The sequence below is a fragment of the Aquarana catesbeiana genome, linkage group LG05, assembly GCF_042186555.1.
Source record: "Aquarana catesbeiana isolate 2022-GZ linkage group LG05, ASM4218655v1, whole genome shotgun sequence".
In the NCBI taxonomy this organism is placed as follows: domain Eukaryota; kingdom Metazoa; phylum Chordata; class Amphibia; order Anura; family Ranidae; genus Aquarana; species Aquarana catesbeiana.
Window position 1 is genome coordinate 118,935,488 of NC_133328.1, and position 144,179 is coordinate 119,079,666.

Below are 144,179 nucleotides of genomic sequence, written 5' to 3' on the forward strand. Positions count from 1 at the left end.
GGGCTGAGGAAGAGAGAGGGCGGCCGGATCATGACTGGAGGAAGAAGAGAGCCGCGGGATCACAGAGCGGGATAGCACGCCAGAACAGCTTACATTACAATTGCCTCAACTCTGCTCGCCGTCACACACAGCCCCACCTCCTCCTGACCCCACATCTGTGAGGCGGACTGTGTGTGACAGCGAACAGAGCGGAGGCAATTGTAATGTAAGCTGTTCCAGCTTGCTATCCCGCTCTGTGATCCCGCGGCTCTCTTCTTCCTCCAGTCATGATCCGACTGCCCTCTCTTTTCCTCTGCCCAGGCGAGGCTGCAATGATGTGCACAGTGAGGCTGCAATGGTGGGCACAGTGAGGCTGCAATGGTGGGCACAGTGAGGCTGCAATGGTGGACACAGGTGAGGCTGCAATGGTGAGCACAGTGAGGCTGCAATAGTGGGCACAGGTGAGGCTTCAATGGTGGGCACAGGTTACGCTGCATTGATGGGCACTGACGAGGCTGCATTGATAGGCACAGGTGAGCCTGCAATGATGGGCACTGGTGAAACTGTGCTGACGGGCATTGATAAAGAAGTTGTTATTATTTATTTTTGTAACTTAATTCTGTATAAAACATTTAAGTGTCATTTCATGAGATAATTTATGAGGGTGTGTTTAGGGGCAGAATTAGGGGCGGAGCAGGGTGGGGCAACTGGTGGCGAGTAACCCTTGAGGCCTGGCTAGTAGCTCAGGACTTGAAATTTTGAGCCCTGGGCTATGATATCTAAGAAAACACTTTAACTGTAGTGAGGATAAAAGCATCCCAGAATACACAACACGTAAAGATTTCAGACCACACTGGGTACCATTCCTGTCAGCCAAGAACAAAACGAATAGCTGAGCCTGCAGTGGGAAGTTGAAAACTGGAAAAATGTAGTTTGATATGATTCATCTCAATTTCTTTTAGGCCAGTCATCCAATCTGAAATAGAACATCTTTGGGATGCGTTAACTGACAAATCTACACAAATTGTGTGAAGCTATCATTTTAACAGGGGCTGATACCTCAAAGTAATGTTTGAAGAATGTAGAATCCATGCCACAAAGATCTGTGGGTGATTTGAGAAGGATGGCTTTCATCAGTATTAGTATAGCGTTCCTAATAAATTGCTCAGTAAGTGTATATTTCTATCGTGCTAGAGGAAGAGATGCAGCATCGCTAACCTGATTTGGTCCCTGTTTCATCTGGCTCCGAGGTCACTTTAAATGAGTTAGAGTCATTAAGTTGCCATATGCCGTGTACTTGATATTATCATGCTTATCATCAACACCAGCAAACACTACTGTATATTAACATATGCATGGCAGAGGAGAGAGAACCTTGCATGAACTCTCTCAAATGCCTATAAAGGAAGCATCTGATTATGTTAGAAATAAAACAACTTTCCAGGAAGGTCACCAGAGGAATACACGAGCTTGTTTTTATTTAATTTCCTATAAAATGAAGTCTTTCTGTTTTGTTATCTCAATAAATATGAGAAATGAGTGATGCTGTGGGACCGACATTCAGGTGAAGAAGCATATGTGCTTTAATAATAAATAAGATGGAAGAGTTTCATATTCTTCACATTTACTGCCTGTTTACACTAATATCTTTCTCAGTAAGATGTTACAGTTCAGTGTACTGGCTCGGCAACAGAAGCAGAGCTATCCATGATATCTTTATTCACAGAAAAGAGGTACTCATAAGGTTTATTATTGCACTGTAGCTCATGATGCTCCCTGGAGGTCTCTTGTGCCTGCTTCTTTATCTTGTTTTCTTTTTTGGAAAAGATAAAAGGTTTAAAAAAAATATCATAAAGGGGAAAAATAAAGCTTTGTACAATAAATATTAACAATAAAAAAAAGGTTGGTCAGTTAAGGAGACTCTGCCATTAAATAAAAAACTACCCCGGGTAATAAAATAGGGGCACATAAAGGTATTTACACACAGAAGCAGCAGTCTCCCAAACCCTCCTATCCTGACCTAGCCATTCTGACAGGAAGAGCTTCAGCACTTCGCAAAAGTGCTGAAACTTGTTTGCCTTGTTATGCCTTCTAAGGATACCTATAGGCCAGTGAGGCTTTCCATTATAGTTGTGGACCAATAGGAATAGCCGTGACTTAGTCGCAAGAGCACTTTTATTTGTTCTTTGGGTAAGGGTTTGGAATAGGCAAGTAATGCAGGCCATTCCAAACTAATTTTCTTTCGAAAATCAGGAGATTTGTGCATTTTGTGATCCGATGATGCCACCACTGATTTCAAAATTCAACCAACCAAGCCTCATATTGCTCATATTGGATGGAAATGGACAGGCGGTCCGTTTCCATCCAATGTCCCCATACTGGAGAGCGGGACTGTGTCCATGTCCGCTCTGCACAGCGGAGAGGACACGGACCTGTCATCGGCCTGCTCAGCGGGGATCAGCTCAGCCATCCCCCGCTGAGCAAGTGGATCTTGTTAAGTGGAGGCGCCCTAAGGCTGTATTCTCAACACTAGTGCAGTGACCAGAGTTTTACTGCAGTGTAAAATGCCAGTCACTGCAAGGACACTCAGAAAACAGTTGTTTTTTGTGTGTCCCATTCACACTGCAATGCAGCCTAGAGCTGCACTGCAGCAAGCTGTGATAGATTTCCGGCATGCTTCACTGTACAGAATTGCATGTCACTGTTTAGCAGCACAGCGCATCACGCCGCTGTACAGTGACATGAATGAAATGTACTTTTGTACACTTCATATAAAGTTGAGTAAGGGAAAAAAAGGGAGCCGTGTGTGTGCTGTACTACCGCCACATGAATCATCTGCCTTTATTCAAGATGGCTGCAGCCAGAAATGCTAGGGGGTGTTTTTCAAAGTGATTTCTCAGCAAAAAAAAAGCATGGAGACATGGATGGATGGCTGAGTTTGCTTTAAATAACAAAAATGAATTAAATAGCGTTTTTTTGGTTGGGGTGCTCAGATACACTGACGTTCCGCTTTTAGTTTTTGCTTTGGGGTCTACTACTGCTTTAAACTGATATACTCTTCAAGTCTGCAGATTTCCCTGTAACAAAGAACTATAATTTCGATTCAAAACCTCAAGGGGAATCATGTGTAACCAGGGGCAAACCGAGAAATGCATTACAATATTTTGTTTTTAAATCATCATTACCCCTACTGAAAGAAAATATAAGTTTTGTTGAATAAAGTCATAACTGGATAAACAGAACTGAACCTGAAGCAATTTTAATAAACTGCAAACTTATGAAAGACAACAGCTTGAGAAACTGTCAACAAAAATGATAAGTGGCAAGCAATAAGGATTCCACTGCAGAACTGCAGGAACATTGAATATCTGGATTTGGGGGTAAAAATGTAAAGCCATAAATTAAACTTTTCTCTGCAGCTGCCTTTTAGATATTATCAGCTGTAAAAATGTGTCTCCCTGAAGCTTGCTTCTAGTCTCAGCACTCATCTGCTCTCTGAGTACCACTCTACAGTTTGCTGGCTCTTGGCTAATCCCTATATGTGGCCAATTAATTCATTATGCATGTTGCAGAGTGGAGATGAGGAAGTACAAGTGTGTTGGCACTAGGAGCAAGCTGCAGGGATCCAAATCAGTACATGACTTTGGATGGCATCATCTTAGCGTTACACTTGCCTCCCAAATGCCTGGGATCAGATCTTTATGGAGAGCTTTACCTATTGTACACTTCTACAAAAAGTAACATATAGTGCTATAAAATGATCTGTAATTTGTGGGACAAGGCTGACGTATTTATTATGTATTTGACACCCAAAGCCATAGACAAATTAAGGCCCCCATCTCTATGGTACAGTAAGTATTGCATGACATACTTTGGTTTGCAACAGTTTCATTAAATATAGCGAAAAACTGGAAATGACACCTACTTATGGCTACTGCAATTTATTTATTCATATAGAAAATGTAAAATAATTTTACACACTAGTGCCATTACATGGTATCCACAACTCCCCTCTCTTCCTAACTTCCATGTCCCCCTGAAAAGAATAACCTACACAATGCCGGGACCTCCCCCACCCCCGAACTAGTCAGACAAATGGAACCCATTGAGACACCACTGATAAGTATGACCAAAATGGGCTGCCTGGTTTCAGGATCTCAATGCCAAAGTGATGTAGCCTGTGATGCACAAAAGTCCACCAACATAAATATTATCACTGAAGCTTGGAGTTGTCTCTGTTAGATGACCATGCACTGGCTGCAGTAATCTGCACATCTAATCAAGGAATCCAATCCAGGATAGTTGAAGATAGAAGGAACTTTTCTCTGTTGGCCTCTACTCTGTTGACCCTGCACTATTGCAAGTATAGGAAGTACTCTTTAACAAGTCCTCAGAGACAACCTCCCTGTGATGCAATATTGTCGGTATAATTTGCAAGAACTCTGCTATTCAGGGCTTAGGGTCATATCAGCTTCACTCATTATATACTGTATACTGGCAATATTGCATCACAGGGAGATTGTTTCTGAGGACTTGTTAATGAGTACTGTTCCTATACAGTATTTGCAATAGTGCAGGCTGGACACAGCCAACAATGTAGAGTTCCTTCTATCTTCAACTATCCTCAATTGGATTTCTTGTGAGATACAAATGCAATAAAGAACTTTTTACAGTAACAGGAAGATCCTAATCACCTCTGACATGCATGCACTTTACTGACACGCACAGCATTTATCTATCACCATATAGTAGATTATTGCATCAGCGGCCAGGGCATGACCATTGCGTAGTACAGGTTCCACCAGCTTGGCATTGAAACCTGAGACCAGCCAGCCCATTGTGGTCATACTTATTGGTGGTGTCTCAGTGGGTTCCATTTGTCTGACTAGGTTCTAGTTCTGGGGTGTCTGGGTTTAGGTGGGTTCATCGTCTCGGGGGGGGGGGGACACTGGGGTGGTTTTTAGGGGGTGATGGTTGGGAGGAGGAGGGATTTGTGAATACCATGTATGAACACTAGTGTGTATGATGCTTTTACATTTTCTATATGAATAAATAAATTGTGGTAGCCATAAGTAGGAGTTATTTAAATTTTTTTGGTATATTTAGTGAGCTTGGTACATGTGGAGACCCCCCCCATACGTATCAAAATTTTGGGTTCAGGTACCGCTGTTTCAAAGTTGGCAACTCTCAGGTGCAGAGGCGTAGCTAGAACCTTCAGGGCCCTGGTGCAAGAATTCATGAAGGGCCCCCCGACCTCCGACCTGAGCCATTCCCTCCGAGCCCAAAGCTCTTTCAACTGATCCCATGACCCTGTACGGCCCACAGTTGATCCCTTTCACATGTTGTGCAGTCCTTCAGTCTTGGGCTTCGCCAGGGTGGTGGAAGGCCAGGGCCCAGTCACAAGTGTGACCTTTGCAACCCTAGTTCGGCCAGTGGTGTCAGTGTGGACTGAGAATGATGTCAGTCAGTAGGGCAGTGGACGTGGTCAGTAGGGTAGTGGACATGGTCAGTAGGGCAGTGGACGTGGTCAGTAGAGCAGTGGACATGGTCAGTAGGGCAGTAAATGTGGTCATTAGGGCAGTGGACATGGTAGGGCAGTGGACATGGTAGGGCAGTGGACATGGTCAGTAGGGAAGTGGACATGGTCAGTAGGGAAGTGGATGTGGTCGGTAAGGAAGTGGACGTGGTCAGTAGGGCAGTGGACGTGGTCAGTAGGGTGGTGGATGGGGTCAGTAGGGCAGTGGACGTGGTCAGTAGGGCGGTGGATGTGGTCAGTAGGGCGGTGGATGGGGTCAATAGGGAAGTGGACGTGGTCAGTAGGGAAGTGGACGTGGTCAGTAGGGAAGTGGATGTGATCAGTAGGGCGGTGGACGGGGTTAGTAGGGTGGTGGACGGGGTCAGTAGGGTGGTGGACGTGGTCAGTAGGGCACTGGACGGGGTCAGTAGGGCGGTGGATGGGGTCAGTAGGGTGGTGGACGGGGTCAGTAGGGCGGTGGACGGGGTCAGTAGGGCAGTGGATGTGGTCAGTAGGGCGGTGGACGGGGTCAGTAGGGCAGTGGACGGTGTCAGTAGGGCGGTGGACGGGGTCAGTAGGGCAGAGAATGGGGTCAGTAGGTTTTTTTTCACCATTTTATTTTATCTTATTTTTTATAGGTTTTTTTTTTTTTTTTTACAGTTTTAATGGGAGGGAGGCAGTGGAGGGCAGTGTGGGGGGACAGCATGATGGGAGGGGGGGTAGTATGGGAGGGAGCAGAGTGATAGTCAGCAGCACACCTGGAACACTATACTCGCTGGGCAGTATTCTTTTACTCTCTGCTGTGACAGAGAGTTTGTGGCTTACCAGGAGTGGCCCCGGGCAGAGAGCTTTTCTCCTACCATTCCGGCATCAGGAACAGCCTTGAGACAGGAAGTGGGAGCCAGGGTCGGGAGGGCTGGGTTGGGAGGCGCAGCTGGCGGTCTTGGGTACGGATGACTGCTTGCCTCTTGGCTGGATAGGAGGGCGGGCGGGGCGGCATATAGGAGAACCGATCCTGCTCCTGCAGCTGTTGAAAGACCTGCAGGAGACAGGAGGAGAGCAGAGGAGATCGGTTCTCCTATATGCCGCCCCTCCTATCCAGCCTGGTGCTAACTGCATCCAGAGTGTAAAGTGAAGAGGCAAGCAGTCTTCCATACCTAAGATCGCCAGCTCCGCCCCCCCCCCCCCCCCCGTCTACGGCTCTGGCTCACACAAGTGTGGACAAAACTGACAGGGGAGCCGCACGGGCCCCTCGCAGCCTGGGGCCGAGTCGCAATTGTGACTCTTGCGCCCTCTATAGCTACGCCCCTGCTCAGGTGCATTTCTTATATTTAATTAGCGTTCAACAGTTTACCTTCCTTCCCCATATCAAGATTCCACTCTGGAAATGGTGTGGACACTTGATGTGGGAGATGAAGATTACCTGTTGCCCACCCCAGTACTATAATGGTATGTTATTCTATAATTCCTATGTCATATGTCCGTGTCCAAGGAACATATGGGATCTGCATGCTATTTTTCCTAGGTGGACACTTGATGTGGGGAAAGAAGGTGAACTGTTGCACACCCACGTGAAGGTATGGTATGCAATACCATATGTATTGGAGAAACATGTAGATTCTGCATGAATATTTTGTTAAGCGCTGAGCAAACTGTTGGTGCTATATAAAACCTGTATAATAATAATAATATACTGTAGCCCAACACCTGCCTACATACCCGCCAGGTATAAGGAAAATATATACCCAGAAAGATTAAAGGAAGTACTTTCCTATAATTACTGAAAATGTTGCATACAAAAACTTTACTATTGACTCCTCTTTCAGTATTTGTAACACTGAGTTCTGATAGCTGTAGTACCCCAGCAAAATACACTTTCATTGATAATCTGAGAAACCCTATTAACCAGTGCTGAACATTGAGTGCATTAGGTACATCCTAAAAATCTTCAACCAGGAACCTTAAAATCAATAAAAATAATGTTTTTATTTAAAATGTAAATAACCTATTCGTTAATGTTTAAAAGTATGCATTGTCAGTGATACTTGAGAACATTTTGAAAGATATTACTAGAATAGAATAGACTACTTCTATAAAAGACAGACCTTGAGCAGAATAAAATAACATGACATAAAGAGAAGTTGCCATTGTAGTACAGTCTGGAAGAACTTTATAGTCAGAGTAGAAACTGATTTATTTTCTCAGAAAGAAGTTTGTCACAGTTCTTTGTTGCTGCGCATATTGTATATGATGTGTTGTATTTCAGCTCTGTAGTGAAATGGAAGGCTCAAGACAAGATTATAGTGATGATGACGGTAAGCTTCTAAATTATAACTCTGATTCTCTCAAGCAGTACTTCATTTTTAGGTGTACGGAGTTTGAGGCACACAGAGCAAGCCTAAATTTCCCTCTGATTACCCATTTCACTATTCCCAATTATTACCTATCCGTATCCTCAACATTTATGGGTTTTATTTTAGCCCAGCACACCATAAACCTTCTGGTTGCAGTTTCTTGTTGGAATAAATTATTCTATTTTAGGGTGTATCTGTGCCGTAAATCAGCAATTTTGAATGCACATTTACCCTGTGGCAAAAATTAATTATTTGTATGGCTCTGCCCACTATACTAGAATCATAAATGTAATAATGGTAAAAAGATATGTGGCGCTAAACTATCTAAATGTACCACTCACAATAATGGAAAGAAAATCTCAAAGTAGCATGAATCTAAATCCTTCCTTAATTCACAATGCACGTAATGCCTATAGTTGGTGTAGCAACCAATAAGCATCTACAAATAATAACCATAGACCAGTGTGCATGTTTAAACATGCACACTGGTCTATGGTTATTATTTGTAGATGCTTATTGGTTGCTACACCAACTATAGGCATTACGTGCATTGTGAATTAAGGAAGGATTTAGATTCATGCTACTTTGAGATTTTCTTTCCATTATTGTGAGTGGTACATTTAGATAGTTTAGCGCCACATATCTTTTTACCATTATTACGTATTCATCAGGGTGGGTGAGGACACCTCTTATGTTGGCAGCTGTTCTATTTGGTACCATTGTCCATGGTCTTTGAGAGTGTGGTTTTGCGCACTAGTTTTTTGCTATTTTAGAATCATAAATGTACCACTATCATTTTGACATTGGAAATACATTTGAGACATGCAGAAACCTTTTGATTTAAAATGGCATATCTTAGTGGAGGGCTTTATGTCTCCTTTCTGCCCAAAAATACACCCAACAGGAATGAAAGAAAATGACTTGATTCCCCCATCCACACATTCAATTTGGATGGGGGAATCCCTCCTGCTGTGGTATTGTATTATGACAGTGGGGAGCCTTGCCTGGCGTCAGAGTACAATGATCAGTTTTGTCGGTTATAGCTGGCAGCACTGATTGTTCGAGAAAAATAGGCTGCTTGTATACAAGTTGATCGATAGTCAGGTTCACGTTTCTTTGGGTACCCACCTCCATATTTGGTGGCCATGCAATTCTATCTATAAACTTTGGGACTGTGTAATTCATCCCTTTAATTTATTTACTCATGAACTGATCCCCAACTCTCAACAACTGATACTTCTGATTCGTATGCCTCAGTCTTTATCTCAAGCTAAAAAGGGTCTTTTCTGTTTTTTTTATTTTTTGCAGTTAGACAATTAATACCCAGATATTGGAAATCTTCTATTAGTCCTTCATTCCCTAAATGGTTTGAGATTTTTATTAGATTCTTAATAGTATTATGCATATGGAGGAATTGATAGCTGAAAATAACGATAATATATGAGAAGTTTAAAAGGGTATGGTCGACCTGGATAATTTTTAGGGATTTACCTAAACTACATGATTTCTTGGCTGAATGTCATTGACGTTCACTTTTACTTATTGTTTTGCTAATAATTTTTGATTATTTTAACAAATTTTTCTTTATTAATACCCATCTAGTGCGAGACTCACTGCCTCCCTCCTCCTTTTTTCCCCCTTTTTTCCCCTTTTTTTCAGTCTTATTCCCCTTAAGAAATAAATTATTGATAGCAATAGTTAGACATGTGCATGACGAAAAAATTTGTTTTGTTTCATTTAGATTCATTAATCTAGTTTTTCTGACCGACTAAATGGCAGGTAATCCCGCCTCCACACCTCCCCTATAGGACCCCACTCCCATAAATATTTGCTCTGAGCCAGAGGCCGTGTTCCTTTTTTGTCCTCCTTCTAAGGACCGGTTTGGTTAGTCGACTACCTGAAGTTTTTTTTCTCTCCGTGATCAATACCGGCCAACAGCGACCACTGGGAAGACAGGTCACGATACTCTGATAAGCCTTAGCTGTTAGTGAGGTATGAAGTGGGCCCTGGAAGAGCTGAAAACAACAACGAGTTCCTTGAGTGCTAAAAAACTGTCAGTCATATATAAAGATGTTATGAATCAACAAGGTTAAGTGAACTCGAACCCAGCGCAGCCACCAACCACTAGAAAACCCCTCTCCACCCAGATGTCACTAGTGGTATCATTTTCTTTTAACATCATTATCTTGATCACACATCTGCATGACTGTTCAGTGTACAGTACCTGCCCGCAAGATTGTGGATCGCGCTGGTTCTCGGCGACAGGGTACTGTACATCTCGCGCTGGCTGCAATAGGAAAAACACATTTTCCTACTGCAGTGAGCGTGAGAAAAAATTCCCCTCCAAGAGCATACCAGGCCCTTAGGTCTGGTATGGATTTCAAGGGGAACACCCTACGCCTGAAGAACGGCGTGGGGGTCCCCCCAAAATCCATACCAGACCCTTATCCGAGCACGCAGCCCGGCCGGTCAGGAAGGGGGGTGGGGATGAGTGAGCGCCCCCCTCCTGAACCATACCAGGCCGCATGCCCTCAACATAGGGGGGCACTTTGGGGCAGGGGGGCACCCCAAAGCACCTTGTCCACATGTTGATGAGGACAAGGGCCTCTTCCCGACGACCCTGGCCGTTGGTTGTCGGGGTCTGCGGGTGGAGGGCTTATCGGAATCCGGGAGCCCCCTTTAATAAGGGGGCCCCCAGATCCCGGCCCCCCACCCTATGTGAATGAGTGTGGGGTACATCGTACCCCTACCCATTCACCTGGGGGAAAAAGTGTCAATAAAAAAACAAACTAGACAGGCCTTTAAAGTAATTTATTAGGCAGCTACGAGGGTCTTCTTCCGACTTCGGAGGTCTCTTCCGACTTCTCCGCTCTCTCAGGCCTCTTCTCCTGGTGTCTGGTTCTTCTCCCACTCTCTGGCCTCTTCTCCTGCTCTCCGGCCTCTTCTCCCGGTCTCCAGCCTCTTCTCCAGGTCTCCGGTTCTTCTGCCGGGCTCCTCTGCTATCTTCTGCTCTTTTGCCGCTCTTTTGCTAGCGGTGGCCCGGTCTTCTCCGTCATCTTGTTCCCTCTTCTCCTCTTCCGATGTTGACACGACGCTCTCTCCCGCTGTAATGCCGTGTGCGGGATGCGCAACAACTAATATAGGCATGGGGTGTGGTCACCGGGTGATGTCACCCGGTGACCCCGCCCCTTATGACGTCACAGTCCCATCATGCCCCATGATGGTGGCGTCACAAGGGGCGGGGTCACTGGGTGACATCACCCGGTGACCCCGCCCCATGCTTATATAAGTCGTTGCGCACCTCGCACACGGCATTACAGCGGGAGAGAGCGTCGTGTCAACATCAGAGGAAGAGAAGAGGGAACAAGACGACGGAGAAGACCGGGCCACCGCTAGCAAAAGAGCGGCAAAAGAGCAGAAGATTGCGTAGGAGCCCGGCAGAAGAACCGGAGAGCGGGAGAAGAACCGGAGACCGGGAGAAGTGGCTGGAGAGCGGGAGAAGAACCGGACACCTGGAGAAGAGGCCGGAGTGCGAAGAAGAACCGGACACTGGGAGAAGAGGCCGGAGAGAGCGGAGAAGTCGGAAGAGACCCCCGAAGTTGGAAGAAGACCCCTGGAGCTGCCTAATAAATTACTTTAAAAACCTGCCTAGTGGAAACATTGTTCCTGATTCATAGGGGGTCTAGCCAGGTGACTGGCTTGTCTCCAATAGTCCTAAGATGTTTACTTTCACGTGCCCATTGTAGAAGACTTCTGCAAGTTCCTTTGCTTCACTGTAGGTCAAGACCATCTCCAGCCCCAGCCATTCGGGCTTTCAACATTACCCTATGTGTTTTCAGGGTCTTATTGGTTGTTATAGTCTTTATCAAAACAAGGAGCATATGCCTGCATAGTTACGTGGATATCCTTCTCCTACTGTCCCAAAACAAAGGGCAGCTGCTTGAGCCCAGAGCTCAGGTCTTTTCAATGTTCCTCAAATTCGGCTGGCAGCTGAATCTGGAAAAGAGTCACCTGGAGCTCACTCAGTCTATTGTGTGCCTCGGAGCTCAGTTCAAAATAATAAAGGGGACCATTGCTTTGACTCTGGATCCTGATGTTTTGGAACAGAATACTCCTGGCGGGGCTGTCTTATCAAGTGGGCACAGTTGGGCACAGCCCAGCGGCCCAAGATGCACATGGGGCCCCATCAGGGCTGGTTAGATCTAGAGCAATGCTGCTGACACTGCTAGGGTGGCATGGTGCACTGCACACAGAGATTAACAGCAACTTTGTAAGCAGTGACGTGGCACGCACCTTCCGCCTGCAGTCCTCAGGTTGTCACCATGGCTGATTGCTGGTGTGGTCAGATCGACCTGCCGCCCAGCCAGGAGTCCTGGGAGTTTGTGGCTGGGATACCGGGGTATACCATCACTGTGCTGTACGGTTCCTGTTACTCATTAACTCACTTGCACAAAACCTGTCAGATATGAAAAGACACAGGAATAGGAGTGCACAGCTCAGCGTGTTGAACAGACTAGTGACTCTGTTCCTCCTCTTGATGATCCATCCTATCCCTGCTATGCCTGCCTCGTCAGCCCCGCCCATACTCCACCCCCTGCTATGCACACACAGAGCACTGTGAAAGGACTTTCTGTGTGTATGTGCAGGCAGGGTTGGTGCAAAGATTTTTGACACCCTAGGCAAAACCTCATTTTGCCGCCCCATTGGCTTCACCCCTGACTCCACCCCTTTTGCCCTGCCCATGTGACAGGAGGCAACTCTATACAGGAAGCATCGGCTCTGCTTCCTCAAGCGCTGGCTCCAGTGCTGCACTGCGCCTCTAATTACACTACTGGACGGACGGAGCAGCTGCCTGAGTTAGTTACATGCTGCAGCCTGCAGACACAGAGGGAAACCAGTGGCTGGGCGCCCCTAGGCAGCAGTGCGCCCTAGGCGGCTGCCTAGTTTGCCTAGTGGTAGCACCGGCCCTGTGTGCAGGACAGATGCCATTTTGGAATACACACACACTAGAGCTATATAGTGGTAGATCCTGACTGGAGAATTGGTGAGTGTCTCTAAACACCCCCCCCCCCCCCCCGTTAATTGCAGATGGCCCTATCTCTGTTCTACTCTGAGTTTCTAATTGAGGGCTAGGGTTACATTCACATTGGCAATTAGGGCCAGTGTGCATTGTAGCAGCAGTTCCTCCTGCGGCTGTCAGTGGGTACATGCGACCGCTGACCCTGTTCACTATAGTGACCACTGCTGCATGCACTTTGTCTGTGTCCAGCAACAATCACCACAGGTAATCGCTAGCTGCGCAGAGAGCCACGAATAGGTTCAGCCACTGGTGACCTGTCATTATAGTGAACAGGGCTGGTGGCTGCACCTACCTGCTGACAGCTTCTGAGAGCTGCAGGAGGAACTGCTGCTTTAATTTGCACCTTCCCCAATCACCAGTGTGAATGTAGCCTAATGTACACTATATGCAGTGACAGAAATTTTAATGCATTGTAAAACTTAACTGTCACATCAGGAACACTCTGGAAACAACTGTTTCTTATATGTCCCATTCACAGTGAAATGCAGCATATGACTGCTCTTCAGAATTCTGCAATAAAATGCAGACATGCTGCATTTTTTCGCAGCACACATGCCAAATCGCACGGCAATGCAGCATGTCTCAATGCTGTACATCACTGTGAATGAAGTGTACGTTTTTAACACTTCAAATAAACAGGGAGCCATGTGATGCACTGAATTGCACACCACACTACCCCCACCACAGTTGGCTATGCAGAGCTGCCGGTGTGGTGAATCATTCCCGGCAGCTTTGCATTAAGTGTCAATACAGCCTGAAAAAGGCTGCCACTACTCTAAAAAACAATTCACACATGGATTTCTTTTTAGAGATATTTGTCAGGCAGTGAGGAAGCAAAGTCAGCTCCTCACCACTTGTTTTAACACCCAAAATGCTGCATCACCCCACAACAACCACATGCATTGTACATGGTTGCTGGGATGCTGCAGCATGACTCTATCAATTCTAATAAACAATGAATCTGATAACAAATCTAATTATTCTATCAACTATTTATACTTTAATTCTTGAGTGTAGGTGCGAAAATTGGGACAAGCTTGTAGGGGCCCAAGAGCAATACTTTGCCCAGGGCCCTGACTCCTGGCCCTGTCTTCTTTCCACCTGCTTGCCTTTCAGCATCTAAAATTTTTGGCACTATGGTGTCTACGGTTCCGAGGGTGAAGTGGAAGCTGGAGAAGGCGGCCCTTCCGGAAGGGGTTTCTCCAGCAGTTGAAGCCACGAAGCAGTGATGAAACGGGCTCATTTGCCATTCCATTGCCCCATTTCCTGGTTCACAATCACGTACCATGCTAGCATTATGGAATGAGGGGGCTTGCTGCCTGCTGGAGCTCATGGCAGACAGGACTGTCAATTTCACAAGATTGTGTTGAACATTCTGAGGTTACAAGCAGCCTTCTGCACCCTACAGACCTTTCATCATAACAAGAGGGGAGTGTCAGTGCTCTTAGGTTAGTCAACACTACGGTGGTCTCCTATGTTAAAAGACAAGGGGGACTCACAGCCTGTTCTCTATTACAGGAAGCGGAGCCAATTATGCCTTGGGCTCAGAAGAATTGAGCCTACACCTCAGCAGCTTATGTCCCCAGAGTCCAAAATATTCTAGCAGACTTTCTTTCCAGAGTCCAATTGGACAACAACGAATGGTCTCTACATGTGGAGGTTTTCAGGCACAGATGCCCTGATGGATCATTGGAAATGCAGTAGGACCTGTGCATTTCTTCCAGTCCTGGTCAACCTCGGGTTTCTACGAAGACTCAGAACAGAGGTTGTGGAGGTAGTGGCAGTGATGCCTTAATGGCCAATTAAGCCATGGTTCTTCTTGCTAGCACAGTTCAGCTTTCGGAACCCAGTGCACCTTCTCCTTAGGCCAGACCGTCTTTCACTGGGTACAATTCTACATCCATGTCCAGCATGGTTACGTCTGATGGCCAGGTTTTCGAGATTGGGGGTCCCCGGCTGCTCCTCCAGAGTCATCTCCACTCTCTTGAATACTAGAACAAAGTTTACTTAAGAATCTGGTCAAAGTTTGTTAAATGCATGTCTGCTGCTGACAGATCTTGTAGTGATCTAGAAGTTCTAAATATTCTAGGTTTCCTCCAATTGGATTTAGATCTGGCTCTATCGGTCAGCTCCCTTGGAGTTCAAGTGTCAGCTTTATCAGCCTTCACAGATGTATCCCGGTCTAGGCATCTTTTCCTGTCCAACAATTCTTCAAGGGAGCAGCTAGGCTCAGACCTCGGAGTAAGCGGAGGTTTTCCAAATGGAGTCTCCCTCTTGTTCCCAGCTCCCCCTTGGGAATTGGAGTGGAGTGTTCTAGGGCTGTCTCCGTTAAAGGCCTCTTTGTCAAATTTTCACTTTTTTCCTGACCATCACGTCGGCATAAAAAACCTCAGAGATTGATTCACTAGTTATAGAGAGCTTTTCTTAACATGTTTCCAGTTCGAGCTGTGCTGTTACCCATGCTTGACTCAATTCCCAAGGGTGCATCAGTCTTTCATGGGAGCCGAGAAATTGTTGGGCTAACCTTAGAGTTCTAACTTACGTCCTTTAGAAGAGGGCGCGCTGTGGCTTAGTTGGTTAAAGTCCATGTAAGTCCATGTAAATGTCTAGTAAACAGGGAATCCTGAGTTGACTCCCAGCAGTGCCTTCTTTCACTTCTAGGAATCCCTCATATATTGTGAAGTTATCTGCAAAGCTGCAACTTCCTTCAAGCTTCAGAACGCATGTTCATTCTTTTACCAGAAAGGACAGAGGAACATGCCTCATCTAGGATGATTGTGGGACGTATTGCAGCAGGCTCACAGTGCGAAGGGCTTGGCTCCTTTGGAGGCAGTGTCTGTTCACTCGACCAGTAGTGGGTCTAGACCTTGGGCAGCTTCGCAGCATGTGGTTCCCAAAGTAGTCTGTAGGGCAGCCTTGTGGTCTTCAATCAATACCTTTTATGGCTCATTATTGTGTAGAGTCTGCTTCCTTATCCACTGTTTATTTTGGCTTGCAGTTCCCGTCTGTTGAATGATGGACTCCAGATGAAGTCCATCAGATTCCTGATGGACTCCATGGCAGCAGGCATCCCTCCCCCAAGTGTCTTGAGGAGGTTAGTTACAGAACGCGGCCTCTGGCTCAGAGCAAAGATTTATGGGAGTGGGATCCTATAGGGGAGGAGTGGAGGCAGGGTTAACCATACCTATGCTGCCATGGAACCCCTCAGGAAAAGAAAATTACGGCAAGTATTTAATAGGAAATTTTCCGTTATTTAGTTTTGTTAAATTCGGTTGATTCGTTCAATTTGTATTTAGGATTTGTATTCTAAAATTCGTATTCGGAATTTGTATTCAGGATTCGTATTTGGAATTTTATAAATTTACAGATTTTTTTCGATTTAAAACATTTAAATCGATAAATTTTGAATTGGTCTAAACGAAAATGTTATTTTTTTTTATTTGAATGCGGTATAGTGAACAAACAAAAGAAAAATCTTCATCAAATGATTACAATGACTCTTTAAATCACCTTTGGCTTAACCAAAACAGCATTTATTTGAAATGGTACAAAACACAGTCATTGATTTCAGAAATATTTTTACAGTTCAAATTTGAATGGAATTCAATGTAAAATTCGATCCTAATTTAAATTTGAATTTCAGAAATTCGTTAGTCAGAGCATTCAGTAAACTTCATTATAATATCATTCGGGTATTCGGATATATCCAAATAAAGAAAAATTTGTCCGAATAATTAATTAATTTGGAACGAAACGAACCGCACATGTCTAGTAGAGTTTTTTTTTTTTTTTGTGTTGTTACAGCCATACTGTTTTACTTCTTTATACCATTGGTATATACTTACTTGCAAAATTATTAGTTATATTTTCTATTTATTATGATGTTTTGATCATTTTATATCAGGTTACTTTATTGAAAACCACCCTAGTTTTCCTATGAAGATAAGGCGGACTGTATTTGTTTTTCCCTTTCTTTTCCTTTTTGTTTTCTCTTTATTTTTTTTTCTTCTTTCTCTTATTTGCATTGAACCTTGATAATTAATAAAATATATATTTGACTAAATAACTGAAGACTTGCATTTGGTTTCAATAGGTGGCTTTTAAAGGATAGGCACATTTTGGGAAAGGGGGGGGGGGTTGTACTATCCAGGCATTTTTATTTGTTAAGTTATGTACAGAAAGTATAGAAAAGATTTGCTTCTGAACTTTTCAGTCTCTTCTCCTTTATATAGTAAAGAAATAAATAAAAAATAAATGAATAAAAGTGGTTATAAAATACCACTTAAAAGCTATATCTATTTAATAGAAAAATAAAAACAAAACATTTTGGGTACAATGCCACATGATGGGGTAATTGATTATTAAACTTTCACCACACAGCACTTTCATTAACTTTTATTCTAATCCCAAATTTCAACCATCCCCTCCCCTAAACAAAACACGTATTTTCAATTTTGCAGTAAAAATTGAGAAAACCCAGCTAATATATTGTTGTGTCCCCATTCACACAGAATGCTGAAAAAAATGCAATAAATAAATAGTTCTTACATTTTAGATGTTTCTGAATAGAATATCCTCTTGGCTAACTTCAAGAATTTCTGAATAAAGTAAGAGTGAATCTGTCCTAAGGTCAGACTAAAGGCCCGAACACATGATCCAAAAATCGGATGAAAAATACCGCTTTCTAAGTGATCATGTGATAATCGGATCGTTAGTACATGGCTTTCGAGAGCCAATCATGACAGTTCATCCGATATTATCCAATCGGACAAGCACGAAAATTTTACTCATATGATACCAGATCATATGATTTCCGTTTAATCAGTACAGTTGTCATTCGAAAATACAATAGAAATACACTACAACACATGACATCAGCTGCCTCTCCATCTGCGAGCCTACCGCCTTCCCCCAGGAGTGGGTAAACCTCTTGTACCTCTTATACCTTCCTACATGCGCTGTGATCTCTACAATCTTATGAGTTCCAAATTGTCTGTCCTATATTAAAATGTTTATACATTGCTGTACTTAGATGGTGCTGCTCCCTTTTGTGTTTTACAATACATAACATCACTTCCAATTTTTTATTCTGTCGTACGAGAATTTTCCTATCTTTAGTAAACTCTTCATGTTTGATATGCGATTAGCCATCTGTCGTCCAATTTTCGGATTGTGTGTACAAAGCATTAGTCTATCCCTTAACATACAGTACAATGCAAGAAGCCCAGCTTCTTAGTTTATTGAACAGACAGTTTTAAAATCTACTTTACAACTTATAAGTAAGATCTGCCTGCACAGTACAGGCAGGGTTAATTATGGCAAACACAGCTGCCCAGCCCCCTCAAAAATAGAGAACTAGTATGATTTCTTAGTGATGGAATTTCTAGAACAGAACATTTAAAAAGGTAAGCAGAATTTTTAAAATTATTTTCTAAATGTTATTATGTGAATGTGAACATGTAACAAATATAAAGTACGTATTATCCCAATTTGGCGGCAAAAGTGGAAATACACTTAAATTTTATGCAAACTCATGCAATACCAAACACGCTACTATAGTCAGTGAAAGAGAAGAAATATCTGTCTATGGCATTTATCACGCTATCTGTGTCATTTGCCTAGTTCATCTACTTAGTTACATAGTTGGTAGGATTGAATAAAGACACCAGTCCATTCAGTTCAACCTGAGTATGTGTTTAAGTCAATACTATTTCCCATATCCCTGTATAATGCATTCCCTAAGATGCCTAAGGCCCCTTTCACACTGGGGCGGGGGCGGCGTCGGCGGTAAAACGCCGCTATTGTAAGCGGCGCTTTACTGTCGGTATTTGGCCGCTATCGGGGAGGTTTTACCCCCCACTAGCGGCCGAGAAAGGGTTAAAAACCACCGCAAAGCGCCTCTGCAGAGTCCCATTGATTTCAATGGGCAGGAGCGGTGAAGGAGCAGTATACACTCTGCTCCTTCACTGCTCCGAAGATGCTGCTAGCAGGACTTTTTTTCCCGTCCTGCTAGCGCACCGCTCCAGTGTGAAAGCCCTCGGGGTTCTTTAAGTGTTCATGCGGAACTGTATCGAATGTTTTGGCAAAATCCAGATACACCATGTCCATTGGCCTGCTAAATGACAGCTTACTTCCCCATAGAATGGTAACAGATTGGTCTGGTAAGAATGATCTTTCATAAATCCATCCTGATTACTATTAATGATATAGTTTTCATAAGCAAATTCTTGGCTATAGTCCCTTATCACACCTTCCAATAGTTTACAGACTATTGATGTTAGACAGACTGGTCTGTAGTAGATACTGTATCTTGAACTTTTTTTTAAATTGTGGCACCACTTTGGCTTTTTGCCAATCATCTGGTACCATTCCAGTCACTAAGCTGTCCATAAAAATGATTAAAAACAGTCAGGTTATAACATTGGCTAAGAATCTTTCTTTTTTGGGGGGAAATACTATCTCCAGAATAATGTTACGCATTAGTAAAATGGACCTTCAGACTCTTTGTTAGGCTGCTGGTAACAACTTATCATTCCCGCAGTATATACATTTGGTTTTTAAAGGATACCATCTGGTTCAGTGTATATTTTGGAATCCTTTTTAAATCACATAACATGAGTTAATCAATAACCATGTTTATTTCCTGTATCTAAAACGGTATAAAAAGTGTTATTCAGAGTGTGTTCTTTAGACTGATAATGCATCGTCCAAGAGTTATCATTATTGTCTGAATCTCTCCCAGCCATGTGACTTTAATAAAATGTTGATTTTTTTTTCTGATCAGTCTTGACCTTTCAAAAGGTTGACCTTTATTTACCAGTCTAAGCTTTCCTTAACATCAGTAAACATTTCTATGAGTCAAGCACTACTGAAATGTTAAATATAAGCTGTTATTCACCATAACTTTTAATTTAACTTAACACCAGCTCTCTTTTCATTCCTCTTTCCATGTTTCAGGAGATCGGTTTTATGGTTTGGATGCAGGCAGCATCTCCACTGCTTGATACCAACGCACCAGATCTCATGACAGAAAGTCTTCTGCTAATAGCTGATGTCAATGAAGCTGGGGAAGGGTGTACAGGCAGTCTGGGTAAGGGAACAAAGGCATGCCGTGTGTCAGGAAAGCATCCTATAGCTCCCATTTGGAGATGAGAAATACAAACTGGCCATGCCAGTACAAATTTGCTTCTGTGCTTGGAGTGGCCAGAAAGCTAAAGGAAGAAAAGGCAACTGGCAGGATCACTGATTATTTCTTGTGGATTGTGGGCATTATATAAATGATGATAGTGAAGTCTGGCAAACCTAAATGTGAAAGTGTAGCGCTATAAAACCAAACAAACTGAAAAAATGAAAAAAGGTAAAATTAAAAAATCAGTGTCTTAAATCTGAATTGAAAAAGATATATATAAATTATGATATAATGATATCTTAATGGAAAAAATATTGTGCAAAATGTACAATACATAAATAATGTGCAGAACTGGTGAGACAATGTTGAGAGAAAAATCACCAAAGTATCCATCTAAAAATGTACAGACAGTAGTTCAGTTTTGCCCCAGTTGAAGATCCCTTAGTGTCGAAACAGGTTGGGCCAGCATTTCTTGTATCCCACATTGCTCTTATCTTATTTTATTACTTGTTTTTTGTGATCACTTTTATTACCTTGGAGTCTACCATTTGACTTTTTTAATAAACCCAATTGGTTTTTGACCTGCACCATTGGAGTCCTTCTCCTTTCCTCTGTTTTATATGATTACTTCCTGGAACCTTCACGGAACAGCTTCGGAGACGGCTATCAGGCTGGGGAGCACTTGGAGTCTGCACGGTTCAGGAGCCAAGATTATTACCTTGAACCAGGTCCCATTCATCTGTGTCCAGCACCTGAGCAACCTCCGATGAATACAGCACAAGATCCCAAGCTTGTTTGACCCCTCTGTCGTACGACATTCGGGGTCCATCACAGCTGGTAAGAGTACCCATTTACTTTTCGAGTTTCGTTGTTATTGACTACAGACAAGCCTTACACCATTTTTCCAAGATTGGGACTACCTCTGTCAGAGGGACATACCATTCAACACTCTTGTGAACACTTTTTTCACCTACTTACTGGGCTATATTTAGTCTAGCCAATATGTTTTGGTTTCACATTTAGTTTTTTACTTATACTTTTTAATAGCGCTACACTGTCACTGTATTAAATAGTTCAAACACAAATCGATAAGAACCAATATATAATAAAGTCCAAACGCACACATATATAAATGACGCCACAGGAATCTGTAGAGATGTCAGAAACCACCAACATTGCAGAAAAGGTAAGAATGGTGAAGAAGCTACCACCAAGGATCTTTAGGGGGCTTACCAGATGAAACTGACTTGGGGAGACTTATGTCATCCAAGTCATAAAGGCTATGAGACCAACTGGTCAAAAGGGTACATCTCCTTGAACACTCACACTGGATCCCAGGTCAGAGCGGCAGATATATGGATAAAGCCACGGGAATCTTTAAGGACCACCAACGTTGCAGAAAAAAGGTAAAACTAGTGAAGAAGCCAAAACCAAAGGGAATTAAGGGGCTTACCAGATGTTGTTGACTTGGGATGACTTATGCCATCCAAGTCACAAAGGCTTTGAGACCACCTGGTCAGAAGGGTACATCTCCTTACACATCCACAATAGATCCCAAGTCAGGGCGGCAGCTTAGCACTCACGGTCACCAGCAACAGCACAAAAATAGTGTTCCAATAGAGGGCCACAAACAAATGTTCACATACCATGCGAGAAATGATTGAAAAAACTTACATAGCGTGATAACGTAAACACTAATTTATTAGGGATGCAAGAAACAGACTCACATGTTTGTAGACCATCAAAAGCATAAAGAACAAGTAGCAGTAATTGTGATGGGTCCACCCAATGCGTTTCTGCTAAAAAACCGTCATCTGGAGTGCGGACCCCCTACACATCACCGCTTATAAATGGCTAATGACCCCATGTGAAAGTGCCATAATACCGGAAGTGTAACTGAGTCACATCACTTCCAGTTATTTGAACCATAAAACATACGTTAGATTATATGATAAATCAATAATCAGGATAATATAATGCCTATAGGTAAAAATATCAGATTTAAATAAAAAAAAAATTGTGAATAAATAAGAGGAAAGGCTGGCCGCAAAGCGGCATCACGATGTGTCACAGGAAGCAAACCAAGCCTCATATTGAGGATGGTCATGTGAGCCTGTGACGATAGTCATCTGGGAAGGTCACTTGCGGCGTGATTACGTCACAAGCGGCGCAGATCGCATCTAAGTCAGCAGCCAGGATTCATCTAAGTGAACAGAATGCAGAAAAAAACGTTGATTGGCTCACATCAACACAATATGAGCATTGACCTGGCCACAAAAAAAGGAACTTACAAACTAATTCCTAATGTGAACACAAAAAGAAGGTGTTTTAATAAAAACAAAAATTAGAAAACATATATGGCAAATCCTAATAATATGTGATCTATCCTCAGTTAGACCAATGGTCATAAATAATGCACAGCTAAATGGCAACTACCAATAGGGGTCACTATCACATAAAAATTATGGACAATTAAAATAATAAGTATTCATCTACCATAGCAGCAGTAACGTAATTTAGATATTACGATAAAAAGTAGCTGTATTACATATAGTGAAATTATAATATGTCAAAAAATAGGATAAAAATTGAATAAAAATAAAATAAAAAATATTTAAAAATAAATTGAAGGAACTAAAACATTCCTATTACGCTTGGTTGATATACGAATTGATGTCCCACTCCACATTCATTCCTTGTGGGAAATGGGTCTGCAATTCGCATATCCAGAAAGTTTCCATACGGGAAACGCCCCTTAGAATAGCTCCTCCCCTCAATTGGGCAACATATTTATCAATGATTAAAAATTGTGTGCCTGAGGGATTCCGATCATGAAACTCCCTATAGTGCCGAGGACATGTATGTTTAGTACTACCGGCCTTAATAAGATTAATATGTTCTGATGCCCTAGTTGTAAATGATCTAATAGTCCGGCCCACACATTTTTTGCCACACGGACAGGTTAGCAAGTACACCACCGTGGTAGTTGCACAAGTGCAGAAATGTTTGATTTGGTATGTTTGGCCAGTTACAGTTGATTGAAAGTCATGGCTGGCCCTCCTACCACACGTATTGAAATGGTATACTGTACATCCCTTACAGGGGTAAAAACCAGTCCAATTGTGGAAAAAAGATATCTTACTAGGAGGGTTGATAATGTTTGGTGCCAATTTATTTTGAAGTGAAGGCACCCCTCTAAAAATTACTTTAGGAGCTTCGGGCAATAAAGAACCCAGGATCTTGTCATTTTTTAAAACGTCCCAATGATGTTCAAAAATACATTTAATTTGCTTATGTTGAATGAAGAATGAGGTGAGAGAGGACCATTTAAAGTCATCATTCTCCCGTCGGGGTTTGTCCTCCAACAACAAAGAGCGATCAATGTCGCAGGTATTAGCGATATCTCGGTCAACATCTAAAGAGTCATAACCCTTTACTAGGAATCTTTCTCTCAAGACGTTGGCCTGAGCTTTAAAAGTATCTAAGTCAGTACAATTCCTGCCCAACCGAAGAAATTGGCTCTTCGGAACTGATCTAAGCCACGATCTGTGGTGACAGCTATCAGTGGGTATATATCCGTTCCTATCCATTGGTTTGAAATAGGTACTGAATATAAATTTCTGGTCCTTCCTTTCAATGACAAGATCAAGAAAATGAATTGTAGATCTACTAAATTCGTATGTAAGGGCTATGCCCCTATCATTGTGGTTAAGAGCCCGAAAAAATCTTCCAACTCTTCATGGGTGCCCCTGACGCCATGTCGTCTATGTACCGGGCCCACAATAAGAGTTGTGGGTTATCCATGGCATAGACGATATCCTCAAACCTCAAACTGCATGGAGGGGGTCATACTGAACACAATGCCATCTCAGTTTTTCTCCAAAATTTGCAAGTTGGTAACAAAAATCATCAAACATTTTCAATCTCATGTCTGTGCTTTAGCAGACATGACCAAACTAGGCTAAGATACTGTACATTTGTTATACACAACATTCACCAACTAACAAAGAATGTAGAGATGTTATAAACTTCCACCAGTCTAAGAGAGCAGTTCAGTAATACACATCTATGAGTCTGTTTTTTTAACCTAAAATTGAAATTTCATACATCTCAAGCTCTCAATTCTACTCTTTATTCCATTGCTCCTACCGTAATAGACTTCATCAAGGTTAATGTAGGAGAAGTCAGAAGATTCCATTTAGTTAAATACCAAAATGCCTATAATACAAGGTCTAGAAAACACATTAGACTTTTTAGGAGAAACATATACCAAGAATATGTCATAGTTTCATCAATAATATGTTAGTTATCGAATGCGGACACCTTGTCAGGTGGAAAAACATATGCATTTGGGATTGTTGGCATTAAGGGTGTGTCCACTGGATAATAATAAAATACTCCTGCACACTTACATCACACCTCTCAGACACTTGATTGGGTGGGACCATTCTTCAATACCCATCCAGGGTGACAAGATCAAATAGCTGCATTTGGAGCTCCGAGCTCTCATTTTGCCATTTAAATCATAAAGGAGTGCTAGCAGTCATTTATGATAGCCAGTGACTCAGCTAAATTGAATTGGACTTGCTCTGCAATCAACTAGAACCATGCACCGAATGAAGACCGGGTGAAATTCAACTTAAGGTAGTTCTAAAGCATCAGGGTGTTTTACCTTAATACGTTCTAGTCCATGCTCACCAATTTGAAAGGTACAGAGGTGGTAATGGTCATGGGGGTTATCTTTTCAGGAGGAGCCCTTTGTATGGTGCAACTTTTACACTCCCAACCAGCCTTGTGTACCCAGTCCAACAAGTAGGGGCAAACAGATCTGCAGGATATGCGACTGGGGTACCACAACCTGGAGGATATCCCTCTGTTTGAAGGGGATGCGTGCCTGATGATAGAATACCTTCTCCTGTAATTCCAGCTGGTCCCAATGTCCCAGGATGACCCGAGGGACAGGGGACAACTTCTAGCACCCTGGAGATGTGGGTTTGTGCTTTTGTGAGAGGAAGCACAGCAACTGCATCAGGTCTGGATCTTTTTGCTGAATTAGTGCCCACTCCTCTCGACCATAAGATTTAGCAGACTTGGTCTGTGGGTCCGACTCTTGTTCCTCAATGGAGCGTAAAGCGACCAGCATGTCCTCTTGATTAGAGTCCATTTCCTTCCCTGGGCTTTCCGCCGGAAAACCAGACAGGGCACGGGCATGCCCATAAAACTGTCCTTTATTGAGGCCAAGGGGCATGCGATTAATCTCAAACAGTCCCAAGGGCCTGATAAAGGCGGTCTTCTCTCAGTCCTGGTCCCACACTGGGACATGCTAGTAGCTGCTAGCCAGATCCAAGACGTAGAAGACCTTGGTCTGAATCAGTGATGTCAGCGCAGCCATGTTTCTCTTGACTTCCTCTCCTACTGCACTGCCGCTGCGGACAAGCGCCACCTACATTGAAGAAAGTAGACCGCATCTGCCTACAAGCTAATGCTGTGAACAGTGAGTGTTTCCATTAACACATGTGGTGCTGGCTACTGTGTAAATAAAGGGTTAACTGCTAGGTTACACTGCCCCAATGATGATCATTCTTAGTCAGTTTATGCTTAGATTCTTGACCTGCAAGCTAGAAGAACTCTGTGTAGGGTAAGGCTGACCCTGTAACCGTCACAAAGATTAACCTGCATTAGCATTAGTAGGGACTGGGGAAGGAAGTAATAGACTTTCACTATTTTTAGGCTTACGTTTACATTACACTTTAACCCTGAAAGAGTATCTGTCATCCAAATGTTGCCAACAGTGCACTACAGTTATCTGGCACTGCAGACTTACCCTTTCCCTTCTTAGACTGTCTCTGTGTTCCTCTAGTGCTGGGCTCGGATTACATGCATCATCTTCTTGAGCCAAGCAGAGAACATTGTGGGAACTGTAGTCTCCTGAACAGACATCCTTGGCATCTGCAGAACTATCTCTGGACTACACCTCCCAGCAAGCCATCTGCTCCAAGGAAAGAACTCTGGGAGAGGCTATAAAGGGGTCAGCAGACCAAGCCTAAGCTCTCTTGCTTCCCGGATCTCATCAAGTAAACATCCCCTTTGCTGCTGTGCGGGAGGACTGCGGCCTACCATGTGGCAACAAGGCGCTCCCAGCTCCGACCCAGGTGGGTCCGACACAACGCAAACTACACGACTGGCACCACTGCATCATCGCTGAAACCAACAAGATCAGACGATGCCAGCAGCCAGACTGTCATCTCAGCCCATTCTGCAGAAGGAAGAATCTATCGCTCTTCAGGAAGTTCCTACACTGTCTCCAGACTGGTGAGCGAGCCCCTGCCCACAAATTCACTACCAGTCACTATCATACTCCACATGACACTGTATACAGACATCGTATCCCTGAATTACCCTAAGGATTGCCACTGATTCAATCTCAGCTGTTTTGCCTTGACTGCATATCACTGTGCCACATTTAGAAGTCTTGTTTCTTTGAGCTCCAACCTGCCGGTGAATATAACTGCAAGGTCTTGCATCTTTGAACTCTGCTAATTCCATCTCCACTTAAAGGGACATACCACTAGCCACTATATTACTTCATCTCTCATTACGATTAAAGATGTAATAGGCCGGCCAGGGGTTCCCCTTTAGCAGTGGTATTATATTCGAGGACTTTGGGGGACTTTTTGAACTGAGTCTTGGCTGTTTATCCAGGATATGGCTGACTAATACCCTGTTACAAGACTCTCCTCTTGAGTAAGTAAAACCAGGGAGAGTTAATCAATATAACTTGTGTCAGTGTGTTATTTAAAGGTATATACAACATGTCTGAAGCTAGAGTGTCAGGAGGGCTGGAAAGTTTACAGGGTCAAGGTGGCGCAGATGAACATGCAATTCTAAGCAACCCTCAGTGCTACACAAATAGAAAAAAACAAATATATGTACAAAGTGCAGGCACCTAGTTGTGCCAATACCTTCAAGCAGCCTCCCAGTTTAAGGTTGGTGATAGCATGAAACCTGAATCCTGCATTATGTGACATGTCTATCTTTTGAAGAGATGATGAGCTTACACTATGGGCAAGATAAAAAAAAACACTATTAGGTTAAAATAATTGTAAACATGGTAAAAGTTTAGTTCATCCGACCATTTTGTTTTAGTGTTTCTTTTGAAAAAGTCCGATTTTTTGTAGAAGCTAAAAGAGATTTCCATCCAGCAGTGATACTTGTGGATTTACTTCACAATGCTTAAATAAATAAAAATCCTTCGGGTGTGCTACTGCAGGACTGACAGGAATGATAATCTATAAAAATGGGAAAAGCGGTGGGAAATGAAGACATTTCCTGCAGTGTAAAGAATTAAAAGAATGCTAAGTAGCAATTTTAAGATTTTAAAGAATTATGAGAAACTTAATAGTATTTGGAATTAGTGGTCTAAAAAGTGAGGTACTTGGCATGGACATTGCACATGAATACACACGGAAAAACAAAATGCAGATGTTATTAAAACATGACTGAAGGCTACACAATTAATGTAACCGTTAAAGTGTACATTTTGTGTACATGTTTGTGAACTTTTAAAGTGTACCTCTTGCTTGTAGTCATGGGGGTTGATTTACTAAAACTGGAGAGTGCAAAATCTGGTGCAGCTCTGCACAGTAACCAATCAGCTTCCAGCTTTTATTGTCAAAGCTTAAAGTGGAGTTCCACCCAAAAGTGAAACTTTTGCTCATATTGTCTCCTCTCCCCCTTCTGCCACAATTGGCACCTTTCGGGGGGAGGGGGGACAGGATACCTGTCTTTGACAGGTATCCTGTTCCCACTTCCGGGAGTCTGGGCCGCGGCCCGTGACATTACCGCGGGGCTCCTTCCTCCTCCCTCCTCTTCTCCCTGTCGCCGGGCCAGTAGGAGAGAGGAGCGGGGCCTCGCGCATGTGCAGTAGGGTTCCTGGCGTGAAGCTGCAAAGCTTCAAGAGTAGCAGGAGGTAGCACATACAAGGAAGTTTTCAAGTGCTCCACCCTTTCATGGTAGTGGCATAGGTGTTCACAGCATATTGCATTAGGGTGTGCTCATTCAGAAAAGGGGCTGGTAAATTTTATATTTACCGTCCTCTGCTTTCCATCCTGAAGATCCCAAGTGTGTGCTCACAGCAGCCGGTGGGAGAGGAGTGGAGGGAAGCCAGTAGCGATACAGGGGGTCGGGGAGCACACAGGGGGGCACAGACAACAGTGGTATTGGATCCTGGACAGGGAGTGTGACTGGTGAGGCAGAGGGACAATTATAAGAACTGATTTGTGTGTCTCTCTCTGCGGCAGCTGAAAACTGGTGGGAAAGAAAGGAGGAGAAGCCAGCTTTCAGCTGCTGCAGGGAGAGACACACAACTGAATAAGTTCTTATAAAAGCCCCAAACCTGCCACACCAATCATCCCCTCTTCTGCCCACATCTGATTCCTGTGCTGCCCCAGCCCTGTGGAGCGAGTGGCGCATGGGGTGATTAGGGCACCCCGTGCACAAGCCTATGGGTAGTGGCAATCTACAGCCATAAAAGCCTTATCAGCTGTAATGGCAAAGGCCAGGTCTAGAACTCTCTGGCAGCTCCCCACCATAAAAAATCCTGACAACTTTCTATGGTGGCGAGCAGAAATGAGCAGAATGATTCTGACAATACTGATTTTACTTCAGAATTACCGTTTTTATTTTTATTCACTGAGTTGCTTTGGTGAAATCTGCTTGGAAAAAGATCAACTTTTTTCTTTATTAAGAAGTTTGGAAGTCTACATAGGCTATTTGTTTTTTAGTTTTTTTTGTATTTGTGTTTTTTTTCCATCTTTTATGTGTGTATTTTAATATTATTTGTGTACTGTTTCTTTAAATATTTTAGTCTACCTTTTTTTCTATTATCTGTTTTTTTTTCTGTGGAGAAAATGTATAATGAGGTCATTGGCAGGAACTTCTATAATCCTCAAAAGCCATTTAAAGCTTTCCCCTTCTCCATTGACTCCAGTGCATTTCCCAAAACCGTGAAATGTTGTTGAAGTCTCATGATTTTCATTGACATATGGGGAAATAAAAATACTCAACTTTGCTCATTCTCATGGTAATATAACCTTAAAGTAGAACTATACTACCTTTTAGTAAGGTTTATTTTTGCCATCTTTGCTATTCCTTGGGGAGATTAACCTTCATTCCCTATACCATAGTCAAACAGGAAGTTAGAAGAAATCCCTGCTTATTAAGGGAATCCCTTGGGGATCCCCAGGTCACCAGAACTAATGTCCCCATTGGAAGACCAGGCACCAGGAAAGGAAAATTAGAGTAAGTATGATACAATTTTCTGTTTTCCTGGTATCTCCATGGCAGCATACAAATGATAAATAACTAGCTCACAAGGGTGGGATGATGCTTAACAAAAGCATATTTATTTAGATGAAGACAGAGCTGCCTGTATTAATGAGTCAATTAGATGAAAATATTAAAAAGTGAATCAAAAGTGAACAATATAATCCAGCAATATGCAAAGAAAATGTATATATATATCCACCAGTCTTTATATGTGCTCACCTCACATGAAGACCCACCAAAGGGTCTAATGGCACATTCCCCTCAGGGGTATACATCCAGCAATATGTTGTTCCTCTATCCTCATAAGGACTCTCAATCACTCAGATGCTGTTCCTCATAGTTATATGTCATAAGGGCAGTAAAAAACTCAACATAATGTTTTACCGTTTAAAAACAACTTTTAATAAAACCACAGTAAAGAACTCACATTTACAGATGCACTGTCATGGTGTATGCAGGTAAAGTGCTTGTATTATAAAGCTGGACAATCCCTGGATCACTGAAACATCCGCAGATCCTTGGCTCTGTGTTCTCATTGGCTCGTGAACTGCTTATTTGATTGATGTATTGATGTCACAGGCTCCGCCTCGACACGTTTCCTCCCTGTACTTGTGACTAAATCAAGAGGTGTCTGTGTTTGAGGAATGTGTGCCAAGACACCACGTTGCTGCCCTGCATACTGTTTCCAAGGAGACATTCACCCTCGTTGCCCATGAGGCCGAGACTGCTCTGCTTGAGTGAGCATTTACCTGTGAAGGAGGATCCATACTCTTCACTTTGTAAGCTTTTTGGATTAGCTTGACTACCCATGCGGCCAAGGTTCTGCTGGAGGCCTCCTTTCCTCTTGTATTTCCCCATGGGATGACAAATAGTCCTTAAGAATTCCTGAAACTTATGGTTGCAGTTAAGTAAGCCCTGAGAATTCTGGAGATGTCCAGTTCATGACAGGAATATGATCCAGAGTCTGAAAATACTGGGAGCGCCCATGGCTCCATCAGGTGGCTTGGAGTAGTGACCTTAGGTGTAAACTCTCGGAGAGGACGCAGCTTGACTCTGTCAGGGTAAAAGGAGATGTGGTCATCGCCTATTCATAGAGTATGAAGCTCAGAAATTCATCTACCTGACGTAATAACCAAGAGGAAAGCTGTCTTAAGTGATCGATTTCAGATGGAAACTTAATTCACTGGTGCAAATGGCTGATTGGTTAAGACTTCCAATACTAAAGATAGGTCCCATTTAGGAAAAGTGTGTCTAGAAGGTGGACGGATTTTTAATACACCCTTGAGGAAGGTGATGACAAGAGGATCTTCTGCCCATCTTGTTTTGGTTGCTGCTGAAATAGCTGCCACCTGGACCTTGAGGGAACTCAGTCCCAGACCTAGGTCAAAACCAGATTGGAGGAAACCCATGATATTGGATACTGAGGAAGGAGTTGGGAGAAAGCCTCTTCCGGAGGCATAGGATAAGAACTTGTTCCAAATCCTTGAATATATGATGTTTGTTGAAGGCTTTCCAGGCCTTAGATGAGTGGAAATGACTTCTGAGGAGCATCCTGAAGATTCAAACCTCTGCCTCTCAACTTCCATACTCGACTCCAGCAGGTTCAGATGGAGGTATCTGACCTGAGACAGAAGCTGGGGAAAACAAGGTATCCTCATTGGGGGACTCACACTGAGGTTCATGGCCAGAGGAAACCATGGTCTTTTCAGCCAGTATGGAAGAATTGACAATATTTGTACTGATTCCTTCCGGAGCCTCAGGAGAAACTTTGTTATGAGTGGGCGAGGAGGAAAGGCATAGGCTGTGGTGAAATTCCGCTGGCACGTCAGAGCATCTATCTCCTCTGCCTCGGGATGAGGAAGGTGGGAAAAGAAATGGGGGACCTTGGCATTCTTCAGAGTTGCAAACATATCCACCTGAGGGGGATCCCAAAGATCGGAAATCTGAAGGAATACTTGAGAATGGAGGGCCCACTCGGTGTTGTTCTAAAAGCCTCTTGACAAGGAATCCGCTTCCTTGTTCAGTATGCCCAGGAGATACATCTCCCTGAGGTCCAGTAGGTTCCTTTCCGCCCAGAGCATTATTGGCTCTACCTCCTTTAGAAGTGTTCTTTGTAAGTATGAGACGGCTGCTTTGTTGTCCATCCATAGGACTCTTTGACTTCTGATCTGAGGGGTTAACGAAGTCAGAGCTAGAAAAGCCTCCCTCACCTCCAGAATGTTGGACACCACTCCTCTGGTGGGGAATGACAACCTTCCTTGCACTCTGACCTCTCCACAATGGGCTCCCTGACCTCGTCCGCTGGTGTCTAATGTAATTATGGTCCAGAAGAGGGAACCTAGGTGTCGGGGTTTGGAGAGGTTCTCTGCGTCCATCCACCAGTGCAAGCTCCTGTGCATACTGACGTCAATAGGATTGACTGAGAAAGACGTTGTCTCTTCCATTGCGCCAAGAATCCCCATTGGAAGTACCTCAGATGCCAGTGTGCCCATGGAATAAGAGGGATACAGGATGACATTGTGCCAATGAGGATAAAAGTGATTCCGCGCTAAAAGAGTGTAAAAGAATTAATATCAAATAAAATAATCATTCAATTAATAGATCAATAAAGTGTCAAAGCTTACTAAATGGTTAAATTTGTGTACACAGTGTTAAAGATAAAAATTCATATATTCAAACAAAGCCAGGGCAGGTGATTTAGAGTATGTTCAGTCTCTTGACCACATTATCAAAAAGATAAAAAGATAAAAAGTTTTTAACCACAAACAGTATTATAAAGAAGGGATTTAAATGTATGATAAGATGCACAAGTAGGGGTTAAAAAGGGGTTGAAAAAAGCCCACAAGTAATGGTCACAGAGCCCTCACCTTCATACACTGTTTAAAACTGCATATACTGGTGATCTAAAGTCCGTTGTCTGACGTTATTCCAACTTCCACCACTAGGAGGTCTTCCGTGCCAGCATAAGTGAAATTGCAATTAACCAAAGTGTCAGCATATAACCATAAATATAAATGTCATCCGCTATATTTATTTCCACCACCAGGGGGTCCTCTCCTTCATCCACCAAATCTCCCAGATAATACTGCACACCCAACGTCTTCTTATACCTCGTATCCTCCACAAAATGGGGGGGGGAGAGGGATGGCAGCAAACAAGGGTGGGAGAGAGAAAAAGCCCCAATAGTGTAGTAAGGTTAGAATACACAAGTTTTATTATAAGGTTTAAAAATGGACTCTTACAATGATAAATAAAGAAATAGGCATAAACAGTTGCTAAGGCGTCTGAGCGCCGCCCTCACATCACTTCCTGGTATCGCTCAGTCTCCGGCCACTCCCTACGCGTTACGTCATCACGTGACTTCTTCAGGGGATGCTGATTGGCTGAGGCGATATTGTTTATATTTCCAAAAACCGGAAATGGACTAGCGGCCATTTTATTGTGGTCCGCTCTATTTGCCGACGGCGGCCATTTTATTGTGGTAAACTTAATGTTTTCATAGCGGCCATTTTCTGGAGAAGTGTACCTCTGCTGACACTTCTAAGAAAGATGTTCTGTTCTATAGGCAGACGCAGAGGATGTACCTCGATCACCCGTGACACCTCCTTACACAAAGATGCCTCTTCCGTCTATGCAAGAGTGAGTGTGTCGGGTTTGGAATGTGTTTTAAAATAATTTTGACATAAATATTTCAATAGATCAAAGTTAAAATTGCCATAATTATTGTGAGCACTCCTAAAATAATAAAACAACGAATCCATGACTTAAACATATAAAAATAAAGATTAAAACCAAAAAAAATTATAATATACAGAAAATAATAATAATAAAAATAAAAAATAAAAATATAAAAATATAAAAAATAATATAAAAAATTATTATAAAAAAAAAATATTTTTTATATTATTTTTTATATTATTTTTTATAATAATTTTTTTTTTTATAATAATTTTTTATATTATTTTTTATATTTTTAATTTTATTTTTTATTTTTATTATTATTATTATTTTCTGTATATTATTATTATTTTTGGATTTCATCTTTATTTTTATATGTTTGAGTCATGGATTCGTCGTTTTATTATTTTAGGAGTGCTCACAATAATTATGGCAATTTTAACTTTGATCTATTGAAATATTTATGTCAAAATTATTTTAAAACACATTCCAAACCCGACAAACTCACTCTTGCATAGACGGAAGAGGCATCTTTGTGTAAGGAGGTGTCACGGGTGATCGAGGTACATCCTTTGCGTCTGCCTATAGAACAGAACATCTTTCTTAGAAGTGTCAGCAGAGGTACACTTCTCCAGAAAATGGCCGCTATGAAAACATTAAGTTTACCACAATAAAATGGCCGCCATCGGCAAATAGAGCGGACCACAATAAAATGGCTGCTAGTCCATTTCCGGTTTTTGGAAATATAAACAATATCGCCTCAGCCAATCAGCATCCCCTGAAGAAGTCACGTGATGACGTAACGCGTAGGGAGTGGCCAGAGACTGAGCGATACCAGGAAGTGATTTGAGAGCGGCGCTCAGACGCCTTAGCAACTGTTTATGCCTATTTCTTTATTTATCATTGTAAGAGTCCATTTTTAAACCTTATAATAAAACTTGTGTATTCTAACCTTACTACACTATTGAGGCTTTTTCTCTCTCCCACCCTTGTTTGCTGCCATCCCTCTCCCCCCCCCCCCCCATTTTGCGGAGGATACGAGGTATAAGAAGACGTTGGATGTGCAGTATTATCTGGGAGATTTGGTGGATGAAGGAGAGGACCCCCTGGTGGTGGAAATAAATATAGCGGATGGCATTTATATTTATGGTTATATGCTGACACTTTGGTTAATTGCAATTTCACTTATGCTGGCACGGAAGACCTCCTAGTGGTGGAAGTTGGAATAACATCAGACAACGGACTTTAGATCACCAGTATATGCAGTTTTGAACAGTGTATGAAGGTGAGGGCTCTGTGACCATTACTTGTGGGCTTTTTTCAACCCCTTTTTAACCCCTACTTGTGCATCTTATCATACATTTAAATCCCTTCTTTATAATACTGTTTGTGGATAAAAACTTTTTATCTTTTTATCTTTTTGATAATGTGGTCAAGAGACTGAACATACTCTAAATCACCTGCCCTGGCTTTGTTTGAATATATGAATTTTTATCTTTAACACTGTGTACACTAATTTAACCATTTAGTAAGCTTTGACACTTTATTGATCTATTAATTGAATGATTATTTTATTTGATATTATTTCTTTTACACTGTAGCCTGGAATCACTTTTATAATCATTATTGTGAGTGGATTGTGATACACTATAGGTTCTGCTGCAGGCAGTTACTGTTTATTTTGTGATCGCACTTATATGCACTATAGGCACTTTAGGATTTGATCACGTCAATATAAGTTTTCACCAATTTATTTCATCCACGTATTTATCATAGTAGCGCGAGGGCTTTACATTTCCATTGTGCCAATGAGACTCAGGCACTGAGAAGCTGTCAAATGCGAACTCTGAGTAATCCTGAGCATCTTTCGAATAATGATATCCCCCTTCAGGGGAGGTGACACCATACCGTTCAGCGCGTTGAACATCGCCCCCAAATAAACCATGTGCTGGGTTGGAGATAACTGGCTCTTCTCCAAATTCAGAAGCCATTCGACCTCCATAAGGGCTTGCAACAGTATTTGTCTGTGGGCTAAAAGTCGACTCGGGTTGTCTGCCAGGAGAATGATGTCATCCAAATAGTGGTAAACTCTTAGTCCCTTGTCTCTCAAGAGGGCCAGAGTGGAAATCAATATCTTCGTGAATATACAGGGAGAAGTGCAAAGGCCGAATGGAAGACATCGAAATTGCAGATGAACTTGATCCACTGCGAATCTCAAATACTTTTGAAAGGACGGAAGGACCAGAATATGCAGGTATGAAACTGAAACTAACCAGTTTTAGTCAATCTTAAAACTTTACAATTTGATGTACTGACTGAGTCTTTTTAGATCTATCACAGGCCTCAAACCACCTGTTTTCTTCTCTACCAGTAACAGGGTGGAATAAAAACCCATGAATCTTTCTGAGAAGGGAACTGGGTTTACCGCTCCTTGTAGCTGGAGTGCAGAAATTAACTGCATCAGTGCTAGCGCTCTTTGTGGGGAGGCGGGAATTTTTGTTTCTTTGAAAAAACTTTGGGAAGATTGCAGAGAGAAGGTCCAGAAGTGACCATATTTTATTGTCGATAGTACCCAAGGATCCTGACATTGCATTGCCCAGACTGGCATGAAATGTTGAAACCTTGCCCCTACTGGAGGCGTCTGGGCCAGCCTCATGTCAAAAAGACTTTGCTCCCTCCTGTGGAGCGGAAAGAACCTTGTTATTCCTGGCAGCCAAGAAGGAAGCCTGGGCACCCTTCCAAGATCTTTGGTTATCCCTGAACTGACGAGGTTGCCTGTAGTCTCTTGACCCTGAATATTGGTCCTTTGAAGAATATATTCTGGATCTTCGCATTCTTCTATTTTGAGGTAATAAGTCGGATTTACCTCCTGTGATTCTGGAAATGGCTTTGTTGAGTTTGTTCTCAAACAGAGCCTTTCCATCAAAAGGGATTTTGCACCAATTTTGCGTTGATGCCAAATCCACTGTCCATGGTTTCAGCCATAAAGCTAGTTTTTCCATAACATTATGTAACCTAGACCTTGCTGAGCAATGAATAGTGTCAATAGCTGCTTCACCTACAAAGTCTGCTGATAATGTAACCTCTGCCAGGGCTTTTATTATATCGTCCCTTGGAACATCTTGACATAGGGCCATCTCTACATTTTCTGTGCAGGATCTGATGGTGTTGGAGACAGATGTAAGAGCGATGGCCTGCTTACGCGCTGCCCCCTAGGCTAAAAAACTCCTCCTTAGAGCTAGGTCTATCTAGTGCGTCTTTGAATGAGGCAGAATCTTTCAAAGGAATGGTAATGTTTTTTGTTAGTCGCACAATGGCTGCATCTACCACTGGCATTGAGCTCAAGGCTCAAGGAAAAAGGTTTTGCCTTTGGTTATCCTTTGAATTGCATTGTTCCTCTATATCCCTAATGCATTGAAATGGTCTGTCCATGTTCTAACTCTAATGCCGCGTACACACGATCGGGAATTTGGTCGGAAAAAGATATGAAGGTTTTTCCGACGGGATTCCGCTCAAGCTTGCCTTGCATACACACAGTCACACAAAAGTTCTCTGAACTTTCGACCATCAAGAATGCAGTGACGTACAACACTACGATGAGCCGAGAAAATTAAGTTCAATGCTTCCAAGCATGCGTCGAATTGTTTCTGAGCATGCGTAGGAATTTTGCGCGTCAGAATTTGTACAGACGATCACATTTTAGGATAGGAACTTTTCCCGACTGAAAAATAGAGAACATGCTCTCAATCTTTTGCTGGCTGGAATTCCGCCAGCAAAAGACCGATGGAGCATACACACGGTCACATTTTCCGACAAAAAGCTCTCATCAGAGTTTTGCTGGCGGAATTTCCGATCGTGTGTACGCGGCATAATTGTAATAGTGACCTATCCGTTCTTGAGACCTTTATAGCTGTCCTGAATATAGCAGAGATAGTCACTGCAGACAAACTTCATCAATATGCTATATTCACCAAACACTTGGCTTCCACAAATATCTTCATTGCATGCAGAAGGGTTACGGCAAACAATATGATGCAGTAGATGTTGGAATTTGCAGTATTTGAAGATTTAAAAAAAATACTTCTTTCCAAACCTCACTGTGCATCTTGCAGGGATAATACAGAAACTCACAAAGATGGTAAAGGGAAGTTAAATCATACAAATGGGAAGAATTAAAGAAAATGTGTGCAGTCAATACATGCTGAATAGGGTGGCAGAATACCTACAGTGATTTGAAAAAGTATTCATACCCCTTCGACATTTTCCACATTTTGTCATGTTACAACCAAAAACATAAATGTATTTTATTGGGATTTTATGTGATAGACCAGCACAAAGTGGCACATAATTGTGAAGTGGAAGGAAAATTTTTTTTCCAAATAAATATCTGAAATAGGGGGCGTGCATTTGTATTCAGCCCACTTTACTCTGATACCCTTAATTAAAATCTAGTGGAACCAATTGCCTTCAGAAGTTACATAATTAGTAAATGGAGTACACCTGGGGGTAATTTAAACTCAGTATAAATACAGCTGTTCTGTGAAGCCCTTAGAGGTTTGTTAGAGAACCTTAGTGAACAAAGAGCATCATGAAGACCAAGGAACACACCAGACAGGTCAGGGATAAAGTTGTGGAGAAGTTTAAAACAGGGTTAGGTTATACAAAAATATCCCAAGCTTTGAAAATCTCACGGAGCACTGTTTAATCCATCATCTGAAAAGGGAAAGCGTATGGCACAACTGAAAACCTACCAAGCCATGGCTGTCCACCTAAACTGACAGCCTGGTCAAGGAGAGCATTAATCAGAGAAACAGCCAAGAGGCCCATGATAACGCTGGAGGAGCTGCAGGGATCAGGTCTCAGGTGAAAGAATCTGTCCACAGGACAATTATTAGTCATGCACTCCGCAAATCTATCCTTTATGGAAGAGTGGCAAGAAGAAAGCCATTGTTGAAAGAAAGCCATAGGAAGTCCTGTTTGCAGTTTGTGAGAAGCCATGTGAGGGACACAGCAAACATGTGGAAAAGGTGCTCAGGTCAGATGAGACCAAAATTGAACTTTTTGGCCTAAAAGCAAAATGCTGTGTCAAAAAACTAACACTACACATCACCCTGAACACACCATCCCCACCGTAAGACATGGTGGTGGCAGCATCATATTGTGGGGATGCTTTTCTTCAGCAGGGACAGGGAAGCTGGTCAGAGTTCGTGGGAAGATGTATGGAGCCAAATACAGGGCAATCTTAGAAGAAATCCTGTTAGAGTCTGCAAAAGACTTGAGACTGGGACAGAGATTCACCTTGGAGCAGGACAACAACCCTAAACATTCAGCCAGAACTACAATGGAATGGTTTAGACTTTAGATTAAAAGCATATTCATATGTTAGAATGGCCCAGTCAAAGTCCAGTCCTAAATCCAATTGAGAATCTGTTGCAAGACTTGAAAATTGCTGTTCACAGATGCTCTCCATCTAATCTGACAGAGCTTGAGCTATTTTGCAAAGAAGAATGGTCAATAAATATCACTCTCAAGATGTGCAAAGTTGGTAGAGACATCCCCAAAAAGACTTGCAGCTGTAATTGCACCGAAAGGCAATGGCGTCCCTCGGGGGGGGCCAGAGGGGGCCCTGACCCCCCCCCCCAATATTATGCTGTGCCCCACCATGTGCCCCCCAATAAAAAAAAATATTATTTATTTATAATATAATAATAATATTATTATTATTTTTTTTTTACAAAAAATCAATGTCTAAAAGAGAGAGAGTCCCCAATCAGCTCCTGCGGGTGATTCCTCCACCCTCCCTCTGCTTGCTGACACTGCATAATCCGAGCGCTCACACAACCATGGCCGCCCGATCTGCTCCTTCCCCTGCATCCTCATTGGCAGGGAGAAGAGCGAGTTGCAGGAAGGACTCCACCAGGACTCTCAGTTACTGAAAAAACAGACTGATTTCTCCCATCCTTACATCCTTAGGACAGGAGAACCAGCCTGTAAATTCCAAGAGATGCCAGACCAGAGCAGTCAATAGCAGGGGCAGGACAGCAAGAGGAGGCTTAGAAACCCCACAGTGGCAGAACACCAGGGCCCAGAGGCAAGACAACCTTTGCAACCCTGATAGTTCTCCCACTTCTTTGGATCCTTATATTTTCTTAGTATGCTGGTGACATATATATCTTGTTTTCTGCCACCCTGGGGGACCCCAAAACAGTAGGAAAGGAGCTCACTGCAGAACATGTGAAAGGGCCGTTGTGGGGTCGTAGTAAAGGGCCCCAGTATATATTTATATATCTATATATATATATATATATATATATATATATATATATATATATATATATATATATATAGATCTATATATCTATAGATCTATAGATATATATATGCATTTTATAGTTGCCCCCCTACTTTTGTCCCTGTCCCCCCCATGTGCCCCCCCTAAATATGAAAGCTGGAGACGCCACTGGCGAAACGTGGTTCTATAAAGTATTCACTCAGGGGGGCTGAATACAAATGCGCACCACACTTTTCAGATATTTATTTGTAAAAAAATTTGAAAACCATTTATCATTTTCCTTCCACTTCACAATTATGTGCAACTTTGTGTTGGTCTATCAGATAAAATCCCAATAAAATACATCTACGTTTTTGGTTGTAACGTGACAAAATGTGGAAAATCTCAAGGGGTGTGAATACTTTTTCAAGGCACTATATAAACAATTAACAACAGCACAGGATATAAACACAGATGTAATTGAAATTGCTGGATGCAGCATGCTCCCATTTGGTATTGTCAAATACCGCTAAATTATTATTGAAATTATTTATATTGATTATAGCATGACAGTTATGTAAATGCAAATAAACAACAGTGGGCTCCATTCATAGAACCAGATCGCAAGCAGTATGTATCGTAGGCGTCCAGACACATTTTCCCTGATCCAGAAATTGTCAATTCACTATACCATTCTGTGGTATATACACTTGGTAAACTCAATTCACAGAAGGAAATAAATAATTGAATGCATGCGGTAATTAAGTAGTGGTCGAAGCATGTGGTATTTAACCACTTGCCGCCCGTGCGGCTCTCATTCTGGGAGGATGTCATTTGATGAACGGCTACTCCCACAGCTCTTTAACCATGTGATCGTCTGTGTCCAATCACAACCGTTCACATGTAAATACAGGAAGTGTCAGTAAGCGGCTCTCATCGCCTCACACTGACAGAGTGTGCGGCGAGGAGAGCTGATCAGTGGTATCTCCTCGCAGGGAGAACAGGGCATGTAATCAGGGTGCTGATCATCAGTGCCCTGAATACAGTAAAGCCCCAGATGTGCCACCAATCAATGCCCATGAGTGCCACAAATCAGTGCCTATCAGTGCTGCCTATCCATGCTGCCAATCAATGTCCACCAGTGCTGCCTATCAGTGCCTCCTATCAGTGTCCATCAGTGCCCACCAGTGCCGCCTATCAGTGCTCATCAGTACCGCATATCAGTGCCACCTATCAGTGCCCATCAGTGTGGCATAATAGTGCCTCCTCAACAGTGCCACCTCATCAATGCCCATAAGTGCCACCTCATCAGTGCCCATAAGTGCCACCTCATCAGTGCCCATCAGTGCAGCCTATCAGTGCCTATTAGTGCTGCCTCCTCAGCGCACATCAGTGAAGGAGAAAAATGACTTATTTACAAAATTTACTGACAGAAACTAAGGAAAACTTTTTTTTTCGAAACTTTTGGTCTTTTTTTTCTTTTTTTTTGTAAAAAAAAAATAAAAACCCAGCAGTGATTAAATATCACCAAAAGAAATTTCTGTTTGTGTGAAGAAAATGATTAAAAATTAATTTGAGTACAGTGCGAAAGAACTGAAAGCTGAAAAACGGCCTGGGCAGGAAGGGAGTAATATGAGGTGGTTAAGGAATGTTTGTTAAGGAGCGATAATAGAAGTGTGATAGTACGATGGACAATCTGACACTAACTGACGCTGGCTGGAAAGGGGTTAACATCTAGGGCAATCAAGGTGTTAAATGTGTGCCTAATGCCGCGCACACACGACCGGACTTTGCGGCATACTTGGTCCGGCGGACCGGGGTCCATCGGACAATTCGATCGTGTGTGGGCTCCAGCGGACTTGTTTTCCCCAAAAGTTCGATGGACCTAGGAATGAAACATGTTTCAAATCTTTCTGACGGACTCGAGTCCAGTCGAAAAGTCCGCTCAACTGTATGCTAGTCCGACAGACAAAAACCGACGCTAGGGCAGCTATTGGCTACTGGCTATGAACTTCCTTGTTTTAGTCCGGTCATATGTCATCACGTATGAATCCGTCGGACTTTGGTTGATCGTGTGTAGGCAAGTCCATTCATTCGGAAAGTCCGTCGGAAAGTCAGTCGAAAAGTCCGCCAGACAAAGTCTGCCGTAAAGTCCGCTCGTGTGTACGCGGCATAACAATGTGTAAAGTATGTATTATGTGCTGCTTTTACTAGCAGGTCTCTTTGTTCCTTATCCCTGCTTTGCACAGATAAGAAACAGAGAGATCATTCTTTCTGTGATTGTCAACACAGGGCTCTGGGCTGTGACTGGGCACAGCCGATCAGCAGGTCATGATTCATTGAGCCACTGGGTGGGACTTTGCTGACACCCGCTGTGTACAATCACAGCAGGTGTTGGTGGGGGAAGCGCATGTGTGTGCCCCAAACCCAGAAGCAACGTACGGGTACGCAGCTTTGCGTGGATCAATGCTGCATCCACCTAGGTGAGTATAAATGCATGTTTTTTTTACAATCCCAAACTTTTCTTTTAAGCTGTGGTTTAGTCTTTAAGGTTTCTGCTATCTTAACCTTGAACTGTGACTTGTCACCTGAAGTCACCTTGTTCATGGTATTTTTACTCACTTTTACAAAAGTGCTCTGCTTGTTTTATGTGATGCTGCAGGATCCTCTTCTGTTTTGTCTGTTCTCCAGGTTGATTAGACCTTATGTAATAACATCAGCCCCGCTATCTGCACTGTAAATAAAGGGCATTAGGTGACCCCCCCCAGAAAGGAGTCAGACTATATTACCCTGCATTCATGGTATAGGTGTAGGTCCACCCTAAAACAAAAATCCCTGCATCTACAGACATCTACATTCTAAGACTAACTTATCTAGCCCTGTAAAGAAGAAATCATTATACATACCTTTTCTGAAGCTGATCTGACCCAGTCTCCAGCGACGGAAGCTCTGCAGTGGACACAGCCGACAACGGCTGTGAAATGAATGGGGAGTGACGTCACCCATAAAGTCACCAAGGGGCTTCCGTTGTCGGATGTGTCCTCTCCACCCTCCTCCACAGCAAAGCCGCGGCTGACAGCTCAGCGTGGGATCGGGTCGGATCGGCTGCAGAAAAGGTATGTTTACTGATTTCTTCTTTACAGGGCTAGATAGGTTAGTGTAAAAAATATACAGTGGGGACAGAAAGTATTCAGACCCCCTTAAATTTTTCACTTTTTGTTTTATTGCAAGCTATTTGCTAAAATCATTTAAGTTCATTTTTTTTCCTCATTAATGTACACACAGCACCCCATTTTGACAGAAAAACACAGCATTGTTGACATTTTTGCAGATTTATTAAAAAAGAAAAACTGAAATATCACATGGTCCTAAGTATTCAGACCCTTTGCTCAGTATTTAGTAGAAGCACCATTTGATCTAATACAGCCATGAGTATTTTTGGGAAAGATGCAACAAGTTTTTCACACCTGGATTTGGGGATCCTCTGCCATTCCTCCTTGCAGATGCTCTCCAGTTCTGTCAGGTTGGATGGTAAACGTTGGTGGACAGACATTTTTAGGTCTCTCCAGAGATGCTCAATGGGGTGCTGTGTGTACATTAATGAAGGAAAAAAATGAACTTAAATGATTTTAGCAAATGGCTGCAATATAACAAAGAGTGAAAAATTTAAGTGGGTCTGAATACTTTCCGTCCCCACTGTATATGGAAGAAAACCACCTATAGATATGATACTGAAAACCTTCGTCACATCCCAAAACAAAAGAGAAAATTGCAAAAGTGACCAGAAAGGTTGCAAGTAGTAACCAGAAAGGGACGTAACAAGCGTATAAAAATTTACAAACTTTATTGAGTACAAAGCGATAATAGAATTGGTACACAAGGTATATCAACCTAAAAACAAATTAGTCAGACTGAATGGTTACATAACAGCTAGATTCTGAGACACACAGTTGATCTCATGATGAGAGGCCAAACGATGTGCGTGCACACAGGAGTCCCAACATGTTTCGGAATATAGGTATTAATAATTAATTCCTTCTCAGGGGCTGGTTAGAGACAAGCTGTTTTGTCTGGTAATAAAACAGAAGAAATATCAAAAAGAGTATAGAATAAACAAATATGCAAATGTAAGAACACAGTAGGTAATAGCATGGCATATAGAGATGGCAGGTAATAAAAACATGTAATACTCACAGTATAACTAACTTTTTTGATTTAGAGTACACATCAGGGCTCACATAGAGGAGGGGCTTCCATCTCTAAGCTGTTCCATCGCACAGTGAAATGCTCTAGATTATGGCTGGGGGGCTGAGTATGCATCCCCACGGCGCCAATAATATACGGTTGCTCCTGCCAAATCGGTTAGAGTATGTTTGTGTGGCGTAAGTGGAACATGAAGCTTTCATGACTTAACGGGAAATCACTGTTATCATATATATTGAGCATAAATAGTTTGAGAAATGGACATTCAAGGAGCAAGAGTAGCCCAAATTAGTACAGGAGAGCCCATAACAGTGGTGCATAGGGATAGCTTGGATGGATGGGTGGGAAAGAGAGAAAAGGGAAGGGGGGGAGGGGGGGAAGGGGAGAAAAGGTTGGGGGCAAAAAGAGAGAAGGGAGGGGGGAAGAGGGAGGGGAGGAAAGAGAGGTGGGAATACGGAAAAAAGACAGAAAGGAAAAAGGAGAGGATCGGGGCCAATGTGGGAGTATTCCCCTGTTGCCCATTGGCGAGGCTTGTTACTGTTCCCAATCACATAGATAAGTGGGTGGGTTGGCATTATGTCTACAGGAATAGGTCTGCCCAGTGGCATTGGGATCATGGGTTCATATGTCCCTCTCGAAACCTCCAGAACAGAAGCCCTGTAAAAAGGGCTTCAAATTGAAGGCTTCATTAAAGCCTGGTGGGGAGGTGGCATTCAAATCCGAGATCCACCTCAGCTCACATTGTAGGAGGAGCTTGTAGAGATCTCTTCCTCATGAACTGGGATGCACTTGGTCCAACACCAGAATGGACACCTTGGGAAAGTGGCCACTGTGGGCCTGTTCCCAAGGGGAGATCGGGGTTGCTTGTTTGCATAGCCCGGATGTGGCGGTAGATTCTTTGCCACAGTTATGGTTTTGTCTATATAATAGCAACCACAACCAAATTGCAGGAGGTATACAACTCCCATAGTCTGACAGTTGGCAAAGTGTCTAGGGGTAAAGATCCAGCCATTGAGTAATCGTATGTTTTTTCTGGAAGCCATGTACTTGCAATTGGCACAAGATCCACAAGGAAATGTGCCATAATGTTTGCACAGATCACCTCGGGTGGATCCCCGAAATTCACTTTTGACCAACAAGTCACCCTACCAGGGGGATCCAGTTTGTTTTTATGAATTTTTGACAGCAAGTAAAAGAAAGCTGTTCTAGGAAAAGAAGTATGAACAAAGTTCCATAATTGTTTGTAAATAACATTATTATAAAATGCATTGTCGGCAAACAAATAGAACTCTCATTGAAGGTATCAATGATTGCTGTCCTTACTGGTCGATACCAATCAGTGTGGCTCAAAATTTTGGTACACATCTGTACGTATTTTTCATTGTCCATAAGGACAATGTTGCCCCCCTTATTTGAGGGCTTGATGGTTATGTTATGGTTACTGGACGAGCTTTTCAAGGCTGTCCTTTCGCGCGCAGTAAGGTTCCCTGAGTGGTTGGAAGATGGGTCCAGGGCTTTGATCTCCTGACGGGTCAATTTCAGAAAGGTAGCTATTCCATGGTTGGAACTGGGGCCAGGGTACATATCTGATTTTTTATTTAATGATGACTTAATACTTGTAGTAATGGTGTTAGTGGATGGGCCATCTACTTGTTTTAATAATGATTCCTGATCGATAGTAACAATCAAGTCTCTAGAGTCACTTTCCTCTTATAGGGAATTGAGATTTGCCACAGCTTGTCGTTCACTGAAGGTGCGACATCATTCGGATCCCGGTTTTTCTTTGTCAAACATGCTTCTTAATAGGAGCTTGCTTGTATATAAGTGTAAATCTTTTATCACTTTAAACTTATCCAACTTGTGATTGGGGCAAAAAGTTAGTCCTTTAGACAAGACTAAAGTTTCATCTGCCGTGAGGGGGTGAGATGAAAAATGAATTACGTTGAATTGTGGGGGAGAAGGATTGTGTATATTTATGGTGGTGTTTGGATCAGGGGAGCCGGGGGAGTTTATTCATACCTATATCCCGAAACACGTTGGGACTCCTGTGTACACGCACATCGTTTGGCCTCTCATCATGAGATCAACTGTGTGTCTCAGAATCTAGCTGATGTGTAACTACTCAGTCTGACTTATTTGTTTTTAGGTTGATATACGTTGTGTACCAATTCTGTTATTGCTTTGTACTCAATAAATTTTGTATATTTTTATACGCTTGTTACTCCCCTTTCTGGTTACTACCATTTGCCCCAAAAAATCCCCAGGGCACCCCCTTTTGCAATTTTCTAGATAGGTTACTGTAAGATTGTAGATGTCTGTTTCGGGGTGGACTTCTACTTTATTCTTCCTGTTTCCAGTAACCCAGAAGACATCTTGTGGTGAACTAGGGGTACTGCGGGGGGACAGAGACAGCTCTAGTTGCTTCTTTGTGTTAGCTCTGTTTATTCGTTTTTTGCTGTTTATTGGTTGGTTGAAGACTCTTTGATTTCTATGACACAGTAGTGCCTACTCCCAGGGCATAGTGAATACTGTACATGTCATAGAATCCAGGGAAGTAAATATGTGAGGATCTTTACAAAGTAAATTTACAGACTTCAAGATCATATGGATTAATAGAAGTAGGTTAGACATAATTGAAATATAATGTGGAAATTAATATATGATTTCAAATTTTGACCATAGATGTGCTTTAATTATGTCCTTGTATTCTGCTTGCAGATTTTATTACTTCTGACATAATGATCTGACACCAAATTTAGTCTTTCTGTTGTAGCGCCTGTTTACGGACCTTTAAGATTTGTGCATGTGAATTCTGGGCAGCCAGGAAAAGAAAAGCCCTTGAATTTGTATTTTTAAGGTATTTCTTTCAAGACCTTTGCCAAGAACATGATTAGGTTTACAATAATCAGTCAACAGCATCAGCAGGCACTCATCATTGTAGCAATATCAGATAATGTATTCTAGTACTTCCAAGGTTAGCATCCATTGTACCCTTTCCCAGTCCTCTTGCTGAATTCAGTCACAAATATTAACCACTTGCTTACTGGGCACTTAAACCCCCCTCCTGCCCAGACCAATTTTCAGCTTTCAGAGCTGACGCACTTTGAATGACAATTGAGCGGTCATACAACACTGTACCCAAATTAAATTTTTATCATTTTTTTCCCACAAATAGGGCTATCTTTTGGTGGTATTTAATCACAGCTGGGATTTTTATTTTTTGCTAAACAAACAAAAAAAGATGGAAAATTTTGAAAAAAAAAAATCATGTTTCATAGTTTGTTATAAAATTTTGCAAACAGGTAATTTTTCTACTTCATTGATATGCGCTGATGAGGCGGCACTGGTGGGCACTGATAGGCTGCACTGATGGGCACTGATAGGCACAGTTAAGGCGGCACTGATAGGCACAGTTAAGGCGGCACTGATAGGCACAGTTAAGGCAGCACTGATGGGGACAGATAAGGCGGTACTGATGGGCATGGATAAGGCGGCACTGATGGCCACTGATGGGCGCTGATGGGTGGCACTGATGGGTGGCACGGATAGGTGGCACTGATGGCCACTGATAGGTACCACTGATGGGGGGCACTGATGGGCGGCACTGATGGGGGGCACTGATGCACTGACTCATTGGCTGACAGCTGATTATGTGGTAAGGGGTCGGGACCGACCCCTTACTCTGATCTGTGATCAGGCGAGTCTCATAGACTCGTTGATCACCGAGCGCACCGCGCGTGCCCTGCAGGGGGCGCGCAGGCCGCTCGTGCACGGGACGACATCAATAGGCATAGTCCCGGCAATGTAGGTCCGAGCTGTTGCCGTCATTTGGCAATAGCGCGGATATGAAGAGGTTAAAAGTTGATAAAAGAACAGAAATAAAATGATGAATAATTTATCACAATTTGCAAATTTTAAAGTGGTTGTATACCCCTTTACCAAATTTTTACCTACAGGTAAGCCTATAATAAGGTAAACTGAATATCTCCCAAACCTGTATGGTTTAGGAGATATTCACCTTGCATGCAGCTGCTGACGTCAGTGGAGCATGCGCCCTGCAGGTCTGGCAGATGCTGCCAGAACTTGCTGGAATGGAAGACTCCCGCAACATCATCGCAGCTCTGGCCACTCACAGCACCGGAGCCGAAAAAACTTGAACGAACGCTGAGGGGAAAATGTCAGCTACCTCGGCGGTGACCCAGATGTGATGCTGACGCTTGGTTCTAAGGTAAGTATTTCATAATGAGCTAGTATGCGGTGCATACTAGCTCATTATGCCTTTGCCTTACAGGGTTTTTTTCTGTATTTTTTTTTTTCTGCATGTATACAACCACTTTAAAGCTTGCAGCTGTCCTCCTTACTCTGCTTACATAGGCCTGGCCCACAAATGCAAATTTCTGTAGAAAGGTCTATTATCTGGGTTTTGATGGTTTGGCAAGAAGCTTACAATTTCCTGTGCAAAGAGAAAAAAGACACATTAAAGTGTGCCCGCTTCATGCACAATAAAGTATTTGCATATTCTGAACAAGCAGTAAAATCACTTTACCTCTTGCCGACCAGCCGCCATCATTATACTGCGGCAGGTCGGCTCTCCTGCGCATACCACCATAGGTGTACGTCGGTCTGTGCAGGGAGGCTAGAGGGCGCGCGCTGCTGAAGCGTGCCAGGGGGTCCCGTGGACTCAGTGTCCGCCGGCGACCCGTGATCACAGTGTACAGAGGCAGAACGGGGAGATGCCTATGTAAACAAGGCAATTCTCCATTCTGCCTAGTGACATGTCAGAGATGTTCTGTTCCCTGTCATCGGTAACAGCGATCTCTGTCATGTCCTAGGTAGCCATCCCCCCTACAGTTTGAACACACCCAGGGAACACAGTTAACCCCTTGATCATCCCCTGGTATTAACCCCTTCCCTGCCAGTGACATTTATACAGTAATCAGTGGCTATTTTTAGCTCTGATTGCTGTATAAATGTCACTGGTTCCAAAAAAGTGTCCAATCTGTCCGCTGAAATGTCGCAGTCTCGCTAAAAATCACAGATCGCCGTCATTACTAGTAAAAAAAAAAAAATTATATTAAAAATGCCATAAATCTATTTCCTATTTTGTAGACGCTATAACTTCTGCGCAAACCAATCAATATACGCTTATTGCTATTTTTTTACCAAAAATATGTAGACGAATACTGATGAAGAAATTAGTTTTTTTTATTTTTTATTTGGGGATATTTTTTATAGCAAAAAATAAAAAATATTGTTTTTTTTTCAAACTTGTCTGTCTTTTTTATTTATAGCTCAAAAAATAAAAACCACAGTGGTGGGGGGGCGTGTCCGGATGTAGAGCGCACCAGACCTGTTGCTGAGGAGCTCCGAAAATCCTGGCTAAATCCACTGCCATCCTGTGCAAAAAAGAACATACAGAGCCTCAGAACTCTCCCCACTTAACCCGGGACATCACCTGCACTGGACCTGGGAAAAATTGTGGAGCTTGGTCGCGCTGATTAACTATACTCAGCTGCGGCCGGCTCCACACAGCAACAGCCGCCGCCATCTTGAGGCCTGTGAGGCCTCCGACGTATCCGGGCTGAAGCGCCGCAATCGGCGGAGCGTAGGGCGGCCAATCCCCCTGTCTCTACGACAGCGGTTCCTGGGGGCGACTATCCAGCGCAGAGGGCCGAGGGCCTTCTATATCCCAGCAGATTGAGGATCACTGACGGTGACACCACCCGCTTCTTTGATACCCCCGAAGCCGCTGCGGCATGGTTGGATCCCCGCTAGTGTCATATCAACAACTGGAACTTTTATGGCGCTATGATTTGCTGGACCCAGCTACATACCCCACCTTCATATAAGGATCCCCATTTTTGTCCCCTCTAGATTCCCAGCACAATTTATTTTCAGCTCCCACATTCTTCTGCATTACTGTCCTCGACATTATCCTAACTTTATACTAGGTACACTATGATGTTGAACCTAATGCTAGCATCTCCTGTCTGAGGAGCTCCAGCAGCGCCCATGCAGACTTTTTTTGTTTTTGTTTTTTTTTCGTTGTTTTTGGTTCTGTCTTTTTGACCACTGAACGGTGATCAGCCCACAGGCGCTCTGATTTTCTTGGGATCCCCCCCCCATCGATCCAGAGATCACCACTCACACCCATGTTCCCTATAGACAGAGTATGGTAACCTAGATACCTGTTCTCTGAGACTCACCAGCTACGGGAACTAACGGAGGCTTATCCCCTGATTCTGGACTGACATGTTAGTGTAGTGCACTGAACTTAGGTTGCCACTACAGTTCTAAGTTTTCTTTTGTTTAGGGGTAAGACTATCCCCAGCCTTCTCCCTCGTTTTGGAAGAGAGATGGGGCATAGTAGGAAAGGCACATCGTGCCTGGGTTTGTTTGAAACTGTTTTAAAGGTTTGTATCTTTTTTTCTTTTTTTGGTGCAAGGTTCTGGATAAGTCTAAATGTTGCTAACACATGGTGTGCTGTGTCAAGGATTTTGCTGCTCATGGTTCGCTTCTCGATTCGATCTCTCAATCATCCTGGTTGGTTCTCACCCTTTACTATAGATGGCTAATCCCCCTGCTGATTCCTTTATGGTCTTTTCCTGGAATGTCAGAGGTCTTGGATCAAAATTCAAGCGAGCTCTCCTCTTCCAGTACTTAAAATCCCACTCCCCCCAACTCATTCTCCTTCAAGAGACCCATCTTATGGGCAGCAAAATCCTGACATTGAAAAAAACGTGGATACAGAGGGCTATCCATGCCACATACTGTACATATGCAAGGGGTGTGTCGATCCTTATACACAAGAACTTCCCATGTGTGATTGAAGAGGTGTGCACGGACCCAAAGGGTAAATTTGTTATTGTTGTATTTACACTATGGTCTCACAGATATATTGTCATTAATATGTATATCCCTCCACCTTTCTCACCTGTATTGCTATATGCGGTTATGGAAAAGATTGCACCCTTCTGTCCTGGGAAAATTCTAATTATGGGGGACTTTAATGCTATCATGTCCCCGGAATTGGATAGACCTGCTCCGCCTAAGCATCATTGCGCGGATCTCCCTGTTTGGGCTCAGGCAGTAGCCCTCGAAGAGATTTGGCGGCGGAACCACCCTGCCGCCAGAGTCTACTCGTGTTTTTCAGCATCCCACAAAACTGCATCCCGTATAGACCTGGCCTTTTCTAACCCCCCACTGTTGGCAGATGTGCTGGAGACATCCTACTTACCAAGTGGTTTGTCTGATCACAGCCCATTGGTGGTGACGCTTCGCTCTCCTGCATCCCGGAGTGCTGCACTGTGGAGGCTGGGGGCTCACTGGGTCTCCCATCTGGAAATAACTGAAATTGTACCCCCCTTGCTAGCTGATTACTGGGAGCGGAACACTGGGTCCTCCTCCCCTGAAATCACTTGGGATGCATTTAAAGCATATACGAGGGGACAATATATCTCATCCATTGCCCATATTAAAAAGAAACAAATAAAAGAAACCCAACTATTACAACAATCGGTGACAAATCATACCTCTACATACAGCTCAGATCCCACACCATTTCATTTTGACTCACTCATGGCAGCCCAGAGAGAACTGAATATTCACTTGACAGAGGTCACATGACTTACAGCTCATAGGAGCAGACAAAGAACTTTTGAACAGGGTGACAAAAATGGTCGCCTTCTGGCCCTATTGGCGCAAAATGACCAACCGCTCACACTTGTCTACACGGTCAATAGAGTAGCATCAACCACATTACCACAAGCCATGGAAGTCTGTCTTCTGGGACTAATCGAAACACTTGTACCAACAATAGCAAAACGCACATTGGTCGGGTTATTACTATTCTATGCACGGAAAAACATTGCCATGCAATGGAAGGAGCCCACCCCCCCCTTCTCTGACACAATGGAAAAGTCTGGTAAATGATAACCTTCCTTTATACAAAGACACATACTTCAATAGAGGGTGCCCGATGAAATATGATAGAGTCTGGCGGACATGGTTAGATGAAGCGGAAACAGCTTGCTGAGTTTCTAAAATAACATGATGGGGGTTGTAAATAATAAAGTATTGAGGGGCTCGGTCCTGTTTGTCACGATTGGGAGGGGGGACTTGAGGCATCAAGGAACCTCTAAAAAGATATAAGAAGCAAGACATGGGTTTAGCTTGACATATGTTAAATACAAATTATAGTATCTCGCCATGTAACAGATATGATACCTTGTATAAGCACCATAGTTTTGTGAGTTGTGTATGTATTGTTTGTCTTGGAAAATGCAAAAAATTGAAAAAAAAAACCACAGTGGTGATCAAATACCACCAAAAGAAAGCTCTATTTATGGGAAAAAAAGGACGTCAATTTTGTCAGTTAAATCGCCGCAGTGGCGTATCGCAAAAAAGGGCCTGGTCATTAAGGGGGCAAATCCTTCCGGGCCCGAAGTAGTAAAGTGATACTAAAGTCTCATTTTTTTTTTTGAGCAGCCCAGATCCTCCACTTCTTGGTTCCCTCTTCTGTGCTCCTGGCCCCTCCCTCCTGTTGAGTGCCCCCACAGCAAGCAGCTTTCTATGGGGGCACGCAAGCCGAGCCGCAGCTCCCTGTGTCCATTCAGACATGGAGCCGTGGCCCGGCCCCGTCCCCTCATTGGCTCTCTGACATTGATTGACAGCAGCAGGAACAATAAGGAGGGAGAATCCCGGGCAGCCGACTCACATTGGTGAATCAAGATGGGCTCAAGTAAGTATTAGGGGGGCAATGGGGGGGCTGCTGCACGCAGAAGGCTTTTTATCTTAATGCATAGAATGCATTAAGATAAAAAAACCTTCTGTTTTTATAACCACTTTAAGACCCGGTTCACACTGAATGCAGCTTTGACATTGTGCTACTTCAGCGAGATTCCAAAGCCGCTGGTCAGTGCGATTTCATGTGCGGCTTGTTGACATCTATGCAACTTCATGCACCAATGTCAATGCAAGTCGCACATGAAATTGCCAAAAATAGCGTAGGAACCTTTTCAAAATCGGTTCAAGTTGGAGTCACACTGATTAGAATGTTTCCATAGGCACCATAGGGTGCGACTTGCCATGCAATTTTAAACTGTCAAATCACATGATAAGTCACACCGGTGTGAAACGGGGCTTAAACAAGTTCTTAGTCATCCCTCTATGTAAAAACATTGTAGAGAAAGTTAATTTACAAAGTTCATAAAGCAGGCTTTGCAATTGTAGTTTTTTTCTCTGGCAGCCCTCTATTGTAAACAGCCAGCAGATGTTTCTAAGCTTTTAGAAATTACTGAAACTGATTCTAGAGTTTTTATTGTGATCTTTGAGGATCTTTGAAAAAGATTAATTAGAGGTCAGAAATGGCTCTTTTACTGCTTGTTAATAATATAGTATTAGGTTAATGTTCATAGATTGATTACAGGTGCACTTTAAGTTATTATACGTCTGTCATCTAATCCATGGCCTTTTTTACATGGTAAAAGTACCACCACAGGAACAGGGGCTGTAGGGGCTCCTGCAAGGTAAAGCTGTCACACCTATTGCAGCATGGTGGAATATCATTTTCAAATCCTGCATTTGCATGTGTGGTGGCTTTGCTTTTGCATCATCACATTATCTGCCTTTACTAGAAACAGCAATTTTTCTTTAGGCCTGATGGATTAAGCCATGCTTCCTATCCATTCTTTCCACCTACAATGGATCTTAAATTCAGTAGATAAATCTCATGAAACTTTATCATTCACAGTGAGGCTTTCAGTTAAATTATAGTCATAAAAGTCTTCTCAGACCATTTGGACAGTTAGCTGTAAACACTATAATAATGGATCATCCTCTGGCTACCAGCCAAACTATTATAGAAACAAATGAAGAATACTGTCATAAGGCTGCCATTCACGCTGTCAAACAGGATTTAGAATACTAACGGCAAGAGAACAGTTGCTGAAGAAAAATGTTTTGTGGTGAATGAAAAACAAAGATGTCTTTTAGAAACACACACACTGTATGTACTCATACACAACCATCACTTTATAGAAGGAATTACTAAATATTCCAGACTGACAACACAGGCTAAAATCCCATCATCACAGCATTTGTTGCTTTGGAATGTGACTCTTTAGAAGCTGACAGCACACAACATGAAAAGACTGATGTCTTCATGTTCTAGGGATAAGGTTTGGGTTTGCTGCTATCATGGTGTAGCACAGACCCCAGACTGGTCGTGCAGTTTTGTCCCAGGTTCTATCCCCTATGAGATACACAGCATCCAGTCACAAAACAAATCCACACTCTCACAACAGGCGATGCATGTCTTTTAGTAGTTTAATGCCTGGTAAACTTGGTTAGGTTATAGGGTGAGCCTTGAGACACTCCAAAACAAGTGCAAAGTACAACAGAGGACACAGAGGTTACAACTGAACTCTTCAGAGTGAACCCCCCTTGTGACTAGTGGTAGGACATACAGCTCAGGAAGCTCCAATGCATATGCAATCCTAAGCCAGGAACTCTGCAACAGTCTTTCCAAGAGTACTGAACCCTGAAGGACTTTTCAACGGAGTTCCAACTGAGTTCCAACGAAACGGACTTGCCTACACACGATCACACCAAAGTCCGATCGTTTTGAACGTGATGACGTACGACCGGACTAGAATAAGGAAGTTCATAGCCAGTAGCCAATAGCTGCCTTTGCGTCCTTTTTTGTCCATCGGACTAGCATACAGACAAATGGATTTTTCGATTGGACTCGAGTCCGTCTGAAAGATTTGAAACATGTTCTATTTCTAAAGTCTGACAGATTTTTCGACAGAAAAGGTCCGATGAAGCCCATACACGATAAAATTGTCTGACTGATTTGTTCCGTAGGACCAGCTCGGTCGAAAAGTCCAGTCGTGTGTACACGGCATGAGCCTCCAGGCCAGATCCCCAGTGGACATCCTCCAAACTGCTCTCAGCAACTTTTGGAATATGTCACTTAGTTCTCCCTGAAGGGGGAACCTTGTTGGCCTCCTGCAAACTTCAGCTAAGTTACCCAAAGGGTGACAGCCCTCTGGGCTGGGTCTTCTCCACTAGAACAAGTACCCTGCTGTTCCAGGCCCAGCCTATTTATATACACCTCAGTCCCCTACTGGTCATTCTTCTTCCCAGGGATTGGCTAAGGCTGTATGAATATGCAGGTCCAGGGTCTGCTTCTTCCAACCCACTAAATTCTAGAACTCACTAGAAAACAGGGGGGAGTAGTTGAGCCTGAAACCAGCAGAACTCATAACAGCCAACAGCAATCAAAGTTTGCTTCACTGGCCACAGAGAAGACAAAAACTATATTTGCCATCTAACTAGGAGGGTGCTACAATGGGTTCAATGAAAATCCTGCAGGTGTGAAATTCATGGTCCCGATGAAGGTATGTTTAGATTTGCCCGGGAGAGTTTTTTGAACCATAGGGCCAATAAATGAGCATTGGGTTAAGCAAGCCCTGTTAACATAAAAGTACAGAGCAGCCATATTACGTATCAATACTTAAGGGCTGGTTCAGCCACCCCTTCACTCAGCCAGTGAATTGGGGAAATCAATGACCATGCTGCCTTTTTTCCTTTTATTTTGTGCTTAACCACTTGCCGACCAGCCGCCATCATTATACTGCGACAGGTCGGCGCAATCCCACGAACTGTCGTAGCTGTACGTCGGTCCCTCTAAGCAGGATAGCAGGCGCAGAGAAGAATACATATCAGCCTAGACTGAGGAAAAAATGTGCTTTTTTTAAAAAAAAAAAATTGGGGTTATTTATTACAGCAAAAAGTACAAAATATTGTTTTTTCTCAAAATTGTCCCTTTTTTTGTTTATAGCGCAAAAAATAAAAACCGCAGAGATGATCAAATACCATCAAAAGAAATCTCTATTTGTGGGAAAAAAAGGATGTCAATTTTGTTTGGGTACAGCATCGCATGACCACGAATTGTCAGTTAAAGCGACGCAGTGCCGTATCGCAAAAAAATGGCCTAGTCATTGAGCAGCCAATTCTTCCGGGGCTAAAGTGGTTAAATGAAGGTAAGCTTTTCAGCTTCTGTCTTCTTCAAAAAAAGGTCTTTGCTTCAGGAGTTGGTATTTTGGAGTTCTTATTTATTTTGGGTATATTATTTTTATTTTATGTTGATAGAGCTTTTGTTGGCCAATTTTATACTACTGTATTATTTATGGTCTCTAAATCCTTGTAGTAAAAACACCTGCTTGTACTTTTTGCTTTTAGTATATTTTGTCCTATTATCCCTGATTAAAACTGTCCTGCTAATGGTTAATTTTACACTGTTGTATCCTCTGCAGTATGCTGTTGCTGAGACTGTTTGTGAAAATTGTACTATTCCATAACACCTGCATGTACAGTTTTAAGGCATCCCTCAAGCATGTGATATGTATTATCTTAATCGTGCCCTCGAAAAGGTATGAAAAGGCCCTCTCCCCACTGCAGGGCATTTTTTTTTAAATTTTGCATTGTATTGCTACATGTTCCCCAATGGTAGCACCCAGGTTCTCGTCTTTTTTGACAGTGGTTTGCTTATTAGCTCTAGCTAACCTAATGGTGGCTTCAGTATTTCCCCTGAAGGCTACTTATGTAAATGTAATAGCCAAGTGCAACCTCATGGATGGATATCAGCTTGACAAGAGGAGCAGCAATGGACAAGAGGAGCAGCTGCTGTGAAAAGGGAATGAATAAGAAGACTTAGGCTGGCCATACAGGAGTAATTTTTATTATTCAACCAGAGGGTTGAATGGAAGAAAATTATTTCCCCACTCGATGTGAATGGTGGAATGCCTTTCGCTAAGTCTTTGTATTCTGACAGGGGGGAGACTAAATGATCAGCATCACTAGCTATAGCCAGCGGCACTGATCGAGGAAAATATTTTGCAACAGGTTGGCTGTACACAATCGGCACTATTTAAACTTTATGAAGCATCAGCAAAATACAAGACACAGAACTGTGTTCCAGCAGTGGTATGGGGATTTTCTGTTTCATTTCTAGAACAAAATGGATACAGGCTGAGCATTGCTTAGCCAATTACAGGAAACCTTGTATTTTAATAATGATTACAAGGCATCCTCTGACGGGCTGAGGTGAAGCGGTGCACAGATGACATCACAATCTCTAACTCAGCCAATCAGACAAATCCTTGTATTCATTCCTAAAAATACAGATCATCTGTGAATGGCTGAGCAGCACTCAGCCCAACTCAATTTTGTTCTGGGAAAGGGACAGGAAACCTCTGTACCACCGCCAAGACACAGTGCTGCATACTGTATGTAGATGATGCTACATACCATTTATGCAATGCTGAGAACAGCCACATGTATCAATGAAGGAAATAGTTTGTTTGGGCCAGCTTGGCACCAAAAGAACCATTTGAAGTGAAATGAAACATGGAGTTAGGCTCTAATTCCATGTCTCTGTTTCCTGACTATGTTAACAATAGATTACTAAAGAACAGGCCAGTACTACTGATTTTTACATGGAAGTCTAAGAGATACAGTCAGGTCCATAAATATTGGAACATCAACGCAATTCTAATCTTTTTGGCTCTATACACCACCACAATGGATTTGAAATGAAACGAACAAGATGTGCTTTGACTGCAGACTTACAGCTTTAATTTGAGGGTGTTTACATCCAAATCAGGTGAACGGTGTAGGAATTACAATAGTTTGTATATGTGCCTCTCACTTTTTAAGGGACCAAAAGTAATGGAACAGATTAACAATCATCCATCAAACTTTCACTTTTTAATACTTGGTTGCAAACCCTTTGCAGTCAATTACAGCCTGAAGTCTGGAACACATAGACATCACCAGACGTTGGGTTTCATCCCTGGTGATGCTCTGCCAGGCCTCTACTGCAACTCTCTTCAGTTCCTGCTTGTTCTTGGGGCATTTTCCCTTCAGTTTTGTCTTCAGCAAGTGAAATGCATGCTCAGTCGGATTTAGGTCAGGTGATTGACTTGGCCATTGCATAACATTCCACTTCTTTCCCTTAAAAAACTCTTTGGTTGCTTTCGCAGTATGCTTCGGATTATTGTCCATCTGCACTGTGAAGCGCCATCTAATGAGTTCTGAAGCATTTTGCTGAATATGGGCAGATCATATTGCCCAAAACACTTCAGAATTCATCCTGCTGCTTTTGTCAGCAGTCACATCATCAATAAATACAAGAGAACCAGTTCCACTGGCAGCCATATATGCCCACGCCATGACACTACCACCACCATGCTTCACTGATGAGGTGGTATGCTTTGGATCATAAGCAGTTCCTTTCCTTCTCCATACTCTTCTCTTCCCATCACTCTGGTACAAGTTGATGTTGGTCTCATCTGTCCATAGGATGTTGTTCCAGAACTGTGAAGGCTTTTTTAGATGTTGTTTGGCAAACTCTAATCTGGCCTTCCTGTTTTCGATACTCACCAATGGCTTACATCTTGTGGTGAACCCTCTGTATTCACTCTGGTGAAGTCTTCTCTTGATTGAAAACATATGAGAGAACAGATATGGGACTTTGAATGAGGCACAAGGGGGCAAAAAATGTAAGATTGGATAAAAATGCGATTTATTCTTGAATTGATACAAAATTTCATGTTATTACATACATATTTAGGCACGTGGCTCTATACATGCTGGCACATGGCTCTACAATGATAATTAAAATCATCCAAGAAATATAATTCAACATGGGTTACAAAAGCAAACATAACATGCAATAAGTAGGAACGTTCATACGCTTATGATGGATCATTGTGTATACAAAACGGTGAATCTGAGCTCTACGTCGTTTCGGGGCCTTATAGCCCCTCATCAGGAGCAATAACCGTTGTACCATCTATAGATTTAGGGAGATAGCAGTATTAAATGATGATAAAAAACAGCGCCTCCTTTCTCCTTCTTTTTCCCTTTCTCTCCCCCACTTCACTTCACACTTCACATTCTTGCCTATATCACACATTATTGGATATTCACACAGCATTCCCCACACTTGTTTTTTATAGGTTGAGAATTGTTTACCTCCCTTCTTCCTCACGAGGCCATATAACCTCGCCCATCCTATCCCCATTCCCCACACCCACCCAGTCTGGGGGGCCACCTGTGTGGGCGGCGCCGCCGAGTTACACCCCCTCAGCTTTGGACCCTGGCATACGGGCTGGCTGGGCATGTGGGGCCGTGCCACCTCCGCGCATGCGTGTTGTGAGTCCATGTCTCTGGTGAGAAAATTGTACTTAGTTTTGTTCCATTACTACCCATTTGTTTTTTATCATCATTTAATACTGCTATCTCCCTAAATCTATAGATGGTACAACGGTTATTGCTCCTGATGAGGGGCTATAAGACCCCGAAACGACGTAGAGCTCAGATCCACCGTTTTGTATACACAATGATCCATCATAAGCGTATAAACGTTCCTACTTATTGCATGTTATGTTTGCTTTTGTAACCCATGTTGAATTATATTTCTTGGATGATTTTAATTATCATTGTAGAGCCATGTGCCAGCATGTATAGAGCCACGTGCCTAAATATGTATGTAATAACATGAAATTTTGTATCAATTCAAGAATAAATCGCATTTTTATCCAATCTTACATTTTTTGCCCCCTTGTGCCTCATTCAAAGTCCCATATCTGTTCTCTCATATTTTTTCATTCAATCGGGATGGAGGAGGGGTATTGGGCGGCCCCATTGTCCTCACGCAAAGTCCCAAGCATTACTTATCTTCTCTTGATTGTCGACTTTGACACACATACACCTACCTCCTGGAGAGTGTTCTTGATCTGGCCAACTGTTGTGAAGGGTGTTTTCTTCACCAGGGAAAGAATTCTTCGGTCATCCACCACAGCTGTTTCTGTGGTCTTCCGGGTCTTTTGGTGTTGCTGAGCTCACCAGTGCGGTCTTTCTTTTTAAGGATGTTCCAAACTGTTGATTTGGCCACACCTAATGTTTTTGCGGTCTCTCTGATGGGTTTGTTTTGTTTTTTCAGCCTAATGATGGCTTGCTTCACTGATAGTGACAGCTCTTTGGATCTCATATTGAGAGTTGACAGCAACAGATTCCAAATGCAAATAGCACACTTAAAATTAACTCTGGACCTTTTATCTGCTCCTTGTAAATGGGATAATGAGGGAATAACACACACCTGGCCATGGAACAGCTGAGCAGCCAATTGTCCCATTACTTTTGGTCCCTTAAAAAGTGGGAGGCACATATACAAATTGTTGTAATTCCTACACCGTTCACCTGATTTGGATGTAAATACCCTCAAATTAAAGCTGAAAGTCTGCAGTTTAAGCACATCTTGTTCATTTCATTTCAAATCCATTGTGGTGGTGTATAGAGCCAAAAAGATTATAATTGTTTCGATGTCCCAATATTTATGGACCTGACTGTAGATAGGATGTGCAAAAATTTAATTCAGACAGGGATAGGAAGGAACCAATGAATTGTTGTAAGGTGGAAGAGAAATTGAAGTGAAGTCCTTAGTAGAAGAGTTTTGTGGTATCCGTGTGAGTCCTCTAACTCTGCATTTGGGCTCCAACATACACAAACACACTGGCCAATGGGAGGGGGTTGGACCGAGGCTATGGAACTCTGATTCTTGTTTCACCTTTAGTTAAGACCAATCTTAGTGTAGCACTACCTACCCCCGCCGGAGCTGCTGGTAACCGGCTTTCCTGCTCCTGCACAGCCAGGCAACATGCATTCTCTGCTTGCATCCAAACACAAGAAGGCTTTGTTTTTATGTTTTATCAGGGGGAACAACTTGGATGGGTGAACGAATTTATGGGATGCCCAACTTGAATTAAGAACAACAACAGGGACAACATCCTTCCTCTGTACAAAAGATCCTGGACTGCTTTCCTTCCTGTATATATACACAGTCCTTAGTGGATTTAGTAGCAAAAGTCCATTACAGACTAGGAGCTCTCAACCCCTTTTGGAAATAGCACAAAAACATGAGACAAACTGCATGCAGGAGTGTATCCTCTCCTTGTGTAGATCTGCTCCCAGCTACACGGCTTGGTGGCACTACCAGCCCTCCTGGCTGCTTTAAAGATCTTCAAGGGCAGGGTAATAAAAGGGTTAAGAACAGTGCTGTCCTTTTAGAAAGCTTTTTACATATGGCAGTCTCTGGGTGTGTACTCACACCGTCCTCCTTGGTCCCTCTGCTTTTCAGGCAAGATGCCATGTCAAACCATTCTGCTGAATGGATCCTTCTGAGCCAGCCCTAGCCCAGCCTGGAGCCAGGGTTTCCCCTAGACCTAGGAGACCCCTCCTAGGCCACCAACAGTCTCCTCAGCACTCCATCTTCCACCCAACTCCCCTGCTGGCATCACTTATTCATACTGAAGGGCTGGCTCAGGCACCCGCCCAGTGGAGGATTGGCCTGGCAGATTGGTCCTTAGGGATTGACCATGACCCAGAATCCAGACTCACACCATGAGTCAATAAATTTGCCTGTACTTAACTACTAGCACACTAGAGGGTGCTACATTAGTATAGGGCTTAATGGCAAAGATATTGATCAACCGTTATTTTCAGTTACAAATTTCTTTGCAACTGTTCTAGTATATTTGTATGTCCATTTTTTTGTTTATTGTTTACTGTTGCAACAAAAAATATTCACCCTTCAGCCTTGATGTGTCGGAGAGTGTAATGCTGCCTAGAGAGTCGTCAGCTCTGGAAACAGGTGATCCAAGAAACAGCGGCTCCTTCAAGGGTACTGCGTCATATATATTTTATGTATACCAAGGTCTCTTTGTCTCTTTATTATTCATGTTATATTTTTTGTACTTTTGACAAGGACAGAGTTAAAGGTCAAGAAACATCCTGTGAAGGAATTCTCTGCAGTTGCTTCAGAACCATCTTCAGAAAAGTTTTAAATAGACTGCCCAAAACAGTGATAAATTACAAGTAAATTGACACTTCCTTTCTTAAGTGAAAACATCTACAAGAAGCCTTTTAACAAGCAGACATGTACATGTAAGTATGTAGGAAAGAAAAATCTCAAATTCAGGGTTAAAAAATTACTTTAAATATATCTGTACAAACATTCACATTGCACTTGGCGTAATCCTCCTACCATTTGCTCTAAAAATAACGCTGTCCTCATTTTCAAAGAAGAGAAAGTTTTGCTGCAAGTCTGGACTTTGCATGCATGTAATCTCATGTCTGTTTGTATATCTAGTTGGAAATCACACCACAGTGTCCCTGGTTATAAACATCTCCTACTGTGGTCAGTATAGGAAAAGTAGATATATTCCGCTTGTTACTGATTTTTCCTGTTGTTATAAATGTTCATGTTTTGTATTTGCTAAAGCACCAGTTAAAAAAAAAAAAATAAGTTTTTATACTTTTTTTACACTTTGTATTTACACAGTGTTTGCACTTTTTATGGTTACACTCTTTAATAGTGGATACCAGTTAAAGTGGTTTAGCCTTATTGAGGTCTAAGTTAGCCGTATTTAAGGCTAATATTCATTTTTTAGTCTAACGTATTCTTTGGCCTGAGTATTGGTTTGTGCATTGTCTTTATCTTGCCGTGCCATAATAAATGTACGGTATTTGATTTACCAGCAAGCTGCTTGTAGCCTATTTTCTGTGTACTAGTATAGTGTGGTAGTATACTAACATTTAAAGTGAAAGAAAAGGCCTATATCTAAATACACCCCACACACACACACACACACACACACAATCATTAATGTAACCAAAAGCCAGCCATATGCTCCAAAATGCAAACATCAATGTTTTTCTACTTTTTTCATGCTGTTCATTGCCTGTCACATGATCCTATTCCCCCTTCATTCTGATTACAGTGAGGGCGTGACGTGCTCTGCAGCTCTAAGGCTGGAGTTTTCTCATGAATGAGGATACTTGAACATGCTCAATCACAAAAAAGCAAGTGATGTCACAGATGGGGCAGGGCTAGGCGGGGCTGATTGGATTGACAACGGTATCTGGAAGTGCCTTTGATCAGTCACATTCGGATGCACAGGCACACCGTTGTTGGTAAAGAAGGGAAGGGTTGCTCAATGTCTGAATTAGACTGTTTTTTCTAATCAAACATTTAGCAATCCCAAAAGTGTTTAAAGTGTTACTAAACCCACAACAGTAAAATCAGTCTGTATATGCAGTAAAGCATGCTTTTTATATTAACTGTGGAACCTAAGGGGTTAATCCTGTGCATTGTGTAAAAAAGGTTGTTTGATCCTGTATTCGCTAATCATCCCCTTCTTCCACAGTCCCCAATCCATCTCCTGATAGTACAGAGCCTTGGGGACACTCTGCACATGCTCAGTTTGGTGTGTATTGCTAGAGAGGTTTTTTTTTATTTTTTGGGGGGAGGGAGCTTGTGATTAGCAGAGGGCCAATCAGCACTGTCAAGACAGAAGGTCAGGGGTCCTGCAGGCTCATAGGACAGTCAGAAGCTTTAACCCAACACTGCTAGAAGTCCCAAGACTGCTATATACTGTTAATGAGAAAAGGTAATTATCAGTTTATATTTACTAAAATTATTGCATTTCCATGTTCTGTGTACTGTGGGAGACCAGGTATAGTAAATGCAGGGTCCTGGGTTTGGTAACACTTTAATATAGAAGTTTATTAAATTTTTCAAATAAATAAAGGGTAAATTTTTTTTTTTTATATTAACTGGAATTCCACTTTTAGTCATACAGATATGTGCAGCCTTCAAATTATATATAGCCAGGTGTGTCAGAGGGATCACAGCAGTTTACAGTTTCATAGAACAGAGAACACATCATACCAAGTGTCTCCTGTGAGGGTAAGTGCCAGGGCCGTCTTTAACGCAGGGCAAACAGGTCAGCTGCCCTGGGCCCAATCTTTGTTGGGGGCCCCAAAGCAGTTGCTGCTTAACTCCGCGCTGCCTGCAAATTGGGACGGCGATGATGGCATTGCAGAGCACACACTGCATGGAGGACATGGGAGGCAGTGCTGTATTTCATAGCCAGCCAGCAGGGAGGGGGCGGGGTGGGGATGGGAGCTCCACTGATGCGTTGATCCCATGCAGCTTGTATGTTTGGGAGAGAGTGGCTGCAGTAAAAGTAGAAATCGGTGTGGGAGCCCCACCCTGGACCTCTGTATGCCCCAGCCAGTAGAGAGGGGACGGGGCTGGGAGCTACACGGACGCTCTGACCCCACCCCATACAGCCTGTATGCTTGGGAGGGAGCGGCTGTAGAGAGAGCAGAGATTGCAGTGGGAGCCCCACCCCCGGACCTCTGAAAGTGTATAGTGAGTCCGGCTGGCCAGGTATGTCCTTACCCCCCCATAGAATGCCTGACTGCTCTCCTGAAACTCTGAGCTGTGTTATTTAATTGTAAAGCTGTGCATTGCTGAAAATTCTCTGACCATGTCCTGTAGCATGTCCGCAGTCTCTTACCATCCCCTGTAGCATGTCCGCAGTCTCTGATCATCTCCTGTAGCATGTCCGCAGTCTCTGACCACCTCCTGTAGCATGTCTGCAGTCTCTGCTCATCTCCTGCAGCATGTCCACAGTCTCTGACCATCTCCTGTAGCATGTCCACAGTCTCTGGCCATCTCCTGTACCATGTCCACAGTCTCTGACCATCTCCTGTATCATGTCTGCAGTCTCTGCTCATCTCCTGTAATATGTCTGCAGTCTCTGACCATCTCCTGTAATGGTCCACTGTCTCTGACCATCTCCTATAGCATGTCTGCTGTCTCTTATCACCTCCTGTAATATGTCTGCAGTCTCAGGTCATCTCCTGTAATATGACTGCAGTCTCTTGTCATCTCCTGCAGTATGTCCACAGTCTCTGACAGTCTCCTGTAATATGTCTGCAGTCTCTGGTCATCTCCTGTAGTAAGTCCACAGTCTCTGGTCATCTCCTGTAATATTGTCCGCAGTCTCTGGTCATTTCCTGTAATATTGCCCGCAGTCTCTGGTTATCTCCTGCAGTATGTTTGCAGTCTCTGACAGTCTCCTGAAGTATGTCCACAGTCTCTGGTCATCTCCTGCAGTATGTCCACAGTTTCTGACAGCCTCCTGTAATATGTCTGCAGTCTCTGGTCATCTCCTGTAGTATGTCCGCAGTCTTTGGTCATCTCCTGTAATATTGTCTGCAGTCTCTGGTCATCTCCTGTAATATTGTCTGCAGTCTCTGGTTATCTCCTGTAATATTGTCCGCAGTCTCTGGTCATCTCCTGCATTATGTCCGCAGTCTCTGACAGTCTCCTGCAGTATGTCCACATTCTCTGACAGCTTCCTGTAGTATGTCCGCAGTCTCTGGTCACCTCCTGCATTATGTCTGCAGTCTTTGACCCTCTCCTGTAGTATGTCTGCAGTCTCTGACCCTCTCCTGTAGTATATTTGCAGTCTCTGACCCATAGGTGTGCGCACAGGGTGTGCCGGGTGTGCCCAGACACACCCTAATCCCCCCATGTGCATTAGTGTTATTGTTCTGTGTAGCAACAGGAACATGGGAAAGATCTCCCTCTTACCGGCTCTGCCTAAAGAGAAGTGTTTATCCCATTCTCTTTCACTGTGCCAGCAGGGAGATCAATGTGCCAGAGTCATATATATGTAGATACATACAAATGCATGTGTGTTTGAGCTTAAGGGTGCACACCCTAATGCATTAGGCTGCGTACACCTATGCTCTGACCCTCACCTCTAGTATGTCTGCAATCTCTGACCCTCTCCTGTAGTATGTCTGCAATCTCTGTCCCTCTCCTGTAGTATGTGTATTAATGTGCCGCTTTACTTTTTCAATTATTTGGGATTGCTTCACTGCTCGGTGAGTGGTAATGATGTGCAGTAACCTGTAGCGATCTAGTGATCTGTTGTAACCTGTAGTGATCTAGTGATCTGCTATAATATCTTGCAACCAATCGGCAAGCAGAAATTATGTGTTGCAACCAGTCAGTGAGTGGTAATAATAAGTTGTAAACTCTAGCAACCAATTGCAATTTCTGTGTGATCTGCTGTAGTAAACTGATTTTGACTCTACCTGCTATTTTTTTTTATGTCTCAGAATGGAGGGAGGCCCAACAAAATGTTTGCCCAGGGTCCAATCAATATTAAAGACGACCCTGGTAAGTGCTACAGAACATTTCCCCTCTATTATTTTTCTGGGGACAACCCAAAATGTCGCTTTCAATGATAAGGATAAACAGGACAAGTAGAGAGAACGAATCTCCTTAAAGGAGAAGTCCAGCCTGAGCTGGTTTGGCTGGGCTTCTCCTATGGGTCACAGGAGTGCAATTTGTTTTGCACTCCTGTGACAAATTTTCAGCAGACAGGGTTCTGAAGTCCACTCTCTGCTGACGTCAATGGAATCAGTCCAGGCACCTCGTCATCATGACAATAAAGTCTGGATCCGCCAGGTGCCTGGACTGATGCCTGTCTTAGCCTCTCAGCAAGCCGCTGAGAGCCTGAGACAGCCACTCCCTGCCCCTCCACAGCTCAGCGATCCAATGAGCATGGAGGAGCAGAGAGGAGACTTGCTTACTGACAGACAGCAGCTCTCCACTCGGGGAGCTCAGAGAACTGAGCCATCGGTGGTGTTCAATGGCTCGGTTCTCAGTGCAGAGATGCTTCATATTCCTCATATGTGCCTGCTGTACCATGTACTTGTACGAGAAAGTATCCTGTTCTCATTGTATTGCTTCCTTTATGTGAAATCCCTGGCGTTCCTGCCAGTCCCCTTGTTTTCCTATTAAAAGCTGACCACACTAAGCAGGAGCGCACACCATGGTCAGTTCTCTAGCATTGCTCGGACCTCAGTGTACTCTCCTCCAATGATCAGACTTGTCCTGACACGCCTCCACTGCACAGCCATTTACTGGCAAGCTCAGTGTGCCGCTGCTCCCCCCCCCCCCCCATCTCTTATGCAGCTGGGGACAGAGGGAATGTGATCATTTATAAAATATGGAAAAAAGTATTTATAATGTTTTTTTATATTGATACAAAAATGTTTTGCCTTTCATTTCTATTTTTAACTGACTGAGTTACTTATGGGATTATGGGTAAACCTTATACCCATGTTTTTTCCTTGTAGTTAAGAGGGCTGGGCTGGAAAAGAGAATGTGTATTTTAGCTTACCTGTAGGTAAAATGAATATCTCCTAAACGTACATTTTTTAGGAGATATTCAGTCTACATGAAGCCGCTGCCCTCAGTGGCTCATGCACTCTGAAGGTTCGGCAGATCCCCTGATGCAGTCACATGATACGTGACGATACGCGTCAGGATTGGCGGCAGATAAACCGGAAGTGACATAGTAGTACGAGCTCGCTGCTCGTGGATTATATGCTTTGCTGTATTGCTTTAAATATGAGTACCAACACGCTTCTTTTAATAAAACACCACTTAGCAAACTATATTACACTATTGAAGCCCCTTTTGTTTGTATACTACTACCACGGAGGAGACTAGGTGGACATTCCAGAATTACATCTAAGGAGGTATCGCCATACATCCAGTCCCTAGGACACCTCTCATCATTGAAAGATCCCTAAATGCAGTGGCGTAGCGTGGGTTGTCAGCACCCGGGGCAAGGCAAGTAATTTGCGCCCCCCCCCTAACCTGCGGACTTTTATCACTCCCCAAGTCCCTTCAAATACAATAGTACTGACCTACCTGATTCCTATACTGACCATTACACACTACACTGACCACTATACTATACTGTCCACTACACTAAGAACTACACTGACCACTACACTGACCACTACACTATGCTGTCCACTACACTAAGAACTACACTGACCACTATACTGTCCACTACACTGAGAACTACACTGTCCACTACACTATACAATACTGACCACTATACTACACTGACCACTATACTGTCCACTACACTGAGAACTACACTGACCACTACACTAACCACTACACTGAGAACTACACTACATTGACCACTATACTGTCTACTACACTACACTGACCACAATACTACACTGACCACAATACTACACTGACCACTATACTACACTGTCCACTATACTACACTGTCCACTATACTACACTGTCCACTATACTACACTGTACTGACCCTTATACTACACTGTCCACTACACTATACTGACCACAATACTACACTGACCACTACACTGTACTGACCACTACACTGTACTGACCACTACACTAAGAACTAGACTGACCACTATACTGTCCACTACACTAACCACTATACTGACCACTACACTGAGAACTACACTGTCCACTACACTATACTACACTGACCACTATACTACACTGACCACTATACTGTCCACTACACTACACTGACCACTATACTGACCACTACACTGAGAACTACACTAACCACTATACTGTCCACTATACTATACTGACCACTACACTGAGAACTACACTACATTGACCACTATACTGTCTACTACACTACACTGACCACTATACTACACTGTCCACTATACTACACTGTCCACTACACTGTACTGACCACTACACTACACTGTCCACTACACTGTCCACTACACTATACTGACCACAATACTACACTGACCACTACACTGTACTGACCACTACACTGTACTGACCACTACACTGTACTGACCACTACACTACACTGACCACAATACTACACCGACCACAATACTACACTGTCCACTACACTGTACTGACCACTATACTACACTGACCACAATACTACACTGACCACAATACTACACTGTCCACAATACTACACTGTCCACTACACTGTACTGACCACTACACTACACTGTCCACTACACTATACTGACCACAATACTACACTGACCACAATACTACACTGTCCACTACACTACACTGTCCACTACACTATACTGACCACAATACTACACTGACCACTACACTGTACTGACCACTACACTGACCACAATACTACACTGTCCACTACACTGTACTGACCACTACACTACACTGTCCACTACACTACACTGTCCACTACACTGACCACTACACTGACCACTACACTATACTGACCACTACACTACACTGTCCACTACACTATACTGACCACAATACTACACTGTCCACTGCACTGTACTGACCACTACACTACACTGTCCACTACACTACACTGACCACTACACTACACTGACCACTACACTACACTGACCACTACACTACACTGACCACTACACTACACTGACCACTACACTACACTGTCCACTACACTACACTGACCACTATACTATACTGTCCACTACACTATACTGTCCACTACACTACACTGACCACACTACTACACTGTCCACTACACTATACTGTCCACTACACTATACTGTCCACTACACTATACTGTCCACTACACTACACTGACCACAATACTACACTGACCACTACACTGTACTGACCACAATACTACACTGTCCACACCACTATACTGACCACTACACTATACTACACTGTCCACTACACTATACTGTCCTGCCTAGTCTTCCTATACTGACACTACATATACGGCGCCTGTCTCTTCTCTCCCCCCCCCCCCCGTTTATCTATTTCTTACCTTATTGTGTTGCATCGGTCTGGAGGATGAGAAGACATCTGCCCCGGCGCTCACACTCTCGTCTCCCCTGCGCTCCGGCCGCCATATTCATTTTTCCCGGCGCACTGTGATTGGGCGAATGGGGGTCATGTGCGGAGGCGGGACTTCAGGAGCGACTGTGATCGCGGATAGGCCAGCCCCACGCCGCACATGACCCCCATACGCCCAATCACAGGGCGCAAAACACTAGACATGGCGGCGGAGCGCGGGGGACACAGGAAAAGAAATTAGGAGGAGGCAGCCAGTAGTGACACTACTGGCACGAAATTGCGCCCCCCTAAATTTCGCGCCCGGGGCCACGGCACCCCCCGCACCCCCCACGCTACGCCACTGCCTAAATGTAAGAGGAGACACCGGAATACCCCATGAAAGATATTCATCCAATGCTGTTACATTATAGCAGTAAGGTGAGAGGCCTGTGAGCACTGAGGTGTCACATATATTATAAGAAGAGACACCCATTACCATTTATTTCAATATTTGAATGTGCAAGAAATAGAGCACCTTCCCCTTCATTGCACTTTTGATATAAATTGTTATACTGTTGCATCATTTTGCATTAATACTAGAAGACAGGTTTATTTTATTTTTTATTTATCTTTTTAGTGGTTTACTACTGCTTTAAGGGTCTGCTCTATTTTGCCTTATGTAAAGCTGTTCATATATACACATTAGTAGATTTATGAATAAACATTCGTACGAAAATTCTCAGTACAATTGATGACTTAAAGTGGTTGTAAACTCTGTTACACCACTTTTACCACTTCCTTGAATATCTCCTAAACTTGCACAGTTTAGGAGATAATCAGTATATGTGCTGCTGCCGATGTCATCGGCGCATGCGCAGTGAAGAAACGGGCTGCTGGTGCAGTTTCTTCAGTAGCTGTGCCATAACCGGCGGCTCCTGCGAGCATGCTTGAGAGTGACATCATGTGATTGGCCGCGAACCCAAGAGTAACTCCGGTGGAAAATGTCCGTGCTGTACTCGGAGTGCCAACGCCGATCCTGGGCATCCTTCTAAGGTAAGTATTTCATAATGAGCTAGTATGCAATGCATACTAGCTCATTATGCCTCTGTCTTGCAGGGTTTGTTTTTCTTTTTGTTTTGTTTACAAGCTCTTTAACAAATGTTGTTTGAAAGTACTGCAAAATGTAGTTCGCTTTTAACATTCGATTTTGAAATAGACTTTCCTGTGGCAGCCAGTATGTCTTCAGGGGAGAAGAGGGAGCGTGACAAGGTGAGCCATTGAAGCCTATGGGTGACATCACTGCTCCAGGCTTTACTAGCCCCTGTGGAAGTTTCCTCCTCTCTGCTGTCACTGCTGGCTGACACAGGGGAGATCATGAGACTGGACCAGAGTGGCCTGAAAATAGGTATGTATACACACTCTCTGGCCACTTTATTAGGTATGCCTTGCTAGTATCGGATTGGACGCCTTTTGCCTTCAGAACTGCTTTAATTCCTCATGGCATAGATTCAACATGTCGTTGGAAACATTCCTCAGAGATTTTTGTCCATTTTGACATGATAGCATAGCAGTTGTTGTGGATTTGTTGGCTGCACTTCTGTCTCCATCACCTCCGGTCACCATCCCTCCATTACCTCCTGTCTCCATACCTCCATCACTTCCTGCCTCTAGCTCTCCATCACCTCCTGTCTCCATAACCTCCTGTCCTCATCCTTCTATCAACTCCTGTATTTACCCCTCCAGCACCTTCTGTCTCCATCACCTCCTGTCTTCATCCCTCCATCACCTCCTGTCTCCATCACCTCCTTTCTCCATCCCTCCATAACTTCCTGTCTCCATCTCTCCATCACCACCTGTCTCTACCCCTCCATCACCTCTGGTCTTCATCCCTCCATCACCCACTGTCTCCATTACACCCTGTCTCCATCCCTCTCTCATTTCCTGTCTCCATCTCTCCATCACCTCCTGCCTCCATCCCTCCATCCGCTCCTGTCTCCATCACACCATCCCTCCATCCGCTCCTGTCTCCATCACACATCCCTCCATCACTTCCTGTCTCCATCACACCATCCCTCCATCACTTCCTGTCTCCATTACACCATCCCTCCCTCACCTTCTGTCTCCATCACATCATTCCTCCATCACCTTCTGCCTCCATCCCTCCATCACTTCCTGTCTCCATCTCTCCATTACCTCCTGTCTTCATACCTCCATCACTTCCTATCACACCTCCATCTCCTCCTGTCTCCATCCCTTCATCATCTTCTGTCTCCATCCCTCCATCACCTCCTGCCTCCATCTCTCCATCACCTCCTGTCTCCATACCTCCGTCACTTCCTGTCTCCATCCCTCCATCACTTCCTGTCTCTATCTCTCCATCACCTCCTGTCTCCATCCCTCCATCACCTCCTGTATTCATCCCTGCATCTCTCCATTAAACTGTCCATCCAACCATTCCTCTGTTGTAGGTCCCTTCTACCTCTTCATCACCATCACTTTCATCCCTTATACTGTATCCCTCCCTCCATCTTTCCATAACTCCATCAAACTACCTGGGGTAGGGGGAGTTAATATGTTTATTTATACAAATTAAATATTTGTGATACAGTGTTTATACCAATGTAGTATGGTCTAGACTTCTCATTTAAGGGCACAGCTGTTTAGGCAAGAGGTTAGAGTTCATATATCCTGTCCTTGTTCTACTTTGGTCCAGTCAAACTATAAGGTGGGGCTTCAGAAACTGGAACAATATATAGCAATATTTCTAATGTTATATGGGTGACACAAGGAGCAAATTTTGCAAATCCATAAAGGTGATTGCAAGTACGACTGCATGTACATGTGGGAAGCATCATCTGATATCAAGGTAAGGAAGTCTGAGAACGCAGGCTTGCCTTGCTTGTGTGCCTGTCCTGGGCTGGTCCATCCATACTGTGGATGCCTGGGCAGCTGGGTGAGCTGGTCCGTAACTCTGTCACCGTGGAATATGGATGGTCCGGACACACCACCCGACCACCATGAGGGCTCCGGCCGCTCAGCTCCTAGTGTTAAGGACCGGGTTTCTTTCTGAGATTTGTTGTTTACAAGTTAAAAACAGTTTTCTTTGCAAGAAAATTACTTAGAGCCCCCAAATATTATACTTTTTTCTAACACCCTAGAGAATAAAATGGCGGTTGTTGCAATACTTTCTGTCACACCGTATTTGCACAGCGGTCTTACAAGCGCACTTTTTTTGGAAAAAATACACTTTTTTTAATTAAAAAATAAGACAACAGTAAAGTTAGCCCAACATGTCATGCTTCAAAATTGTGCCCGCTCGTAGAATGGCGACAAACTTTTACCCTTTAAAATCTCCATAGGCGATGTTTAAAAAATTCTACAGGTTGCATGTTTTGAGTTACAGAGGAGGTCTAGGGCTAGAATTATTGCTCTCGCTCTACCGATCGTGGCGATACCTCACATGTGTGGTTTGAACACCGTTTTCATATGCAGGCGCTACTCACGTATGTGTTCACTTCTGCACGCGAGCTTGGCGAGACGGGGCAAGTTTAAAAAATGTTTATTTTTTTCTTATTTATTTTACCTTTTATTTTATTTTTTTACACTGTTCTTAAAAAAAAATTGTCACTTTTATTCTTATTACAAAGAATGTAAACATCCTTTGTAATAGAAAAAAGCATGACAGGACCTCTTAAATATGTGATCTGGGATCAAAAAGACCTCAGCTCTCATACTTACACTAAAATGCAATGAAAAAAAAAAAAAAAATTTTTAATTTTTTCATTTGAAAAAAAAAAAAAGGCCCTTTAAGAGCTATGGGCGGAAGTGACGTTTTGACGTCACTTCTGCCCTGCAATGGTATGGAGATGGGTGGGGGCCATCTTCCCCTCACTCGTCTTCATACCCAGCCAGCAGAAGAACCCGATCGCCTCTGCCGGCGGCTCCGGTAATTGGCGGAGGACACCGGAGCGCGGCAGGGGGAGCCCTCTCCCGTCGCCAATAAAAGTGATCTTGTGGCGAATCCACTGCAGAGACCACTATTATCGGAAACCGGACCGTCGGTCGAAGAAGAGGATACCAGGGTTATGGCAGCTAGCTGCTGCCATAACAAAGATATCCCTCTTCAAAGTTAGGATGTATATCGGCGTGCGGCGGTCCGGAAGTGGTTAAAGGCTGGCCCCCATGGTGGGTTGCGCCATGACATTACTCAACGCCTCACCTGTAGCATGCCGCACAACCTCTGACAGATACACGGGCAGCCCCACCCAGCATGCGCCAGCCGAACACAGGATGGGATCAGATTCAGATCGTCTCAGGCAGTTCCAAGCTGAGCCATCGCAGCAATTTTTTACTGCCACTTTTCTCCTATTAAGGCATTTACGGGCAGGAGAAAAGTGCCCTGTTCTTATGGGCTGCCCATAAAAGTACGGGGGATGGCAACACTGCCTTCAGAGCATATGCGCCGGTGATGTCACTGGCTGCATGTACAGTAAATATTTTCTAAATGGTGCACATTTAGGATATACTGTATTTCCGATACCTATAGGTAAGCCTTTTTTTATAGGCTTACCTAAAGGTAAAAATGATGCATGGGAGTTTACTCCCACTTAAAGCTGGACACACACCAGTAGAATTTTGTGCAAAATGTTTCAAACATTCGTTTGATTTTCTTACCGTTATTGGGAGTCAAACTGACGTTCCTTTTCGATTGCTGTGATAAAAGGAGCAGAACAGAAATTCTTTCTCAAAAAAACAGTTTGAATATAGGCAAGTATATGCATCTTTCTTACACAGGTTAGTTAGCATAAATGTTAGGGAGAGGAGGGAGAGTTTTAGGGTTAGTTAGGTGTAAGCTGGAATTCCCCTTTAAGGTTTTGACAATATTTAAGCTGCTCTCCGACTGCAAGGAATTTAGGTAAAGGTGTTAATTGGCTGCATTTCAATAGCTGATTATTTTGTAACAATATATTTGTTTTACAGCAGACAGGAGTTATTTCTGCATAAAAGAGCACAGAGAATCCGCTACAAATGTTTAAACCAAGTATTTTTTTTTTTTAAATATTGGTGATTGGGGACTATGTTTTTATATTTTGGAAACTATACATTTCCTAATACTGTCTTAAAATTGTCTCTTTCTAGTTCAACAAAAGAATGACGATCAACATTTCTGCCACTTTATTTACGAAAATAGCTATATGACACCAAATGAACATTAGTTCACATAATTTGATTATGAATACACTATTATTATATCCTATCAACAAGAAAATGTTTCATTATTATTTTCATGCCGTTCCAGGAGAAAATAATATAATTTAATTCTTTCAAGATTTTAATATCTCTCACCGCAGGGATATTTTCCAACTGCTTCACGTACAGCGAGTATTGAACATTGCACAAGTTGAACTTCTGATTAGTATTCAAAGAATTGTTGTATGTTTTGTATTTGCTAATGGTTCATTAAAGATAATGGATAAAAGAGTATTCACAGGCTTCCAGTTGAATTTTGCTTTGTCTTTCAAGCATAGGCTTAGCAGATAGAGACGTTGATACGACAAAATTAGTATTCAATAGCTGGATAATTGGGAAACATGATGCAATGTGTGTTTTGTTCTTTCTTACAAAGTAATAGAGAATCTTTATCACAGTGATGATAGCCATTCATCATCTGTGGGCCTTAAGTGACATTATTTCAGTACAAATTGTTCAGTTCTGAATTGTTAACAGCAAATTATAATATTTTAAACATTTCACACATGAAAGTGAGCAGGTTATTGTAAATTATGGTATAAGTGTGTGTTAATGTTTTAAAACCGTGTTTCTATATCAAGTTTTTATATATATTTATATGCATGGTTTCTTTAGCATTAATGTGATTGTAAACAATCACCTTATAAAACAACCCTATTTGTTTAAAATAGAAATGAAAGGCAAAACATTTGTGTATAGATATAAAAAAAAATTATAAATACCCTTTTCCCTTTTTTATAAGTAATCACATTCCCTCTGTTCGAGTTAAATAAGAGCTGGGGGGGAGGAGAAGCAGCAGCACACTGAGATTCCCAGTGAATATTGATGAGCAGCGGGGGCATGTCAGGACGAGTCTGATCATTGGAGGAGAGTACACTGAGTTCTTAGCATAGCTAGAGAACTAATGACGGTGTGCTCTCCTCCTTAGTGTGGTTAGTTTTTATTAGGAAAGCAGAGGGACTTGCAGGAACTCCAGGGATTTCACATAAAGGGAGAAATACAAAGAACAGGATACTTTCTCATACAAGTACATGGTACAGCAGGGACATATCGGAAATATGAAGTGTGGCGTAACAAACGCTTTAACACAGCAGTCCCCACTGTAACAGTTTTATTATTTGTTTATCTAGTAGATGCATTCTTTTTACACCACCTTTAAAGTAGAAGAAGGCTAAAAAATAATTTTGGATTGCTAAAGGGAGGGTTATAAGCCCTGACAGTTTTTTTTCTGCAATCTGTATCCTATTGGAAAGATTTCCCTTCACTTTCTGTCTCATAGCCAAAACAGGGAGTGAGAAGAAATCCCTCCAAAGTGAGGGAATATCAGGGTGTCACCAGGGTCACCATAACTAGTATCCTCATTGGAAGATGTCTCCTCTATTACTGTTCTGGTGTCAACCCAAAATTTAGGATTTTCTTTTACTTTCACTTTTGGTGATAACAGTAAACAGGACAAATAGAGGGGGGTGGGCACAGGCAGCAATACAAACCTGACAATAGTTTTAATCACTCTCCACTCTATCCAAAACCAAAAAATAAAAGTTTTGCCTTAAGTAAACTTTAACAGGTCAAGTTTTCCATCAAAAGTGGGATAAACCCCCAATAACTTTTTTTATGTGGTTTAAACCTTTTTTCCAATAGAAAAAAAAAGGTTGCTGTAATATCAAAATGTATTACCAAAAATATTGTTGGCCATTTGCACAGCAAAAATAAGGTAGCTCTTATGATATGTGTTCCATCCCTGGCTACTGCAGGTTTATTATGTATCTTACTTCTACTCAGGCAGCAGTCTACTGTTGGAGGCCACATCCGACACTGAGACGATGGTTCCAACTACGGTACACTTAGTATACTGGTCACTGGGGGGGTCGCTTGCTCAGCCCCTCCTCCATTCATAAAAAACCCTTGCATTCTTTTCAGGCTGGGTTCACACTATTGCGAATTGGATGCAGGTTTCCCTGCATCCAATTCACATGACAGGAGAGTGTGACCAGCTCTCAATGGAGCCGGTTCACATATCTCCAGGACGGTCGTGGAGCGCACAGCAAAAGAGTCCTATATGTATTTGGCTCTGTTTCAGGTTCAAATTCAGCCAAAAATTCAGACCTAATTCAGACCTGACACGATGAATGTGGATGCACCTGACCCCTTGCTGTTCCCCGCGGCCGCACATAATGTGATCCCAGCCTAAATGAAATCTCCGTTCTGGCTCTCGTGGCCGCATCGGGTCCCCCGCCGCGCAGCGGGCATGCGCGCACTCCTCCACGCGCCTGCTATTGCCCTTAAAGGTGCCGACGTACACCTGTGGAGATTTGCAGGAACAAGCCGACCTGCTGCAATATAATGACAGCAGCTGGTCAGCAACTGGTTAAACTTCTAACGTGTCCGTCTTAGTTAAAACTGAATTCAGGCCAAACAGCTAAATAAACAGTTGAATTGAGAGTAGAAATGCATGTAAAAGGTTTCAGAAAAACAGAGATTAATGGCGGGCAGAACTAAGTATCTCATAACAGAATAAGGTTGTTGTCTGACTCTGTTATTCTGAAGCTCCTGGTGTTTGCCACAGAGTGGGGTCACCTGTGCTATTTGCTCATTGTCTAGAGAGGAGGAGAAGAAGATGAAATATAAAAACTCAAAAGAAACAAAATTGCTCCTGGTTCTCAAATAGGTCTAGTAAAAGCTTACAATCCTGCTGCCTGAGTCCCCTCAGAAAAAGAGAAGCCATGCTAAAGACCGCCCGCACCTACTGCTACTGTTCTTCTCTCCTGCTCCTTTTCTGGCCAGCATCTGATGTGTGAACAGGGAGGGAGCTCTTCACTTATCCGGACAGAGTCTGATGTTTGCCTGAATAACCTCCACATGTTCTTGGCACCACCCAAAACATGCTGGTAGGTTACATGGCTTCCTCTGGGTTGTATTTAGACATTTTGCTGCCCTATGCACACCTGAGTTAAATAAAACAAAACCAAATAAAATTGCCAGCTCAGTTCATCAGCCAGCCTGCAACCAACCGAATTATCCTGTCTAATGCCGCATACACATGAGCGGATTTCTCGGAAAAAGATATGGCGGCTTTTCCGACGGGATTCCGCTCAAGTTTGCTTTGCATACACACGGTCACGCAAAAGTTCGCTGAAATTACGACCGTCAAGAACGCGGTGACGTACAACACTACGACGAGCCGAGAAAATGAAGTTCAATGCTTCCGAGCATACATTAAATTGTTTCAAAGCATGCGTAGGGATTTTGCACGTCAGAATTGCCACAGACAATCGCATTTTCGGATAGGAACTTTTCCCGACCGAAAAATTGAAAGCATGCTCAATTCCGCCAGCAAAAGACAGATGCAGCATACACATGGTCACATTTTCAGATGAAAAACTCTCATCGGTCTTTTGCGGGCCGAAATTCCGATCGTGTGTACGCGGCATAACAGTTTGTGTTAAAATCAGGGGTTTGATTTACATACACTTACAAATACATGTGGAGGTTATGACAAGGCACCCCATTATTATCCGCTGTCCTAACTCTATACATTTTTGAGCCTCCATAGTGGAAGCACATGCATTATAATGGATAGGCAGATGGCAGGTGAGCCTGGAAAAAGCCCACCCGTCCCCAAAGGCACAGGGGCACACTGGACACCCAGCACACAGCACAATGGCAGCAAAGGTGTCCAGTGAGTCCCCTCACCAGTATTCCAACAGTACAAACAAATGGCCACTGCCCCCACCTATAGCCTTAGCGGCAAGTAGCACATGGAAGGGCAACGCATGTAAAACAAAACAAAAGAAAATTCCCAGCTCAACTCATCAGCCAGCCTGCAACCAATCAAATTATCCTGTCTAACAGTTTGCGTTAAAAAAAAAGAAGTTTAGTTTGCACACATTTGCAAATACATGAGTAAGCTGCGGAGGCAAAGCACCCTATTATTATCCGCAGTCCTAACACTATACATTTTTGAGAGCCTCCATAGTAGAAGCACATGCATTATAATTGATAGGCAGAGGAAAGGTGAGTCTGGAAGGAGACCACCCCTCCCCAAAGCTGAATTATAGTGCCCTTTTGTAAAGCTCCATGCCTTATGTTATCTGATTATTTTTGCAAAAATTATAACTAGAATCTGCTTTTGGAGGCAGGGACATTACTAGACCCTGGCACCCAGGCTATGTGACCTGCTGTGGGGTAGGCGGGCATTTGCCCCCAGGCCAATATCAATAGTATATGTTGGGCTGGTGGCCCTGAGTAATATTTGCTTATTCAATCCTCAATCAGAGTGGGGCCCAGCAGTTAGAGACAACTATCTGCTCCTTGTTTAGTGATCTTCCAACATTGACTTTCTTTGTGGTTCTATGCAGAGAGCGGCAAAGAAAGTCAGTGCTGGAAAAATTTAAAACGGTGCTGTCATCTGGTAAATGAAGTTTAAAGATAAAAACGAATTATGATGATAACATGATATTTTATTTAGTATTTAGTTATGTATGTCGACACCGTTTTCAGAGCAGCAACTAACTTGTTTGGCTCATAAAATATTTTCTTGTTTACATTTCATCTCTTATAGTACAATCCCCCTATGTTGTATATGTGAAAAGGTGTATTACAGTAAATCAGTCATATTCTTTAAAACGACACCCGCTTTTCACAATAACCACCAACCACTGTGGCACCCCTGAGTTTTTCGTGTGGCACACTTTCTTTATCTTATTTTTCCCTCCAATGGAAAGGCCAATTGGTTGTATTTTGAACCAACGCCAAAAGTTCCCTGTCTTCCTCTGATGCCCTGGGTCTTCTTCTGAGTATATTTTCCAGTAATTGCTGCCATCATTCCAAGTATGATGAACATATTTACATTTTGCTTAACTTAATTTTTATTAACAAATTACTTTCTGTATTTACCTGTATTTCTCAATTCATATTAATTCTTCACTTAAAGCGGAAGTAAAACCATCTGTAAAACAGTTTAATTTCTGTCACGTGCCGGAAATGTAACACTCCCATTGGTTGTACTCTCAACCAAACTGTCAAACCATCCAATGGCTGGTCATGGCAGTTGTAGAATAAACAGAGGCAAAGATGGCAGCTTCCTTGGCTGAAAATGATAGGGGGGTTTACTTACACTTTAATACATTAATGCTTATTGATTAACAATGAGAAGGTACATGACAGAAGCAATTCAAGGGGAGCCTGCTAATCGTTAACACTAAGCCATTTCCCTTACCACTTTACATCCCCCATAACAAAAATAGACCACACAAAAGTAGAATGTATTGGCCATAGCAGCCTTTTATTACAAAACACAATTACAACCATAAAATAGCAATAGTTAAAAATAAATAAGAGAAAAGGATCAATGGTCTTTGTAGGTAAGAGGAATAAGTACCCAGCTAGGGCACTTTATCCACAGCCCAAACGCTGTCCTGTGTTAGGCCCCTAGCTGTGCTTACTTGCACATTATGATAAGAGCCAAGCCTGTGTATTTTTTCTTCTGGTTCGGGTGAGTGACTCAGGTAGGCTGGATGACTCGGCAGCAGCTTCTCTGGTAACTACATCCTGCTTGCTGGAAACTTGAAGAAGGTTCCAGAAGCAGTTAGGAGGAGTCTAGGAGGAGCTAGCTGGAAATATTCTGAGGGCCCTAACCAATCCCCAACAGAAGGGTTGGCAGGGGGCAGGCCCCCTGAAATACTTAGGGACAGCCCAGCAAGGGCAGTGTGGAGTTCAGGTGGACGATGGAGATGGAGTGTTAGGCTGTCAGGGCTTTTGAGTGTAGCTCTCCAGTCTGGGGGGGGAGGTTGAACTCAGGAATGGGCTTGGTTGCTGAAGGGACCCTACTCATGACACACGGAGGAATCCTGTCTAGTTGGCATGGGTTCAAGGGGAGGACAGCAGGAGGACACTGCCGGCAAATCTCAAGGGAGAAAGACAGCCGTGTAGGCAGTCAGAGGACTGAGAGGCATGCCTGAAGAGACTGGGTGCAAGCAGTCAGGGATGGATGCAGAGTCAGTCTGGGAGGACTGTGGAGAAGTAGCCAGGAGGACTAGTGAAAGGGGCAGTTGCAGCCAGCCGGGCTGGCAGTGCCTGAAGAGGTGGTACTAGGAGCAGTAGCCACAGGAATAGGACAGCTAGCACCAAAGACCTTTCTTTTTGCTACACCAAAGGGGCCCATGGTCCCTGTCTGAACAGGGCATTTGCTATGGTCTGTATACGCTTTTGTCAGACCATCCTCAAAGTGCTATCTGATCCTGGGAGTTGTAGTTCTACAAGGAAGTCTGTGCTGGAGGTAGAAGAAGAGGAGTGTGTATATACTGGATGTATATAGTTGTGTCCTTGAACAGTTTCTTCTGATCAAGTGGGCATCCCATAATGACCCTTACCCATCCAAGTTCAATTCCTCTAAATAAAAAAAACAAAGCTGGAAGGACAGCTTCTTGTCTCAGGAGTGATTGGGAACTTTAACTGCCTGGCTGTGCAGGGTGGAAAATAACCAACATTCACCAGAGGCTCCTTTAGGGGTAGCGCTACACTTACATTGCTTACATTACATTAGAGCTTTACAATGTAAATGGCCTCTTTTGGCCCCCATTACTGCTTGGGGCTGACATTGTGTTATTAGAGGTACCTGCACCATGCAGTACACACTATTGACAGAAGGATACTGCCTAGCTTCCTTCTGTTGCTAGAATGCAAGCAGCTTCTTCTACCTAGCATCCTTCATTGCTAGTATACAGCATTCTCTATTTCTAATAGGCAGGTGGCTATTGCTGCCTAAAAGCCTTTGTTAGGAACCAGGCAGTTCCATCACCTAGCATCCTTTATTGCTATTGCTGCCTAGCATCCTTTGCTTCTAGGATGTAGGCACCTATTGCTGCATAGCGTTCTTCATTGCTAGATGGCTGGTGGCTCCTTCTTTGCTAGGATGCAGATGGCCCTTGCTGCCTAGCATTCTTCATTGCAAGGACACAGGCAGCACTTGTACTCCAGTAAAGCACATTTGTACTGTATGCATGTACATGTTAGCAAATACATTTACATGCATACAGTGTACGGTCCATATGCATCACTATGGTAAGACAGATGTAAACCCCACAGTACCACTACTAATTCCCTTACAAATACCCAGTAAAACACATTTGTTTAACAAAAACATAATAATTTCACTGATAAATACTTTAAATCGTTTTTCTATCTGCATGACCACAGAAGGTCCCCAGCTGCAACACAATGACCCGGGGACGATCTCAACTTTCCACATTCTACGCAGATACCTCCATATGCCCAATGCCCAGTTAAACCTCAGTTAACTGGCATCTTACAGAGGACCCCAAACCATAGATGGTTCTCCACTATGCCATATTGCTGTTATTTTAGAAGGCCTCCAAAGATCCCAACCGCCAAGCCACTACGACATCCACTGCACCACATCCATTCCAAAGAGTGAGAGGGTGGGAAGCTTCTTCTTTGTCCGATGACCTCCAACTGACCTTAGAAATGTTGACCCCACTTTTACCATGCCAAAACCCCTCTTATTCTGCACCACCCACCCCCTTCTGATATATGAATCCCAGCAAGACTAGATAAACCCTATGTGTGCCTGTTAGCCCTGCTACCTAGTCATGCCAGCCCTATGCTTATTTTTTTTATTTTGTTTTTGCTTCAGCCTTATCTGAACCGAGGATGTAGATTTTTCTGTTTTGAACGCAGTGCACGTTTACTGACCTTTACACAGCTGTGTGCATGGGGCCATAGCAAACCACACACTTGCGTTTGGAGATAAATGCTTCCTTTTTGGGGCCCTGTGCATGAGCATTATGAGGTTTGGCATTTGGCAGACTGGCCAATTTTAGACTTTAATTGATATCAGCCCTCCTGGTAGCCTCACCAATGCCAGTTTTCTCATTTATATCCTGAAAGGTCCCTTATAAACTCCAGCATAAGCATTGTAGATCTCAAACCAAGCAATTTCAAAAGCAGCATGATGTTAAGATTTACATATCTACACTGAAGAGTTTTATGAATGAATGCATACTAAACCATAATAATATATTGGGCTAGGAACCCGTCATTAGAAATCCACAGCTGTGAAATATTTATACGTGAGCTAGTGTTTGTCTTGCTTAATATTTTCATCCACTGCTCCTTCCTTAGAAACAAAATTTAATAAACATTTCTTTGGTCATGAAAATGTTATTTCATCTTTCTGGCACCTTGGTATTAAACACAGTATACAAATGTGTTTTTGCTGCCAGCTCTAGATGCTGCTTTTAAATATGTATTGGGTAATGAAGCTGCCAAAATAAGAATCCTGCTTCACTCTCAATTTAGCAACATCACCTTAATACGGAAGAACAAAAACATGACAATGTATGCAGTCTGATTTCCACTGCCAATACACCTCCAAATGTGTCTGCTAGAGAGTTGCCCTTCTTAGCCCCAGATAGATCAGTCTAAAAAAGTTGTCACTTTACATGGTTCGGGTAGATGCCAATTGTTCAAATCATATGGCAATAAAGAGCCACATACAAATACGGATAAAGCTCTGAAAGGATCACAACTTCCACATTGGATAAAGATACAAAAAAAATTGATTAAACTGGAAAGGTCGATCATTCCTTTCAAACTAAATGTTCCATTGAGATTATAGGTGTATTTAAGATTTTAGGATATTATTTATCATCCAAAAGCCCTGGGAACCACCATCTTGGATGTGATGTCAACAACGCAGACAGACTCAGAGCTGTCACTCAAGTGACATTCTATAGCAGCATTTCTCAACCTTTTTAACACAGGGGAACCCTTGAACAAACGTTTCAGTACCAGGGCACCTTTGCAAATAATTTATTTATCTACAGGTAGTGAAGGAGAGGTCCCTTAATCCGCAGATTGCTTCAAATCCACTTAAAGCGGAGTTCCACACAAAAATGGAACTTCCGCTTTTCGGAACCCTCCCCCCCTCCGGTGTCACATTTGGCACCTTTCAGGGGGGAGGGGGGTGCAGATACCTGTCTAAGACAGGTATTTGCACCCACTTCCGGCATAGACTCCCATGGGAGTCTATGCCTCTTCCCGTCCCCACTGTGTTTGCATGTACTGCAAACTTTGCATGTACTGCAAACTTTGCAGTACATGAACTTTCACTGAAGGTGGACTGTTTAACGAGTTTGAGGCATGGATCACTTCATTGCAATATCATGATCTGTACATTAATGAACTTTCACTGAATGTGCTCTGTTTAATAAGTTTGCATTGATTTCAGCATGTGCAAAGTGTTCCAAGCATGCTGAAATCAATGCAAACTCATTAAAGAGGTTGAGGCTGCACTGATTGCCACTGATTAGGCGGCACTCTTAAGCTGCACTGATAAGGCAGCACTGATAAGGAAGCACTGATATGCTACACCGATGGCCACTGATAAGCTGCACTGATAGCCACTGATAAGCTGCACTGATAATCACTGATAAGTTGCACTGAGGAGGCTGCATTGATGGGCACTGATGAGGCTGCATTGATAGGCAATGGTGAGGCTGCATTATCGGGCACTGGTGAAGCTGCATTGATGGGCACTGGTGAGGCTGTGCTGATGGGTACTGGCGAGACTGCACTGATGGGCACTGATGAGGCTGCATTGATGGGCACTGGTCAGGCTGCAATGATGGGCACTAGTAAGGCTGCATTGATTGGCACTGGTGAGGCTGCATTGATGGGCACTGATGAGGCTGCATTGATGGGCACTGGTGAGGCTGCATTGATGAGCAATGGTGAGGCTGCATTGATGGGCACTGGTGAGGCTACATTGATGGGCACTGGTGAGGCTACATTGATGGGCACCGGTGAGGCTGCATTGATGAGTACTGATGAGGCTGCATTGAAGGACAGTGATGAGCTCTAAGACAAAAAGGTGGAGCCTAAAAAAGAAGGGGTGTAGTTTACAGATGACAGGGTGGGTCTTAACTGAAAGAGGCGTGACCTTGACAAGAAGGGGTGGGTCATATTTAAATTAGGGATGCATGAGTTTAGTCAGGCCTAGGGCAGCACAAAACCTAAATACACCACTGATTCTTACCCCTCGAAATTTTCCACATTTTGTCATAAACATAAATATATTTTATTGGGATTTTATGTGATAGACCAGGGGTCTTCAAACTATGGCCCTCCAGTTGTTCAGGAACTACAATTCCCATCATGCCTAGTCATGTCTGTGAATGTCCGAGCTTTACAATGCCTCATGGGACACGTAGTTCTGCAACAGTTGGAGGGCTGTAGTTTGAGGATCCCTGTGATAGACCAACACAAAGTGGCACATAATTGTGAAGTGTAAGGAAAATGATAAATGGTTTTCCAAATTTTGTACAAATAAATATGTGAAAAGTGTAACGTGCATTTGTATTCACTCCCCCTGAGTCAATACTTTGTAGAACCACCTTTCACTGCAATTACAGCTGCAAGTTTCTTTGGGAATGTCTATACCAGCTTTGAACATCTAGAGTGAAATTTTGCCCATTCTTCTTTGCAAAATAGTTAAAGCTCTATCAGATTGGATGGAAAGCATCTGTGAACAGTAATTTTCAAGTCTTGCCACAGATTCCCAATTGGATTTAGGTCTGGACTTTGACTGGGCCGTTCTAACACATGAATATGCTTTGATCTAAACCATTCCATTGTAGCTCTGGCTTTATGTTTAGGGTCGTTGTCTTGCTGGAAGGTGAACCTCCACCCCAGTCTCAAGTCTTTTGCAGACTCTAACAGGTTTTCTTTTAAGATTGCCCTGTATTTGACTCCATCCATCTTCCCATCAACTCTGATCAGCTTCCCTGTCCATGCTGAAGAAAAGCATCCCCACAAAATGATACTGCCACCACCATGTTTCACGGTGGGGATGGTGTGTTCAGGGTGATGTGCAGAGTTAGTTTTCCGCTGCACATAGTGTTTTGCATTTAGGCCAAAAAGTTCAATTTTGGCCTCATCTGACCAAAGCACCTTCTTCCACATGTTTGCTGTGTTCCCCACATGGTTTCTCGCAAACTGCAAACGGACTTCTTATGGCTTTCTTCTTCCCACTTATCCATAAAGGCCAGATTTGTGGAGTGCACGACTAATAGTTGTCCTGTGGACAGATTTTCCCACCTGAGCTGTGGATCTCTACAGCTCCTCCAGAGTTACCAGTGGCCTCTTGGCTGCTTCTCTGATGAATGCTCTCCTTGCCAGGCCTCTCAGTTTAGGTGGACGGCCATGTCTTGGTAGGTTTGCAGTTGTGCCGTACTCTTTCCATTTTCAGATGATGGATTGAACAGTGAGATGTTCAAAGTTGAGGATATTTTTTTATAACCTAATCCTGCTTTCAATTATTCCACAACTTTATTCCTGACCCATCTGGTGTGTTCCTTGGCCTTCATGATGCTGTTTGTTCACTAAGGTTCTCTAACAAACCTATAAGGGCTTCACAGAACAAACTGCATTTAATACCAGAACAGGCCATTATGAGTACCTCGTAATGCCTTTTGCCCTTTGTAACGCCCTGGCAGTTTTCCAGGAATTTATTAACGATGTCCTCTGAGATTTGTTGCAGCTATGTGTGGTGGTTTATCTCGATGATATCCTCATATTTTCCAAGTCCCTGGAGAGCCACCACACAGATGTCTGTCGTGTGCTTCAGAAACTAAGAGAGAACAATCTCTATTGTAAACTGGAGAAGTGCGAGTTCCACCGTGAACAGATTAAATTCCTGGGCTATGTAATTTCCACTGCTGGTTTTTCGATGGACCCAGAGACACTTCCGGCAGTCCTACAGTGGCCCCGACCCATGGGTTTATGTCCTCTGCAGCTTTTTCTGGGGTTTGACAACTATTATCAGAGGTTTATTCATAACTTCTTGTCTCTGGTCAAGCCCCTGACTGATATGATCAGAAAGGATGGTAACCCACAGAGTTGGTCTCCGGAGTCCATTAAGGCCTTTGAGAGTCTCAAGCCTGCCTTTGTTTCTGCTCCTGTGTTGGCACATCCTGATCCTACGTTACCTTTTAGCCTTCAGGTTGATGCTTCTGAGACTGGTGTTGGTGCCCTCCTGTCTCAACGTCCTACCTATCAACTCGTTTGGGCTATTTCCCAACAATTCTGGTGGCCTAGTCTACGTGCTGATGTAACCGCCTTCATAGCTGCCTGTTCCGTGTGTGCTCAGAGTAAGACTCCACGACATCTTCCAGTGGGCCTCCAACAACCCATACCCAATGGAGAGAGGCCCTGGACCCACCTGTCTATGGATTTCATTGTGGAGTTACCCAACTCCCAGGGCAACACAGTTATCCTTATGGTGGTTGACCGGTTTTCAAAAATGTCTCATTGTATTCCACTTAAGAAGTTGCCCACTTCTAAGGAACTGGCTTCCATTTTTGGTGATTGTCTCGGACAGGGGTAGTCAGTTTGTGTCCCGTTTCTGGTGAGCCTTTTGTGCACAGTTGGGAATTCAGCTTTCTTTTTCCTCTGCATATCACCCGCAGTATAATGGGGCTGCAGAACGAGCCAATCAGTCCTTGGAGCAATTCCTACGTTGCTATATTTCTGACCATCATAACAACTGGTCAGACCTATTACCGTGGGCAGAGTTTGCTCACAATAGTGCCTTGAATTCTGCTTCCCGATTGTCCCCGTTTATGGCGAACTATGGTTTCCAACCTTCCATGTTGCCTGACTCATTTGTTCTGCAGAGTATTCCTGCGTTAGAGGAGCATCTCAGTGGTCTTCGTTCCTCTTGGGCACAAGTCTCCATGCTGACCGCAGCCGCCTGCCTGCGCCTTCCTACCAGGTTGGGGACAGGGTCTGGTGTTCATCTCGCAACTTCTGACTTTGTGTTCCCTCACTGAAGTTCGCACCTCGGTTTATTGGGCCTTTCCATATTCTTCACAGAATTAACCAGTGGCTTACGCATTAGACCTTCCTTCTAACATTCGTCTTTTTAATGTATTTCATGTCTCCTTATTAAAACCTTTGGTTCACAACTGCTTTACCACCTCGGTGCCACGTCCTCACCTTGTACAGGTTGAGGACCATGAGGAGTATGAAGTACAGTCCATTGTTGACTCCCGTAGGTTCCGTGGGCAAATATAGTACCTGGTTCATTGGAAGAGGTACGGTCCGGAGGAACGCTCTTGGGTCTCATCCTCGGACGTACATGTCCCTGTCCTCCTCCATGATTTCCATAGACGTTTTCCCCTTAAGCCTGGTGGTCCTCTGAGGGGGAGGGGTCGTTGAGGAGGGGGTACTGTCAGGGCTGGGTTAAGTCCTCCCTTCTCTGAGCTGGCCGCTCAGCTGTCGGCTAATTGCCAGCTCCTATCTCTCCACAGTTACTCAGCTGTTAATGATATCCTGCTCGTCAGTCCTGCCTACTTATGCCGTCCAGCCCAGAGGATCTCTGCCTTCGCCTTGGTCAACATCACAGAGACGCTCTCCTGTTTTCCTGTTAAAGACTTGTTTGGCTGACATCCCTTCTGGCTCCAGATCCTGCTTGCCATTTTACTACGCTCTTCTCCGGCTCCCTGACGTTTGGCTTTTCTGACTATCCATTCTGGTTCCTGAACTCTGGCTATGTTTTGACTACGTTTTGTTCTATTTACTTTTATTATTGTGTGATTTAACTGTACTTCTGTCTCGGTCTGATTTCATGGTTTCTGACAGTTGCCTTTCAACAAACTAGAAGGAGCAGTTGTAGTGGAGCTGAAAGAACTGATTCTTCTGAGTTAGGAATTGTTAAAGGACTGTTACCATAGGAGACAGGAATCCTGCACATGCAGAAGTGGTGCCTTGCTGGGACCTTTCCCTGCATGACTGTCCTCCTACTGAAGTCTCGGAGTCTGCCAATTGAGTTTGCAACTATCTAAGGGTGTCCTGGCCCTAACCCTCTATCCCCAAAATATATAAAAAGGACTGTCAAAAGAAATAAAACCTCTTTTACATCAAAGAAGTGTCTGGCGCCCAATGACTTTTACCATCTTTGCACCCACTATGCCTCACAACCCACTATATATTGAAGGATGTCAGCTATCTTTGGCCTTGGAGGTTCTCATTAGACCAAAAGAGGTAAAAGACCTTGCTACATCAAAGTACACAACACCATATGTAATGGAGGAGATTTTTTTCTTTAATGATTGTGCTGAGGTTTATATACACAATATTGTCAAAAGTATTGGGACGCCTGCCTTTACACGCACATGAACTTTAATGGCATACCATTCTTCGTCTGTAGGGTTCAATATGGAGTTGGCCCATCCTTTGCAGCTCTAACAGTTTCAACTCTTCTGGGGAGGCTGTCCACAAGGTTTAGGAGTGTGTCTATGGGAATGTTTGACCATTCTTCCAGAAGCGCATTTGTGAGATCAGGCACTGATGACGGACAAGGGGGCCTGGCTTGCATTCACCGCTCTTATTCTTTCCAAAGGTGAGGATAATCGAGAGTCAGGACTCTGTGCAGGCAAGTCCAGTTCCTCCACCCCAAACTCGCTTATGTCTTTCTGGACCTTACTTTGTGTACTGGTGTGCAGTAGGGGTGCGCATCTTCACTGTTCTCATGTTTCAATTTGATTACGATTATCCTGTCCACGATTCTATTCGATCTTGGGATGTATCACAATGCATCATGATTACTGCGCAAGTGCACATGGATAAAAACTTCTTGTCCAAAAATTCAAGCAGTCAGAAAAACTCAAATTTTCTCCAGTGGCAGAGGGATGGTGGGATCAGTGGCAGAGGGATGGTGGGATCAGTGGCAGAGGGATGGTGGGATCAGAGACAGGGGGATGGTGGGATGAGAGGCAGAGGGATGGATGGCATCAGAGGCAGAGGGATGGTGGGAGCAGAGGCAGAGGGACGGTGGGATCAGAGGCAGAGTAATGGATGGGATCAGAGGCAGAGGGATGGCTGGGATCAGGCAGAGGATGGTGGGATCAGTGGCAGAGGGATGGATGGGATCAGTGGCAGAGGTATGGATGGGATCAGGCAGAGGGATGGTGGGTTCAGAGGCAGAGGGATGGTGTTATCAGAGGCAGAGGGATGGTGGTATCAGAGGCAGAGGATATTGTATAAGAATATTGTATTGTACTGTATAAGAATATTGTTTAGAGCTTATATTATTGTTGTACATTGCAAGGGGGTCTTGTAAGGTAAGACAACAACCCTTTGGTAAGTTTGTATAAGTTGTTTGTAACCAAATTAAGAATGGGAAAGGGAGAAAGTAAAGAATACCCCCCACCTAATCCCAGAGAGACATGTAAAGACTATGTGATCAGAGTATGTGGAACTGATTACTTTTTGATAAATCCTTTCATAGACAATCTAGCCGCATGGACTGAAAGTATGTGCAGTAGCTCTCCCTTCCCGCGCAGAGGCGCAAATGACCAATTCCATATGGATATGGTCAGAGGATTCTGAGGGATAAAAAAGCTTTCTCATGATACACAGGGGACCCTGAGTGGGACATAAAGAACATGAAGGAAAAAGGGACCCCCCACTAGTCAAATAGGCCAAAAGGAAGGTACCTCTTCGGCAGATACGATCCTTGATAGTGAATGACTTTGTCACTGGAATTGTACTCTTACATCATTCATTCAGGATCATACCTTCATGCAGGGGCGGATCCGGGGGGGGCAACGGGGCAATTGCCACCCCCGAGAAATCTGTTGCTAGCTGGGCGGGAGAGATAGCGGGCGGCTCTGTGGGCGGGTGAGAAAGCGGGCGGCTCTGCGAGCGGCTGACATATCGGGCACCTCTGCGAGCGGCTGACATATCGGGCAGCTCTGCGAGCGGCTGACATATCGGGCGGCTCTGCGAGCGGCTGACATATCGGGCGGCTCTGCGAGCGGCTGACATATCGGGCGGCTCCGCGGGTGGATGAGATAGCGGGCGGCTCCGATAGCGGTCCGACCGGCTTGTGGGCGGACGGCGAGGTTTGTGGGCGGGCTGAGCTGCCAGGTGTCTCAGTGTGTTGGCAGGTGAGAGAGAGAGAGAGCAGGCTCAGTGTGTCAGCTGACCAATCAGTTAGCCAGGGGCAGGGGAGCAGAGAGATGAGATCATCTCTCACTGCCAGCCCTGCATCCCTGCAGTAACTTCTGCCCTCACTGGGCAGGCAGCAAAGAGATTACATTATCTCTCTGCTGCCTGAGTCTGGGAATTCGGGGTCACAGCAAGAGACAACTAAAACACCCACTTAGCAGGCAAGTGACAATCCACAAGGTGTGGCAAGTGATGTGGCAATCCGCAAGGTGTGGCAGGTGACGTGGCAAGTGACAATCTGCACCTGGTGGCAGGCAAGTGACAATCCGCAAGGTGTGGCAGGTGACATGGCAAGTGACAATACACAAGGTGTGGCAGGGGACGTGGCAAGTGACAATCCACAAGGTGTGGCAGGTGACATGGCAAGTGACAATACACAAGGTGTGGCAGGCGACGTGGCAAGTGACAATCCACAAGGTGTGGCAGGCGACGTGGCAAGTGACAATCCACAAGGTGTGGCAGGTGACATGGCAAGTGACAATACACAAGGTGTGGCAGGTGACGTGGCAAGTGACAATCCACAAGGTGTGGCAGGTGACATGGCAAGTGACAATCCACAAGGTGTGGCAGGTGACATGGCAAGTGACAATACACAAGGTGTGGCAGGTGACGTGGCAAGTGACAATCCACAAGGTGTGGCAGGTGACATGGCAAGTGACAATACACAAGGTGTGGCAGGCGACGTGGCAAGTGACAATCCACAAGGTGTGGCAGGTGATGTTGCAAGTGACACTACACAAGGTGTGGCAGGTGACGTGGCAACTGACACTACGCAAGGTGTGGCAGGCGACGTGGCAAGTGACAATCCGCAACGTGTGGCAGGTGACATGGCAAGTGACAATCCAAAACGTGTGGCAGGTGACGTGGCAAGTGACAATCCGCAGGGCTCCCACTGATTCTGCATTATGGTGAGTTGAACTATTTCATTTTATTTTACAATGTAATTATAGAAATAATGCGCTACTAATCATCCTGACACTGTAACAACCATGGTGCCAGGATGATTGAAGCGCCAACACCAGCTGTTTCCCCGATAAATTGCCCACACAAAAATTGATTTTCTGGCAGTGCCCCTCCCGAGACTAGACTCTGGATCCGCCCCTGCCTTCATGCCCAGTAAATCTTTTGGGAAGAGATTTAATAGGAGTCTTAGAAACTGAAATTTTCTTGACTCGAAGAGGGGGAGTAGCCATAGTATTACCACTGTTCTTTCAAACTGAAGTCCCTCCCTCATTTCCACAGGACCACCCCCTCTGGGCTAAAGTCAGTCTTGATATAGGATACATTTCATGTACCCCTTACAAAGCCAGACTAAAACAAGGAGTATGCCCAGTTTACCACAAGCAGTACCATCTCTCCAAAAAGAAGGAGGAAGGCATCAGACCCATTATTGAGCAATTTCTGAAACAAGGATTTTTTTAAGACCCATCATATCGCCCTGTATCACTCCTATAATCCCACTTAAAAAGAGTGAAGGATCATACAGGTTTGTGCAGGATCTCTGAGCCATAAAAAACCTTGTGATTCCAATTGCCCCTATTGTACCTGATGTGCCATCTCTCATTACCTCCATACCTGCCTCGGCAGTGTGTTTTTCAGTTATTGATTTAAGTAATGTTTTTTCTCTGCCCCTGTTGACGAAGTAACACAACTAATACTAGCTTTATTTCCTATAGAGGGTGCCAGATAACCTGGAATTGCTTGCCATGGCAGTCTACTCAATAGCTCTCCAGGCCACCTTACAGTCTTGGGCACCTAGCCATGGTTCCGTCCCTCTTCAGTACATCAATGACCTACTGTGGTGTAGTCCCTCCCAGGAAGCCTGTCAGAAAGACTCTGTTTTACTGTTAGAACATTCAGCATACACAGATCACAAAGTGTCTAAGAAAAAAGTTGTAATGGTGTCAGGAAACTGCTGAGTATCTTGGTTTTACTCTGTCCCATGGTGAAAGGAGAATCAGTCACAAGAGAGCTGCGGCTCTCGTGGGTCTGCCCCGCCCACATACCAAGAAGGAAGTGTTAACCTTCTTAGGTACAATTGGTTACTGCCGCCAATGGATATCTGATTGCTCCTACTATGATAACTTGCTGAGAAAAGCTGCTCTACCTGACAGTCCTGACCTTGCGAAATGAAATGATTAAATGGTTAATGCTTTTGTGTATCTTAAAACTGCTATGGTGTTTTGGGATTACTGTAAAGTGTTTCATTTGTTTGCAAGGGACAAAGGGGACCACACCCCTTTGGTGTGGTCCCCTGTAATAAGGGACCACCGTGTTGCGGTAAGCGGCAGTGTTTTCTGTGGTGGAGGCATTTTCACTTGTCACTTTCTTTGGAAAATCCAGCGGTATATCACCATTGAAGAGTCACCAGTTTTTTACATGGATTTTTGTTAATTATTTTCACACGTCATGGTCTTTGATTAATTTATACGATCATCATTATCACTTATGGACTTTTTTCACTCAGTCACATGATTGGTTTATAGAGTTTGTCATCTTGAACTCTATTCTAGTTGTTATTATATATGTATTCAAGTGACAGTACATATTTATTGATTTATACCATTATCAATTATTGATATCTCATCACTTCACCAGTTCATCACGGTTCATATTTACTCCATTAATTTTATTGCAGCATATTCTTTGTTCAATTTGTAGAATATGGAGTATCATTGTATTTAGCGCAGTTTCTTTTTTTGTGTTATTCCTTACCATTAAAAGCAAGCATTCATTGAACGACTCTCTTGTGTGCATCAGATGCTTCCAGAGCTCTGAAAGAATTCTCACTGATTGTACAGGTCTAAGCAGATTTAACCCCTTACACGCACGCCCGTGCCCGGCGGCAACGATGTCTGCCAGGCACCCGCGATTGCTGGGAACAGAACAGGAACTGTCCTGTCAGGGGAGAGGAGACAGATCATGTGTTCCTAGTATATAGAATCACTCCCTAAGTAACGCAGTTAACACTTTGATCGCCCCCTAGTGTTAACTCCTTCCCTGCCAGTGACATTTATACAGTAATCAGTGCATATCTATAACACTGATCGCTGTATAAGTGTCACTGGTCCCAAAATAATATCAAAAGTGTCTGATCTGTCTGCCACAATGTCACAGTCAAGATAAAAATCGCAGATCGCCCCCATTACTAGTAAAAAAAAATTTATAAAAATGCCATAAATCTATCCCCTAATTTGTAGGCGCGATAACGTTTGCGCAAACCAATCAATATATGCTTATTGCATTTTTTTTTTACCAAAAATATGTAGAAGAATACATATCAGCCTAAACTGAGGAAAAAATTATTATTTTTTTTTAATTTGGGATATTTATTATAGCAAAAAGTAAAAAATATTGTGTCTTTTTTCAAAATTGTCACTCCTTTTTTGTTTATAGCGCAGAAAATAAGAACCGCAGAGGTGATCAAATACCACCAACACAAAGCTCTATTTGTGGGGAAAAAAATGGCCACGCAATTGTCATTCAAAATGTTACAACGCTGAAAGCTGAAAATTGGCCTGGGCAGGAAGGGGGTGAAAATGCCCTGTATTGAAGTGATTAAAATTCATGTGCATGTAAAGGCATCCCAATACTTTTTGACAATATAATGTATGTCTGCAAGACTCTTGATTTGGGCACAGCAATCAAAGCATATTTATAGGTACAAAGAAGCCCGGGTTTTGTTTTACCATGCCCATTAAGCCCCTCCCACTGTTAAGTTTGGAAACACCTACTATTTCGCTGCAGGTCATAACCTCCCTGAAGTGTCCCTCATTTTCAAGTTCCAAAGTTGGGAGATATATAATAAAGTTTTATGATCTTTTCTTGGCTAATAATCCAGCCTTGACAACTATAAAATCTACAAGTGAAGCTACATAAAAAAACAGTATATATAAACTGCTAAGGTATGTGTTTTAAACATGCAGATGTGAAAAATCAAACCTTTTGGGACAGTTTTCTTTTTTAAAAAAAACAACAACATTTTAAACCATATTATTGGAACACAGCTACAGACAGGAAGTGAAATAAGACATGGCAGATTGAAAGAAAGTTAGATAGTCTGAATTGTTAGGTGAACCTGTTCTTCTAAACACTAAAAGCACACGTTAATTACAGACATCACTCTTCACTGCAGTCCTCCAGCAGCTTGGCACTAAGAAGCATAGATCATTGTCATCTAGTAGACAGTTCCCTATTAGTTACAGTCAAAACCAAGCCAATCTGACATTTTAAATGGAAATTTTAAATTTAGCTAAAGGAGCAGCTTTGTAGAAGAAATAAGAAGTTCAAGTTATCAACGGTTTGTGTCTCCTCAGACATCCTCTTCAATAGCTATCATGGTGAGAAAGATATGCATTTATCTGCAGCAGCCGTATTTGATTACTGTTGTTTACTGCCTTTTCTTGCTGTTTGCAAGGTTAATAAATTAAACATGTGCTTTGCCAATGCAAAGCAAAGGAACTGGTTCACGTAGATGCCAGCACCCCTCCACCACTACTAATCTTCAACTATTGTTCTCCCTCTGTTAGCCCACTTGGCACTGGTGTGGTCTTCTGCTGCTGTAGCCCATCTGCGTCAAGGTTTGATGTGTTGTACGTTCCGAGAAGGTATTCTTCATACCTTGGTTGTAACAAGTGGGTATCTGAGTTACTGTTGCCTTTCTATCATCTGGAACCAGTCTCCCCCTTCTCCTCTGACCTCTGAACCAGTCTGCCCATCATGACCTCTGACATCTTGTAGTGCCCATAGCACCAATAATATCTGATGTGCCATCACTCCTGACTTCCATACCATCTGATGCAGAGTATTTCACAGTAATTGATTTAGCAAATGCATTTTTTAGGATCCCGGTGGACGAAGAGACACAGCCTATTCTTGCATTTTGTTTTAGAAATCGCCAGATGACCTGGTGCAGAATGCCCCAAGAGTACGTAGACTCCCCTGTAGTCTATTCAGTTGTACTCCAGGCAACCCTGGTTCAGTCCTATTACAGTATGTTGATGATTTGTTGTTATGCAGTCCGAGCCAGGTTGCCAGCAGAGAGGATGGTAAAGATTGATTGTATTGGTTAGCAGAAAATGGTCACAAGGTCTCTAAAAATAAATTGCACTGGTGTCAAGAAACTGTTGAATACCTTGGTTTTACCCTCACAAAAGGAGAAAGAAGAGTCAGTCACAAGACTGCGGCTCTCGTGGGTCTGCCCCCCCACTGATAAAGAAAGATATTAGGAAACTCATTGAAACTCTGGACAGAGTTGAAAGAAATGTTGTTCGCACCTCTCCTTTCTCTTCACAGGAAAATACACACCCTTTCCAGGTAGGAGACGTAGTGGTGGTCCAACAGCTGAATCTTACTAAGAAGCAAGAGTACCCGTTCGGACCCCCGACAACTGTGATAGCAGTCACGCGTACCGCAATCCTTACCGAGGGACAACAGTCCTGGATTCATGCCAGTCATGTGAAGAAGGTGAACCAAACACCTAAGAAGCAAGCCAAGGATAAAGGAGGTGAAATAAATCCTCGAAAAGATAGTGAAGCAGGTGAAAAAGTCTCTGAACAAGATGACCTCGCTGACTGCACCACAGACATCTGGGAAGGTATTTTGCTTCCTGTTACCTAATCTCTCTGATAGTGTTCCTACCTACATGGATCATTACTAAATGTATTTATCATCCTGAGGACTTGGGAGCTTAAAGGCATACGTGGGTCACCCGATAACACCATCGATAATACACATACCAGACACAAGAAAGATATACAATCAGATAATGAAGGAGTTACAACCCATAGTTTTACAGACAAAATGTTGCTACTGAAATTCAAATATAATTATGGCCAGAAATCAGGGTATGAGAAATGTTGGATATGTAGTAAACTACATCCTAGTACAGTCCGTATTCCCCTTATGGCTGTACCTTTAAATATCACCATTTTTCTAAATGAAACTCCTCCCATTGTTTTAACCAACATATCAAGTTTATATGTAAGCAACATCGTTACTTTTCAATGGGTAGAAGCCATTACCCTGACATGTGTTTTAAGTAAGTCATGTTCATGACTTAAGAGGGGATTGTAAGAGAATGTGACTCCATTTTGGATTCCCCTCCATTTTACATAAATTAGAAAAACACTTTTGTGTGTGTGAGTTTTGCCATGGTCAGCTTGACTAGCAGTTTGCATAGAACCACACCCTATAAGATACTGTGGTTAAGCTAATTCTTGGAGCAGCATCCTGCGTCAGCAAGTCATCAGCTATTTCTTGTTATCTAGTCAGCAGTCTAAATCTTGATAAGAAAGTACTGAGTTTAAGTTTGTGAAACCCTTAGACACTTATTTTTACTTGTATATAAGCCATTGTCTTCCTCATTAAAGTCAGACACCTTGTGAAAACACTCAAAGCTTGTTTCCTGTGTCTCATGTGGTGTCTCAGGGACCTGAGGGTCCCGGTGGTCTGCCGGCATAACCAGGGTGGTCGTCAAGGTGTATAATTCCTTTCACATATCCCATATACTATCCGCTTAAGAATACGATAAGCCACCAAACAAGCCAGTTGTTGCTATCCTTTTTCTTTTGTCGCCTCAACGGCTACCTTTAAGTAACTAACCACTGAGACCCTTGCAACCAAGCAAAAACCGCCTCAGTAACCCAAACCTCATTTGAGACCCTTGCAGCTACGCTATATTATCTTGACAACCTGACATCTGTTGAGACCCTTACAGCCATGCAAAACCGTCTCAGCAGTCTGACACTCTTGTTGAGACCCTTTCAAACGCAATATCATCTCAGCAACCACACACTCATAAAAAACAAAAAAACAAAAAAAAACCCCTCTGCGACCACGCAATCTCATCTCAGCAATCTGACACCCATTGAGACCATTGCAGCCATGCGAAAATCGCCTCAGCAGCCTGACACTCATTTGAGACCCTTGCAAACGCAACACCGTCTCAGCAACCTCTCACTCATCAAGACCTTGCATCCACACAATCTCATCCCAACAACCTGACACCCATTGAGACCCTTGCAGCCATGCAAAATCATCTCAGCAGCCTGACACTTATTTGAGACCCTTGCTACCTCTCACTCATCACGACCTTTGCGACCACGCAATCTTGTCTCAGCAACCTGACACCCGTTTAGATCATTGCAGCAATGCAAATCGTCTCAGCAGCCTGACACTCATTTGAGACCCTTGCAAACGCAATATCATCCCTACAACCTCACACTCGTCAAAAAAAAAAAAAAACCCTCTGCGACCACGCAATCTCATCTCAGCAATCTGACACCCATTAAGACCCTCGCAGCCATGTGAAAACCATCTCAACAGCCTGACACTCATTCAAGACCCTTGCAAACTCAACACCATCTCAGCAACCTCTCACTCATCGAGACCTTTGCGTCCACGCAATCTCTGTCTATCTCCCTTAAGTTCAGCAACCTGACACCCATTTAGACCCTTGCAGCCATGCAAAATTGTCCCAGCAGCCTGACACTCTTTTTGAGACCCTTGCAAACGCAATATCGTCTCAAGCAACCTTACACTCGCGCGATCTTTTATACCACGCAATGCCATCCCAACAACCTGACACTCTTTGAGACCCTTGCAAATGCAATATCTTCTCTGCCAACCCAACACCCATTGAGACCCTTGCAGTCATGCAACATCGTCTCAGCAGCCTAACACTCATTTGAGATCCTTGCAACTACGCAATACTATGTCAGCTAAATTCACACTTTTCAAGACCCTTGCAACCGCAATATCGTCTCTAGTAGCATGAACTCTTTGTGACACACACATTTGTGCACACCCGCACAAACTAACTTGCAAACACCTCTCAGTGGCACTCTATCAGCCACACCCAGTTGGCTATTTATCTCCAGTAGCATATGGGCCACTTATCTTTTCTCTGTCTATCTCCCTTAGGTCAGTCAAGTTCAGGTTCTCCATCCTGCACCAGGTTGGATGTTATTTCCCAAGGTTTTTGGTTGACCCAGTCTCGATCCCTACCAGGACCTCTCTACTAGGGCGTCATTCAGAGCCATGTAGCAGGCTGGCAGTGAGGACCTCACTCCCGCCCCTCTGTCACCCTCCATGTGTCTGAGAGCTGAGCTCAGACACAAGGGCATCCCCTACCCTGCCATGGCCAGTTAGGCAGAGTTCTTCAGGTTTCCCTTCCGCCGACAGCCACCACAGGGCATAGTGCCCAACAGGCTTCCCTACAGTCCATCTCTGGGGCAGTCTCCCAGCTGCACTCCATGGTCTCCTCTCTATCAGTTTCTGATGTGCTGACCAGAGTGACAGCTTGGGGTATGCCCTCCCACGACCCTCCCTGATCCAGTCACAGTCGTGGTGCTGGCATCCCTTTCTGCTGATACGCCAGAGGCCATGTCTACCGTCCTCCCTACTCACCTCGTCCCTGCCAGCCTCAGGAAGGACCTCTTGGAGGGCAAGTACGTCAATCTAGCATCTTTGCTTATTTCAGTACATGACTTGGCTGATAATAGATTATACGCCTGGGGGGACGTATCAGTGGTCATCAAGTCAAAAGACCCTAGGCTCAACCGTAAACTAACAGTCACTGAGTTTGTCTTGGCATTTAGAATGTTTAGAGATGCCATCTGCTCAGCCACCCCCAGCAGGAGGCAAGAGTTGGACTCAGTCACAGACCTGGGATACAAGTACGGAGGGCACACCTTCTACGGCTATCACTGGTCATTTTCGGTAAGGCAGCAGCCAGGCTCAGCCAGTTCCAGGTCAAAACTGACTGGAGTGTTTCTGACACAAAGCTGTTCTGCCACCACTTGGCAGACCTCCGCTCTATCATTTTCCAGTCTGCTACCCACACGGCAAACTGGTGCTCTGATGCAGCCACAAGGTGCCCCTTCTACCCCCCTTCCACCTCCGGCACCGGTCAGGGTCTGCCAACCCCCAGTCAGTCGCGGCAACTGGACAGATTAGGATGGCCTATCTTTTCAGTAGGGGCGCCGCCATTTGTAACAACTACAATCAAGGCGGACGCTTCTATGGCCAGTGCAGGCTACTCCATGTCTGCACAGCATGCCACAAAGCACACCTAAAAGCCACCTGTCAACTAAAACACGAGGGGAAGTCCTGACTAGGCCAGATAGTTACAGTTGGTTGGGGCTCTACCTCTCCACACACTCCACTCCTCACCGACCATATCCCTAGTGCACGGCTTCACAGCGGGGTTCAACACCAGCCTCATCACCTTACCCCTTGCAACCCACAAATGCAGGAAGCTATCGAGGAACAAGCCATAGACTCGACAAATTTTAGTACGCTTTGATTGTTTCAATACAAAAATATAAGGCACAAATACAGGAAGGGATAATGAAATAAAATAAATAAGGGAGGTTATTCCCGCGCTATCTATTATGGAAAAGGCTGTGGGTGGAAAAGCCGCATACACCGATAAGGTGAACACCTGACCTTTTAGATAAATGTGTATAAGTAAGTGGTGCTGCGCTGATCCTTAGTGTATAAACAAGTGAACATAGGATAATAAATAATAATAAACAATGCGCTAGATAGGAAAGTGGTAAAATGGCGTAAACGTGGGGGATAATGTGTATTAAAAAATGTTCATTTGAATATTCAATAACTTCAATAGTGCATAAAAAATGACATAAGTATACTCAGACAAAATATCACTTCAATTACCTAAAAATAAAATCCACATAATAACAGTATAATAACGTGATACTATCAGAGCACCAGTGACTAGCTCTGAATTAAAAAAAGAATAGGGTGCATAGTAAATGTACATATATACTTGGACCAGCGAAATTTAAAGTGCGGACAAAAGGTGCTATGTGCAACTCAAAATTGGAAGAATAGTGACTGGCTATTTCTATATAAAGTGCATATTGTGCATGTTGACATCAAATAATGAATAAGAGTAAAAAGTCTTTAAAAAAAAAAAAAAAAAACTTTTTAAATATAATGTGACAGCAACGTGCTACCATGCACACGTTGCAATTAAAGTGCTAAGGAACGCATTCATAAATGCTCAAGTACAATCCTTGTGTATAGTTGTGACAGCAACGTCCTGGCATGCACACGTTGCAGTTAGAGTGCTGGGTGAGTCACATCTAATTTTTTCTTCGTGTGCTAGACACTTTGGTGGGTAATAGCCCCTTACCTTCAGGTAATGGGGCAAAAGCAGGTAACAAAAAGGTTGTTAAGGGCGTCCACCTATGGGTTCCAGCGCGTCCCTCTCTATCCTGGATCTTGGGTTGAAGTTCCCTCAGGTATAATGCAGGGGGGTTGTATTCATAGGGGGTAATCCACAGGAGAAAAGCCCAATAGTGTAATCCAGTTTTAAAACGTAACACTCTTTATTGTAAAAAATGCAGGTACTCACATAAAGATAGGGAAGCAATAATAACAATCCAACGAGCAGCGAGCTCGTGTGCCTCTGTCTGTGTTTGCAGCCTGTCTCGTCCCTACGCGTGACGTCACACCACGTGACTTCATCAGGGGTGTGACGTCACGCGTAGGGACGAGACAGGCTGCAAACACAGACAGAGGCACACGAGCTCGCTGCTCGTTGGATTGTTATTATTGCTTCCCTATCTTTATGTGAGTACCTGCATTTTTTACAATAAAGAGTGTTACGTTTTAAAACTGGATTACACTATTGGGCTTTTCTCCTGTGGATTACCCCCTATGAATACAACCCCCCTGCATTATACCTGAGGGAACTTCAACCCAAGATCCAGGATAGAGAGGGACGCGCTGGAACCCATAGGTGGACGCCCTTAACAACCTTTTTGTTACCTGCTTTTGCCCCATTACCTGAAGGTAAGGGGCTATTACCCACCAAAGTGTCTAGCACACGAAGAAAAAATTAGATGTGACTCACCCAGCACTCTAACTGCAACGTGTGCATGCCAGGACGTTGCTGTCACAACTATACACAAGGATTGTACTTGAGCATTTATGAATGCGTTCCTTAGCACTTTAATTGCAACGTGTGCATGGTAGCACGTTGCTGTCACATTATATTTAAAAAGTTTTTTTTTTTTTTTTTTTTTTTTTTTTTTTAAAGACTTTTTACTCTTATTCATTATTTGATGTCAACATGCACAATATGCACTTTATATAGAAATAGCCAGTCACTATTCTTCCAATTTTGAGTTGCACATAGCACCTTTTGTCCGCACTTTAAATTTCGCTGGTCCAAGTATATATGTACATTTACTATGCACCCTATTCTTTTTTTAATTCAGAGCTAGTCACTGGTGCTCTGATAGTATCACGTTATTATACTGTTATTATGTGGATTTTATTTTTAGGTAATTGAAGTGATATTTTGTCTGAGTATACTTATGTCATTTTTTATGCACTATTGAAGTTATTGAATATTCAAATGAACATTTTTTAATACACATTATCCCCCACGTTTACGCCATTTTACCACTTTCCTATCTAGCGCATTGTTTATTATTATTTATTATCCTATGTTCACTTGTTTATACACTAATGAAATAAAATAATTTTAAAAAAAGGGCAAAAAATTAAAAATAATGAGGAATCAACAAATTTCTGTGGGTAGCATAGCTGCATCCTGCAATTATCAAACATGAAGCATAGTCAATTAATAAAGGAGGCTGAAATACGGCTCTGCAAAAGTGTGGACATAATACAGTAGTAATATCTATAAGCCTATAGGCGACCTCGATCATCAGTTAAACATACTATCAGGACAATAATTATCCTATAATTGCGTGGTCTGCATTTCAAAGATAGAAGAGAGAAAAAAAAGGCAGGGGGGAAAGGGCTGAGAAAGAGGAGGAAGTATATAGAAAAATAAATCCAACCAGCTAGACTCGTTACTCCAGGATCTCACACAGACTCGGCCCACATGGCAGAGGGTGCCCCAAGCAATCAAGGGGGTTCCACCAGGAGATACCAGCCCTCTCAAATTGCCGTATGTCAAGCTATACGATCTTCTAAGCAGGCCGACTCCATGACCTCCATATCTTTAATTCTGGAATAGAGGTCTGAAAATGTTGAGGGATGTCAATTTTTCCAGTGTAGGGCCACTAAGCACCTTGCCGCTGTGAGTATATGTGTGGCCAGTTTTTTTGCTAATCCAAGGAGTTTAGGGGAGAAGGCCGAGTAGAAACAGCTTAGGGGAGAGGGGGATATCTAACTCAAACAGCCGATGGAGAAGCCCCGTACCGAGTGCCAATAGGGCTGGAGAGCTGGGAAGTTCCAATAAATATGGAGTAACGTGCCCCGGTCTTGGAGACATCACCAACAGCGGTCCAAAGCTGATGGGTATATAGCGTGTAACTGAGACGGTGTAAGGTACCAACAAAAGAGAAGCAAAAGAGTGTTTTCTTATAAAGTGTACATACAGAGCTCTTAGCTATATAGAGCTCAAGACCATATAGTTCTCCATTGTTCAGGAGACAGTTCTTCTGCCAGATTTTCCTCCCATTTATGGATATAGCTATGTTTCCCCAATAAAAGTCTGTCAGAAGAATATAGAATTTTATATGTGTCCGAGGTCAGTCCTCTCTGTGAGTGGCCAGGTAAGACTACTCTTTCAAATGGGGAAGATATGGAGAATTGAAGAGTCGGGGCGATAGTAAGAACATAGTGCCGTATTTGAAAGTACCCAAAGAAAGCAGTTCGAGGGAGGTCGTGCTTAGCTCTAAGTTTGTCAAAGGGTAGTAGTACCCTAGTCACCGGGTTCACTAGGTGTCTATAATGGAAAAGATTCTTCTGCAACCAAGGTGAGATCATCTGGTAGGTTAGACTATTGGGTAACTTAGGGTTGTAGAGAAAGGCTGTGACTAAAGAGGCCTCAGATTGAAGTGGGATGCTACGATTCAATTGTTTCCATATGGAGCGCAGCAGGTTCATAGTATGTAATAGGGAAGTGGAAGGGACATCAGCATTAGTGTTCCACAATAAGTTGTTCGGGTGGATGGGGCTATGCATAATTTGTCTATTTGGGTCCAGTGGTTATAGGGCTGGAAAGGTAACCCAGGATGCAATTGCTCTCAACTGGGCAGCATAATAGTAATGAAGGAGGTTTGGGAAAGCCAAACCCCCCTCGTTCCGAGAGGCATAAAGTATCAAGCGAGCTATGCTGTGTTGCTTATAGTTCCATGTAAAATTTAATAGATCTATCTGAAGCTTTCTAAGTTGTACCAATGGGATGGGCACTGGGAGGGTCATTAAGCAATACAGTATTTTAGGCAGTATGGTCATTCTGATCAAGGCAATGCATCCAAACCAAGATATTGGATAGTGTCTTCATTTAGACAGGAGAGACCGAATTTGTTCAAATAGGGGTCTAAAGTTTGCATCATATAAAGATTTGCATCGAGGAGTGAGGTATACTCCCAGATACTTAATGGCGTAAGTTTTCCATGCATAGGGAAAATTTTCAGAGAGATGATGCACTTCTAGTTGAGGGATTTTGTTTGTCAGGGCTTCCGATTTGGCTAAGTTTACTTTGTGTCCTGACAGGGACCCAAATTTCTCCAGGAGCCTATGAAGGTTAGGAAGGGTCGTGCGTGGTCGCTTCAGAGTTAGGAGTATGTCATCTGCAAATAATGAAACTTTAAACTCGCGTCCCCTAACCATAATTCCACTAATGTTGAGGTCCTGTCTGATCTGAGCTGCAAGGGGTTTGATGCACAGAGCAAAAAGCAATGGAGAGAGCGGGCATCCCTGTCTAATCCCGTTCAAGATGGGAAAGGGAGGAGATGCCCCAAAAGGTGTTTTGATAGAGTCAGATGGGGTTGCATAGAGATGTCTAATCGCCCAGAGGAACAGCCCCCTGAAGCCCAGGTATTCAAGGGTTGAGAACAAGAATGGCCAACTGAGCCTATTAAACGCTTTCTCGACATCTAAACTTAGCAGGAGCGCTTCAGTATTTTGTTTGTTGATGATGCATATTAAGTTGATGACTCTCCTAGTGTTGTCACCCACCTGACGTCCTGGTCTTGAGGATCAAGGAGGGAAGGACTACGTTTAAACGAAGGGAGAGCAATTTTGTGAAAATTTTTAAGTCTGAATTCAACAGAGCTATGGGTCTAAAGTTCACACACAGTGTGTGGTCTTTATCAGGTTTGGGTATTAACGTCAAGTGGGAAGCCTGCATGTCCCTCGGAATGTCGTCTCTGCCCAGAAATCCGTTAAACAAGTGGGCCATATGTGGGAGTAGGCTGGGTAGGAAGGACTTGTAATATTCGTAAGGAAGACCATCAGGGCCTGGGGCCTTACTGTTTGGCAGGAGTTTCAAAGTCTCAGAAATCTCCTCTTCAGTTATCGGAGAGTGGAGAGACTGTAAAGCTTCTGCAGGGAGGATGGTCACTCCACTCTTGGGTAGGCTGTGCGGGGAGCAGGTGGGGTGCCTGGGAGGTCATAGACTCATTACTAAAGACAGAACTGGACAGAGGCTTCATCATCGGCCCTTTCCCCTCAGTCACCTTTTCCAGTCTGGAAAGTCAGCCCTATTGGGCTTGTCAAGTGCAAGTTCTCTAATAAACTCCACTTAGTGTATGATTTGTCTGCACCTCATTCCTCTCACATACCAAGCCTGAACTCCTTGATTCCTTCCGAGTGTCAGAAACCATAAAATCAGACCAAGACAGAAGTACAGTTAAATCACACTTGTTTAATAATAAAAGTAAAAAGAACAAACCTAGTCAAAACATAGCCAAAGTTAGTAACCGGAAAGGATAGTCATCCAAGCCAGAAATCAGGGATCAAAGTAGTGGAACAGCAAGCAAGATCTGGAGCCAGAAGGGATGTCAGCAAAGCCAGTCTTTAAACAGGAATGCAGGAGATAGTTTCTTGTGATGTGACCAAGGCGAAGGCAGAGCTCCTCTGGACTGGATGGCTTAAGTAGGCAGGACTGATGAGCAGGATCCTCAACAGCTGAGTAACTGTGGAGAGAGATGGGAGTTGGCAATTAGCCAACAGCTGAGCAGCCAGCTCAGAGAAGGAAGGGCTGAGCCCAGCCCTGACAGTACCCATTCCTCAATGATCCCTCCCCCTCGGAGGACCACCAGGCTTGAGGGGAAAACGTCTATGGAATTAATGGAGGAGGACAGGAGCATGTATGTCCGAGGATGAGACCCAAGAGCGTTCCTCCGGACCGTACAATTTTCAATGCACCAGGTACTGTATGCACCCACGGAACCTACGGGAGTCAACAATGGACTGTACTTCATACACCTCATGGTTCTCAACCTGTACAGGGTGAGGACATGGCACTGAGGTGGTAAAGCGGTTGCAGACCAAAGGTTTTAATAAGGAGACATGAAATACATTTAAAATACACATATTAGAAGGAAGGTCTAATGCGTAAGCCACTGGGTTAATCCTGCGAAGAATATGGAAAGGCCCAATAAACCGAGGTGCGAACTTCAGTGAGGAAACACAAAGTCGGAGGTTGCGAGATGACAGCCAGACCCTGTCCCCGACCTGGTAGGAAGGCACAGGCAGGCGTCTGCAGTCAGCATGGAGTCTGCACCTATCATTAGCATGACGCAAAGCCTATGGCTATACCAAACGTTTGCATTCTTGGGGGCTGTCTGGAATGTAACAAGTTGCACATCAAAGCTTTGTAGCATATCAGAATATTCATCTGAAGAAGCAAGGCTGAACAAAAGCTTGGCTCCTGACCGTCTGGTGTGATAACGCTCTGCAAGCAAGCTTTAAAAGGACCATGGCTGACAAGATGATTGATGAATGTCCTGCTACAGAAGATCAAAGGCAAACTACTGCCCCTAGAGGCCAATACAGCAGGACGGACAGAAATATATTATATTAAAAGGACTACCTCTTGGCAATATCTCATTGAACAGGAGGCTAGTGGGGGTAGTTAAAAGTGGGTCTGAATGAATGTGTAAAAAGTGCACACAGAAGGGAAATCATCCCTTTTCGCTCTTGGCTCGTGCCTGATGGCTCTCTGAGCCTCTTGGCTCTCTCTGTTGCCATCAATTTGAGCCCAGCTGACAAGACAATATCTAGAGGACAGCCTTGCGATAAGTATATTTGATGTTCTATTGTTATATGCTCTATAATATTTTCCTTTAGTGTTTCCATGTTAGCATGTTCCTATTTTCTTGGGAAATAAATAAGACGTTGTTTTACTAAGCAGTGTGTTTGTTTTCATAGCTAACCTTAAATCATTATGCTTATCAACAGTAACATTATCAGAGTTTTAAAAGACTAGCTCACTATAGGAATAGACAAATTAATACATATATGGAATAAATAGAGGGAATCCGTAACCACCTTCGGATAATATTTATTTTAGCAAGTTATTTCAATTGGCACCCCAGAAGGCGTGTGGAATTTATTTCTGCACAGAACCCAAACCCTAATGTATTTTTGTCTTGAGTCCCTATAAGCTAATGAGTCCTCAACTACACCCAGAACTGAAAGCCTTCTCTACTGTGGACAAGATTTGCGCTGGTTCGTGAATTCTGAAGCCCTGCGTGAGTGGTCCTGAAAGTTCTATGAAATATTTCATCAGTGAGCAGACGCGCAAAAACCTGGTGAGATTTTTGGCTGGTATATGTGTATGTGTTAACATTTATTGTATTGCTAATGCAAATTGTTTGAGGCCTGTGTAGCTGGTCAAGTGTGCTGGTGAGTGAGGGGCTGATCGCCCTTGGTTATCTGATGTAGCCTGCAGATTGACAGGATAAACCACACATCTTTGAGGAGAAAGTGGGAGAAATATCTCTTTTTTTTATTAGTTTATTTTTATTTATTATTTCCCCACGTGAGAGTGAAAAAGCTCTCTGCTCCAATAGAAGTTCAATGGGGCCTGCGTTCTGAGATAATAGGGCTAAAGTCAGTGTTAATAGTAGAGCATTGATTAAGAGTGTGCTCTGCCTTGTGTGCTGTGGTACTACAAGTAAAAGGTAGCTTTTAAACAACTTTTTATCTGTGTGTTGTGCCTGTGTGCATTGTGTAAGCAGCTGTTGTATAGACTGGTTAAACAAGATTCAGTGTGAAATTAGCATATCAATGGAGGTCATTGATGATTTTCTTAAAGCGGGGTTCCACCCAAATTTTGAACATTATCTCTATGCATTCTCTTCCTTGCCTAGATGCTGACATGCTGTGTAAAAAAATTTAAATCGCCGTAATTACCTTTTTTTTCTAATCTTCTTAGCACTTCCTGGTTTTCCTCCCATGGGAGTAGGCGTGTTTCTAGCCTCTCCCAGACCTCCCACAGCCCCCTGGGAGCTAGTCTCAGGCTTCCCAGCATGCATTGTGCAACAGCGTCATCACAACATCTCGGTGAATGCTGGGAGCACAGCATTCACTGCATCCAGGAAATACATGCTTGTGGGCTTCAAATGCCCACAATGAAGATGGAAACCGCCTTCAGTGAATTTTATAAGTTATTCTTTACAACGAAATCGGACACAGGCGGACTTATTACACAGAACATGTGAGTAGATAATCATGTGAAGAAAAGTTTGTGAATTAACTCCAAAAAAAAAAACGATAGATAGGTGGACCCCTGCTTTAAGATACGTGCCTGTGTTAATTCTAACACTGTGGCAGAAAACGCTTTAACGCACCAATTTAATGAGTTATTGAGACAATGTAATATTCATAATGATCAGATAAAACATAAAAAGTCTTCGAAAAAAGGCAGGAAAGCAAGGGTGGCCAATGTTGTATGCATGCTATTACATAGTAGTTACATAGTTGGTAAGGTTGAATAAAGACACCAGTCCATCCAGTTCAACCTGAGTGAGTGTGGGTCCATGTCTACAATTGTCCCTTTCCCTGTACATTGTGTCTCATTAAGATGCTCATCCATTATTATTTTTTTTAATTTAAGGTACTCATATAGCGCCATCAATTTTACACAGCGCTCCACACATACATTGCACACTCCCATCAGTCCCTGCCCTTAAGGAGCCAACAATCCAAGGTACCCAACTCACACCCATATACCAGGGCCAATTTTGGACAGAAGCCAATTAACCTACCAGCAAGTCTTTGAAGTGTGGGAGGAAACCGGAGTACCCGGAGGAAACCCACACAGGCACAGGGAGAACATGCAAACTCCAGGCAGGTAGTGTCATGGTTGGGATTTGAACCAGTGACCCTTTTTACTGCTTTTATTGAAAATGAAAGACTTTGCTGTAGCGAAAGAAGGCCAATGGTGTACTGAGAGAAACCAATTATTGGAGCAGGTACAAAGTGTAACTAAGAATATATCAACAATGGTTGCAAAAGCAGATGCAAATGTTGGTGATCACATTGAACAGTCAGTGACTGAGAAACGTGTATTGGAACAGAAAATGAATGAATTAGAGGAAACATGTATACAAAGAGAAAGTTGTGTTGCCTCTTTGTATCAGAGAAAGGCTGAGAATGAGTGTATCATAATACTGCTTAGGAAGGAATTACATGAAGCCCAGTCTGCCATGGAGTTATCCTCCGCATATGCTCAGTGTTTAGCAAAGATAGAGGCTTTGGAACATGTAGAAAATCCAAATGCTAGTGTTGCTGCAAGTGATGTTGCTATGGTGGGAATCAATGTTGGAGATCTGAATGAGAAATATTTAAATAAAAGTGTGGTAACTGCACTTGAAATTGATTCAGGATGATGATTCAGTAATGTTGTGCAGCAATGTGAGTCTCCATCGCCATATGCTCAGAGAAAAGCCTATGCAGGGAGACCAGCTCTCACGTGCTTTGTTTGTAAAAAAGGGGGTCACATAGCTAGGTATTGTATGGTGGCTAATAATGATATGCAAAGGAAATACCCTAAAACTACACCAAGGCATTATGAAGTTTATTCTGCGAGATGGGGTAGCAATCCGAGGCATAGAGGCCATAGTTATCAAACCCGTTTCCCTTTTAAGACCCAAATGCGGAGACTACAAACAGAAAATAGTCAATTAAGACAGGAAAAGCATCACTATGTAGAACCAGGGCTTTTTTTTCTCAGAGAATAGGTGCAGGAACTCAACCATGCCCACCACACATACATACCTGCCAAATGGCATCAAATAGTAGCTCTTCCCTCTGCATACAACCCCCTCCCTCCACTGCCCTTATTTTCTCCCCCCTCCTTAAAAGCTCTACCATCTGTCATATGTCTTACCTTTGTTGCAATATTAAGCTGAAACACCTATCCGGCTGTAGTACCTCCCAGCATACTATACTATAATCACTTGCAAGGGAGATCATGCAGTACGAGCATCAACAACTGGTCACCAGGGAAAAAAAATTGAGACGACAGAGGGTGCAGCCTACCACGCACCCTCTCCTGCCCATGGCTGCACTGAACCCTGGGCACCTAAGATAAGCTACCACTTGTAAACGCAGAAGCTGGAATTCAGTGTTACCAAGTGATAGTGGTGAGCAGGGAGCAGAAGACCCAAGCCAGAGGTGGTGGGACTGAGTTTCCCCTAGTTCCTGCTGAAAAAAAAGCCGTGTGTAGAACAGTTGCATAAACGCAAAATGGAGGTAGCCCCATGTTCATTCAAATATAGCACTGGGGGAAACAATGTTAGCAGCCCTTAGTGAGCTGCATGGATGGTAAGAATTTCTGGTTGATGTTTCTTTGCTATGAATATGGTTTAGATTTGAGTTTCAGAGATTTGCCCTTCATGTTTGGAATATTATAGAGGACCTTGATACATTTTTAGTATTTTCAAGGATAAGCCTCTAGATTGTTTTTTTTTTTCTGTTATGATTACTATGTTTTTTTTTTCTTCCTCCTCTTATTTTTATTTTTTTAATTATATATATAATTAATTTTTTTGTTTTTTTAATTTTTTTATTTTATTTTTAATTTTTGTATTTATTTTTTTATTTTTTTGTTATTTGTTTATTCATTGATTTTATTTTTGTTTTGTTCAGGTGGAAAATTGTTAGGTTTAGTCTACATAAAAAGGGGGGGGGTCGTCATTAAATTGGTGTGTTAAAGCGTTTTCAGCTCAATTAGCAGCTGAATACATTTTATTTAAGACAAGAGTTGGTAGGAAGCCATTCTAGCCACTGGAGTTATTGTAGTTTTTTTTCTTTGTTTTTATTTTGATTCAGGTGGAAAAGGTTCCAAGAGGTTTAGGATTTGTTCAGGGGAGGGGGAGTTAGTGCATAGGTCTTAAGGTACAGATAAATACATTTTTTTTAGTGTTTAAATTGAGAATTTTTGAGAAACAACATTGACGTTCATTTTTAATTGTTTTGCTCTTACCATGGGGATCCATTTTAGAGTGGGTTCATCCTAAAGAAATCATGGTTGTTTTGATAATTTGTTTAGAGTTGCAGAAGCCAGGAATACTAAGTTCCTAGGTTTCAAGGAGGGAACCATAAGTAAACATAGCAAGCAAACAGATTTTGTGGATAGGAATTTGATTCTGCTCTTGTTTTTCACTTCCAGTATCCTGGTGGAGCGAGATTGGAGAGGTTTCTGGAACAGAGATGAAAGATGTTCATCTGTTTGGCAGTTTGTCTGTGCCATACCACACCACAAATTTGTTCTGATAAACATTCAGGAGAGAAGGGACAAATGAAAAGATTCAGATTGATACTTGCAATATAAAGTTTCTTTTTCTTATGGACAATTTCGTGCTAATGCTGCATCTGAAAGACTTTGCCCAGCAACAAGACTGGTAAAACATTTTGCTGGAGTCTCTCCTGTAATTTATGAATGCAAACGTACTGTGAATACAAGTACAATGGGTTGGAGGTTGTGGAAGGAATATAACCTATCCAATCCTTCAGAACAAGAAATGTAATTTTTTTTTTTTTGTTGGAGGGAGGAATTGAAAGAAGGAAATCATGTTTTTAATGTGGGACATGTATTGACATAACTTAAATAATATGTTGCAGGTACCCAGGAGGTTGGCACTTATGCATAATAAGGTGTCTGTTGGCCAGACTAGAGGGTGCCAGGGGACACATCAATGGGGTGATTGGGGTACTGGACCTGTGGGACACTAGAGCTGGATATGGGGGATATCTGGTTGATGTTTCACCTGAGATGTTGGAACCTTGCACAGGTAATGCCAGTGAATACACATGTGAGCATGCTCTGTTAGATAAGGGGAACAAACGCTGGCTACCAGGATACAGTATGCACTTCAACATCTCACAGTGGTTGATAAAAACCTATTACCCTATATGTGCTGAATATACGCTGAATCAAATGCGGTCATTGTACCAGGGGCTTACTGCCAGAGATGTGCGGACACAGAATGAGGTTCATGCAGGAAGCTTATTTCTGAGCAGTAACTGAAAGAGGAGGGATGTATTCAGTACTATATTGGGGGGGGGGGATAGGAGCTGGGATGTGTGTTGTTAATGGAGTGGATAAGAAAAATGTAGCGCATAAAAAACTAAAATAGCAAAAAATAGTGATGAAATATATAGTCAAAAACACCACAAGTCTTCCGACCAGATATAGTGAATAAAACTAATGAAAATAAAAGTCAATTAGCCATAAGGCAAAAAATGTGAAAAATGGATCTCCAAATGAGTGTACACGTGGAAATAGTCACTGGAAATGAAGATTATTCCAAACGTTGGCAGGAAACTTGGTTAATCGGTACATGAGAACCACATCCAACCAAAAACGGCATAAAATCAGAGATTGGTAGGTATAAACTCTTACCAGATCCAGTGGACTCCCCTGTCAGCGACATGGAGTCATGAAGACAATGTGCCACCCTGGGCGTGTGGAAAGATATCCGGACCATCAGAACTTCCGAGTAGGACTTCACAGGAACTCACAGGGTCATCAGATGAGTGCTCCCGGTGGGTACACAGATGGAAATCTGGCAGCTGTAATGTACTGCATATGGTGGAAGTTGAGTATTCACTCAACTGGTGTCCCTCAAGAACCCGTAACCAATACCCCAGAGAAGCTCCTACCATCTGGTCTAGAGGCAACTATACAACCTTCTGACAACAAACCAGTTCCTGCAGTCATCCCAAGCTCCATAGTGGTAAGTGCAGTAACATCATCCTGTCCTGCTAAGGAAGTTCTACCACCTGACTGCACGTATGCCTCGAATGGCACCATAGTCTGTAAGCAGGAACTGGAGATGTTTGAAAAAGCTTTGCAAGCGACGAAAGTCTCCCCTGTAGGAACTTCTAAAGCAACAATGCCCAAAGGGAATAAGGAAAAGTCTTCTAACACTACTGTTGGTACATATGCCTATGACGAACTACCTGTTCACACCCAGAGGGTGTTTATAAGGGACTGTCACGGTTCCTACCGTGCCATGCAGACAGCCAGGTGTGGTCACACCCCAAGTGGCTCAAGGAGGTATTGAACCCTTGCTTTGCAATTAGTACCTGTCACTCCTGGTTCCAAATTGGGCCCAAAGTGTCAATATTTTGTGTGGCCACCATTATTTTCCAGCACTGTCTCTTTACCCTCTTGGGCATGGAGTTCACCAGAGCTTCACAGGTTGCCACTGGAGTCCTCTTCCACTCCTCCATGACCACATCACAGAGCTGGTGGATGTTAGAGACCTTGCACTCCTCCGCCTTCTGTTTGAGGATGCCCCACAGATGCTCAATAGGGTTTAGGTCTGGAGACATGCTTGGCCAGTCCATTACCTTTACCCTCAGCTTTTTTAGCAAGGCAGTGGTCATCTTGGAGGTGTGTTTGGGGTCGTTATCATGTTGGAATACTGCCCTGTGGCCCAGTCTCTGAAGGGAAGGGCTCATGCTCTGCTTCAGTATGTCACAGTGCATGTTGGCATTCATGGTTCCCTCAATGAAGTGTAGCTCCCCAGTGCCGGCAGCACTCATGCAGCCCCAGACTATGACACTCCCACCACCATGCTTGACTGTAGGCAAGACACACTTGTCTTTGTACTCCTCACTTGGTTGCCGCCACACACGCTTGACACCATCTGAACCAAATAAATTTATCTTGGTCTCATCAGACCACAGGACATGGTTCCAGTAATCCATGTCCTTAGTCTGCTTGTCTTCAGCAAACTGTTTGCAGGCTTTTTTGTGCACCATCTTTAGAAGAGGCTTCCTTCTGGGACGACAGCCATGCAGGCCAATTTGATGCAGTGTGCGGCATATGGCCTGAGCACTGACAGGCTGATCACCCACCCCTTCAACCTCTGCAGCAATGCTGGCAGCACTCATATGTCTATTTCCCAAAGACAACCTCTGGATTTGACGCTGAGCATGTGCACTCAATTTCTTTGGTCGACCATGGCGAGGCCTGTTCTGAGTGGAACCTGTCCTGTTAAACCGCTGTATGGTCATGGCCATCGTGCTGCGGCTCCGTTTCAGGGTCTTGGCAATCTTCTTATAGCCTATGCCATCTTTATGTAGAGCAACAATTCTTTTTTTTCAGATCCTCAGAGAGTTCTTTGCCATGAGGTGCCATGTTGAACTTCCAGTGACCAGTATGAGAGAGTGAGAGCCATAACATCAAATTTAACACACCTGCTTCCCATTTACACCTGAGACCTTGTAACACTAAAGAGTCACATGACACCGGGGAGGGAAAATGGCTAATTGGGCCCAATTTGGACATTTTTACTTAAGAGTGTACTCACTTTTGTTGCCAGCGGTTTAGATATTAATGGCTGTGTGTTGAGTTATTTTTATTATTATTATACAGGATTTATATAGCGCCAACAGTTTACGCAGCGCTTTACAACATTAGGGCAGACAGTACAAGTACAATACAATTCCATACAGGAGGAATCAGAGGGCCCTGCTCGTTAGAGCTTACAATCTAGGAGGGAGGGTCAAGTTATACAAAAGGGTAATAGCTGTGGGGGATGAGCTAATGGAGAAAATAGTGCAGTTGTTAGATGGAGGCAGGATAGGCTTCTCTGAAGAGGAAAGTTTTCAGGGATCGCCTAAAAGTGGATACATTTGGAGACAGTCTGACAGATTGGGGTAGGGAATTCCAGAGGATGGGCGAGGCTCGGGAGAAGTCCTGGCGATTAGGTTGGTATTTTGAGACTAGGCTAGTGATGTAGCTGGGGGCAGAGTTGTGGATGGCTTTGTAACTTATTATTAGTATTTTGAATTTAATTTGTTGGGCGAGTGGCAGCCAATGGAGGGATTGGCAGAGAGGGGTAGCAGACACTGAGCGGTTTGTAAGATGAATGAGTCTGGCAGCAGCATTCATGATGGACTGAAGGGGGATAGTCTATTTAAAGGTAAGCCAATGAGGAGGGAGTTGCAGTAGTCGAGGTGAGAGATAACCAGGGAGTGAATCAGGAGCTTTGTGGTTTCATTGGTTAGAAAGGGACGTAGTTTAGAGATGTTGCGGAGGTTGAGGCGGCAAGCTTTGGAAAGTGATTGGATGTGGGGCCGAAAGGAGAGTTCAGAATCCAGGATAACACCTAGCACCCTGACATGTGGGGACGGGTGGATGGTTGTGCCATTGCTCTTGAGAGACAAGTCAGGGGAAGAGGCACGTGGGGGAGGAAATATTATAAGCTTGGTTTTGGACAAGTTTGAGGAAGTGGTGTGACATCCATACAGATATGTTGGTTAGTAAGTTAGTGATGCGTGAGGAGACTGATGGAGTGAGTTGAGGGGTGGAGAGATAGATTTGTGTGTCGTCAGCGTAGAAATGATATTGAAAGCCGTGAGAGGCTATCAGCTGACCCAGGGAAGAGGTGTAGATTGAAAATAAAGGGGTCCAAGAACAGAACCTTGGGTGACCCCGACAGAGAAGGGAAGAGGAGTGGAGGAAGTAGAATTGTAAGTGACACTGAAGGTGCGTTGGGATAAGTAGGATGAGAGCCACTGAAGAGCACAGTCACGGAGACCGAGGGAGTAAAGTTTTTTGAGGAGGAGGGCGTGGTCAACCGTGTCAAAGGCAGCTGAAAGATCCAGAAGTAGGAGTACAGAATAGTGTCCGTTGGTTTTTGCAGTTAGTAGGTAATTTGTGAGTTTTAAAAGAGCAGTTTCTGTGGAGTGTTGAGGGTGAAATCCAGATTGAAGGGGATCAAGAAGGTTGTTTTTAATGAGGTGGTCACTCAGTTGGTTGTAAACCAGGCATTCAAGGAGTTTAGAGGAAAAGGGGAGCAAGGAGATAGGGCGTAGGTTGTTAAGATTGGTAGGGTCAAAGGACAGCTTCTTAAGTATGGGGGTGACCAATGCATGTTTTAGAACATTGGGGAAGATGCCAGAGGTGAGGGAGAGATTGAAGATGTGGGTTAAAGAGTGTAGGATGGAGTCAGAGGGCAACCGTAGCATATGAGAGGCAATAGGGTCCAGGGGACAGGTGGTTAGGTGGGTGATAGAAAGGAGTTTAGCAACTTTGTCTGTAGTGGCAGATTTGAATAGGGGGAGTGTCAGTTGTACCTATGGGGTCTTAGCTGGGGGAGATACCTGTAGAGTGGAGATTTAATCACAGATTGACTTATTTTGAGGGAACAGCAAATTTACACTGTTATGCAAGCTGTACACTCACTACTTTACATTGTAACAAAGTGTAATTTCTTCAGTGTTGTCACATGAAAAGATATAATAAAATATTTACAAAAATGTGAGGGGTGTACTCACTTTTGTGAGATACTGTATACTGACGGTGTCAGTAGGGCAGGGGTTGGTGTCAATAGGGCAGTGGATGGTGTCAGTAGTTTTTATGTGTACTATTTTTTTTTTTATGCGTTTTTTTATTCTTGATGCTAAAAATACCTTCCATTGCCCTTAGCCTTTTCCACATTCCTTTGTTTTACTACTGTGATCCAGTTTCCTGTTAGGCCCCTTTCACACGGGACGGATCCGTGTTGATCCGCCCCGTGTTTATCCGCTGCTCAGCGGGGATCGCTCCGTTTTCCCCAGCTGAGCAGGCAGATGACAGGGCGGGACCCGCACACTGTGCAGGGACCGCCCTGTCAGATCTCCGCTCTCCCCTATGGGGGATCGGAGGAACACGGACCGTCTGTCCGTGTTCCTCCGATCCGCTCTGCAGACGGATAGAAAAATAGGATTTTCTTCCGTCCGCAGAATCGGACGAGAGCGGAGCCGGACAACATCGGGTGTTAGCGGATGTACATCCGCTGACACCCGCTATCCCATAGGGATGCATGTATGTCCGTATTTCATCCGAAAACGGATGGATGAAATACGGACATACTGTCCGCATGTGTGAAAGGGGCCTTAGAGGGTGGCTGCATTCATTCTCCATGTTCTCACTGTACGTAGCCACCCTCTCTTGTTCGCCACCGAGATGGACTTGGGACTGTGGCTTATGGGATTTGTAGTGTGCATAGAGCAGGGCATATGAATGCAATAAACGTGTACTGTTCATGACTAGTGTAGTCCAGATGAACCCATCTTATCCCATACTGTTAGCCGCCCATACTCCACCCTCTTACCAACTCACCGACCAACAGCATCAAACCAGCCACCCCCCAGCTGTCATGACGACCAACTTCTTCCGATCCTGAAAAATAAACACACACATTAAACCATACTAACAACACTTTACACAGGGAGGGAGGGTGGGAAATTCTGCCTCCTCGTGTCTCCTTCCAAGCACACTGCTCCGTTCTTGCTCCGCCCCCCTTTTATATGGCCACTCCTTCCTACTTTCTTGATCTCTCCTCCCACCTCTCCATGAAACTTTTTAACCCCATGTGTCACTAGACACACTGTCATGCCCGGCCCTCCACTATTCCACTTCCTTTCATTATTCCGGGCCTCACTTGACTAGTGTAGACCAGATGAACCCATCTTATCCCATACTGTTAGCCACCCATACTCCACCCTCTTACCAACTTAAATAATGAGACCACACCTTTCTTCTGGAGTATTAATGGCCACAACAGCCTTTTATTAAACAACTGTATAAATACCTCCAATCAACTTAAATATATAAATAACATATAACTTCAGAATAAAACAACATGTTTTAACCCAATCTGTTGGTCAATGACGGAGCTACCCCTTTTCAACACATATCCAAACAGTACACTGCAGGAACATATTTCCAAACTGATAAGGCCTCCAGCTGTGCCGCTCGGAGACAACCCCCTCCTGCAGTGCAACAATACCGGTATTCCTTTCAGGAATACACAGGAGGGGCCATACTATTGATGACCCCCCACCCCTTTTACCACATTTTATTTACCGCTACCGTCACCGACCAACAGCAACAAACCAGCCACAGCCCGAAAGGATGAAACCTTATCCTTAAGGGCCCCTCCACACCCTCAAAGCCCGTTGTATGCCTTCCTGCAACCCCATGGTCCATAAATCAGTTCCCACATCCGTGAGATGAACACCATCCCTTCACAAATATAGGCCTACATTTATCTCCAACTCCCTGTGGCGGATAACCATGCCCCCCTGCTGAACCAAAAACCTCCCCACCACCCTATTGACTCGTATACGAGCCTTGTTGATTCGCACCACCGACCTTGCATTGCGCCACGAAGTTCGTGCCACAATATCGGACCATAGCAACAATGTGTTTGGAAAATTAGTATGTAAGTGCAACAGATCAGCTTTTACATTTGCTATCAGTTCCCTGACCGTACGCACCCCCAAATCGTTACCTCCAGCGTGTATGACCAATATATCCGGAGACCTATCTAGCCATGCATATCGTTCCACCTCTGAAACCACTCTACCCCACATCATTCCTGGTCTCCCCAACCACCTGATAAAAGCCTCCCTCCGTGATATGCCTAACTGACGCCCGTCCGGCCTCGCATCACCTCTCCTTGCCCCCCAAAACACGTAGGAGTGTCCCAGTATCCAGACGAGGCGTGGAGACACTCCATCTGAAACGAAAAGACAACAAGGCGGGTGATATCACCAAAACAACACAAACAAAAACCCCACTACATGCGTGAAAACAACCAAAATTAGTGACTATATATGTATATATTTTTTTTTTTTTATTATTATTCCAGTACTAATTGCGGGCGAATGTATGTACGGAATCTCTCTGATTCCCATCTACCAATCCTCCTTACAGCTGCCTCATCCAACCCGCATCTGGCAGCTTCTGTAGCCGCCCCAATGCGAAAGGAGTGAGGCGTATGCCTTCCCGTCTAAACCAATCCCCGATAAGCATTTCCGAAACACAGTCACAAATTGAAACCTTGATAGGTACGACCCATCCTCATGACATAAAAATGGTCCCTCACCTACCGGTCTCATCTTCCCAAAATCACCCACCGTCCTCACCGGACACACTGGTGATCCCGGCAAGGCATGCAGCCATACATCTATACCTTTTCCCAACTGATCTGTTTTCGACCTCCGTAGCCGTAAACACACCTTATCCGTGTAAGACCGCACATCCTGTACTAAAATATCCCCCGCTTCCTTCCTGGACGGGCTAACTAACTCTCCCACCCGAATAAAAGCCCCAAAAAACGCCAGCGAAAAAGCCGCTGTAAACAGTAAACGCTCATAACTTGAGTTGCACACCGACCCCAGTTGGTCACAAATTGCTGCCAGGTTTGCAAAAGTGACCGGCCGTCGGTTATCCTTTTTCTTGCTTCCCTTCCTGTACCCTTTTAATGCCTGCCTCACCCAAAAATCCTTCGTCCAATCCTCTTTTCCTTTTAACTTATACAGGAATGACAATGCAGCCAACTTTTTACCAATAGACGATATCGCCACCCTGTCTTCCATATTTCTGGACACAAAATACAGGACCATTAATCTCACCTCCCTGCCGTCCTCACCCGCTCCAGCTTCCCGGACCAGTCCCAACTATTCTTTCCATACCTTCCCATATACCACCCATGTGGACTCACTCACAGACCGTTGTATCCATCCTGCGACGACTCCAAGGCCAGCTCCCAAATCCAACCTGGACAAGGAATTCCTTCCTTCTCTGCAGCCGGAGCTAATTCCCTGAACTTGTCCCACTGAAAGCGAGACAGCGAATCAGCCAATGTGTTGTCAATCCCCGGTATATGTACAGCGTAAATGAAGATATTCAACTGCAAACACCGTAATACCAACTGTCGCAGTAACCTTATGACAGGTTGGGAAGACGCTGACATGCGATTGACTACCTGCACCACCCCCATATTGTCGCAGTTCAATCTCAACTTTAAATTCCGGCAAGACCTTCCCCACAATTCCATAGCCAGCACTACTGGAAACAATTCCAGTAGTACCAGGTTACACAGAAAGCCAGCTTCCACCCAAGATTTTGCCCATGGTTCCGCGCTCCATTGCCCCTGAAAAAACGCCCCATAACCAGTAGATCCCGCCGCGTCTGTAACCAACTCCACATCAAAATTACTTACTGGACCCGACATCCACACTGACTTCCCGTTGTATTCCATCAGAAATTGATACCATACCTTTAGGTCCTCCCGATGTTCTTTTGTAAGCCTAATGTAATGGGCTGGTGCTTTAACCCCCGCTGTAGCCGCCGACAGCCGTCGGCAAAAAACCCTACCCATTGGTATGATCCTGCAGGCAAAGTTCAACTTACCAAGCAAGGATTGGAGGTCCCGCAATTGTATTTTCTTCCTCCCGTGTATCCGCCGAATTTCCGTCTGCAAATCCACTAACTTGTCTTGCGGCAACCTACATTCCATCGCCCGTGAATCAATAACAATGCCCTCCATTTTTTCAGCTGCCAGGGGCACACCAAACCGTTCTGCAATGTGCTGCAACGTTGACAATAAAATCGCACACACACTTGAAGAAGGGGGGCCTATGCACAGGAAATCATCCAGATAGTGTATCATAGATTCAAGCCCCGACACCTCCCTAACAACCCATTCCAGAAAAGAACTGAAAACTTCAAACATAGCGCACGAAATGGAGCAACCCATGGGCAAACATTTGTCCACATAAAATTGTTCCTGCCAGTGGCACCCCAACAGCCAAAAGCTATCCGGGTGCACTGGCAGTAGCCTAAATGCCGCCTCTATATCAGCTTTTGCCATTAGCGCCCCCTCTCCGTATCGCCTGACCCATCGCACCGCCGCATCAAACGAAGTGTATGACACGGTGCATGCTTCAGGGTCAATGAAATCATTAACCGATCCCCCTTTTGGGAATGATAAGTGGTGAATTAACCGAAATTTATTCAGCTCTTTCTTTGGCACTACACCCAGTGGCGACACCACCAGGTCTTTTAATGGTTTTGACCCGAAGGGGCCACCCATCCGTCCCAAAGCCACTTCCTTTGCCAATTTCTCCCCCACCACCCCTGGATGTTCCATTGCAGATTTTAAATTCCGCGCTACTGGAGGAACTACCTCCAATGAACACGGTATTTTGAACCCCTCCCTGAACCCCTCGGTTATCAGTAACGCCGCTTTCCTGTCCGGATACTTACTTAGGAAAGGCTGCATCCTTTCCACCTTCACCGGCGTCATCCCTCTTGTAAGTAGACTCCCCGGCACGCTTTCCCTTTTTGAAACACCGAGACAGGGTGTGGGCTCCCCCACACCCTGAACATTCGTGCTTGAATTTGCACGATCCCCCGAATTTACAGGATCCCTCATTAAACTGCCAGCACACCCCCCATTTTTTGCCGGCCGGTAGTCCTGAGGAGTGGGTACCCCCGGCCCCCCCCTGAAATAACTGAGGCGGGGCCCTAGCTGACGACATCAGTCTCATCCATAGGCTAATATCCTTATGGTCCCAACGCAGATCCGGACGGACCGCTCTGCGTTGGCGAAACTGTTCGTCATACCGTAGCCAAGCAGTTCCCCCATAAACCCTGTGTGCCTCCCCTATAGCATCCATATAACAAAACAACCCCGAACAGTGTTCCGGGTTCTTTTCGCCAATGACGCTGGCCATGATAGCGAACGCCTGTAACCAATTTACAAATGTCCGCGGTATCAATCTATATCTCCTCTTCTCTTCATCCTCCTTCTTGGAATCGTCGGGCCTAACCCTATCCAGTTTGAACTTTTCCAAAGGCAATAAGGAGAAGATCTCCACATACTCACCTTTGTAAATTTTTTCCCGCACCTCCTGTTTTAAATGGGCTCCCAGTGGGCCTTCAAAACACACATATATCTCACATCTTGCAGCGTCAGCCAGCCTAACCACATCAGACCTGCCCTTCCCTTCTGCGGCCTTCTCACCTGACGCCTCCTTCGCCGGCATCGGCTCCATCATCTTGTCGGTCGATACTACTGTAGCCGTTAAAACCTCAGGCCCCCCCCTGAGTTCACCCCGCCCTGCCATCTTTTTCCACCCTCTGGGCGTCCCCTTGCGTTTCCGTCCGCTGAACATGCCCTTGTGCATTGCCAAAACGACCCACCAACACCCGCAGCCCTTCCAATAGCTCCTGGAGCTGCCCCCCGGACCCCGAACTGGCAGATGCAGTACCCGCCAGTTGTTGGTCCGGAGCCTGTCCTGACGACTGCAGCAAAGGTGACACCATCCCTCCTGCACCCGGTGCCACCGCCCCCAACATACCCTGTAACGCATTAGTAAATGATAAATTGTCACTTGACTTACCGGGCTGACCAGGAGTCCTCCCAACAGCCGCTGTGTCGCTCTCCTTCGCAGGCGCCTGCTGCCTTGGCTCCTCCTCCTCTTCCAACATTCCATCCTCCGACTGTCCCACGTGTGCCGAGACTGATGACACAGGCAGCCCCCCAGGTGAATTCCCCCTGGAGGCCGTAACACCACTCTGTCTTGTAGCCTGTACATTGGTGCGCGCTGATGACGATCCCTGCTACCCTGACGTCCCTGCAACCGGGCCAGCCTGCGTCCTGCTCCGTCCGCCATCTTGTGCATCCCCCCTCCTGCCAGGTGAGCTCCGCCCACCAACAGCGTCATCCGATTTGCTTCTCCATGCCTCCCTTGCTCCAGCCTCAGATCTCCCCCTTCTGTCCACCTTCCCCCGCTCGTTGAGAGCTACGGGGGGGCAAGTCTGGTCTCCATAGCCTGGCCCAGCGTTCCGGGAAGCGGCGCCATTGCGGCCCGTGGCCCCGCCCACTGAGCCGTGACCACGGCGTGTAACCCGCCCAGGCCCCGCTACCGTCGCCTTGTGACTCCTCTTCGCCGGCGGAACCGATCGCTCCCCCCTAGGGCTCCTCTCCACCCGGCCTTGCCTGTCTTCGGGTCCCGGCGAGTAACGCGCCGGAGGCCGCGATCTCCGCGCACGCGCCGATGGCCCATCCTCCCTCACAGCCGCGCTGGTCTCCCCGCCTAGTAGCTCAGTGACCTGGCTGTGGAGCCAGTCTGGTCCTCTCACCTCTGCAGCCTGCCTCAAGCGCTCCAGGATCACCTCCACTTCCGCCATTGTTGCTGAGGAGCAGTGAAATTCTGCCTCCTCGTGTCTCCTTCCAAGCACACTGCTCCGTTCTTGCTCCGCCCCCCTTTTATATGGCCACTCCTTCCTACTTTCTTGATCTCTCCTCCCACCTCTCCATGAAACTTTTTAACCCCATGTGTCACTAGACACACTGTCATGCCCGGCCCTCCACTATTCCACTTCCTTTCATTATTCCGGGCCTCACTTTCTAACAAAAACAGTAGTGAGGTGAAGAATTGAAAGGGAAGTGTGGTCAAAGTTTTTGTTGGCCATACTTCTCTTGTGGGTCACAGGAGTGCGCCTATTTTTGCTTATAGCGGGCTACATCCCACTGTCAGCTAACGTTGCAGAGCTGCTCCACACTCTGGAAGGATCCTGACCATATTGTCAGGATCCACCCAGATGCCTGATTGACAGCTGGCTCTGGTTCTCAGCATGAGCTTCAGAGCCAGAGCTAGCTGCACCCGCTGCCTGCCTGGCCCTCCAGTGGGGCAGAGTGGAGAGTGATGACTAACAGTCACTGCTCTCTACCTTAAGAAGATTGAGAACTCAGGCAGCGGGGGTCGGGTGATCACTCAGTTCTCAGTCTTAGAGCTGACGTGCGACAGCTGCCACATCACACCGATGCTGCAGTATAAAGGTGAGTATGTGTGTTTGTTTTTTTATAACCCTAAACTTCCCCTTTAAGTACTGGATGTGTATGGGTGATTTAGGGAGAAAAAGGATATCATTTAGTGTCACTTTAACTTTTACATTCTGTCCTGATGACAGCATCCTGAAAGAAATAAAATGAGAGTGAAGCATCCAAAATGGGACACAGACAGCAATAAAGACCTGAAAGATAGAAAGAATCTTTTCTAAATTAAAAATAAAAAAAGGTTTGGTTGTAGTTGCACTTTAATCATAGAGCAATACAAAAAGTCACCAGCATAAAGTACTCTTGCTATTTTACACAAACAGCCTTTTTAAAAGATGTTCAATTTTAAATTAAAAACAGAGGTTTTTGTTGCATACTGTATGTGTGTGTGCATTTACACTGACGGTGTCAGTAGGGCAGGGGTTGGCGTCAATAGGGCTGTGGATGGTGTCAGTAGTTTTTATTTGTATTTTTTTTTTTTTTTTTTTTTTTATCAGGAGCCCCTTTGGTGAATTATCAAGGGGAGGAAGGGCTTTGGTGAAATATCAGGGGTTTAAACAGGGGCATTCTGCACCACACAGTGTGATTACAGTGTTCCCAGGCACACCTGGCACACCCTGTGCGCACACCTATGTGTATATAACAATGAATTAACTAAGAGCAGGTATGCCCTGGAGGTAGCCCCTTTTCACAGTAGAAGCCTAAATCAATGGCAGAGTTCCAGTGTGCATCTGTGCCAAACAAAACAAATATGGCAACTGCACAGATCAATTTCTACTAGCAAAAGAGCAGGGCAATCCACAGTATAAAATAATACATTGGCTAGTTTCACATGAGCTGTCTGATCAGTTACGCCTGTCAGTTTTTCAGGCAGACCCGATCAGACAATCCATAGCTCTCTATGGAGTTGCGGATGTCAGCGGATAGCAGCCTGCATACGATCCGATCCTGTCCACCAAAAACAGTGGATGGCATGAAAGTCGGAAGAAAACGGACAGGCGGTCCGTTTCCATCTGACAGCCCCATAGAGAACAACGGGGCTGTGTCTGTGTCTGTTCCGCTATGCAGAGCCTGTCACCCGCCTTCTCAGCGGGGAAATTCCCTGCTAAGCAGGCAGATGCGGACTTTGGAAAATGCCCATGTGTAACCAGTTATACTCAACACACGCTCCAGCTAGTCAGCACAAAAAGCTTACTTAACCTCCCTGGCGGTATGATTATGCCAGATTTTTGATGCTCAAAGCGGTACATTGTTTCGCATGGAAAATTGGCGTTATATATTGTAGGCCTGTAATTCTTAGGAATAACTCACTTAAATTTGTCCAAACAAGAGTCTAGTAGACATCCCGGGTATGATAAAGCTTGAAACACAAAATTATAAATTATAATATCATAAATATCATAATATCATAAATAACTATAAATAATTATAACAAATAATAATATAATACAAATAATAATAATAATAATAAAATGTATTCAATAATGTAATCAACTCAAAAATACTGAAATTTGCTCAGTTGCAGAATTGTCTCTGTCGTTACTTTCAGTGTTTGATGACGAATTTCACCACGAATCACTATCGCTCAATTCTGCAAGTGATTCTAATTTGCTATTGCTGTTTTCTAGCTGGTCTAAAACCACTTTTGACGTAAAGGGACACTTTTTGCTTGCCATGGACAATCTCAAGTTTCCAGGTAGAAAGAACAGTATATATAATATAAAACTGTATGCAGGGCACTGGACAAACCACTAGAGACAAAAGGGAGGTGAAATGATTTGACACAATAATGTAATCTGTAATATTACAGTGTACTGTATGTGTTCTGTGTTCTTTACTGTTTGAAATTCTGGCAGGCTCCGTCCCTGTGCGTCGCAACGCTCACAAAGAACGAGCCCGATAGTGAAAGATTGAGCGAGGACACAGCCCGCACACACAGCGGAAGGACATCACAGGATTCTGGGGACATGGTAAGTAACTTTCCTTGGTTCCTGAGATGCAATCCCGAGTGTGGATCAGGGTTACGGCTTTTGGACTGAAAATTAACCCCGAGCCACACTCCTGAATACCACTAGGAAGGTTAACCCCTTCAATACTAGGCACTTTCACCCCCTTCCTGCCCAGGCCAATTTTCAGCTTTCAGTGCTGTCGCACTTTGAATGACAAATGTGTGGTCATGCAACACTGTATCCAAATTACATTTTTATAATTTCTCAAAACAGATTGAGCTTTCTTTTGGTGGTATTTAATCACCACTGGGTTTTTTATGTTTTGCTAAACAAATGAAAAAAGATAGAAAATTTTGAAACAAACCCAGTTTTTCTTAGCTTCTGTTATAAAATTTTGCAAAGAAGTAATTTTTCTTCAATGATGTGCACTGATGAGGCTGCACTGATGGGCACTAATGAGGCGGCACTGATAGGCAGCACTAATAGGCTCTGATAGGCAGCACTTATGGTCACTGATAGGCGACACTAATAGGCACTGATGAGCACTGATAGGCGACACTGATGACCTGATTATCTGTGTAAATGTCCTCTGTCACACTTGGCTTTCTTACCTGAACCCGATCATTCCAGCAACGAGCACAAGCCCAACGTCTCCCGCCGCTGTCTGGGGTCTTCATTGGATAGACTGAAAGCAGCAGGAGCCATTGGCTCCTGCTGTTGTCAATCAAATCCAGTGACATGGGATCCCGGGGCGGGGCAATGGACACAGCAGCGGGACTCGTGAGCGTGCCCGCATGGGTGCCCCCATGAAAAGCATCTCTCTGTGGGGGCACCTAATGAAAAGGAGAAGCCAGGAGCACCGCCGGGGCACCCTAGAAAAGGAGGATCAGGGCTGCTCTGTGCAAAACCCTTGCACAGAGCAGGCAAGTATGACATGTCTGTTATTTAATTAAAAAAAAGAACCTTTACAATCACTTTATTTGAACAAGCTGGGGTTAGAAGCTGTTTGGTTTGTATGCACAGCTGCACCATATTCTGTGTGCACCAGTTTTAGTACATCTCCCCCAGTGCAACAGGAATATAGTGGGGGGAGATTTACTAAAACTGGAGAGTGCAAAATCTGGTGCAGATGTGCATAGAAACAAATCAGCTTGCAGGTTTTTTGCCACAGCTTAATTGAACAAGCTGAAGTTTTAAGCTGATTGTCTACCATGCACAACTGCACTAGATTTTGCACTCTCCCGTTTTAGTAAATCAACCCTCATGCGCCAAGCTACTTGAAAGGATCCATTTCTGGAGAGTCTGAGACTTTTATGTCACGCCTGGAAGACCACAAGTGTAAAGGGAATGGGGTAATCATTACAAATTCACTTATATACAGTTATATGTTTCAAAGATGCCACTGGTGGTATAAAGACTGCACAACTAGCCAGTGGCCCAAGCTACAGTGAGCTCTCTGAGTGGGTCAGTCCAAGGCTCAACCCTATCCTCTGCAGATTTTGATCAGCTTTCACCCATTGATCTCACTGTTCTTCACCAGTGGACTTTTACCTTTTTTCTCCAGGGGTCCTTACTGACTCAGACCTGAGAGGTGTACTGGTCTGTCCGACTCCCACTGGATCTACTTTTGGCGATTGTGCACATTGCTTCTGGACAAAATTTTATCTCCCAACCAACACTAAACTTCCCACAGCGAATATTGCTTCTGGGGATAAGAGACACACACACATTTTACTTCATACCAAGGAACTTCTTAACCCCAGAACTTGACATCATCTTGATCAGCAGATCAGGCACTCATTTGAACAAGAGCAGTTTAGTCGACTCTGATTCATACATCCTTAAAAGGTATCTATGGTTAATATATAAACTCATATTCATTTCCACATTCTATTTTTATAATTTCTGGCATACTCCTAATAATCTGGATGATCTTAAAGTTTGTACACGTACTTTTTGAAGAATCCCACACATGTACACCTTCTTGAATTCTGTGACACGTATTCACTATGGGAGGAATATGACAAACATAAAACCCCTTACAAATTTTTGCATAGAGCTCTACATTTCATTAAGTATGCATTCAGGTAACATTTAAAAGAAATCTGTACTGAAACAAATAATGGGGCCATCACTGATTTCCTTCTAAGAATACTAGTTGCCTGGCTCGTACTTGGTTCAATATTTTAAGTTATTTAGCTCAAATAACCCTTAAGATTAGAAAGTCAGAATGACATGAGGACACCATGTAGGCAGGTGGCTTACTGTTCATTTAGTTAGCAATTGGCTACCCAGGTCAGGGGGAAAGGGTTAAAGTTTTGCTGCATCAGACTCCCTCCCGTGAATTACAAATGGGAAGAATTCTGGGTCCTAGGGGCTACGGGGCTTAAGAAAGGATGGAACATATGCAGAAGCTTGCTGAGTCTGCTTCAAGAGTGCTGATTCAACGGGGCTCGCCAAGGACATGGACTTCTCCGTTTCAGTTATACCATTAATGGACTTTTCCCATAGAAACATCACCTGTGCTGATAACCTGGGGCAGCCACAGTTAGGATGAGGACGTTATTACATTTTATATATGTTATGCTGAACCTTCAGTAAAGTTGTTTCAATTGCTTTGAGCCTGGTCTGAAGTTATTCAAAGGGATGCATGTTGGGTTTTGGCGTATCCCAGAGAACCTAGGTCTGTAAAGCACTATTCGGTATGTGTGACACTATTACAAAGAGTTAACCTACAAGGCTAAGAAGAGGAGGTAGTTCTCATGGGTAACCACAAGAAAGAACAGTTACAGCAACCAGTCGTTGGGTGACAGGTCCTCCTGTAGCGGGGGGGGAGCTCTGACTCCCTACCTAGCTGTCTGTCTTCACTGGTCAACAGAAGCAGACTATCGTTACGGAGATCTAAGGCCTGATGACTACGTACTGGAAGGAAAGAGTTAACTCAGGACCGTATGTGGCGGGGTTTCGTTCGGTTACTGATAGTGAAGTGGTGGAGATACGTTGGACTGGGGGGGAGTGGGCAACGGCTCTCCATGACCCTCCTAATGCAACACATACATCCATTATAAATGTGTAGCTATTTGGGACAGAACATCTTATGGAAGAACTCCATACATTAATGTTGCACACGAGTGGCTTGTCTCTGAGTCAGGGACTGTCTTAATATTTGTTTTTTTCACATGACTGCAGCCTCCACCTGGTCCCAGTCATTCGTGAGCATGTCTTCGGGCGAGGTGTTACCCCACGTGCACAGGCGCAGCCAGAACCTGCCCACAATTATATCTGCGTACTTCCCCTTAGATCTATACCTCATAAAGTAGGCCTACTTCATGCTTCCTTAAAAAGTACACACGTATTGATATCTAATGCAAACATGTGGAATTAAAATTGCCTGAGCCCTGAACTGTTCTATAAATGTACATTTCCCAACCTAGTTATGTAAATTTCCTCCAGGGAGTGTGCACAGTGCTTTATGCATCCATTCTCTGGATCTCTCAGTATTATAAGGATTACTGTACCCTTGCTATGACCATTAGTGTAACATTTGTCATTTGTAAAACAGATGGCTGAGATATGTAGATCTGTTGACATTTCAAGAGGCACTAAACTGGTGCTATGGCTTACAGAGGAGACAATGTCAGAGACTTCTGCTTCCATTCTGAGTGCAGCTGTATTTGTCAGCACAGCTTAATTTCCCTTCCCGTAACATGGTGCTTTGCAGTAGATTATTCAGTTGTTGTTAGTGAGAGTCAGCAGCCCAGATAATTGTGTGACTAAATACATGTAAATTACTAAACAATTTCCACTAGTTTTCCACTAGCATAATCAAGATAAGTTACATTGCATTTGTCATAGACATAATTTCTATTTTTCTTTTAATTGTATACAAAATAGCATGGAGGATATACAAAATAAAATAAAAAAAATAAAAAAAAGTAGATTTTTCCTCTATGAGTCCTATTCCTATATGGCACTTATTATGTCTTATATGCCAATAGGCTGCCTGTTTGTGCCACTAATCTTTAATCACTTACAGTTATATTCTTTGGAAATGTCTGGCTGCATGAGGTAGCTCAGCTCTAACATATTGCATTTAAAGGTAAACTCCAGCCAGCAATATAATAGGGTGACCACATCCTCTTATAATAGGGTCACCACCTCCCCAGTTTCAGGGGACAGTCCCAAATTTTAAGGGGCTGTTCCCAGGAAAAAAGTGTCCCTGTCTTTTTCCCCAGATTTAATCATAGTGTTCCTGGCCCAGGAAGCTACAGGGTAATCTGTCTTACCAACATTTCTGTGATTTGCTTGGAGCAGGAAGGAGGGGAGGAGTGTGTCTGCTCCTGGCCGTGACTAGGACTATTGATGATATTGCATGCTGATATCATGTGTATTAGCCAGACCCTCCCCTGGCTCAGCTTGTGTAGACTTATATTTGCAGGAGGTAAGGGTATGGATTATTTGCTGCCTTGCTCTTCTTTGTGATGTGGCCTTCAGTGCATATTTGGGCCTGGAGCCATTAAGTCTACACCACACTAGGGTCCAGGGCCGACATCTATTAAATCAGTGGTCAGCAACTTGTAGATCGCGGACAAGTGACTAGTAGATCACAGTCTGGACTTGCTGACCCGCCATCCCAGAGTATCAGAGTACAATGCAGAGGGATTAGTTGTAAGGTTGGAGCTGTAATAGGGAGCAAGAGCCGCATAAGCCGATGCTTCCTCTGTAGTGCTGGCTACAGTCCCATATGGAGTGATACTAACTGCATCTCTTATCCTGGCTGGCGCTCTCCAGAGTGGTGCCAGCAGCAGGAAAAAATAAATCTTTAGGTCAGTGTGAAGCAATACACTGGGCATAATAGTATAGGGCTGCTTTTTACACTGATGCAAATGTACTGCACTGCACCCATGGTGCAGGTTAACCGCAGCACATCAGTGTGAAACCAGCCTTATAGGGGGCGCAGAACAGTAGGGCTCATCTACAATTTGCAGTTTGGGGGTAGCAAAACCCCATAGTTAAGACATGTGGTAAAACCCCATAGTTAGGGGCGTGGCCTGGACCGGCATGGTGTAGGGAGTGTGGAACGGGAGCTCCGCTTGCCTAACATCCGTATCCCTATATCCTGGGGCAAAGCCTGCTAATTTTTTGCACACTACTGGATTCCAGGTATACCGTGGTATCGAGGAACATGTCACCGCCAAAAAAAACGATGGACTCAGCTGCTAAACTGGCTAAATACCATCATGCTGAGAAGGAGGCCGAGGAGGATAATGGTGCCGGATCCCCAGCTGCGACAAGCTCTTCTGCAGAAGACACCGCACGAGTGCTAGAGGCGATATCGGATTGCAAAAGCACCTTAACGGGCAAAATTGAAGAGGTAAAAATAGATGTCTCACTTATACACCAAGACTTACAGAAACTCAGAGATCGAGTTACTGAGACAGAAAACCGCATCAGCCACGTGGAAGACAACATGCATCCGTTACAAGTGACCACAGAACAACTACAACACCAGCTCCATATGGTCCTAGCTAAGCAGGATGATATGGAGAATCGCCTCAGAAGGTGTAACCTACGGTTTGTAGGTTTACCCGAAGGCTCAGAAGGTACAGACCCTCCCTCGTTTCTCGAGAACCTTCTTATCAATACCTTCGGAAGGGCTGAATTTTCCACATCTTTTGTGGTCGAAAGAGCGCACAGGCTGGCTGCCAAACCTCCCCCTCAAGGGGCACCACCCAGGTCATTTATAGCTAAATTGCTTAATTTCCAGGATCGGGATGCAGTTCTCCGAACTTACCAGATTGAAGGGCAATATTCCTTTTAAAAACGGCGAGATCAAGGTCTTTCCAGATTTTTCAGCCGAGGTCCAGAAAAAGAGAGCGCAATTCACCGAAGCAAAACGGCAGCTGAGGATGCGCCACTATTCTTATGCGATGTTGTTCCCGGCTAGACTTCGGGTAGTCAGAGAAGACCGAGCACATTTCTTTGAAACACCTGAAGCTCTCTTTTCCTGGCTTGAAAGCGGCACCAGCACGGGACTTGATGAGTCGGCTGTGCTCTCTCCTTATGCTCTTCCTGGATGAACCTTCAACCTAAGATGCCTGTATGGACGAACACTCTTTTCTATCCATGCTGAAAACATTTGGAACTCTACAGGTACTGTGTTATTTTGAGCCTCTTTGTACCCCGGGACTGGTGTTTTGTTCCCCCACCTCCTTTTTCTCCCGCCCATGGAGGGTCAAAAGTTTTTATCAATATGCCTCACTTAGGTACACTTTCCCCTTCACTATCACCTATTTCATCCGTCCCTCAAGTCCCCACACAAATACCGCGGTACTGCACTGGATACGTATGGCCCCGATTTTCTAATCTCCATGGCAGGACGGCAACCGGTATGACATCTGTGATATGGCCTCGACATTCCATATCCTTCAGATTACCCCGACTAATTCATCCTGAAGCCACAAGAACGGATGTCATACTCCCTTTACTGTTGTACGTTTTTCAGCGGTTAATCGTCCCCTTAGGAGCGGTGACCCTTAGGTGATCCGCCATTGTTACTAATGACTGCAACAAGTATTGGTTGTCTCAAGTATGGTTTCCCTGGCCTGCCCGGCTCTCAAGGACCACATTCGATAGATCTCTGATGTGTTGTCTTGCCGGGCAATCCAGTGTGTTAAATTTTGTTGTTTTAAGTTTAAATACGTGGGTTTTTTGTTTGTTTCTTTGGTATAATGCCTACTGCATATATGATGCACTCCAAATTATCACTGGTTATGCTCACAGACAAGCAGAGATACTTTTACAAAGTTGTCCATTTCTGATATTGTTTATATACTTCAGATATGGTGGTGTGTGCTGCAATATCCTGATCTGGGGGCCCCGGGCTCCACGGGCGGTCCTGCATGTCCTCCCGTTCGCGGGGGGGTTTGCGGGGTCAGAGCGTGGGCTCGGGGTGCTCGGACTCCAGATGTCTGTACCCTATCAATATGCCTGATGTAAAGTGTATAACGTGGAATGTGTGTGGCCTCAGAGCCAGACCCCTCCTCGCTCTGAGGAAACCAGCGTCCATTGGCTGGTGAAACGCGTCAGCGGTGTGACGTCAGCACGTCACTGGGAGCCGCGCGCTATTCGATCTGGCAATTCGACCTGGCAATCCGACCTATACTATTTGATCCGGTCTATTCCTGCACAACTCAACAGCTGATGCTTGTCTCCTCCATTAACATCTCTCCATACTGAGACACCTGCCTTACGGCGGCTTCATCAACAAACGGTTCCTTCATCTTGGCATTTATCCGCTTACTACAGCGGCACCTATCCATGTAGAGACTTAGGAACTGCGGACTGAGGACTTACTGCAAACCTGACGACAGAGCTACTGAGGCTGGTGAGATCCTTCCATTTCATTCAGCGTCTTTATAAAAGTATGTCAGTATTGTTTGCACCTCCTATACTTGTCTCCATGGACATATATTTTGCTACTTGAACTGCACAATTTATATCTATCTGCTGGAACCGGGACATGATCTGATTTGCCATCTAAACAGCTGCTATACATATAATGTGTGCAATAACTGGGCATTGCTCACCTCTCAGCAGATCGATTCATCTAAATTGAACCACAATATACCTCATTAATTGCCAGATTGTCCATCCACCCACATCTCTGCTACTGATATATGACCTGCCCTCATCATACAGGACTTTCTAAAACACTTTTTTGCCAACTGCTACATATGACTGGTACTTTAATAGGGCAGCAATACTTAATCTTCATTATATCACTTAGCTTACTATACCTTATTTACAACCTAGAGATGTGTATGACGTGTATGAGTGGATGTGAAGCCGCGGCTCCCATATGTTTTTAATTACCCCTTGTGACAACGTTGTCCCATTTTAACTGGTTTGTGGTAACCGTCAGTCATTATTGCTGGTTTTTTCACTTTCTTTTGTATTTAATTTGGTTTACTATTTGGTAATAAATAAAGCTGATCTGTATCAACATCAGTGTTCCCTGCTGACCCTCTTTTAGAGAACTCTTTCTCTTATGTTTTTGTTATATGATTCATAGGGCATCTTGGAACTGCATGCAGACTTCTGCCTGCATGATTTTTTGATACTTATCCGTTAAAACGACCATCTATTTAACTAACCTATTGGTTGATCCAGGCAACAATCCCCTATTTTTTGTTCAGTATTTGGGACGTTTTCTGTCCTTTCTTTGCCTTGAGGATCCCACCACTATTGTATTAACATTAGTGTTTCAGCGGACTGACAGACGGTCTAATAGCACAAACCGTGCATACAAACATATACATGGCATATATGATTGATCGAGAACTGGATGACGAAATTAATACGGCCTTCTCCACAGATGGAAAGAGTGAAGAAAATGGGGAATTAACACGTAAGCTTTTTAAAAATCATAAAAGGCTTATGATTAAATTTTTAAACCGTAAATGGGACATTTCCTCCTTAAAATCACATATTTCTCACAATATTATTCCTAGAGGTCTAAGAGAGAGAATTGTCCCTGCAGAACACCTCCATACCCCCAGTTTTTTGGAGGTGTGGAAAGAGGAATGTTTAAATAGAGGCCTAGCCTTAATGAAGATTATAGTTCTAGAAGAAGAAAGACAACTTGAGGAAATTAAAGGAGAATTAGAAATAAGTGCAAAAGCCCTGGAACCTCATAAAGGCGAACCTGATTTTGAAAAAAATAACGACTTCATTAAAAAAGAAATAGAAAGAATACAAAAAAATCTCAAATACACGAAGCAGGAAAAATTCAGACAAAATCTTAGTGATTTTGAGGGGGGGGATATTTTTAACCCTACCTTGCCAAACAGAAGTAGATCCTCCTCAAGAAATTCTAGATACTCACAACGTACCAGCAGGAATAGAATTGGTTCCTCCTCAGATAGTGACCTTGATAAGGATATTCCTACTAAATCTGTCACTTTTTTAGAGGAACCTCAGGGCAACCTAGTAGCAGATTGCCCAAAACAATTAACAGACAAGAGTCATCTCAGGGAAATTGGAAACGCAAACGTAGAGGGAAGAGGAAAGGATCGAAACATAACTCAGCATCGACGCAGTGGGCGATTAAGGAGCCAGAAAAGACGCTAAACAGAGTCTCTAGCTCAGCCTCTACGGATATGAGCATTATTAATCTATCTGATTTCCAAATGGATTCCAATCATGTAAAACTCCTTCAAAAAGGACTATCTTTTTCCCCCACTGCGCCCATGAATGAATTCGAAGTGTTTAAGGACATAAACTTATTCCTTAGAAAGGTTCTCTTTAGACTGTGGCACCAAAATGATTCCAATAATAAACCTATCCCCAATTCCAATTTTGACAAGGATGAAAATGAGGCTATTAATAACTTAATTTCTTTATTAGAGGAAAACGCCGATAGCGACTCTGAAACTGAAAATAGCCACCCAATCAGGAGGAAATCCAATTTGAGGATCAAGTCTACAAAAATGCCAGCCTTATCAAAGCACAAATGGCTTCAACTATTCCTAGATCAGGTTAAACTTGATCTTGGTAAGATCAACTGGGAATGGTTGGGATCAAGTAATTTAACCAGCTCTGAGAGAAAAGCATTAAAAGAACTACAGGAGGCCCCAAACTTGGTGATAAAGAGAAGTGATAAGGGTGGAAATGTGGTCCTACTTAGTGAAAAACTCTATGAGGATGAAGCTTTCAGACTACTAAATGATACATCTACTTATAAAAAACTAGCTTGTACCCCATTTCCAGCCCTGATAGACACTCTTAACACCAAGTTAAAACTAGCTATGGAAGCCAATCTACTCACTAAAAAGGAATACCTTTACCTCCGAGCTGATAACATTACTATCCCAACCTTCTACATAATCCCAAAGTTACATAAATCACTCACAAACCCTCCTGGAAGGCCAATTGTTTCAGCTATCAATGGTCCACTTGAGAGAACAGGCAAGTTTGTGGACTCGATGATCAAGGATATGGTAACAAAACTACGGTCTTTTGTCCGTGATAGCAGAGATATACTTTCTATACTATCCCATTTCTCCTTGTCATCAAATGCCCTTTTGGTGGGAATAGATGTTGAAAGCTTATATACATCGATTCCCCACCATTGGGGTATCCAAGCATCCAAAACCTTTCTGGACATCCATTTCCCCCTATTGGGAGCCCACAATGAGTTCATTATTGATACATTAGAATTCATGCTAAACAACAATTTTTTTCAATTTCTTGGAAGATTTTACCAGCAGGTGAGAGGCACCAGTATGGGTGCCCCATGGGCCCCTTCATATGCGTGTCTCCACCTCGGCCTTTGGGAGGAGGAGGTAGTTTACAAATCCTCGATGTACCTTGACCACTGCACTTTGTGGTCAAGGTACATCGATGATATACTCATGGTTTGGGAGGGCACAGCGGAACAACTCGAGGAATTTATGTCCCAACTCAATAATAATGAAAGGAATATTCATTTAACTTATTCCTATTCTGCTGATGCCCTCTCCTTCCTTGACTTAAAAATCACCAGATGCGGAGATAGGATAGCGACTAGTACGTTCCGCAAGGAAACAGCAGCCAACACCCTCCTCCTGGCACAGAGCCATCATCCGAAGTCCCTAATAAAAGGGATACCAACGGGACAATTTTTAAGGATCAGGAGAAACTGTTCAGAGGATGAACAATTTCTATCTGAAGCACATGAGATGTACAACAGGTTCAGAAAAAGAGGATACTCACACAATTGCCTTAAAAAAGCTAAAAATAATGCATTAGAAAGAAAACGTGAGGATCTCCTAATTACACAGAAAAACACTCAAGGACATGAAAAATTAGAAAATGATTTTCCGAGAATCATCACTAGGTTCGGTGCACAATGGACAAAAGTCCAAGAGATTCTCAACAAACATTGGCACATCCTTAAATCAGCACCTCTAATTACAGATTTAATTAGCCCCAAACCACTACTTACAGCTAAAAGGGCACAGAATTTGGGTGATTTTTTGGTCCACTCAGAATACACCAGAACCATCAATAAAAACTGGCTCACTGAAAGAAAACCCCCCCCTGGCATGCATGCATGTGGACATTGCAACATTTGCAAATATGTGGATCACACTGATGAGTTCGCCAATCCGAGAGGAGGTAGGCATTATCAAATCAAACAATTTATTAATTGTTCAACGACACGCGTCATATACATGCTCACGTGCCCTTGTAATAAAAACTACATAGGAAAGACTAAACGCCAACTCCGAACCCGGATTGGTGAGCACATCAGTGGCATTAGGAATAAAAAAAAGAATAAAGAAGACGATCGACCTATCCCAGTACATTTTGCCAAATTTCATGACAGTAATCCAAAGGGCCTCAAAGTTAAGGGGATCTATGTGCTGAATTTACCCCCCAGAAGAGGGGACTTTGACACTATTCTCCTTCAGAAGGAAAAAATGTGGACGTACTACTTAGACTCCTTAGCCCCCAAGGGGTTAAACACAGAATGTAGCTTTCAACCTTTCCTAGAACAATGATACCCTGTCCGTAAAATCCTAGAACTAATTTTCAATATAGCTAATACCATAAATAATCAACTTCTTCACTCTTTCTATTGCCAATCTTTTTAAGTCACTTTATCCTAGCCTCTTTCAATCGATGCTCTCACTTGCTTTATTTTTGTGCTTTTTTTTTTTTTTTTTTTTTTCCCCTTCCCCTTTGCTGAATGTCTTTCATGTGAGTGGTCTAGATGGTGACATCTAGTGGATAAAAATGGGAATTGCATCCCTTAAATGGCTATTTAAACCCTTCACCACTGACCCCTCCTCGCTCTGAGGAAACCAGCGTCCATTGGCTGGTGAAACGCGTCAGCGGTGTGACGTCAGCACGTCACTGGGAGCCGCGCGCTATTCGATCTGGCAATTCGACCTGGCAATCCGACCTATACTATTTGATCCGGTCTATTCCTGCACAACTCAACAGCTGATGCTTGTCTCCTCCATTAACATCTCTCCATACTGAGACACCTGCCTTACGGCGGCTTCATCAACAAACGGTTCCTTCATCTTGGCATTTATCCGCTTACTACAGCGGCACCTATCCATGTAGAGACTTAGGAACTGCGGACTGAGGACTTACTGCAAACCTGACGACAGAGCTACTGAGGCTGGTGAGATCCTTCCATTTCATTCAGCGTCTTTATAAAAGTATGTCAGTATTGTTTGCACCTCCTATACTTGTCTCCATGGACATATATTTTGCTACTTGAACTGCACAATTTATATCTATCTGCTGGAACCGGGACATGATCTGATTTGCCATCTAAACAGCTGCTATACATATAATGTGTGCAATAACTGGGCATTGCTCACCTCTCAGCAGATCGATTCATCTAAATTGAACCACAATATACCTCATTAATTGCCAGATTGTCCATCCACCCACATCTCTGCTACTGATATATGACCTGCCCTCATCATACAGGACTTTCTAAAACACTTTTTTGCCAACTGCTACATATGACTGGTACTTTAATAGGGCAGCAATACTTAATCTTCATTATATCACTTAGCTTACTATACCTTATTTACAACCTAGAGATGTGTATGACGTGTATGAGTGGATGTGAAGCCGCGGCTCCCATATGTTTTTAATTACCCCTTGTGACAACGTTGTCCCATTTTAACTGGTTTGTGGTAACCGTCAGTCATTATTGCTGGTTTTTTCACTTTCTTTTGTATTTAATTTGGTTTACTATTTGGTAATAAATAAAGCTGATCTGTATCAACATCAGTGTTCCCTGCTGACCCTCTTTTAGAGAACTCTTTCTCTTATGTTTTTGTTATATGATTCATAGGGCATCTTGGAACTGCATGCAGACTTCTGCCTGCATGATTTTTTGATACTTATCCGTTAAAACGACCATCTATTTAACTAACCTATTGGTTGATCCAGGCAACAATCCCCTATTTTTTGTAATGCAATCTTGTCCTACCTAAAAAAGCAGCATGCTGGGATCATGGTGTTGGTAGAGACCCACCTTACAGGCCAAATTATGCTGGCGCTTAAAAAACCATGGGTGGGACGGATATACCAAGCTCCATATACTGCAAATTCCAGGGGCGTGGCTGTCTTGGTGGCTAAAACAGTGCAATTTGTACTCTTAACGCTCAAATCTGACCCCCAGGGTAGGTTTTTGTTTTTGCATGCCAAAGTACATGGCTTGGAACTCCTAATTCTGTCTATGTACATACCTCCCCTGTTTCAATTTGGAATTCTGACAGAGGGGCTGACATTTATATCCCAATACCCTAATGTCCCTGTGCTCTGGTTAGGAGATTTCAATAACGTAATCAACAAAGACTTGGATAGACTAACACTGACCCCTCCTAGTAATCAAAATCAATCTTACACCAGATTCGGTAAACTCCTTTCAGACCTCAACCTAGTGGATACCTGGCGGCACCGACACCCAAATGATAGGGTATTCTCCTGCTTTTCTTCATCGTATAACTCAATGTCGCGGATAGATTTAATTTTACTATCCCACACCCTCCTCCCCATTTTGGGAGAGGTGGGTTTTAACCCAGGGGTCCTATCCGATCATGCTCCATATTGGATTTCACTACGTATAGACTCCTCCCCTACGACATACACGTGGAAATTAAACCCTTTCTGGCTGACAGCTATCCCTGGGCTAGAGGAAATTGGGACTGAATGGGAGTTGTTCTTCCAGACCAACCGAAATACTGCGCCACTAGAGCTGATTTGGGATGCCTTTAAAATACACGCTAGGATGATATTAATACAGCGTATTTCTAGATACCGTCAGAACTCGTCGCGGGTAATAAGACAGGTGGAACAATCCCTTGCAGAGGTGGAGAGAGAATTTATAGCTGATCCATCTCCATCCACAGCAGATCAATTAAAACTACAAACCAGACTTGTGAATGGTCTTCATTTCCAAAAAGCTGAGAGGAAGATCTTTTACAATAAACAGAGGGTGTATGAGAGTGGAGAGAGGGCGGGACATCTTTTGGCTTACCTTGCCCACTTGGACCATAGACCTCCAGTGGTGGTGTCTCTTCGGGCTGCGGATGGGACCCTAATTACTGACCCCGATATGGTGGCCGGGGAGTTTAGTTCTTTCTTCGCTGCTCTCTACACCTCCACTACCACCAACCCCCATGAGAATTAGAGAGAATCCTGGCTAATATAGAAATGCCCACCCTGACAGGTGAACAATGTGAGATGCTGGAAGCTCCCATATCTAAAGATGACATAATAGAAGCTATGACCTTACTTAACACATCTAAAGCACCAGGCTCTGATGGCCTCCCTCTTGAGTTCTACACGGCGTATGCTGAAACCCTAGTTCCCAGGCTCTATGACTTATTTTCCTATATCTTCAAAACTGGTATCTTGCCCCCTTCCATGAGTGAAGCTTATATTGTGCTGATACCCAAACCAGGGAAAAATCCAACTTTTCCCGAATCGTATCGTCCGATTTCCCTGCTACAACTGGACGTTAAGATATTGGCCAAGGTCCTGGCATTACGATTGAACAAAGTGATAATGACTTTAATCCACCCTGACCAAACCGGGTTCATGCCAGCCAAAAACACAGCCTTTAACCTACATAGACTACATATGAACATGCAAGCTGAACATGACCACTTAGGCTCCAGAGTAGTAGTGTCCCCAGACGCCGCCAAGCGTTCGACTCTGTCGAGTGGGACTATCTTTGGGAATGCTTACGACGATTCGGTTTCGGGCCCAGGTACGTCAGGTGGATTCAACTCCTATATCAGAACCCATGTGCCAGGATCTTGGTCAACAGCAAAGTGTCTTATTCCTTCCCCCTTTCCAGAGGCCAGGGGTGTCCTTTATCCCCTTTATTATATGCCTTGGCGGTGGAGCCCCTTGCCTCCTCCATCAGGGTACATGTTGGTATCCAGGGCTTAAGACGGGGAGATTTAGTAGAAAAGATCAGCCTATATGCGGACGACATGTTGTTGTATTTGAAAGACGCCGGCCCCTCCCTAAAAATAGCCCTTGAGCTCATTCAAAATTTTGGTAAATATTCTGGCCTCAAGATCAATTGGGATAAATCCTTGATTCTCCCCATTGATGTTAGTGTTCCCACTGATGTGATGGCCTCTTCTCCCCTTCTTAGAGTCAGCCCCATGACATATCTTGGAGTCATCATAACTCGTACACCAGAAGACTATGTCAGGCTTAATATAGAACACCTAATAGCACAATTAAAAGCTAAAACTCAAACATGGGTCAAACTACCACTGGGGGTTATGGGTCGGATAAATCTTATTAAGATGGTTCTCCTCCCCAAATTCTTGTACGTCTTTTGGCATGCTCCAGCCTATATACCCCTTAGGCTTTTCAAATCTATAGAAGCTCTTCTTAATTCATTTGTATGGGGATCGTCACGGCACAAATTGTCCTGGCAAGCACTCAAGAACCCAACTGAGTTAGGGGGTGCGGAGCTGCCAGATTTTAATATGTATTACCTGGCACAATTGTCTCATTTTTTCTTTTTAGATAAGCAGGACAAAGAGCGTTATCTATCCCTGACATGTTCCTCCTATACCCAGGGAATAACACACCCTTTCCAAATTCTGCTTAAAGACCGTAAGGGTACTGGGAATCTGGGTGGATGTAAAAGTCTATTATATCATCATTGGAAGATATGGGAGGTCATAGGCCGCAAATTGAAAATACCACCTACACATTACCACACACCACTATGGGATAATCCTGGTTTGCAAGAATTATTAACTATTCCCGATGTTAGGTTATGGTTAGATCAAGGAGTAAGGTATCTATCTGATGTGTACTGTCATAATGTACTTAAGTCATTCCAACAACTCAAGGGGGAATTTCACCTTCCCAATTCGATGCACTTCAGGTACCTCCAGCTCCACCACGCCCTCCAAACTCAGTTCAGTGCTGAATCCCCTAATGTGGAGTGTCTTGATGTTTTAAGCATTATAACTGACCAGGATTCCCGTAAGCTTATATCATTGTTCTACAACTCTTTACTCCGCCCTTCCGCAACCATTCTAGCATATAATTTAAAAGAACGTTGGGCCCGGGATGTGGGAGAGTTGGAGGATGACGAATGGGAGGATGCACTGAGCACCAATAAAAAGGTATCCACTAGACTATCTGATCGCGCCACACAACTGTACATTATGCATAGGTCATACTTAACCCCCCATAGACTGGCTAAATTCAAACCCAACCAGAATCCATTATGCCCTAGATGTGATGGCTCCTCGAGCAGCTTTATCCATCTTCTATGGACGTGCCCAGTGATACAGGACTATTGGTCCCAAATAGTTAAGTTTATACACGATAAGATGGGATCGCCTTTGACGCTTTGCCCGAAACAATGCCTATTGGGAATATTCCCTGACCCCGACTCGGACAAATTTCATAAAATATTCTTACAGGAGGTATTGTTCACGGCTAGGTTACTTATATCGAGAAAGTGGCTACAAGCCACGCCACCAACACTCCAGGAATGGATTTCAGTGGTCAACCAGGTACTGCCATATAAAAAAGAGATATACGTGCATAGGAAATGCCCTGCTAAATATGGTAGGATTTGGGACACGTGGCTGGAGAATGCAGATACGTGTACAGAAATATCTAGAGACCCACCATAAGCTAATTCCTGTATAGAGATATCTATGGGCCTTGTATGTGAGCTAAGTACATATTCATAGTTGCTATATGTTCCATGATGACAGGATGTAATATACATGACTGGTATATACTCTGTAATCGGGCTATACCTTCTTGTTGTCTGCATATACTTTATAGTTGCAATATTGTAGTATGTATATCATATGTATATTGTTCCTTTTTTTTCAAATAAAAACACCACGTTATTTGTAAAAAAAAAAAAGTAATGTTTTTATCACCCCCACCAAGACCGCACCCCCATTAGCTACAGTGCCCAGGGGTGTACACATGTTGCAGCCACAGCAGGAGTTATATGCCCTGTCATGGTTGGTGGGTGTAGCACTTGCCAAGCATGACCCATTCAAGTGAATGAGCCCCCCCAACTTTACGTGTGAACGAGCCCTAAGGGTGCCCCTGCCGAATGCAACTAAGGGCTCATTCACAAGTGCAGGAGGCGTTGCTGCTTCTCTGAAAGCAATCCGAGTGTGATTGACAAGTGTTTAATAGGCAATATATTGCCTTATCACCAACTGATTTAAACCCATGATGTAAGTGATTGTGACAGGGTAGTACGGCAATTCAAGGTTAAAATCAAGTGTGGGGAGGAGACACTGTGCCCGGTGATCTTTGACTTCTCCCATGTTGTTCAGGTAGACCACCACCTCCTAAAGGTTGCCTACCCCTGTATTAGATTGTAAGCTCCCAGTAGCAGGGCCCTCGTAACCCTCTTCTATTGAATTGTATTGTTGTAGTATTGTCTTCCGTTATATTGTAAAGCGCTGCGCAAACTGTTGGCACCATATAAACCCTGTATTATATTCATAAATAATAATAATAATACAGGCGTGAGTAAGCATCTAGGATGAGCAGCTGCCCAGTGCACAGTTTTTTATTGTGTGGGTGGGTGGGGGGGGCTGTGTGGCTATGTAAATTAGTAGACAACAACAGCACTTTTTGACATCACTATACTGAACAGGATTATGACTGGAGAGTCCACTGCTGGGAACCACCTCTAAATGCAGCCTGGGACATGACCGGTCACATGAGCATGTTGGTGATTGCCTGTACAGAGAGAGGCATTGGAGTGCTGAAGTGGTGACATGCTCCACCTGATGCCTCACACTCCTCCCCGTCCTGCTAGTACTGTATATGGTGCCTTCTACAGCCTTATAGGTGCTACAACTGGAGATGAGGGGAGGAAACTCACCAGCAGATGGTGGACTGTAGGGACTTACCAGCAACACCATGCTACGGTTCAGTAATGACAACTTAGGGAGCGGCAAATTTGTGCTGAAGGTGACTTTGTCATTTTGGGAGTCTATTGGGAGGAAGGATGAATTTTATTTTGAGAGGCACTCTGTGCCTTACTTACTTTTAGCCACTACACTTGTGCTTTTATGCACTCTTGACCTAGAGCAAAGAAGGCTTAAATGTTATTAAACTATGCTTTAGGCCACTCCCACTGTTAGTACAATTTGGCTACACCAATCATTAGGTGTAGCATTATTCATGTGCAGCTATTATCCCCTCCCCTTGCTCCACCCCGTCCCTCCTAAAAGCGGATGGTCAGTAGGATGTCCCCCGATTTATTTTTGAAAATCTGGTTACCTTTACTTTACACAGTTATCTGGTGTAAGCAAAGACACTGCTATATGTATGCCTGTAATTCCTCTTTCTAAATACCAAAGAAAAGCAAATACCTTTAAATTACCTAATACCCATGCAAACAGAAGAACATAATTGTTTGTAACTATTCTTCACATCATTCTGTAGAAGTAAAATGATAATGAATGCAGATGAAACATTTTGTATTCATGATTCTACAACTCATATGTTGTAACTTAGCTTACTGTCTATGCCCAAGTGGAAATTCCAGTGCAAGTGCACCACATACAGTATATATAAAATACACACACTGGAGCAATATTCATACTATGATTTATGATCTACTTCCCAAACTGACACTACCTGACTTTCATACTGACTATACCTGACTTTAATGTGGAGGTTGCAGTTAAAGGTAATACATTATTTAGATGCAGCAAATGCAAAATAAGAAAAAAAAATAATGTTTCTGTGTTCCACTGCCAAAAAAAGGGCACAATGGGATAGAAAAGGATTTAACTGAAATTGCAAATCAAATTTGATATTACTAAAAGCAGTGGTTTCATATTGATATGAATATTTTTTTTTTGCCTCTGAATTCATCCATTCCCTCCCTTGAATCTCCTGATAGTTAAAGCTAATCTGTAAATAGTGAAGCAAGGTTAT